Source organism: Dendropsophus ebraccatus, chromosome 11 (assembly GCF_027789765.1).
Source record: "Dendropsophus ebraccatus isolate aDenEbr1 chromosome 11, aDenEbr1.pat, whole genome shotgun sequence".
NCBI classification, from domain to species: Eukaryota; Metazoa; Chordata; class Amphibia; order Anura; family Hylidae; genus Dendropsophus; species Dendropsophus ebraccatus.
The window spans coordinates 57,540,938-57,685,116 of record NC_091464.1 but is presented as its reverse complement, the minus strand read 5'-3'; the positions used below and the strand labels follow the sequence as shown (position 1 = coordinate 57,685,116).

Sequence of the window (144,179 nt, the reverse complement as noted above, 5' to 3'; positions counted from 1 at the left end):
AGTGCTTCCATATTACTTGGTATACTTTAAGGTGAAAGATAAGTGGTAACAAAAACCGCTCTAGTAGGTGATTTGTTTCCCTACAATTTCATTTATTCCTGTTCAACCAGTTTAGTGGGATTACCTAAGTAATTTGTTGGACATGTCTGACGTTCTCCTTACTAAGCAATAGAGATCTAAAATTATCCTCTCAACTGATTTAAACTGAGAGTCAGGAAAGAAAAAGTTTCTTTGTATAGAGATGACAGATCTAGAAATACAATATACTATTCTCATCTGTTGGCTTGCGATATAAGCCATTCTCTATATGTGCCTTGGTGTCAAATCTATATATTGAGGAAACAAATCTTCAATTTATTGAAATGAAGTGTGAGACCCAAATGTGGATAAATTCCATTTAGGAATGTATGGAACTGATCAATGATGGCCTTGGGGCCCCCCTATATGTAGAAGATATTGTCAATATAAGGAGACCAGATTTGGCATATCGATTAAAGGAGAAGTCTGGCCAATTACTTTTTTTAAAAAAAAGGAAGGGGTGGGGGACATAAAAAATTCACTGATCTCAACTCCCATGCCTCTTTAGCGCTGGATTGCTGCTCCAGGAGCCCCGGTTGATTGACTGGCTGCTCAGCTAGTCAGTGACTGGGGCGGGACACCACTGCAGTCACTGATTGGCTGAACAGCCAATCAATCAGCCGGAAAAGGCAGTTTCCCCAGAGTCATAAAGTCATCACAACTCGGGGGAAAATGCCTTCCAGCAGGGGTCAAGGGGCCGGTCGCGCAGCAGATGGCAGTTACAGAGAGAGGTAAGTAAGGGCTGGCTATTATGTTACCCCTTCTGTCCCTGCCTTTAAAATAAAAAAGTACTTAGCCGTACTTCTCCTTTAATAAATTAACATGATGTAAGTGTTTACATGCTGGGGCCGTGTTAGACCCCATTGCAGTTCCCTGATTTTTTTTACACATCGAAAGTAAGAAAGTATTAAGAAGTATTTAAGGAATTATTACCCTTGAGAAAAACCTCCAAACAGTTACACTCGGTGGCGACATTGTTGGGTCCGGTCATAGCCTCTTCCTTTATAACTTACTTGGGAATCAAAATAGGGAAATCAGTCGGCCAGTTGTACTCACTAAATTACACCCCAATCATGCGGAAGATAGTCGCTGAATTGCATTCTTGGCGCTCTCTTCCGCTATCCTTCATGGGGCGTTGTCACTTGATAAAGATGATAAGCTTTGCTCGTCTACTATATGCCTTACAGACCTTGCCGCTCCTGATAAAACATACGGACATTAATTAGTTGCAAACTGCATTTTCCAAATTTATATGGAATGGCAAGCGTCCGAGGATATCCCTAGCGAAGCTTATGCTTTGCAAAGCCGAAGGGGGAGTGAACTTCCCTAACCTGCGAGGGTATAATTTAGTGAGTCTCTTCCGCCATATTATGGACTGGTTACACAAATCCTCCCATTCCTCTAATCTCTCCTTAGAACAGACCCTTGCCTTTCCTTGGGATCTAAATGGCCTCCAAATTACCCCCTGAAATTAAACAATCCTGCCTCCTCCGTGACACAATTGTTTCGTGGAAAGTGGTATGAAAACTGTTTGGACTGCCTTTCTTGTTATCCAAGCACATGCACTTGAAAGGACACCTGGAATTCTTGAGGGGCCAAAACGTGGACTGGTTAGCAGTGTGGCATGACAAAGGTTTTACACGAGTTGGTGACCTCATGAATCCCGGGCTGCAACGCTGGCTTACACCTCAAGAAATTCAAACGAAATTCCAGTTACCCTCGTCACATAACCTATATGTTAATCAGGCTCATGCATTTTGTACCACAAGGCTCAGAAACATCAAGACGGAATCTCAAATAACACACGCTGGATGGCATTATTGGTGACCATAACAATAAAGCGTCCATTTCCATCTTGTATAATGCCTTGAGGAATTCTTTTCTTAAAGTAGACCCCAAAACGCTTTTTCATAAGAGGGCGCCGTTGACAGGCGACGAGGACATTATTGAAGTAATTTTAGCGGATGGGGAGATAATTAGAAAATGTGTTATTAACGAAAGATGGCGGGAGACATACTTTAAGCTTTCTCACTCAGCATTATATGGGTTCAACATTCTTCTGTCACCATCCTTCCCTGATAGGATCACAGAATCTCCTAAGTGTCATACCCCCCCCCCCCCCTAACTAATCTGTGGCATGGAGTGTGGACATGCCAATCCACAGTCTCCTATTGGACCATGATAATCTCATACATCCTTACCAATTATAAGATTAAACTAGATTTGGCCCCGAAAGTGCTCCTGTTTCACCAACTGAGATCCCCCGAAGCAGCATCTGATAACAGAGTGATACCCCAGTTGGTTCATATCATATGGTTGCCTTATGGTGTTTATTCACTAACTGGTTATTGCCCACTGTACCCGATATTGCTATCTTAGTAGCACGACTGAAAGTATTTTTTGGTGTTGACAAGATGGACACAGAGAGGCATAAAGACTCTAGAACTAAGAAGTTTTTAAAAAAATGGAGACCCTTTATTTTAAAACATTATGATTTACAAGCAATCCACGACATTGTTAGACCATTCCAATTCACAAAATGGTATTGTACGGAGTCGCTGAAGGGAAATTTGGGAGCTTTGCAACTTCCATGATACATTCCATTTTACATTGCTCTTGTTGTTTCACATTTTTGCCTGTTTTGTGGTGAAGCCATAATCTTGTTTTGTGTGCTATACAGTTATCGTGCAGTGTATGGCACTTTATGTTTCTATGCTCTGTTTTATATGAAAATTTCATAAAAATATTTGGAAAAAAAAAGAAGTATTTAAGAAAGACTGGAAGACAATAAATGTGGTCTTGCCAAAGATTATCAAGCAGGTACAACTTTAAGTGGACAAAAAAAGTATCCAAAGAATAGGCCCATGGAGATAGAACTGATTCTAGAGTCCAGCAGGGTTTCATAAATTCTATTGGGTAATGTATAAAAAAATAGGGTGACCTTTAGGGGAAAAATTAGCTACCTTATAGTGAATGTTGCTCCGGCTCTGATAATGATGTCTGACACTCTCATTCCCACTGACTCCAGTAGAAGAAGGGTGAGAGGATTTATGATTAAAAGTTATCCCCTAGAAAAATGATAGGGGATAACTAGCTGATCGGTGTGGGACTGACCAAGGGACCCCCACCAATGCTGAGAACATTAGTCCTCCAAATAACTGGTGCTTCATTCCTTTTCCATTGGGTTTCTAGACATTGATAAGCTTAGCGCTTGGTAATGTTTGGAAGTCCCATTGAGAATAAGTGGAGTGCTGGCCATTCAGGCATGCTGTGCTTCATTCACTCAAAGGACATTTTTCCTCTATTATAGTGATTGGTGGTGGTGCTAGGTATCCTCTACACTGCAGGTATGGTAACAATCCTTCCTTTAAACCTTTTGTATCAATGATTGGTTCATTTGAAGGAAAAAAACGAATGAGATTCGGCATAGTACAACAAGAGAAGTATATGGAGAAAAGTAGACTAGCCAGCTGTTCTTAATGTCAAGCAGCAGCTGCAAAAGCTAATAAAATTTTATGGTGTAAAAAGAGAGATACAAAACTCATCATCCCAATGTAGCAAACTCCCTACTGTAACTATATGTATGGTCAGTTTTAGACATCAGTGCAGGACAGGGTATATATTGGCACCCATATGTTAGGTATATCCTGTTATTTCCCCAGTAGATAGTGCTCCTATGGTAGACATCTTCCATAGTGTCCCCCATGGTAGGCATCTCCCCTGGTTCCCCCCCATAGATAGTGTCCTCCAAAATACGTATCTTACCTAGTATCCTACCCCCCCCCCAGTATATAATCTCCCCCATGGTAGACATCTTCCCTAGTATCCTACCCCCCCATACATAGTGTCCTCCATGGTAAACATCTTTCCTAGTATCCTACCCCCCAGTACATAGTGTTCCCCATGTAAGACATCTCCCCTAGTATCCTACTCCCCCCTCCCAGTACATAGTGTCAACCATGGTAGACATCTCCCCTAGTATCCTCCCTCCCAGTACATAGTGTCCCCCATGGTAGGGATGTTGTTAGTATGATGACGGGTCAGAAGGCCCAGTGTATTGTAGGGATGAGCCCCCTGATGTGGCGGCCCGTAGCAGCCACTATGGCTGCTATGGTGGTAGTTACGCTCCTTTACATCTCTAGTTCTATTATCCCAATTTTCTATAGTTTTTCTGCTTTATTAGATAAACCAATCATTGATAGCGTCTGCCTCGAGTTTAAAAACTCATTTTGTCACCTACAAATTTGAGGTCCTGTTTTTGCAACAACATTGTACTTTGTAAAATAAAAACCGGAAATAAAAAAAAAGTCACCAACACAGTAATAAAAAGACGGTGTATGTATCCAGCACTCTGAGTAGACAGCTCATCAGATCCCAGGTGGTGCTCAGCTATGTTAGTAGATCAGCAATCCACAAAGTAGAAGAAAGTAGCGGCCACTCACCGACTGGATCAAAAGACAGTTTATTCCAAACGGCAGATCACAGACATGTAACAGTGCTTTCCAATAGAAGAGCTACGATCGTTTCACGCCACTGCGCTTCACCAGGCTCATACTCTATTACGTCTACAGGTGCAGCTTATACATCAGCATGCGCCATACTAATACAATGTATTACAGCATAACAAGTGAAAAATGAAAAATATATACAAATACACTTAATGATTAATCAATGTATTTGTGTTTTGCGTAAAGTGTATTTGTATCTATTTTTCATTTTTCACTTGTTATGCTGTAATACGTTGTATTAGTATGGCGCATGCTGACATATATAAGCTGCGCCTGTAGACGTAATACAGTATGAGCCCGGTGAAGCGCAGTGGCGTAAAACGATCGTAGCTCTTCTATTGGAAAGCACTTGCATGTCTGTGATCTGCCGTTTGGAATAAAGTGTCTTTTGATCCAGTCGGTGAGTGGCCGCTACTTTCTTCTACTTTGTGGATTGGAAATAAAAAAAAGCTGTTTTTCAAATTTCATGGGGGTTTCGTGTTTACGATGTTTGGAGTGTAGTAAAACTGACATGTTATCTACATTCCTGAAGTCAGTATGATTTATATACCTTTACTTTTATTTTACTACTTTTAAAAAAATTAAAATTTAAATAAATAAATAAATGTGTTTAAAATTGCTCTATTCTGACCCTTATAACGCTTTTATTTTTTGGTCTATGGGGTTATATGAGGGCCCGTTTTTTTGTGCTATGATCTGTACTTTTTATTGGTACCACACACATATATGTGACTTTTTAATCACTTTTTAGAGATTTTTTTCTGGAATGTGTTGTGACCAAAAATCTTTTGCGCGTACACAGCTTACTGTGTGAGACCAGGAATGTGATAATTTAATAGTTCAGGCGATTCCACATGTGGCAATACCAAATATGTTTTATTTTTAAATTCTTTAATTATAGGGTGGATTTATTTATATATTAAAAAACTTTTTTTTTCAATTACACTTTTGTAGCCCCCCCCCCCCTTCCCCCCAGGGAACTTCTATAAGCAATACCATGATTGCTCTTAGAGATCATTTCAGTACATATATACTGCAATAATCCGTGTTCTCTGCACTTGACTGTAGCAATCGTCTAACCAGAAGAGGTGTCAGAGAGGACCCGGCTTGTAAGTACAATGGCTCAAGACAATCCCAGCAACCGGACCATCAATGACATTTCAAATGTTTAAATGCCGCTGTAAGAATTAAATTAGAGGGCTTGAGCCATGACAGGTAGACTCATTATGAGTTGTTAAGAGGTTAAAGGGGTTATCTAGGATTATAAAAACATAGCAGCGTTCTTCCAAAACAGTGCCACCCCTGTGCTCAGGTTGTGTCGGTTATTACAAATCAGATCTGTGCACTTAAATGAAACTGAGCTGCAGTTCCACACATAAACTGAGGTCAAGTGTGGTGCTATTTCTGGAAAACGCAACTATGTTTTTCTAATCTTGTATACCCTTTTAAAATAGGAGACGCAACTTAGATCCAGGGGTCCCGAAGCAGCGGCACGGTTTACCTCTATTATGATATTTCAATTAAATATGTATAGAGGGGTTATTGCAGTACTAAATCTGTTAAAGGGCTTTCCATCTACTTTGTGCCGTTACCATATAATAATGATATCACAGCACTCCCTATAGCTACACCCTGAATATGTCTTGTGCCCAGCAGGGGTGTTACCCAAAGCAGCCAATCAGATTCAATTGCACTGATCTAATAAGCTGCGATGGTAGGCTTTAGTAGTTGTGCCAAAAGACCTGACTGTCTCTCTAGATCAGGGATGTGAAACTTTTGGCCCCCATCTGTTGCAAAACTACAATTCCCATCATTCCTGGACAGCCAAAGCTAAATCCGTAATCCTACTGATGGGGCTCAGTTATGATTCGGGATCACGTGTGGGACTTATCTCGTTGACAGCGCACTTTCTTCTTAGTAAACAGAGCTGACAATCAAAACCCCTTCTTTTTTATTTTCCTTTTTAAATACCGTCATTTATGTGCGCATTTTTCTTCCATTAAACGTGTGACAGCTCCATTTCGTTTGACACCGTAACAACTTTGTGTGACATTCTGACATCGTAGCAGATGGCAATTAGGAAAACCTTGCAGAAAAAAAAAATTGTACTTGTCAGAACCTGCTTGTTGGTGAGAAAGAAAGACTTGTTACCCTGTCGTCTCCTTAAGGTGTGGTCGGGAGTCATCACACTATCGCACAGCGCTGAGGGAAATTTTCCCACCCAAATTTCTTTACATAGAGGATAAAAGAACGCTAGAGTTCAGTTCTCAGCTATCTCAGACAAAAGGAAGACATAATGCATTGTGCTTCAGTAAGATGATTGACAGTAAAGCCATCTATACACATTAGACTGGCCAACCATTGGGATTGTCCTGACCCTCCACATGGGAAAGAAAGATTGGACATGATGAATGTCAACTGCTCAATCCTTATGGAGAATATTGCTTTCTCATCTCTCCCAATTCAGTGTATGGGAATATCGGAACAGATATCAGATAGTTGTTGACCAAATGAGGGTTTGGCTAGCTTTAGTCTAGAAATCCCAGCCCAATCTTGGAGAGTGGAGGTCCATTCCTGGTTGTCCCATCCCGATCTTTTTTTATCAGGTGGTAATAACCCTGTGCAATATCTCCTTCCTGTTCAGAAGAGCTGCATTGTTGGAAAACATGGACACACTGGCTCAATGCTCATGGAAAGTTGAGTGTAGAGTGAACTTGTCAAGCTGTTAGGGTTTGGCAAAATTCTCTGAACCCAAACGCTTGGCATTTGACGCCTGGCAGCTGTAAAAAGTTGGGTGTCATCCTAGGGAGTCCTAAGAAACATGGATACAGCCAAAAGCTAGCCAGAGTCAAATGCTGAGCAGCAATTTTGCTCCTCAACACTCCTCACATCCTTTGGTCCTGTGTGAAAACTTTGGTACCTCTTCTCTTCTATGCACCCCATTGAACCTATGCTTGCCCCTAATGCAAATGGGATAGACTCATTGTAGCTAATTGTCAGCCATGGCCACAGGTCATGTCCAACCACTACAGTTATGAATGATACATTTGGGCCTGATGAATGCATTGTAGTTAAAGGCCTTACAATGTATTAGGTCTGGCCCCTTCTGGTCATGGACCCTTGAGCTATACACCTTCTAATGTACTGGAGAACATGTGGAAGATAACTCAGAAGGAGCAGTTTTTATGGTGTGTTTACACAGACAGATTATCTGACAGATTTTTGAAGCCAAAGCCAGGAATGGATTTGAAAAGATGAGTAATCTCAGTCTTTCCTATATGACCTGTTCTCTGTTTATAGTCTATCTGTGTAAACCCACCATGAGTGCTTGAGCAAGATGACCACCACATTACACATGGAGAAAAGAGCAATGTGGTCACCCTGTCCACCACTGAAGCCACCAAGACAATCCAGAAGAAAAGCCCTTGGAGGTCCTTTTCTTTCCCAGGAGTTTATAACCAGAGCAACCTGTGTGGTCATAAGCTGTCCTAAATAATAGAAACACCATAGATTAGAATTAGAATTCTAATATTCATTGCATACCAGTAGTAATGCTATACAACTGCATTTACTTGCATTGTACAGTATAGTATTATATAGTATGATTGGCACTGTTTTTGTAATATATGGCACTTATATTTAGTAGGGATGAGCGAACCGGCTAAGGTTCAGGTTCGTATGAACCTGAACTCTCGGCTTCTGATTCCCGCTGTCTGCTCGCTCCGTGGAGAGGGTGGATACAGCCTGAGGACCGCCTAGAAAACTGGGATACAGCCTATGGCTATGGCTGTATCCCAGTTTTTCAGGAGGTCCTCAAGGCCAAGAGTTCAGGTTGATACGAATCCGAACCTCAGCCGGTTCGCTCATCCCTAATATATAGACACTATTAATTATGTCCATTGTATAGCCCCACAACATATGGAAGGAAAGTGAATATGAGAAAGTACAACCAAAATAAGCCCAGCTTAGTTTATGACTATTTTTGCATATAGTCTCAGCCTATAATAAACAACTTTCAAACTATCCCAAGAACTAGAAGAAAGATCAAATCTGCATTTACTACCCAAGGGCTAAGAAAGGGTTAAGTAGGCACTGAAAGCCCCTAAAAGGATTATTGTTCCTCTCCCCTCTGAATCCCCCTGTAATCTGATCATGTCTCCTCTGCTAACACCACAACCTGTCCTGTTAGGTTTGTTTCACAGTATTTGTTGAAAGCAACACACAAAGAAAATAAGTGTTGAAAGGTGAAAATGAGACTTTTATGGACAGCGTGCAGCCTGGTGCCAAGATACAACGCACATAAAACGCCTGCATGGAAGCTTTGTGCACCAAAGGTTGGAACTTGGCTGCTTCTCAGGAAATACATGGTGCCCACCAAGGGGTCAATGCTGAAGTTTACTTAAAATCAATGGAACTTTTTGTTTTTCAACTTTTTGTGAAAAAAACAACTAAAAGGAGAAACGTATGTCAGAATGTTAACCTGTTAAGGGCAAAACTATGTGGTTCATTGGTTATGACTGGTATTAAGCAGTTTTTGGACCAATTCTGGGAGGTCAGGTTCATTCCTATAGTAGGTTATCTGGCTTACTACAAATCAGTGCTTCCCAACCTTTTCCACCTGGGGGCACCCCTTGGAAAAAAAAATTACCTCGGGGCACCCCTACTAAATAATGTTCTACAAAATAAGAAAACGTGACTCACAGGTGACGTCTTCTTTGATCTGAGGCGTCACTTTTCCTTTTCCTCTCCATCCAGTCCAGTCCTCCATGATGATTTCTTCCAGCTAGGCTTCATGTCTTCAGAACCTGCGAGACAAACAATTTAGGCTCCGCACATTTCTAGCAACTTCCTTTCCTTTCTCCCTCCTGTAGGCTCCCAAAGTAACTGCACTGTTTGGTGTTATGTGCAGTAAAGCGAGTAGGAATGTGGGATGCCCCCTGTATGTAGGATCCCCTGCTGTGCCCCCATGTACCCCAAATGCTGAATGATTCAAACATTCTGGATTTGTGATCATCTCTACTCTGAACATCACAATCGTTCATCCAATATCTATTCTTCTATAACCACAAACATTCAGCCTGACACAGTGTGCAAGTGAGGGTAATAAGCCAATAGAAGGGTCCTCTGGCATCGTCTTTAGAGATGAGAGAACCTGGAGCATGCTCAAGTCGATCCGAACCCGAACTTTCGGCATTTGATTAGCAGTGGCTGCTGAAGTTGGATAAAGCCCTAAGGGTATGTGGAAAACATGGATATAGTCATTGGCTGTATCCATGTTTTCCAGACAACCTTAGAGCTTTATCCAAGTTCAGCAGCCCCAGCTAATCAAATGCCGATCGTTCGAGTTCGGATCCACTCGAACCCGAACCCGGTTCGCTCATCTCTAATCGTCTTATTTTCCAAGAGCCCAAATTAATCTGATGTTGAAATTTCACATGCCTGATCCCCCATTCCGGTGACATTAGTTGGGGAAGAGTGGGGAGGCCTCCATATACGCAGTGTCCCAATTGGGTATCTTTAAAGAGCATAAGTTAAGTCAGGATATCATTCAAGCAAAGTCCTAAGTTTACATAGGCAGTCACCAAAGTAGGTGGCTAATTTTCTCTATTAGGTACTGTAGGTCAACTTACAGCCTGTAGCCTTTAAAGAGGCAAGCCAATATTTGGCCTTTTCTCTTTTCACAGACATGGCTCTTTGCACTGTCACATATTTCAGCTGCGTGTCCAAAGGATGTGCTTACAGTTGAAAGCAGTGGTCAGCTGCCCAGGCAGTCAATTGAAATTTTTCATTATTAACAACCACCAGCACCTAACAGATGGTAAGGGTGAAAGGGGCTGGTAAAACTGTGAAATTGTTCCTTTGATCAAAGTTAACCCCTATAGATACATAACACACAGGGGCGTAGCTAATGACTCCTGGGCCCTGGTGCGAGAGGTCAACTTGGGCCCCCCCCCCTTCCTCGACCAAGTGATGCTATTGGTATATGTGTATATTATATATATATATATATATATATATATATATATATATATACACACACCAAGACAGATATTACGAATAACGATCTTAAGATAGGAAGAGAAAATATTATCACCACACATATTACCGCCATATTGTTACTGACCAAATCCTGTATACTAAGACCAATAAAACATAGTACCAGATAGCAAGTAACAAATAATTCCACCACATACTGACTAACACCACCACTGCTACTGACTAACACCACCAGATACTGACTAACACCACCACATACTGACTAACACCTCCGCTGCTACTGACTAACACCACCACATACTGACTAACACCACCACATACTGACTAACACCAACGCTGCTGCTACTAACACCACCACCTACTAACACCACCGCTGCTACTGAATAACATCCACTGTACACGTATCACCGCATCCAGTCATATAGAGGTGGACGCAGCTCCACACAGGCTCTAGACACCATATACATTACAGTGCAGTTACATCAGGTGACTCACAGGGGACGTCTTCTCTGATCGGAGTTCTTCCCTCTTCATCTTCTTCTCCATCTGCTCTCGGCCATTATGAGAACTTCTCCGAGCCACGAATCCACAGAATCTGCCAGACAGACATATTAGGCTCCTCACTCTGACACCATCGTAATCTCTCTACAAACTGCACATTTGTATTGGCCTCATTTAGTGGGTAACCCTGACACTATGTGACCCCCTTATAGTATATGCCTCCTACTATGTAGCCTCCTTATAGATGCCCCTTCTGTGTATCCCCCTTATAGTATATGCCTCCTACTATGTAGGCTCCTTATAGATGCCCCCTCTGTATATCCCCTCTTATAGAAAGCCCCCTCTCCCCCTATGTTGCCCCCCTTATAGATGCCCCCCCTTATAGATGGCCCCTTCCCCCCCTTATATATTGCCCCCTTATAGATAGCCCCCTCTCCCACCCTCCTATAGATGGCCCCCTCTCCTATAGATGGCCCCTTCCCCCCCTTATAGATGGCCCACTCTCCCCTCTCCTTATATAGATGGTCCCCTCTCCCCCCCCCTTATAGATGGTCCTCTCTCCCCCCCTTATAGATGGTCCCCCTCTCCCCCCCCCTTATAGATGGCCCCCCTCTTCCCCCCCAATAGATGATCTCCCTCTTCCCCCCCTTATAGATGGTTCCCTCTCCCCCCCCTTATAGATGGTCCCCCTCTTCCCCCCCTTATAGATGGTCCCCTCCCCCCTATAGATGGTCCCACTCTTCCCCCCCTTATAGATGGTCTCCTCCCCCCCCCTCCCTATAGATGGTCCCCCTCTTCCCCCCCCTTATAGATGGTCCCCCTCCCCCCTTATAGATACCCCCCCTCTAGAAGGTCCCCCTCTCTTGCCCCCCTTTATAGATGGCCACCTCTCCCCCCTCCTTTATAAATGGCCCCTTCCCTCCTATAGATAGCCCCCTCTTTCCTTTATTAAAACAAATAAAAATAAATAAATAAAAACACACACAACTCACCTAACAACGCGCTCCCCGGGCGATCCTCTTCTTCTTCAGCCTCCGTCTGCCCCGGATCATGCGCTGCTGCCGGGGGTGTCGCGTCCTATCCCCGGCAGCGCGCGCATCATAGAGTTCCCTGTGCTGGGACCTCCAGCACAGGGAGCGTCTCTAATGTGCGCTCCCTGTGCCGGAGCAGTGGACTCTATGATGCGCGCGCTGCCGGGGATAGGACGCGACACCCCCGGCAGCAGCGCATGATCCGGGGCAGACGGAGGCGGCCTCTTGTGACCGCAAGCAACACAATGCTTGCGGTCACAAGAGTGATTGATGAGGGGGGCCTCAGGGGCCCCGCGGGCCCCCCCTTGTGGCGGGCCGAGTCGCAGCGGCGACTGCTGCGACCCTGGTAGTTACGCCACTGATAACACAGGATTCATCTCTGACAATAGGTGATAGAAAGAAAATAGGTCATACTTCCTCTCCCTTAGAGTAACCTCAGGATGTCCCAGAGCATGCACTACATCTCTCAGAACTCAAACACCATTTTATCTAAGTCGTTTACTTCACCTGCCCAAAGGTAACTCTTTCAGGTGTCACACTGTGGGATGATGGATGCCTTTCCGCACCATCACCACATGGTGTCTCACTCTCCCCTGTCTGTTGGCACAGCTGAAGGAGGGTGCTGTTTTTTTGTTCGCCAATCACTAGCTTGGTCGCCACACACTGTTCTATCCTATCACACTCTTACACATCACTTCTTCTAGCACTTTCCCCACCAATAGGCAGTTAGTCCCAGTCACTGCTATATAGGAAAGTTGGTTCCTGGTCGGAGGGGTCTTCTGTTAGTGGAGCACTGCTAAACCCAAAGGGGGAGTAACTGTCATCTGGGTTCAACCTTGTCTACGCCTGGCATTCTTCTAATAGTCAGCACAATCTACAGCATCAGAGATTGACCTACAGTGCAGCAAATAGCATAAGCTGAAGTACTCCATTGATACTAGCTTGGCCTTCTCAGGGAACCTTGAGAGGTTAGCTTCACTCAGTTGTTCAAGGAACTCATATTACAAAATCTGACACTTGCTGGACTTGTTTGGCAAAAGATGGTCTTTCTCTTATCTACAGTACTGAGAGTCTTCTTTCTACACAAAGTTGCTACAAACCATCCTGGCAAAGTACTGCACTACCTAGGCAAGGTCCCCAAGACAGCCCCCTAGCCCGCTTAACTCAGCTACACTTACTAACCTACTCACCTCAACTATTCCTCTTCGCTTACTACCTGCACCCCAAGCACCCAAATCTAAAGATTCTGTGTTGTTCATCAAGGGAAAGGACATTGTTAACTGTGATTATTTTTGACACATTTTATACTGAAAAGTATTAATTATACAAGATTTTCTCAGTAAAAGTTCTGTTATGGTTAAGTGCTGGACTCTTTACTCTCAGTCACACCTGCACCCACACTTGTGCTAGCCTTACAAAGCCCAGTGCCAGTATGTCCGGGGGTGGGCATCACCACTCCTGGCCACTGTTACAAGTGCCCAAGTAAAATGCCAGAAGTCCACCTGCTGTTACTGTGGTGCACTCCTGTGAGGTTAGACCGGTCACTTGCCAGATAATACTGTGTGATGCCACTACTGTGGTGGTTGGTCGAGATACAGAATAGTTAAGAGGAGTAGGTCGTGACAGTTCAGAGCAGTGGAGAGAAGTTTGTACTGCAGGTTCAGATTAGTAGAGAGGAGTTTGTCTTCAGAGTCCCAACTTAATGTAGTACTGTGCTCTGCCGGAACTTTAGAAGAAGAAATAGTAAAATACTGAAGACTTGAAAATAGAAGTTTGCTTGTGCTCATGTTTTGACATTTGTCACTTTACCACCTTTTGCCCACCAGTGTTGGGTGACCCGTCCTATGAGGGTGACACAAGCCCCAGACCTTGTTACTTGGGTTGAGCAGAGTGGCCAAGGTTTCCTGGTTACACCTGCGCTGCGATATAGAGTACGTAGGCTTCTAGAAACTTTGCTCTATCTGGATTAGTTCCTCTTGTTATCAGGATACTGTCCTGCACTTTTAGACTTGTTCTCGGTGTGGTTTGGGGTTTCCCTGACTTGTCCTCTTCTTGGAGTAGCTTAACACTGCATAGTGTATAGAAGTGCTGCTTTCAAGAAACTGGTGTCTGCGTCTCCCATGTGCATCTGTTCTGCACAGGAACCTGACTAAGACTCCGGACTAGTTCTGGAGTGGGGACCTGGAAAAGCCATGGCCCAGCTGGACCACAGCAGGGACCAACTTGTTTTCCGTCTTTTCTGTTCAACAACCAGACTAAGATTGACTAAGAGTGGGTGTATTCTTCCTCTTCCCATGTGACAACTTCCTACCGGAGGTGTGATGTCCCCTGTGAATGGTGGAGAAGAAAGCATAGAAAGAAAGGAGCTCAGGGATAGGTAGAGAAGAAGAGAAGGTCCTCATTGGTGTACAGATCACAATAAACAATAACCTTTTAGTTTCCTGCAGTCGAAAAAAACTACAAGTACAGTTACATACAATAGTGACATCTTGTGGCAAAACTTAGGCCTACTTCATTACCATAGTTACTTGAAGTACAGGCTTTTGCGAGAGGTGTAACATACTAGTAACACCCGTGGTGGGACACCACATAACCACCTAGCAACCCCTGGCTACGGCATATGTACACATGCCTGCTGTAAAGCAAATTTCTGAAATGTTGTCTACAGCTCAGAGCTCCAGCACCAGCAAGATGTCAGGCCCCATAATCTTTGTACAGAAAGTAGAATAGAAGCTAAGGATAAATACCAGTTTCGGCAATTGAGGAGTCTTTTTTATTGTAACGGAAAAATGCTTGAAAACATTCACCTGCCAGGAACATGACAATAACCTTGATTTGCATCGTATAATAGTAGGAGAAGCATAAATCTTCTTCTTGTTGCCTCTATTCAGCCACTTCCTTCATTGTCACTCAAGGTGACCGCACGGCTGATTGTACCGTGCGCACAATATTCCAGACTTGTTTCATATTTTGTTTGTTTGAGCAAATGTCCTTGCTGCACAAAAAAAAAAAAAAAAAAAGAGAACAAAAAAGAAAAAGCACACCAAAAGTCTGTGTAAACAATTGGGATTATGTGGATCCATAGTAGACGGTATTTGAGGCTGTATTTTTGAGGCTGTATAGCAACCAAAACCAGGAGTGGATTGAAAACACAGAAAGGCTATGTTCACATAATGTTGTAATTGAGTGGATGGCCGTCATTTAATGGCAAATATTTGCTGTTATTTTAAAACAACGGCTGTTGTATTGAAATAATGGCAGTTATTTACCGTTATATGGCGACCATCCACTCAATTTCAACATTGTGTGAACAGAGCCTTTCTGTGTTTTCAATCCACTCCTGGTTTTGGTTGCTATGAGGACCTGACTTGCGGACCAAATACTGCCTGAAATGTACGTAGTGTGAACATAGCTTAAGCCTGTAAAGAAACAACAAATAGATGAACTAGAGGTTTATTAAAAAAAATATACAGTAATTGCACATTTTTATTTATTGCTGTATCTGCAGAATAGGCAAAGAGGTAAAATCCTGTTAGTGATGCCAAGAAAAATATTCCCTTGCGGTGTACTGTAATATACTGAGGGGTTGTTGCTGGGTGGTGTGGTGCAACCTTAGGGCTCACCTTCTGTAACCTTCCTGTCACGGTGGGGTCCAAAGGTGTCGGGGCCCTTCTCCTCTCAGCATATACACAGGGGAATATCTTTAATAACAGTCTTTACACAGTAGCGCTGCAAGTATATGGAAACTTTACTTTAAGAATAACTTTGTACAATCCAATACAGGGGCATCTGATGATGAATATATGTTGGATTGATCGGAGTCCTTAGCTTCAGGGGGGGTTACCTTGGTTACTATAACTTGGACTTGGTAGATAGAATTACAAGAATAGAGGAGACAGACCTGTTCCAGGGACTTTGTGGTTTCCAGCCTTCATAAGGTACATGTGAATAGATACTTGAAGTTATTCAAAAGACTTAAAGCAGCACTTCTTCGCAGAGAACCTGCTGATATGCCGCAGTAGGCAGCAGAGGACCGTAGTAATAAATAGCTATTAGTTTAACCCCTCTACGCCCCCACATTGTTTGTAAAATTGCTAAATGCTCTTATGCAAATTACTAGCATTAAAGCATTTAGGGCATTGCTCGGGCCAGAGAGCATTGCTGCGCCCCCTGCCACAATGCCCCGCCCACCCCCCTGCCACACGCCCAGCCCGCCCCCTGCTGCCCCACCCACTATACGTATTCATAACTGCATAGTGGGCTCTATACATGGCAGCTGCGCAGGGAAACAGTCCTGTCGAAGACGGGCTGCTTCCCGTGCATGCATGAACTCCTCGGGCCACCGCTAATCCTCCCAGAGGTCCCTCAGGAAGTATTAGATAAACTTTATACTTTTGTCCTGAGGGACCTCCGGGAGGATCGGCGGCGGCCTGGGGGTTCATGCATGCACGGGAAGCAGCCCGGGACTGTTTTCCTGCGCTGCCACCATCTATAGAGCCCACTATGCAGTTATGAATATGCATAGTGGGCGGAACAGGACGAAGCGATGCTCTCTGGCCCCGAGCAAATCCCTAAATGCTCTTATGCAAGTAATTTGCATAAGAGCATTTAGCGATTTTACAAACAATGCGGGGAGGTTGTAGAGGGGTTAAACTAATGGCTATGTATCACTACGGCCCTCTGCTACTGCGGCATTTCAGCAGGTTCTCTGTGAAGAACCTGCTGATAGTGCCGCTTTAAAAGAAATGACGCTGGAAACGCTCACTGGCAAGCAGAAGGAAGACGCATGAACACACTGACTTGAGAGCCAGGAAGATATGGACGGTGAATGAGTGACCCTTCATCAATCCGACAGCAGGCACTAATAAATACAGAGAATGTCCTGCTGAGATCATGAGGACACGTATTAGTCCTTATAGCTGCCTGGAAACAGGTTAGTAGACTGAACCTCAAGCCTGACAGGATTACTGAGGTGATGCAGGGAGGTTAGATGTGACTCTGGCCAAGCCAGACTACCAACTGTCAAGACCCGCACAGCCCTCTGGGTAGAAGGTGGGCGGAGCCAGCTTTCCCCTGGCCAATCACTAGAGTCTAATGGGCTGCTGGGGAGAAGCACTGATCAAGCTCAACACTTGTATACAAACATATAAATTGACCAATCAATATTCTCCTAGTGGGTTGCTATGGAAACTGTAATAAGACTTGTACCACTAGAGGTCAATATAACTCCAGACGCCTGACAATATATACTGGACTGGGCCAATACATCATGAGGGGTTGGATACATTTCCTGGGAACATGCCTCAATGATCAGTACTAGCAACTCTACTATGTGAAGTCCCTCATGATTTCCGCTGTGGATGTCTACTGCTTCTTGGAAAACTGCAATGGACTTAAAATAAGATTATGCAGCCTAGAGATGAAGTCTATTGTTTAGCAGATAGAACTTTCTATGACATGTATACAGGGGCGTAGCTAATGTCTCTTGGGCCCTGGTGCAAGAGGTCAACTTGGGCCCCCCTTACCACATACTGACTAACACCACCGCTGCTACTGACTAATACCACCACATACTGACTAACACCACCGCTGCTATTGACTAATACCACCACATACTGACTAACACCACCATTGCTACTGATTAACACTACCACATACTGACTAACACCACCGCTGCTACTGAATAAAATCCTCTGTACATAGACCAATATCACTTCATACAGTCATATAGAGGTGGACGCACTGTACACAGGCTCTATACACCATATACATTACAGTGAAGTTATATCAAGTGATTCACAGGGGACGTCTTCTCTGATCGGAGTTCTTCCCTTTTTGTCTTCTCCATCTGCCCTGGGCCATTATTAGAACTTCTCCAAGCCACGAATCCACAGAATCTGCCAGACAAACATATTAGGCTCCTCACACTGACACCATCCTCATCTCTCTACAAACTGCACATCTGTATTGACCCCTTTACACCCTCATTAAGTAGGTAGCCCTGACACTATGTGATCACCCTTATAGTACATATCCCCCTATTGTATACACCCCCTGTGTAGTCCACCTTATAGATGGCCCCCCAATGTTTCCCACTTATAGATGGCCCCCTGTGTTGTCCCTATTATAGATGCCCCCTATGTTATCCCCCATATAGATGGCCCCCATGTTATCAACCATATAGATGGCCCCCATGTTATCCCCCATATAGATGGCCCCCCATTTTATCCCCCTTACAAATGCCCCCCATGTTGTCCCCTACTCCTGCCTCTCCATCATCATACTACTACCCCTTTCATCCTCCTGCCCCTCCATCATCATACTACTACCCCTTTCATCCTCCTGCCCCTCCATCATCATACTACAACCAACTTCCATCATAATACTACTACCCCTTCATCCTCCTGCCCTTTCATCATCATAACACTACACCCCTCATCATCCTCTTGTTCCTTCTTCATCATAACACTACACCCCTCATCATCCTCTTGTTCATTCATCATATCATTACTCCCCTCATCATCCTTTTTGTTCCTTCATCATCATACCACTACACCCCTCATCATCCTCTTGTTTCATCATCATACCACTACACCCCTCATCATCCTCTTGTTCCTTCATCATCATACCACTACATCCTCATCATCCTCTTGTTCCATCATCATACCACTACACAGCTCATCATCCTCTTGCTCCTTCATCATCATACCACTACACCCCTCATCATCCTCTTGTTCCTTCATCATCATACCACTACACCCCTCATCATCCTCTTGTTCCTTCATCATCATACCACTACATCCTCATCATCCTCTTGTTCCATCATCATACCACTACACAGCTCATCATCCTCTTGTTCCTTCATCATCATACCACTACACCCCTCATCATCCTCTTGTTCCTTCATCATCATACCACTACACCCCTCATCATCCTCTTGTTCCATCATCATACCACTACACCCCCATCATCCTCTTGTTCCATCATCATACCACTACACCCCTCATCATCCTCTTGTTCCTTCATCATCATAACACTACTCCCCTCATCATCCCCTTGTTCCATCATCATACCACTACACCCCTCATCATCCTCTTGTTCCTTCATCATCATACCACTACACCCTCATCATCCTCTTGTTCCTTCATCATCATACCACTACACTCCTCATCATCCTCTTGTTCCTTCATCATATCATTACACCCCTCATCATCCTCTTGTTCCATCATCATACCACTACACCCCTCATCACCCTCTTGTTCCTTCATCATCATACCACTACACTCCTCATCATCCTCTTGTTCCTTCATCATCATACCACTACACCCCTAATCATCCTCTTGTTCCTTCTTCATCATACCACTACACCCCTCATCATCCTCTTGTCCCTTCATCATACCACTACACCCCTCATCATCCTCTTGTTCCTTCATCATCATACCACTACACCCTCATCATCCTCTTGTTCCTTCATCATCATACCACTACACTCCTCATCATCCTCTTGTTCCTTAATCATATCATTACACCCCTCATCATCCTCTTGTTCCATCATCATACCACTACACCCCTCATCACCCTCTTGTTCCTTCATCATCATACCACTACACTCCTCATCATCCTCTTGTTCCTTCATCATCATACCACTACACCCCTCATCATCCTCTTGTTCCTTCATCATCATACCACTACACCCCTCATCATCCTCTTGTCCCTTCATCATACTACTACACCCCTCATCATCCTCTTGTTCCTTCATCATCATACCACTACATCCTCATCATCCTCTTGTTACATCATCATACCACTACACAGCTCATCATCCTCTTGCTCCTTCATCATCATACCACTACACCCCTCATCATCCTCTTGTCCCTTCATCATACCACTACACCCCTCATCATCCTCTTGTTCCTTCATCATCATACCACTACATCCTCATCATCCTCTTGTTACATCATCATACCACTACACAGCTCATCATCCTCTTGCTCCTTCATCATCATACCACTACACCCCTCATCATCCTCTTGTTCCATCATCATACCACTACACTCCTCATCATCCTCTTGTTCCTTCATCATCATACCACTACACCCCCCATCATCCTCTTGTTCCTTCATCATACCACTACACCCCTCATCATCCTCTTGTTCCTTCATCATCATACCACTACACCCCTCATCATCCTCTTGTTCCACCATCATACCACTACACTCCTCATCATCCTCTTGTTCCTTCATCATTCTCTTGTTCCTTCATCATCATACCACTACACCCCCATCATCCTCTTGTTCCATCATCATCATACCACTACACCCCTCATCATCCTCTTGTTCCTTCATCATCATACCACTACACCCCTCATCATCCTCTTGTTCCATCATCATACCACTACACACCCATCATCCTCTTGTTCCATCATCATACCACTACACCCCTCATCATCCTCTTGTTCCTTCATCATCATAACACTACTCCCCTCATCATCCCCTTGTTCCATCATCATCATACCACTACACCCCTCATCATCCTCTTGTTCCTTTATCATCATACCACTACACCCCTCATCATCCTCTTGTTCCATCATCATACCACTACACCCCTCATCATCCTCTTGTTCCTTCATCATCATACCACTACACCCCTCATCATTCTCTTGTTCCCTCATCATCATACCACTACACCACCCCTCATCATCCTCTTGTTCCCTCATCATCATCATACCACTACACCCCTCATCATCCTCTTGTTCCCTCATCATCATCATACCACTACACCATCATGCATCATCCCCTTGTTCCCTCATCATACCACTACACCCTTCATCATCCTCTTGTTCCTTCATCATACCACTACACCACCCCTCATCATCCCTTTTAAAACAAAAAAATCTATACTCACCTGAATGATTTCTCTAGTCCCCTAGTCACACGCGCTGGCGGGGCTTCCCGCGGCGGGGCGGGGCTTCCTGCAGAGGGGGCGGAGCTTCGCAGGACCTGTTGTTTTTTTTTCAACACAATGCTCCCTGCGCCGGAAGTACTTCCCCCCGCCGCACACAGAGCTCCCTGGGGAGCCGCAAGACAGCCGGGGGCCCGTCCCAGCCTGCCTCTTGTGATCGCAAGCAAAACATTGCTTGCAGTCACAAGAGGGAGTGGGAGGCGGGCAGTGCAGTGGCAAGGGGGGGCCTCGTGGGCCATTCATAAAAATCGTGGTACTCATGGGGGAGGGAGGTGCAGATCGGCGTCCTTGTGCTCCTATGTACAAGAATGTAACTACTATAATATTTCCTCCTTTGTATTCTAGTTCATATTAATTATAGCTAAAAGCATATAGTAAATTTAGGTTGTATCTATAGATGAAAAAGGACACATATCTATCCGGTGTATCCATTTGTATATCAATTATACATCATTATACTTTTTAACAATAAGAATCAGATTTCAATTGTAAACACCAAACTGCACCCTCCATTCTAGACGTCCATGTTCCTTCTTCAGGTCCCAACCCTCTTCCCACTAGGTGGCAGCAAAGCTGTATAAATGAGCAAGTGACCTTCAGCCTTAATTGTTTTCTTGCTCCTTGATTATGTTACCAAGAAAGCGCTGACATTATAGATGATTTAGCCAGGGCATCACATTCTAAATGAAAGATCATTTTGTTTGGATTGTAAATGCCACAGAACTGAGGATTAAATATCAAAAAGTGGAAGAATAATCAATGCCAGGGAATGTTCTGAAGAAGAAAAGTATATATGTGTACAGCACTGACAGATACTGGGCCAGGAGGGGACACACTGGCCCATTAGCACTTGGCAGGAGCAGGGCTGTATTAACTGCTGCTGCTGCCCTAGGCACTAAACCTGAAGACGCCCCGTCTACACGCACCTATTGGCGACACCAGACCTGACCAATACCACCATACCCCCCACCCCCCTGGAAAAGACTCCAGATTTACTGGCAAGTCTGAACGGGAGGAGGGAAATTAAAAAAATAAAAACAAAAAAATTAGTTTTTTCTGTCCCCCTGCTCCCTGGTGCTGCCCCCTGCAAGGTGCTGCCCTAGGCACCGGACCACGGGTGCCTAGTGGTAAATACGGCCCTGGGCAGGAGACAGTTGGGGACAGGTTTCAGCTAAACAATGAGGCTGGGGTCTATGGAATGGTGTAGAATTAGCAGCCATAAGGATATACATAAGTGCAGGCTGGTTCTTTTTGACTGGTGTGCCCCCTATGAGTGCCAAATAAGTGGGTCAGACTTTGGGAAGTAGTAGCCATGTATGGAGCTGTAGCTACTTGGCTACATAGACTATATTCACTTAATTGGAACAGAACCTGGTGGTATTAGTGCAATCTCCTAGCTTCTTTTGCATAGTTCAGTCACTTTATGTCAGGTACATAGTAAAAAATACAAAGGGAAAGAAGATGGTTTGGGATTTCTTCTCTTGTCTCCTTTGTCTTTTCTCGGCTATAGTTTGTTATGCATTTGCTTTATCCATCACATCTGTATTTCCAGTTCCAGCCATCTTATGGTAAAGTGACACTTTGTTCTTGTTATGTCTGATATTGACGCATACTTGTATAACTCTCCTTGTGACTGCGGGCAGGTCATCCTGTTCTGTCCTACTTTAAGTCCTGGGGGTATCTGAGAAGGTGGCTCTTATGGATGTTCTGCAGTTTAATAACCTAAGGTGTTATGCCCTTTAAGGCCATGTCCAGTAAACCTGGTAAGTTGTAACCTCACCCCAAGGAGCCCCTCTTACAGGCTTCTTTGCCATCACAGTCTCTGTGTGTCTGTACATACCACCCCTGACCCTGTGCAGGTTAATAGACTTCATCTGTGACAGTTTTTAAAAAAATATATATGATTTTTATTATGTATACATTGGTACCAAATACAGAATATTTCTCATTAGAAAAAAGTTTAAAAATGACCACAATAAAAAAGTATAATACCATAAAAAACTGGTGTCAGCAGATATACATCATCATGGACGGTGCAGCTATGATAATCTCTTTTAATTCTAGTCCTCTGCCTCAATATGTCACACAGGGGTGACATAGGAAGATAATGAAACGTACGTAGGGACGTCTCTCTCTGGTGTTCTGGCAGCATGGGTGAGTGCAATAGAATCAGAAGATAATAATTGCTGATTGTATACCTCTTGCAAATTGTATGTAAGCATATGGGAGACTAGGAGATCTTTTAGTCCCTAGATACATATATACCCCTGTGTTACATATTGAGGCAGAGGACTAGAATTAAAAGAGATTATCATAGCTGCACCGTCCATGATGATGTATATCTGCTGACACCAGTTTTTTATGGTATTATACTTTTTTATTGTGGTCATTTTTAAACTTTTTTCTAATGAGAAATATTCTGTATTTGGTACCAATGTATACATAATAAAAATCATATATATTTTTTAAAAAAACTAAAACCCAGTGTTTGTCTGTATAAATTTTAGTGTGGGTTGTTTTTTCGATAAGGTGACATCTGGTGGTGCAGGGTGGTACTGCAGCCTGAGTTGTGAGATTACCCCATTCCCCTTATCTCAAACCTTGTGTGTAAGTATGTATTCATCTGTGACAGACCTGAAATTTGATCCAGTTTAGTCAGAGGTATGGTACGTGTTATTTTCTCTACTCCTTTCAGAAGGGCAAACCACTATATTCCATTCTTCTGTACCACATTTTATATGATTGCATTCAAATGTACTTTCAAAACGTTGATGGTTCCTCAAGGGAGGGCTGTAGAAAGAAGAACTAACTCTCTTAGCCTAAAGAGAACTTGTGCTAACTGTGTGGAGAAGTATGGCTTAGGGCCATATTAAATGGCCTAATCACTTAAGTCAACGAACGCCTATTTGCTAAATCGGCTCTCGTTTACTGAGCCTATTACAGGGCTCGATATTCGTGCAGCAAATGCAGTGTCCCACCACGGGTGTTCCCTATCTGGCACCTGTCGCAAAAGCCTAGTACTCAAACTTAAAGGACAACTCCGGCGAAAAATTTTTTTGGCTTATTTAACACACATTACAAAGTTATATAACTTTGTAATGTGGTTAAATACCCGGTCTGGCCCCCTTCCCCCACTTTCCGACCCCCGACCCCCCACCCCGGAAGTTAAAGAATATATACATTACCTATTACGGTCGTCACGGTCCTCTTCTCTGGTGTCGGGTGATGTCAGAGCTGGGGGCGGTCCGGGTCTTCTTCCTCCTCGGCGTCTTCATTGAGAGTGAATGGGAGAGAAAAGGCTGCTGGTGCACATGCGCACCAGCAGCCTTTTCATTGGCTGGAGCGCATCACATGGCTTCCAGCTTGCTCAGCCCTGATTGGCTGAGCTTGCTGGAAGCCATGTGATGCGCTCCAGCCAATGAAAAGGCTGCCGGTGCGCAAGCGCGCTGGCAGCCTTTTCTCTCTCATGGACCCGGAAGAAGGAGACATCGCTGGACGGCGGACGCAGGTGACGGTGAGGCGGACGGCGGGCGAATGGAGTGGCGATCGTCACCGGAGGGATGGTGAGTATGGTGTCTGTGTGTGTCTGTGTTTTTTTTTTTTTTGGGGGGTCCCCCCGGAGTTGTCCTTTAAGGTGGTGATGAGGTTGTATATGAGTTTTGCCACCAGATGTCAATGTTCTATATATAACTAAGTATGTATGTATTGCACAGCTGTAGTCACAATAGGGCTACTGTTTTTGTTATGTGATTCTGTGGACCAGTGGAGATTCTTCTTTCTTTTCTACCTATCTCTACTCTCCTTTTTATGCACACTCTCTTCTCCACCACTCACAGACTCTTACACACCCTGTAGGAAGAAGTCACTTGGGGAGAGGAAGTTTAGTATCAGTTTCCCTCTCATTCTCGGAGGAGTAGGACACACACAAAACAGGCATACCTGCTGAACTTAGCCAGGGCCTGGCTCTGCCAGGTTCCCTGTCCGGGACAGACCATCTGTGAAGTAGTCAGACACACGTGTATGGAGAACCAGAGACTTTTGACTTCAAAGCTATCACCACAGACACTATGCAGTGTTAAGCCCCTAAAGGAGGACAAAAAGTGGCGTCACCGCTACCACCTTAATGTGTGACCGGTAGTAGAACACAACACCAGAGTGTATCAACCACCACAAGGGTGCAAGGACAAGGGCTGCACGGACATCGTTAGAGATGTATGTGCAGTCCTTGATTCATATAGTAAATAATAGACTGAATACATTACCTCTCCAATGCTCCTGGTTTCTTCCTGTCCTCTCCCACGCTCCCCTCCACCGCCGGTACAACTTCAAAGCCAGTCTCTGAAGTGACAGGCTGCTCAGGCAATCACTGTCCACCTCCGGGATAATATGTCGGTGGTTGGAATATAGCTCAGCCAGTAATGGTACTGTTGTGACACCAGTGCTAGTTCAGCACACAGGTTGGGTGTTACGTCTGCTTCTAGTTAGGGCTGGCTATAATGTTCCCCAATGGTCGGTGACCTGCCGTGTTGTGATGGGTCCCTAAGGCTCTTGTCATAGTTGTCCGGAGTGAAAAGATCACCCACCCGGACTGTCAGTACCGCCACCCACAGAAAGGGGAGAATAACCCAAGTAAGGTGTAGCCGGTGTGTGTAGGTGCTCGTGCAATACTCAGTGAGTCCCAGTAGAATAAATAAAGTGGTTTTACTGATAATCTCAGATAATACAGGATAACTTGGTAATGAATAACTTCTATGGTACAGACTTGAGCTCACTGAATCCGTGCAGTGAAGTGCTGTGAAGTGCTGAGGCAGAGTAGCAGTGCTTGTAGAGTTTAGCGTTGAGGAGAGTAGAGGAGTTTGTTGGGAGAGCCCCAACCCAAAGTAGTAATGTACTCTGTCGGAACTTGAGTGAAGAGTACTGAAGAGAAGAATACTTGAGAAGAGAATACTTCTCGTGCCCATGTTTAAACCTTATTGTCGCTAAACCACCTTCTGCCCTGCAATGTCAGGGTACCCGTCCTATGAGGGTAACACAAGCCCCAGACTATGTTACCAGGACGAGGCTAAGTGTTCGAGGGTGTCCCGGTTTCACCTGCGAGATAAAGAACATAGACCTTTGTTATGGTTGCTTTGCTCTATCCGGGTCAGTTCCTCTGTCCTAGGATACTGCCCTGCACTGTTAACCCTTTGAGGAACAAGCTCAAAATGACCCAGTGTACCACACCAATTTCATTTTTGCATTTTTGTTTTTTTCTTTTCCCCTTCTAAGAGCCCTAGCACTTTCATTTTTCTATCTACAGGGCCATGTATGGCCTTGTTTTTTTCAGGAATAGGTGTACTTTGTAATAGCATCTTTTATTCTAGCATAACATGTATGATGGAATCCCAAATATATTATTTATGAAAATATAAATTGGTGAAATCGTAAACTTTTGGGGGGTTTCTGTGTCAACGTAATGCACTATACGGTAAAAGCGTCATGATACCATTATTCTATAGGTCAGTCTGAACACAACCGGTTTACAGGTTTACACAGATTCTCTAATGTTATATATATATATATTTTTTGGCAATTAATCATTAATAAAATGGTCATATTGTGACCCCTATAAAGGTTTTAGTTTTTTACCTACGGGGCTGTATGCATGGTCATTTTTTGCGCCCTGATCTCTACTTTTTATTAATACCATATTTGTGTAGCTCGGACGTTTTGATCACTTTTTATAAAATTTTATATATATATATATATATATATATATATATATATATATATATATAATGTAACAAAAAATCAGCAATCCTGGTGCTTTTTCCCCTCTTTTCGTTTACGCCGTTCATGGTGCGCGATGACGATTGTTATATTTAATAGATGGGACAATTACTCACGCTACGGTATATAATATGTTCATTTATTTATTTTTATATGTTTTATTTATAAAATAGGAAAGGGGGTTGATTTTAACTTTTATTATGGGAGGGGCTTTGGGGTATTTTTAAAAATATTTTTTTTACACATTTTAAGTCCCCCTGGGGGACTTTTACATGCAATCGTCAGATTGCATACACTGTACAATGCTATGCTATAGGCATAACATTGATCAGTGTAATAGGTGCTCTGCTCATTGAGCCTGCCTATGGCAGACTTAATCAGCAGAGCGCCAATCGGACTGCACGGAGGAGGGTAAAAGACCTCCAGCGGTTCGTGAAAGTCACACTGTGGGGGTCCCGATCGGTAAGTGAGAGGAGATGCTCTTGTCACTTACACTTAAACGCTGCAGCCTGTCATTAACGGTGAGGGCCCAGCTGCTTACTGCAACTGGCCCCCTCCTGCTATGAAGCGCGTTCCAGTTCGGAGCGCGCTTCATAGTGGGATAAACACCCAGGGCGTACAAGTTACTCAGGGCCGTTGGTGGGCCCAGTGCATAGGCCTCAAGAGTGGGCCCCCCCCCCCCCAACCCAGCGTTGTCAGAATCTGAGCTCCACACACAGTATAATACCCTGAAAATGCCCCCACACTGTATTAAGAGCTCCAATACATACGGTAGTTACCTCATAACGATATCACCAATGATACCATTATACCCTATAACAGTTACATCCATTTACTCACAGGGGGCGTCTTCTCTCATCAGGGTCTTTCACCTTTTCTTTCACTCCATCCAGCCTGGGCCACCTTGAAGTCTTCCCCGGCTGTGAATCTCCTCTCCAAAATCTGCCAGAGAAACATTTTAGGCTCCAACACATACAGTAGTAAGGTCCCCTGTACCCCTATACAGTAGTTACCCCCCTCTTTCCCCCTATAAAGTAGTTATCCCCCTCTTTCCCCCTATATAGTAGTTACACCCATATGTGCTCCCCCACAGCTGTGTGCTGCCCCCAGTAGTATATAGACACCTGTGTGCTGCCCCCAGTATTATAAACCACTAGGTGCTGCTCCCAGTAGTATATATACCCCCTGTGCACCCCCCAGTAGTATATAGACCCCTTGTGTGCTGCCCCCAGTACTATAGACCACTAGGTGCTGCCCCTAGTAGTATATAGCCTCCTCTGTGCTCCCCCAGTTATATATACCCCCCCGTGCATCCCCCAGTAGTATATATACCCCCCGTGCAGCCCCCAGTAGTATATATATCCCCTGTGCTACCACAGTAGTATATACTCCCCCTGTGCACCCACTGTAGTATGTATATCCCCTGTGCTCCCCCAGTAGTATATAGTCCCCCTGTGCATTCCCCAGTAGTATACATACCCCCTGTGCACCCTCCAGTAGTATATATATCCCCTGTGCTCCCCCCAGTAGTATATAGTCCCCCTGGGCACCCCCCAGTAGTATATAGTCCCCCTGTGCACCCCCCAGTAGTATATATATTTCCCTGTGCTCCCCCCAGTACACTTTCCCAGTTATATATAACCCCTGTGCACCCCCCCCATTTATATATATATATACTTTGTGCATCCCCCAGTTATATATATATATATATATATATATATATCCCCTGTGCGCCCCCGAGTAGTATATAGCCCCCATGTGCGCTCCCTGTTATATATACCCCCCTGGGCACTCCCCCAGTTATATATACCCCCAGTGCACTCCCCCAGTTATATATATACCCCCTGTGGGCTCCCCCAGTTATATATACCCCACTGTGCACCCCTGAGTAGTATATAGCCCCCCTGTGCACTCCCCAAGTTATATATACCCCCTGTGCACCCTCAGTAGTATTTAGCCCCCCTGTGCCCTCCCTGAGTTATATATACCCCCTGTGCGCTCCCCCTGTTATATATACCCCCCTGTGCGCTCCCCCAGTTATATATACCCCCTGCATGCCCCCCCCGTGGCAACCCCAGTAGTATAGACCCCCGCTGTTTGCTCCCCCCCGTTATATAGCCCCCCTTTGTGCTCCCCCCTCCCATATAGCAAATTTAAAAAAAAAAAAAAAACATACTCACCTTGGTCCGCGCGTTCGTCTTCTCTTCACCCCACCCTTGTGGCCGCAGGCAGTGCTTTGCTTGCGGTCACAAGAGGTGACTCAGACGTCACTCAGCGCCGATACCACTACAGGAGAGCGGCCTCTTGTGACCGCAGGCAAAGCACTGCCTGCGGCCACAAGGATGACTGACAGGGAGGGAGCCAATGGCTCCCGACCTGTCAGTGCTGCTGCTGCTGCCTGTACCTATGAGCGCTCGTTACGAGCGCTCATAGCTACAGTACAGAGCGCAGCAGCAGGTGGGGGGGCCCTGCAGGGGGCGCCATGGATGGGTAACTTACCCATCCCGATGGCGCCCCCTTGGCAGGCTGGTGGCCGGAGCCCTGTGCGACCGCAATGGTCGCACAGAGCAAAGGCCGGTCCTGCGCAGGGTGGGCCCCTTTAACCAGTGCGCCCGATGCACGTGCACCATGTGCCCTCTGGTTAAAGCGGCCCTGGCGTAACTGTATGTCCAGGGTCGTCTAGGGGTTAAGAAAGGTTCTTGGTGTGGGCTGGGGTGATCTCTGACTTGTCCTCCTTTATTTGCTTAACATTGCATAGTGGCTGCAGTCATAGCTTGTAGAGAGAAAGTCTCTGTTTTCTCCATACACGTGGGTCTGTCCACTACCATAGCTGGTCTGTGCCGGACAGGGAACCTGGCAGAGCCAGGCCCTGGCTAAGTTCAGCAGGGATGTCTGGTCTGTGCGTGTCCTATTCCTCAGAGAATCAGAGGGAAACTGGTCAGCTTAAACTGCATCTGCACTCTTATCCCTGACGAGGGATCTGGCATAGGCCAGGGCCCAGCTTGACTACAGCAGGGACTGTCTTGTCTTGTTAACCTGACTTATGCTGAACAACGATTTAAGAACATGTTGAAAGATCAAAATGAACGATTTCTCGCTCGTCGTTTGATCGTTTGCTGTGTTTACACGGTACGATTATCGCTCAAATGCGATCGTTTATGTGAAAATTCGAACGGTAATCGTTCCGTGTAAACGCAGCATAAGACTGACTAACTTCCACTTCCTCCCACCAGTGCAAAACTCCTCCTACAGGGGTCTAAGTAAACTTCCCTGGGATTGGTGGAGAGGTGTGCGTGTGCAGGAATGAGATAATAGAGATAGGTTGAGAGAAAGAAGTATCTCCATTGGTCAGCACAGACCAGGTGGTACAGAAATAACAGTAACCCATTAGTAGCTACAGTGGTGCAATACCTAGACATATACAACACTGACATCTAGTGGTGAACAATAAAATAACTTCTGAACACTCCAGCACTACTTATGCTTAGGAAAAGAGCTTTTTGCACAGGCATGTGAGACATTAAAAGAAAAGAAAAAGAACCACAGTGGTGGAACACCACATATACAGTGCATTATTTTCTTTACAGATTCATCAATCGTCGGCTGCGTATCACTATTACACAATCTGCAGTCGACGGCCAATTATTTTAGGTCTAGACCTAAAGACACAATCAGCCGATATTTGGCATCGGCTGATTGGCTGATTGTTGCCTTTATTACACTGACCAATAATCTGCTGAATAAGCCTTTTTTGGCCGATTATCGCTCTGTGTAGTAGTGCCCTTAGGTTATGTAAAGAGGTACCTCAAAAGGGAAGACCAAGAGGAAAGGACAGAAAGCCTGGATGCTAAGAAAGACAGATCCCATCTAAGATAGAGACAACATGCTAACATAAGACCAGTTACACTAGAGTCTTATCCAGTCTAAGGCCAAGTTCAGACACTGTATTTGGTAGTAAAACAACGGCCATTGTTGCAGGTTGCAACAATGGCAGTTGTTTATTAACAGTGCTCAGTTCTTTGAAATTATTAGAACAACGGCCGTAGTGTATACACCCTGTATACACTAAGACAGATCTAGCGGATGTAGAAAATAGGCTGTGCTCACAGTGTAGAGTACGGCTCCTGGCCATACTTTACACTGTGGTCAATGGTAAATTGGAGTGCGGGCACATCCGAATGTGCTCGCATTGCAGTTCAGATCAAATTATGTTCATCTGGCCAATTAATCTGGCCATGTTAAACAACAGCCGTCGCTCTTACCCAGTGTGAACATGACCTGAGACATTACATGAACAGCTATTGTTTCCAGACGCTGTTTCAGGAGGCAGAAAGAAATGGATGCTAATAGAGATGAGCAATCCTCGAGCATCTGAACCCGAACGATCGGCATTTGATTAGTGGGGGCAGCTGAAGTTGGATAAAGCTCTAAGGTTGTCTGGAAAACATGGATATGGCCAATGACTATATCCATGTTTTCCAGATAGCCTTAGGGCTTTATCCAATTTCAGCAGCCACTGCTAATCAAATGCCGAACGATCGGGTTCGGATGGACTCGAGCATGCTCACGGTTTGGTCATCTCTAGATGCTAATTTCATTGCAATCAGCATCCGTTCTTTTTTGAAAAACCTACGTAGTGGGAACATAGCCTATACCTGTAAAATTACAAAAACACCTAGATGTGGTATGTTAATGGTATGGCCAAAATAAAAATATATAAAGATATACAAAATAAATTAAAAATAGTAGAAAATAGTATTGGATTAAAAATGGTCCTGTATATATTTTGCTGGATTCTTGTATAAATATCGCATTCACAGTATGAAAACAATTGGGGAGATCAAACTGGTGTAAAGTGAAACTTTCCAAGTTGCCACTAGCAACCAATCAGATTCCACCTTTTATTTTCCAAAGAGTCTGTGAGGGAAGATAAGTGGAATCTGATTGGTTGCTAGTTGCTAATAACGGTATATGTGTATTTATGCAGTTTTAGGCTATGTTCACACTACGTCAGAGACGGGCCAGGTCACAGAATGGCCGGTCTCAGAAAAGATTATCCCGTCCAGTACTGCAGTACCGGTCGGATGATCTTTAGCTCCGCAGAGTTCTGATGCGGGCGCATCCGTGTGCACCTGCATCAGAACTCCCCATAGCACACTATGGAGCATGCGGCCGGAGCTGCTCGCTCCATAGTGTGCACCGATAGGGTTTTCTGCGTCCGCTATTCACTGAATAGCCGCCACAGAAAACTGACATGTCAGTTTTCTATGGCGTGCTAGGGATCCTGCCAGGAGTGTATACCATGTGTATACACTCTGGCCGGGATTCCCTCAGAAGGCAGCACAATGTAAGTTCCATGGGAATCACAGCCATTGTAACAACGGCCACGGAACTTACGTTGTGTGAAAATAGTCTTATATTTTAATGTTTGTATACAATTTTATTGTCCCGTCATATAGTATTAAATGCTTTAAAGACACCTTGAGAGATAACTCATTTAATAAAATTTTGATATATTTTTGCATCTTGATATCTTGTACCTGAATAGGAAAGGCTTTACCTCTTGAAGGTAAGAGTTCTACCCTCCTGTGTCACATTAATAAAAAAAACATTTAATGAAGTTCACTTCCCAGTACTGCAGGGTTCACCGTGACTGATATCAGATCATATTACCCATGGTTCACACTGTGCACCATGTTGGTATCGTCTCTCTCCTATAAACTCTATTAATATTTTAACAGGATCATCATCTGTGATACTGCAATTTTTTTAAATGACATTTCGTCTCAGTTGAGGATCATTGTCTTGACTCTCATCCTTGACCTGATGTATTAATGATACAGTGCACAGTGCAGAGTAAGGATATCATTGTTAATACAACAGCCGTACTCCACAAAAGTAGAGCGATTTCTCAATCACTATGTGTCACACTTTTTCTTAGTGCTTATCTATAATATGTACAAGAATATAACTACTATAATACTGCCCCTTTGTACAAATATATAACTACTATAATACTGCTCCAATATACAAGAATATAACTGCTATAATACTGCCCCCTATATACAAGAATATAACTACTATAACTATTTTTCTGAACAGCTCGCACTCCTTTATAAGACCCACATGACCAAAATTAGCAGGATATGCCTGTGCTCACATGTCAGTACCTTATGTCTTCCCCATTCTGTGTGAACAGCAGTGGTAAGTGTAATACCTTATTCATACTTGTGTTGTTTGGGGGCAGCCTTCCCTGACGGTGGTGCTGGCCAAGTTCTGGTGGGGCATTTTGGGTTTGGTCCTGTGACATTGGGGTTGCAGGGCCATTCCATTGCCTCCCTTCCCTGCATGTGCACACTTCGCAGGGTCGGCGGTCACTGACCGACACGGTGTGGAGTTAGAGTACGGACCCGTGTGAACCAGGGGACCTGCACGTGGTACACGGGGCTATTATGGTTTGATCAAATCATATACAGACACCCTAGTGTTGAATTTTAAAATAGACCTAGCGGCATTAGTATTAGCCATAGATGGGATGTGCAGCCGTTCCTTTCTCTCCATGTTGTGTTTTACAGTTCTCCCTTTTCTGAACAGCTCGCACTCCTTTATAAGACCCACATGACCAAAATTAGCAGGATGTGCCTGTGCTCACATGTCAGTACCTTATGTCTTCCCCATTCTGTGTGAACAGCAGTGGTGAGTGTAATACCTTATTCATACTTGTGTTGTTTGGGGGCAGCCTTCCCTGCCAGTGGTGCTGGCCGGGTTCTGGTGGGGCATTTTGAGTTTGGTCCTGTGACATTGGGATTGCAGGGCCATTCCATGGCCTCCATTCCCTGCATGTGCACACTTCGCAGGGTCGGCGGTCACTGACCGACACAGTGTGGAGTTAGCGTAGGAACCCGTGTGAACCAGGGGACCTGCACGTTGGTACATGGGGCTATTATGGTTTGATCAAATTATATACAGACACCATGGTGTTCAAAAGTGTCAGCTCACCCACTCCTTCACTGATACGCTCGGATCCACCTTCGGTTATGTGCTGCGACATCCAATAGAAAGGAAAAACGATCCAGCTCAATTCAGTAAAACCAGTACTTGCGTTTTATTGCAATTCTTTAAAAGTCAGGACATAATACACTATTGTGCTACACACTTCTAGGCTCTGCAGAGCCTAGAAGTGTGTAGCACGATGGTGTATTATGTCCTGACTTTTAAAGAATTCCAATAGATGAGATGTGCAGTCGTTCCTTTCTCTCCATGTCGTGCGATTACTATAATACTGCTCCTATATACAAGAATATAACTACTTTCTGGGCAGCTGGCACTCCCCTTTAGAAGACCCATGTGACCTAAGTCAGCAGAGCATATACCTGTGCTCACACAACAGTACCTCCATCTTTTTCCCATTCTGTCTGCAGCAGTTTTTGGTAAGTGTAATACCATATCCATACTTGTGTTGTTTGGGGGCAGCCTTCCTCGCCAGTGGTGCTGGCTGAGACTTTTGGGGGGGGGGGGCACTTTGGGTCTGGTCCTGTGACATGTTGGTTGCAGGGCCATTCCATGGACCCGTGTGAACCAGGAGACCTGCACGTTGGTACACAGGGCGATATGGCTTGATCAATTCATATTCCAACATCCTGAAGTTGTTTTTTTTTAAATAGGCTTAGCAGCATTAGTATCAGCCATAGGTGTGATGTGCAGCCGCTCCTCTATCTCCATATCGGACTTTATAACTACTATAATACTGCTCCTATGTACAAGAATATTACTACTATAATACTATCTCCTATGTACAAGAATATAACTACTATAACAATGCTCCTATGTACAAGAATATAACTACTATAATCAGGAATGGAGAGACAGGTAGCCTGCACTGCATACATGTAAATCCAGTCTATATTGAGCGGAGGCTAATAGTATGACTAATGTGAGGACTGCTGGGGTGCTATGGTGAATAGGTAGAGACATATAACAAGCAATAGGAGAAAGTCCAGCACTCACCAGTTGAAGTCTTCATAGATTTATTGCGTGGAAAACATAAGCAGGGAAGGGGAGATGGAACAGTGAAGGTGCAGGCGCATCACCTGGGATAGCTATTTCGGGACTCCTCCCTTCGTCTAGCCGGGCCTGGCTAGACGAAGGGAGGAGTCCCGAAATAGCTATCCCAGGTGATGCGCCTGCACCTTCACTGTTCCATCTCCCCTTCCCTGCTTATGTTTTCCACGCAATAAATCTATGAAGACTTCAACTGGTGAGTGCTGGACTTTCTCCTATTGCTTGTTATAACTACTATAATACTGCTCCTATATACAAGAATATAACTACTATAATACTGCTTCCTATGTAGAAGAATATAACTACTATGTATGTTGTAGATACGCTAAACTATAATCAGGGTGCTCAGGTGGAAATGTAGACTGTATATGGCACAAGCAACTGAGAAAAGAAATCCAAAGCACTCACCGATATTGCAGTCTTCAGCGATTTATTCAACAGATCATCAGAGGGAGGGGTGAAGGTGGAACAGGTGCGGGAGCGTCTCTGCAAAACTTTTGCAGAGACGCTCCCGCACCTGTTCCACCTTCACTACTCTGATGATCTGTTAAATAAATCGCTGAAGGCTGCGATATCGGTGAGTGCTTTGGATTTCTTTTCTCAGTTGCTTGTGCCATATACAGTCTACATTTCCACCTGAGCACCCTGATTATAGTCCAGCGTATCTACAACATATTTGTCCTAGTGGTTACTCACAATACAGCATAGCCCATTACAGTCTAGGAGTGCCGACTCTATCTCCTATCGACTACTATAACTACTATAATACTGCTCCTATATACAAGAATATAACTACTATAATACTGCTCCTATATACAAGAATATAACTACTATAATACTGCTCCCATATAAAAGAATATAACTACTATAATACTGCTCCTATATACAAGAATATAACAACTATAATACTGCTCCTATATACAAGAATATAACTACTATAATCCTGCTCCTATATACAAGAATATAACTACTATATTACTGCTCTCATATATAAGAATATAACTACTATAATCGACAGCAGGATAGGGGATAGCGCCCGCACTACAGGTGGATACGGCTCACGCTAGGACACTCGGGCAGAGAAAAATCATAGACGAATCAACTGAGGTGGCAGTCGGGGTGCAATAGAGGAGAGGAGGATATAAATGGCATAAGCAAGTAGAAAATAATCCAATGCACTCACCAATCGGATGCACTCTTCAGTGGTTTATTGTGTACGTATCATACCAGGGAGGGGGAAGGGTGGAATAGGTGCGGGAGCGTCTCTGCAGTAACAACGGTTTCACGCCACAGCGCTTTGTCAAGTTCAGAACTTGACAAAGCGCTGCGGCGTGAAACCGTTGTTACTGCAGAGACGCTCCCGCACCTATTCCACCCTTCCCCCTCCCTGGTATGATACGTACACAATAAACCACTGAAGAGTGCATCCGATTGGTGAGTGCATTGGATTATTTTCTACTTGCTTATGCCATAACTACTATAATACTGCTCCTATGTACAAGAATATAACTACTATAATACTGCTCCTATGTACAAGAATATAACTACTATAATACTGCTCCTATATACAAGAATATATCTACTATAATTACGTAGAGATCATAGCAGGGAGGGGATGGTGGATCAGTGAAGGTGCAGGCGCCTCACCTGGGATAGCTATCCCAGGTGATGCGCCTGTACCTTCACTGATCCACCATCCCCTCCCTGCTATGATCTCTACGTAATAAAGATTTGGAAGACAACAGCGGTGAGTGCTTGAATCTCTCCCGCACACTGCACTGTATTTACCTTTTCTGCCGAGCACCCCGTTGTCTCCAGGCAAGACACATCCACGCTCTGCCCTGTCCAGTAAGGGTTAACGTTGTAGCAGTGCAGACTAGCTCTATCTGCTCTCACATTATATCTACTATAATACTGCCCCCATGTGCAAGAATATAACTATTTTAATACTGCACCTATATACAAGAATATAACTACTATAATACTGCTCCTATATACAAGAATATAACTACTATAATACTGCTCCTATATACAAGAATATAACTACTATAATACTGCTCCTATATACAAGAATATAACTACTATAATACTGCTCCTATACACAGGAATATACTACTATAATAGTGCTCCTATATACAAGAATATAACTACTATAGTACTGCTCCTATATACAAGAATATAGCTACTATAATACTGCTCCTATATACAAGAATATAACTACTATAATACTGCCCCTATATACAAGAATATAACTACTATAATACTGCCCCTATATACAAGAATATAACTACTATAATACTGCCCCCTATATACAACAATATAACTACTATATTACTGCTCTCATATACAACAATATAACATCACTCTATTACTCCATGTTGCATCAATTACTTTATTGCATTTCCGCCCTACTCTCATCATCCTCTTGCTGGGCCATTAGACATGGACAATGCTCATCTTACATCATCATTACTGTCGCCTGATCAATACAACTAGTGATTTTGGACGTTCTGGTCACCATAGTAACTCCACGCACGATCAGGTGTCAGTGTCCGGGCTCGGTTACACTGTATCACTTGCACCGTCCTACATTTGAAGCGACTTCTAGGACTTTGCAGGTCCAAGGAGACAGAACGAAAGCCATATGTTATAATGAGAGGAGAAAGTACTACAACCAGCGAACATGGACACTGAAAAGGTAAGCCTTACACTTCACAATGACCTAATATAGCAGAGCTGAATTTTATCAGTTTACTGTTTGGCGCCACATAATTTGTGCATTTTATGCACTTCATGTTGAATAACAAAGTCAGCTCTGCTACAGGTTACAATGTATTACATATAAAATATTACAAACTCAGAATCGCTACTTCCAATATAGTCAGCTCTACTACATCTTAAATGCAGATGGTGCAAGTTATTGAGACCGCTGTGAGACATCATTGTTTCCCTGTTGGAAAAATGCTAATTCACCCATGCATCAATGTGAAGACAATGGGGGTCTTCTCTAACTTTATCCAGCTGGCTGCACGACACACTCGACTCCACTTCATACCACAACATTAGCAAGGTTTTAATCTGACAAACTTAGTTCCACCACTACAGCAAACTCAGCTCCTACATTGGTACACGTCTGTATATGTTAATATACTGCTTACAGCTGACAAACTCATCAATACTATATATTAGATAAAGTTCTCTCTATTTTATACATATAATATCTTACTTTTACTACACTGTATAAGTTCACTTCTACTTTATCTGACAAACTTAGAGTTTGCGGAATTCTTACATCCCAGTCTCTGCTACATTTGATCCATCAACTCAGCTCCGTCATGCTTGATGAACTTAGCTCTGTTACATACTGTGGAGGGACACAAAACGTTGCAATTTTTGTTTGTACAACACCAACTTTTTGATATTTTGCACTAAGCTTGGCAAGTGGGTGGGGCTTGGCACTAACTAGTCATGTGACTATACACTTATACCCTGTGCATTAGGGATAAGTAGTGTTGGTGGGACATCCCCTATAATTGTGCACACTCTCACCATTACTGCCATATCTGACAAGCTCAGCTCTGCTACATCCTTACATTTTACAACGATCAACCCGAGTCCTGTAGAATTACCAAGGCATCAAAATCCATCAACATGAAACAACACGACGGTTAAGAAACAAACCCGTCTTTGCCGCCTCTGTGATATTTTCGTCGATCACCATCAAAGCGTTGATATTGTTTGAAAGCAAATTTGTTGTTTTTCATCTCAGAGCTGCAGAAAACAGAACTTTTTTTATCTTTTTTTTTTTTTTTGCTTGTCTTAAAATGTAATTTTTGCATTTTTTTGCATTTTTATTTAACCCTTTTATTGTTGAATTTAAAGATGTTACTTTAATCCTCTAAACCGAGGGGGGCGGGGGGTCAAACTGATGGCTTTCCAGCTGTTGCAAAACTATAGTTCCCATCATGCCAGGACAGCCAAAGCTTTAGCTTTAAAGCGACTCCGTACCCACAATCTGACCCCCCCAAACCACTTGTACCTTCCGATAGCTGCTTTTATTCCAAGATCTGTCCTGGGGTCCGTTCGGCAGGGGATGCAGTTATTGTCATAAAAACAACTTTTAATCCGGCAGCGCTGTGTCTAACGGCCGGGGCTTAAATTTTTGTATATGCATTAGGCTGGCACAACCTCTCTGTCCTTCATACCCACCCTCCTCATCATTAGAAATACTCCAGGCAGATTGCCTCCTATTCCCCACCTGTGGCAGCCCGTCACATGGGCGTAATAAGTTATAATAAAGTAGGGAAACTCATAGAGCAATACACAACAATCTGCACAGAACTGCACAAGCCAGGGATTTTAAAAGTGAGGCTAACCAATAGAAACTCTGTTTAAAACTATCCAAGGTGGGAAATCATGATAGGTGATCCAGAGAAAAGCATCAACTGTGAGAGAGTTGCCCCAAACAACTAGCAGGCAGGGCAAAATATTTGTTAAAGTGCCCGTCTTCTCTGATGAGCAGGTTCTTCTCCTACTATATCTATTATAAAATAATTTGTCGGTTTGATATTTTTGGATGAAGATGAATTCATTCACTTCGTTCTGTGAAGTAAATTCCCGCTGATTTGTTAAGGAGATTTGCAAAAAAACTCAAGATGGCCGCACATGCTGTCTGGAGCGTCACTGGGCAGAAGAAAGGTATTAACCATGATCCCTAGCTTCTGGTGCAGGCCCCTCTGTCAGCACCTCATCTATATTAGACAGTTTGTTAAGGAGGTGGCCAGTCAGCTGTATGTGGAGGAGACAGTAGGATGGCAGCAGGCAGTTAGAGCAGAGCAGGGAGAGACTAACAGCGATATAGGAACAGAGAGGAGAGGAATGGCAGAAACTTTTTTTTTTTAATTGTGATTTTCTGATTGAGAAGTCTATTAAACTATTTAAGGGTGCCTTCACACATACAGGATTCGCAGTGGATTTCACGCTGCGGGTTTGCAGCGAAATCCACTGCAAATCCATGTAGTGTGAAGTTCAATGGGGTTATATACCCGCAGCAGAATTTTCATTCCACTGCAAGTATGTAACCTGGCCCCTTTAATCCCCTGCAGCCCACAGTCTGCGCCCGGAGCATACATTACCTGCTTGGCGCTGCGACTGTGTGTGAGGCTCCCGGCTCCCGTTGGTCCCGCTCAGCCAATCAGTGCTGCTGTGCACTGGCACTGGCTGGGGGTTAGAGGGGCTGGGTTACATACTCGCAGCGGAATGAAAATTCCCCTGCGGGTATAAAACCCCATTGAACTTCATACTACATGGATTCACAGCAGATTTCGCTGCAAACTCGCAGAGTGAAATCCGCTGCAAATCCTGTACGTGTGAAGGTATCCTAAGGCTGTGTTCACAACACGATTCTTCTATCCGATGCACACATACACATATACCACTTTTCACTAGGACTCAAAGTGAGTTAGCATAAAAACTCACATAACTGCAGCAAATGACCCAAATGTAGTGACTAGCTGATTACATTAGGGTCATAGGAATAAATCGGGTCCGTGCCAGTCCGTGCACAGATATGTTGGTACTAGAGATGAGAAACTTTACAGCAAGATCAGCCAAACAAAAGGTGACCACTCCCCTAGGCAGTGGGATTCAAGGGCTGAGCAATCAGGTTCAGATTCGACCATACTTACTGTAAGTTTTCTTATCTCTAGTTGGTACCTGATTCTGAAAGGTTGCTGGTGTATCGGCACATTGGACGGGAAAATGGTGAAGTGAACCCTACCTAAATCCTTCTCCAAGCACATTACTTGTGATCAGGGAAAGTAAGATGACTGTTACATGAAGTCTTTCGTTCTGGCAGAGATTAGATAAGGCTCCTAGGCTCAGTTTACACTGGCCTCCCGGCTTTCATTTCTAATAGAAATCATGAGCCTGTAATATGATAGGTCCAATTTCCAAAAAGCCCCAAAATGTTGACGTTCTGTAAAAATTTAAAAATTTTGGATAGCAATAACAGACCAGAAATTGACCACATGTTTACTATGACGTGGAGAATAGATGCTTTTCTCTGTCTGGCTAATGGCTTCATGCAGCTAATGAACCCAAAATGTAACAAATAGGTTAAAGCGACTCCGTACCCACAATCTGACCCCCCCAAACCACTTCAGATAGCTGCTTTTAATCCAAGATCTGTCCTGGGGTCCGTTCGGCAGGGGATGCAGTTATTGACATAAAAACAACTTTTAATCCAGCAGCGCTGTGTCTAACGGCCGGGGCTTACATTTGTATATGCATTAGGCTGGCACATCCTCTCTGTCCTTCCTCCCCACCCTCCTCATCATTAGGAATACTCCAGGCAGATTGCTTCCTATTCCCCACCAGTGGCAGCCTGGCACATAGGGTGGATCGTTAATACACCTGTGTAAAGCTCAAACAGCAGTAAATGTTCCTGGAGCATTCCTAATGATGAGGAGGGTGGGGAGGAAGGACAGAGAGGTGGTGCCAGCCTAATGCATATACAAATGTAAGCCTCGGCTGTTAGACACAGCGCTGCCGGATTAAAAGTTGTTTTTATGACAATAACTGCATCCACTCCAGGACAGATCTTGGATTAAAAGCAGCTATATGAAGGTACAAGTGGTTTGGGGGGGACAGATTGTGGGTACGGAGTTGCTTTAAGCCAATGCATTGACCTTTGTCGACCAGTTACACTGACCTTGTGATACCTTACATTACTCAACCAACTCAACTCAATTTTTTTTTATTTCACATCTTTTCTTAACTTTTAAAAATATATCTCTGCTTTCTTCTAGGCTCCTCCAGATGAGGCTCCGGCTCCTGGTAGTCTTGAGATCGTATCTGTTTCAGAAGAGGAGCTGCCGGTTGTGGATATTGCCTTCTCTTACTTTAGATTTTTTTTAACAAAAACTAAAGTGGATCCTGGAGAAAATAAATCGGGTAAGACATGACCCCCCACCCCCCCCCCCACCCCCGCCAACCTTGTCAACTAACACGGCTCAGGATAAGGCTAAAGAATTCCTCTAATACAGTGCAGGTTTGCAGATTTTGCTTAAAAAGCAAGGAACTGTAGAGAAACATGTCTGTGTCTGAATGTCCACTGGGTGGTCCCCTGAGCTGCAGAAACCCAGTATTGTTCAGCCCCTTCTATCTTAAGGCCCCTATGCCTGCATGTATACGTCACTTTGTGAACATTGTTAGGATTTTGTATTCCAGGGGGCTTTAGCTCTCAATTTGCATAAAATGTCTAAATCTCAGTGCTGGAGCGACGGATTGAAACAAGAGTAATATCTCCTGATTCAGGGTAACAAGTGTTGGAGTGATGGATTGAAATAAGAGTTATATCTCTTGATTCAGGGTACGAAGCCCTAAGAATTTCAGAAGCCAAAGGTAGGCCCAGTGTCCTCTGTGGCGTGTTAATCCCCCTATGCCACACTTTTTGCCCTTGTGTATGGAGTGTATGCAGTCCTGTGGGATGGTAATTTTTGGAGCCTGTCAGTTTTGAGGAAAACTTTTTTGAGGAAAAAGTTTGGAGGATTAGTATTACAGGCATGTTCAGACTTTCCCAGCATAGGCTGCCCAAACATTTACAGTAAAGGCTTAAGAGCATAAAAAGTAACAAAAAGCATGGACCAACAACACCAATCATCCATAACATTAAAACCAACTGAACTTCCATAGCACTGTGATATGTCCCCCTGGACCCCATAGGACTGTCATGTGTCCCCCTGAACCCCAAAACACTGTGATGTGTCCCCCTGGACCCCATAGCACTCTGAAGTGTCCCCCTGGACCCCATAGCCCTGTCATGTCCCCTGTCATATCAGCAACAGATCCTGTATAGTGTGAGGTGCAGTCTTCATGGATGGGACTTGTTTTTCCAGCATATCCCACAGATAATCGATTGGATTGAGATCACCAACTTGATCTCTTTGTCATGTTCCGGGGAAATTATACTGCTGATAGATGCCATTAGGGGGTCCCAATGCCAATTATTATTCTATGGTTTTGATAAGGACAATGTATCTGTGATGGTTTTGATAAGGACAATGTATCTGTGATGCTATCACTCGTTATTACTCTGCATCCCATCATCCTGGCATAGAGTGATCATAAATTCTATCTGCTTCCAGCCACCACTAGAGGGCACTCCCTGTATGCAGATTTATACAGCTGCCATTAAAGGGGTTATCCAGCACTACAAAAACATGGCCACTTTTCCCCCTACTGTTGTCTCCAGTTCAGGTGTGGTTTGCAATTAAGCTCCATTTACTTCAATGGAACTGAGTTTCAAAACCCCACCCAATCTGGAGACAACAGTAGGGGGAAAATGGCCATGTTTTTGTAGCGCTGGATAACCCCTTTAAACTCAATCATAAATCAGCATGCAATGAGCTTCCCCTAGAAAAATATAATTTTTTCTTCTTACTCTGTGTTTTCTCCTTATTTGCTTAGAGGAGGCTTTGGGGTATTAGGGAACCTCTCTACATCTCCCTATATATGTATGCTATGGATTAGTATTTATTACAGTAGAGTTAGGCTTGAACACCTCAGGGGAATCAACTACTTTTTATGACTTTCAGCAGAAACAGCTGAGTTGAACAAGCGCTCGTTCCCCCCGTCCTGTGAGGTAACCTGACGGCTATAAATACAGATTTTGTTTTTATTTAGGTTCGGGGAATTGCGCGCTATCTTTAAATTGCTTCCCATTAATTTTCCAGCTGCTGCGTTTTATTGTCCTGTAATCTGGAGGGTCTGAATATGCAGATGTTCATTTGCTTAAACTTGTAATTTTGCCAGAGGGAGAGAAAAAAAAAGCTGACTTCTTTATCCCTTCCCATCTGTCCTGCCAGCTATTCTTCCTAATTATTGGAGAAAAATGCACCCGGAAACATAGTTACAGCTTAGCAAAGCCTGCAGTCACTGAGAATACAGACGAATCCGTTCCATAACCGCAGACAGCACGTACATAGAGGGAAAGGGTTTATATAGTCAACTCCAGAATTAAGCACGCCCCCGGTAAAGCAGGGTGAATTGATATGAACAGGGCATGATTAAATATATGAAAGTGAAAGTATCATCAGGTACATCGCTTTAAATTTTTCATATGAAAAGAACGGTGCGAGGATGCTGGATGCGCAGTCCTTTTTTTGAAGCCTGAAGCACTGGAGGCGTGCCGCCCGCCTCAATTGTAACTGCGCCCCTTTGTGACGGGGCAATGGAGCCGAGTCACAGAGGGGAGGGATTTTGTCACACTGGGGGCGGACGGGGTCACCTCTAGTGCTTCAGGCCAGGCTGGTGTCTGGGTCTGTGTCTATTCATGTAAAAACTTAAAGTGATGTACCTGATAGTACATTCGCTTTACAATGAATAACCCAAGTAAACACAGGGAAAAATGTAACAAAGGCAGATGCCCCAAACTAAGCAATAGTTGTCTGAACCCCTAAATAACTAATCAATAGTTGTCTGAACCTCTAAACTATCCCCCAACATTATCTGAGGCAGGGGGCCTTTAACTGCTTAAAGGGATTGGTCGTTCACTAAAAATTCACAGATCGCTTCGTGTAAATAGTCTTTTACAGATTCACCCTATGTGTGAGATGGGCTTAAGTGACCTTAAAGCAATCGCAATAACGATTTTTTTTAACGATTTTTCACTTTGTCTAAACGCTGATTGTTATAAAGATCAAATTGTTGCTTCAAAATCATAAAATGATAGGCTGACTTATCGCTCCGTTTAAACAGATCGTAAGTCAAGATTATCAATATCAGAGACATTGCACAGCTATTGGACATTGCATGCGTCAGTTGCTTTGCCTGCACGTGATGGTCAGGTATTAGCACTGCCATGCTACGTCTTGAAGAAGGGGGGGGGGGCAGTTGTCTTCTGCTCCCTGGACAACCCCCAGGCGTCACACTCTGAGAGGATGGGTGCTTTTCCACACAACTTGGTTTCTCACTCTCCCCTGCCTGCTGTGCACAGCTGAAGGTGTAAGGGTTCACTTTGCTTTGTTGTGTGTTCACTGTTGTCCAATCACTGGTCCAGGTACCAAACACACTCACAGGCTATTGAACTTCTTATTTCTTCCCTTCCCAGTATGTGCCCCACCAATAGGAGGTTAGACCCAGTCACCGCTATATAAGTGAGTTAGTTCCTCTTAGGAGGGTCTTTTGTCTTCTTCTGCAGTGGAGTTGGTGTGAGTGTAGTATGCAGTGTTAAGCCCACAGATGGGGAAACTGTCACCTGGGTTCAACCTTGCCCACGCCCGGGATCCTTCTAAAATGTCCAGACAATCTACAGAGTCAGAAATGAATCCACAGTGGAACAAAGAGCTTACGCTGAAGTATTCCACTGATGCTTAGCCTTCTTGGGTAATCTTCAGCAGTTAGCTTCACCCAGTAGTTCAAGCCTAACACTCGCTGGACTTGTTTGGCAAAAAGCAGTCTTATTCTCTACCTATTCTAACCGTGAGTACAAGGCTGCCTTCTTCTTCAACACTAAGTTATCCTACACAACCATCCCGGCAGAGTACTTCACTGATTAGGCAAGGTCCTCAAGACAGCCCCTGAACCATGTCCTATGTCAAGCAACACTTCTACTTCTTCTTATATACTGCTAACACCACCTCAAGCACTACCAACACCCATACCTGCACCTACAAAAGATATTTGCCTGTATTGCACTGAAGTTCTCAAGTAAAGTTATCTTTTGATTAAGTGCTGGACTCTGTGATTATTACTCTGTCGCACGAGCGCCAGTGCTTGTATACCCGGGGGTGGGTATCACCACTCCTGGCCATTGTGACAAGTGCCTAAGTGATAGCACCACGCTAGCCCACTGCTATCAACACCTAGAAACACCAGGTTGCAGCACTAGTACAGTACTAGTACTACTAGCACTAGCACTAGCCCCTGTAGGAAGTAGTCACTTGGTAAGAGGGGCTATAGCGTCAGTTCTTACAGTTCTCGTAGGAGAAGGACACACAGATCCAACGTCCCTGCTGTAGCCAGGCCAGGGCCTGGCTTCTGCCAGGACCCTCATCCGGGACAAGTTAGTTGAGTCTGAGACACAAGTCTGTTCAGATGTAGCTAGAGACAACCTGTTCTTTTAGTATTCCTACTATATCTACTATGCAGTGCTAAACACTACAAAGGGAGAACATCCTAGTCTAGGAACATCCTAGCCCATGCCACGAACCAGTCTAAAAAGTGCAGGGCAGTATCCAGATACAAAAGAGGAACTAGCCTGGATAGGACAAAGCTACCAATCTACGTATCCTATCTAGCTGTGCAGCTAACTGGGACACCCCTGGGAGCTTAGCTTTACCCAGGTAACCAGGACTGGGGCTTGTATCACCCTAGGAGAACGAGTCACTCAACACTGTAAGGCAGAAGGTGGTCAGACCAGAGTCTATACACGGGTACAAGTAAACTTCTCACTCTAGAAGTATTCTCTCAAGTTCTGGCAAAGTACAGTACTACATTGGGTTAGGACTCCCTTGACAAACTCTTCTCTATGCTTCCCTACTCTACTTCCAACTCTCCAAGCACTGCTACCATTACCTTTACTCTACTCCTCCAAGGATCTCCTCAAGCACAAATGAGTTCAAGCACTAAAGTCTGTGTAAAGATTTATCTATTTTCTACAAAAGTGTATTGCACTACTAAGAGACGGCACAGTAAAGCTGGTATATCTTTATCACTGGGACTTAGTCATCCTTTTCTCCGCACCAGCACCTATACACACTAGCCACACACCTTGGGTTATTTTTCCCCTTTCTGTGGGTGGCGGTACCAATAGTTTGGGTGAGTCGATTGCCACTCAGGACTACCATGACAAGAGCTCAAGGAACCAACTATTTGGGGAACACTACAGACCGGCTTCACTAAAGCAGGTACCAACATCACACCTGTGTGCTGCTCTAGCACTGGCATCCCGAAAACCGCCATCACTGGCCAAGTAGTGCACCGCCGACCATCACAGAAGTGGTGTCACCAGTGACACCTAAGTACATCACCGGTCGAGTACCACACATGCTATTCTGCTGCAGAGGTTCCTGACAACCTTGGATTCAGTTACAATTACTAAATACTTTTGAAGAAAAACCCATGCTAGTAGTCAGAAGAAATCCATCAAGCTGTGATGATTACACAGAGTCGCACATCTAGCAGCAAGGGCTCCAAGCGGAACACTTATGTTCTGGAAAGTTGCAGCAGGACATGTCGGCAATAAGAGCAAGCTTCTTTATCCGCTGTCTTGAAACTGAAGCACGCTACGGATTACAGGGCTCAGAAGACTTTGAGAATAACCGCTTCAGCGTAGGTACGCCTGGATCCCTCCTCATCGGCAATCACACTATAGGCATTTTAGCTGGCCATAGCTGGCCAGACAGGAACTCTGGAAACTTGAATCAGCGACAGTTTAGAAGTGTAGCATCAGGCACTGGCCGGAGAGCCAGGCCCTGTGTAGAACACTCTCTGGCTCTGCATACAATTGATTACAGCTTAGACAGGAAACTGGAACATGCTCTCTGGAGTAACCTTCACTATGCACCTGTCTTATATTGCAGGGAGTAAGCTCCCACTGGTGGAGGGGACCTGAGGTAACTTAAAACAACATTAGACCATGCAATAAGGAGACAGTAAGTATGGGCCCTTATAGGCCAGGAACTATGGAGACATACTTTAGCTGGGCGACCTTTAATGGTGACCTGACAGCTTAGGTTGGCCAACACTTATCTAATGTGTATGGCCATCTTTAACACTGATCTAGTAGATGCCAAACCAGTAGGGGCTCCCATAAAACATACTTAAAAACTGTCAACGTACCTGGAGGATCTCCTGATGAGGTCACATGGCGGAAACTTCTAGATTTGTTTGTGTATTTTCTGATGTTAATTTTTTTTTTTTTTACAGAGAACAGAGAAAGTGATGAATCCTCCAAGTGCCATCCCATCATCCCTATGAAATATCTCATTATCATCCTCCTCCTCGTCCTGGTTATTGCCCTGGTGATTGCTACTGGCCTGATTGGTGAGTGCTATTCATTATTCAGTGGCATCTCCATTAAATTGTCAAGGATTAAATGTTTTACAAGCCACTTGAAAGAAAGAATAGAGACGGTTAGCGGCTTCTTTTTCATTAAGCAAAGCAAGTTGACCTTTCTCACCTTCATTGTCTGACGGTGCAATGAATGGCCGATGACTTGATAGCTTGTTTATCAGTGTATTAATGGCTTAATTGGACAGTAGACATTCATTACGCTGGATGAGTTTCATGCACTCTTCTACTTAGCGAAAATTCACTGTCTAACTGTGTCTAATGTCTGGTCCCTGTGCAATTCCACAGCGCATTAATCTTCCGCAGGTCTCCTCTCAAATCTGCTCAGTTCACTCCAAAACAACGGTGGCTTGTCTAGTGGGCATTTTAGAAAATAGACTGCGTATCGATCAGCATTTTGAACTGAAGGTTTCATTTAGTTGTTTGATAGATCTGCAGAACTTCTAATAGATGTAAGCCTGGGAGTTTCCTCAATTGGTGGGCTCAGTGTGGAAATTTGATGACCGGTCTTCTCCCCTAAATACTGTTTACCTATCATATAATTGACATTAATTTAGCAGAAAAATGTCTATGAACTACATTGTAATGCCAACTGTAGCCAGGGTGGATCCACTTTTTCCTCTACCTGTTAAAAATTATTGTCTGTCAGCCACACTTCTCTCCATGTAATAGGGGATGTACAGCTGATGGCTGATTAAAGGAAAGTGCTGCATGGACAATGTAGTTATCATTTGCACAACCTTAGTTGGACAATGTCTGAACTGTGCAACAGGCTAAGTAAATGAGCACCGATCAATGTGATAAACGGTGTGATCAATAGTAATGAATCCATAGGTTCATGGCATCTTGGATAGTCTGGATTGATTTGAGAGAGGGGAAAAAGCATAGTCAACCCAGCAAGGATTAGCAACCACATGATACCTGAAATACCAAAGGTAGTGTTGAGCAGATCTGTCAAACTGTTTGGGTTCAGACTTAAAGCGACTCTGTACCCACAATCTGCCCACCCAAACCACTTGTACCTTCGGATAGCTGCTTTTAATCCAAGATCTGTCCTGGGGTCCGTTCGGCAGGTGATGCAGTTATTGTCCTAAAAAACAACTTTTAAACTTGCCGCCCCATGCTCAACGACCAGGGCTTAGATTTTGCATGCATTAGGCTGGCACAACCTCTTAGTCCCTCCTTCCCGCCCTCCTCATCATTGGGAATGCTCCAGGCAGATTGTCTCATTCTCAATGATGAGGAGGGCGGGGAGGAGGGACAAAGAGGTTGTGGCAGCCTAATGCATACAAAATCTAAGCCCCGACCGTTGGGCACAGGGCTGCCAGTTTAAAAGTTGTTTTTTAGGACAATAACTGCATCACCTGCCGAATGGACCCCAGGACAGATCTTGGATTAAAAGCAGCTATCCGAAGGTACAAGCGGTTTGGGGGGGGGGTCAGATTGTGGGTACAGAGTCACTTTAACGTTTTCCAAAAGTTTGGCATTTGACTCCCGGTGGCTGGAGAAGTTGGGTGACAAACTAAGGAGTCCTATAAAACATGGATACAGATCCAGACAGCCCTAAGGTGGCATCCAACTTCTCCAGCTGCCGGAAGTCAAAAGCTGAGCGCTTGGGTTTGAAGAATGTTGCTGAACAGTTTGACAACAATTTATTTTCACAGCAGCCAGAGCTTTATTTTCTTTTTGCTAAATTCTTTTACATTATAAAAAACAGAATGACGAGCATTCACTCTAAAGCAACATTTTTTTGTGATTTAGGGCATTTTTATTAGCTTCAATAAAAAAGTTATAGAAGTTTATAGAAATGATCTCTCCAAAGGAAAGGGTTTATCTAGATACTGTAATTGCTGGGGGACCCATTGTGGTCAACTGTCCCTTCAGTGAATGGAGTGTCAGCCTGCATGCCTGGCCACCACTCAATCATTTGGTAAAGAGTTGGGACTGTCCCACTTAGATGGTCGTCTGGGTGGATTTGGTCCACATATGTCTATTGTGTATGGGAACCTTTAGAGTCAGATGTTCCCCTCCAGATACATGATGTCATCATCGTTGTCCTGTACAACTGCTTGTAGTTAATCTTGTCCTTGTTGCAGTAGAGTTTAGCTTCCATGTGCAAACATCCTGCCCTGGTGGAGGGCTTGTGTTCATACTTAACATCCTTAATCCACGTCTTTCTCTATGAGCCCAATAAAGCAATAAATTAAACGTCACATAATAAGCTTATATTGTATCGTACATATTTTTCTAGTACACTACACGTGTCCAGGGAAGATACGTTGCCAATCTTCTTCAAAATGTATCCTGAAGTCCAAGCGCTGTGATGGAGTCTACGACTGTCCAGGCGGAGATGATGAACTCAGATGCGGTAATCTCAGTCACACCCTTTAGTTCGTATGAGGTTTTTCTTCATCAGGTTCTTAAACTCTGAACTTGTCTAAGCTAGTGACAGCATTTCTAAAATACTTTGTAGTGCGACTGAGTGGACGGAACGGCGTGCTGCAGGCCTATGCCGCGGGATCCTGGAGGACCGTCTGCTCTGATGGATGGAAGAGCTTGTATGGGAATCTGACATGTAAGCAATTAGGGTTTTCAAGGTAATAAGGATTCACATTCTGTATGCAATGCTTTTGTAAAATTTTTGACTCTATCTGAAGGGTGGAGTGACAGGAGGGTCTAGTTCTGATATGGTGTCATCCTTATATAATGACACTAATGTAGACTTTTTTCTTGTCCTTTTGCTGATCTCCTCACTGGACATACAGTATTATCCTTAAATAGTTGCTAACATTTGAATTTTTTTTCCAGGGAAACTTAGGCTTTGCCAACTAGGGTGTGGCCTATTGTAGGTGTGGTCTATGGGGCATGGCCTATTATGGGTGTGTTTTGTGGGTGCGTGGCTTGCCATCAGTTTCGATTTTATTTCTGCATTTTCCCTATATTGTCCTCATTGTATGGACCATACACATGAGCACAAGATGCTGGAAAGCTGGGTGACCTCAATTACACTGAGTATGAGATGCTCGGAAAGCTGAGTGATCTCGGAAAGCTGAGTGATCTCCATCATACTGAGTGCGTGCAAGATGCTGGAAAGCTGGGTGACCCCATTATACTATACTAGACCCCATTTTAGCTTTGTGACCACCATCGTACTCAGTACAAGATGCGGGAAAGCTGGGTGACCTCTATCATGCTGACTACAATACAAGTTGCTGGGAAAGCTGGGTGACCTACACTACACTTACTACAAGATGCTGGGAAAGCTGGGTGACCTACATTACATTTACTACAAGATGCTGGGGAAGCTAGATGACCCCCCCTTATACTGACTACAATACAAGATGCTGGGAAACTGGGGTTTCTTTATTTTCACCATAGTTTTTAACCATTTTTGCTTTCATAAACAAGAACCCTTTCAGCAATCCCCTCTCCATTATACTGACTAAAAGTCTGGGTGACTTCCATCATACTGAGTACAAGATGTCTATATCTATGGACCATTCCCTCTGTAGATATAGACAATCCCACACCCATGGTTCATTCCTCCTTTATACCTCAATACCCCCCTCTTGTGCACACCCCCATTAGTAAAAATAATTAAAAAAAAACAACACATGCTTACTGTATATTTATCCTCTATCTACTCCTGTATATGTCTCCTCCTGTATATATGTATTCTCTATGTACACCTGTAAATGTCTCCTCCTGTATATATGCATCCTCTATGTATACCTATAAATGTCTCCTCCTGTATATATGTATCCTCTATGTACTCCTGTATACGTCTTCTCCTGTATATATGTATCCTCTATGTACTCCTGTATATGTCTCCTCCTGTATGTATGTATCCTCTATGTACTCCTGTATATGTCTCATCCTGTATATATGTATCCTATATGTACTCCTGCATATGTCTCCTCCTGTATATATGTATCCTCTATGTACTCCTGTATATTTCTCCCCCTATATATATGTATCCTCTATGTACTCCTGTATATGTCTCCTCCTGTATATATGTGAAAGATACAGAAATGGCTGCCACTAGCAGGGAGAGGGGAGGAGCTATGACATCACATGACATGACAGGAGGGACAAACTAAAAGAGGCAAACACACAGCAGTATACAGTATATATCAATGAATGAAACTACGTGGTGGGACACTACATTCACTTTCAATTAGAAATGTTTTTTAAAGAATTTCCACTTATCACTAGTCTTGTGTTCATCACTACCTTTACTTTGCAGCTTTGTGAGCACCGGCTCTGTGGCTGTGACTGCCGTGGAAGAACCATTTAGAAGGGAATTTGTGTCTATAATAAAACCTTCAAATCCTGACATGCGGGAAATGCTACTACAGCAGATTATACAGGGAAAGTATGTATTCCTGGTTATCTAACAGCAAAGTACCATTATCGATGGCAACACTATGGTGGGGAATTGATAGAGTGCTACATCCGTCCCCCAGGATTCCCTTGTGACTTTATCCAGCTCTATACTTGTCTTCCTACTTTCGAGACACACCCATCTTGGCAGTGACGGTCCGCTCAGCCATCACTGAATGAGTTCATGAATCCTCTCATTCATTAAGCAGGTGGTCACTGCTGAGATAGGAGGAGGAAAAATAACGGGGAGTCTGAAGACATCATAGGGGACCCAGGTAGCTGAGTCTTTTTTATCCATTCTCATGCCATTCTCTCATGCCTTTAAACATGATGCCGATATATTAGTTATATCCACAAGTAGGGATAAAAAGTATGTTGTTAGAGTGTATCCAACCCCCCCCCCCACCTTCCCACCCCAATGATTCAACATTGATTCCCTATCCATTGGCTAGAAGATTTATGTTTTGGGCACGAATACATATTCAAGATCTATTTGTTCTGACTGAGTGGACTGGTTACCAATAAATTTGATATTTCCCTACAGTTCAGCTCTCCAATTCTTCTTTTTCTAGAGAATTCTGTTCCTCAGGAAATGTCACTACGATAAAGTGTGTGGGTAAGTATGTGATATCGATCTGAGGGTGCAGGAAAGTGTGTTTTTTGGGGGGGACCAGAATGAGCAATTAAGATTAAAAATATATATGTTAATGATTATAAATACCGTGCTGTGACTGACTACAGAAAGTCTCCATCTTCCTTTCTATCAGAGTGCCCATAAATCTTTAAAGTGTCACTGTCGTGAAATTTTTTTTGGCAGAAATCAATAGTCCATGCGATTTTAAGAAACTTTGTAATTGGGTTTATTATCCGAAAAATGCATTTTTATCATTAAAAAGCAGTTTGAAGCTCTCCCCCCTGTCTTCATTGTTCTCCTATGGAGAGAGCTAAAGAAAAGACCAAAACAGGACAACAAAGAGTTAATCTACAAATCCCTCACCCGTTATCTGTTCTGACCATCACCAGTGACCTGTCTGAGCTCGGATTACAGCTGTCACCCAGCTCTGTGCCTGTAATCCTCTGTTATCTGCTTTCTGCTGCCGGCTAACTCCCTCCTTCCTCCTCCCCCCTCCCCTCTCCCTAGAACAGACAGGGTACGTCTCCTGCAACAAGTCACAATTTTCAGATTTTTTGGAGTGGATGAAAAAGAGGAAGGAGGGGGGGACCTGGGAAAAGGCTTTTTACATGCAGATAATGGCAGATTTGGCTAATAAACCCAATTACAAAGTTTCTTAAAATCGCCTGGACTATTGATTTCTACAAAAAAAAAAATACGACAGTGACTCTTTAAAGGGGTTATCCAGGATTAGAAAAACTTTGCCACTTTCCTCCAGAAACAGCACCATTCCTGTCCTCAGTTTGAGTGTGGGTTCACAGCTCTGTTCCATTTAAGTGAGGACAGGGGTGGCACTATTTTTGCAAAAAAAAAGTAGCTGTGTTTTCTATAATCCCGGATAACGCCTTTAAAGAGTCACTGTCGTATTTTTTTTTTTTGTAGAAATCAATAGTCCAGGCGATTTTAAGAAACTTTGTAATTGGGTTTATTAGCCAAATCTGCCATTATCTGCATGTAAAAAGCCTTTTCCCAGGTCCCCCCCTCCTTCCTCTTTTTCATCCACTCTGAAAAATCTGAAAATTGTGACTTGTTGCAGGAGATGTACCCTGTCTGTTCTAGGGAGAGGGGAGGGGGGAGGAGGGAGGAGGGAGTTAGCCGGCAGCAGAAAGCAGATAACAGAGGATTACAGGCACAGAGCTGGGTGACAGCTGTAATCCGAGCTCAGACAGGTCACTGGTGACTGTCACAGGAGATATCCCGTGAGGGATTTGTAGATTAACTCTTTGTTGTCCTGTTTTGGTCTTTTCTTTAGCTCTCTCCATAGGAGAACAATGAAGACAGGGGGGAGAGCTTCAAACTGCTTTTTAATGATAAAAATGCATTTTTCGGATAATAAACCCAATTACAAAGTTTCTTAAAATCGCATGGACTATTGATTTCTGCCAAAAAAAATTTCACGACAGTGACACTTTAAGCTAAGCAGCTATGTCTTTTTTGCCTGGTTGTTATGACAACACTGCCTAACAACCACGGTCAGCATTAGGTTTCCATATGTTGCTGATGCCCGTGCAGTTGCAGTGTCCATAAATGTTCCTGGCATGGAGAGGTCTTTAAAGGAAAAGACCGGTAAAATTTTTTATTAAAGTATTGTATTGCCCCCCAAAAGTTATACAAATCAGCAATATACACTTATTACAGGAAATGCTTATAAAGTGCTTTTTTCCCTGTACTTACTACTGGATCAAGGCTTCACTTCTTGGATAACATGGTGATGTCACGACCCGACTCCCAGAGCTGTGCGGGCTGTGGCTGCTGGAGAGGATGATGGCAGAGGGATGCTCAGTGTCCCTCCAGTGCCCTGTGTCCCTCAGTGTCCCCCTGCCATCATCCTCTCCAGCAGCCACAGCCCGCACAGCTCTGGGAGTCTGTGCGTGACCTCACCATTTTATCCAGGAAGTGACATCACCATGTTATTCAGGAAGTGAAGCCTTGATGCAGTAGTAAGTGCAGGGAAAAAAGCACTTTATAAGCATTTTCTGTAATAAGTGTATATTGGTGATTTGTATAACTTTTCGGGGGCAATACAATACTTTAATAAAAATTTCTGCTGGACTTCTCTTTTAATGTGTGCAGCACCGCACACATTATTGTACCAGGAGCCAGGCATTGGTTGTTATGGGAGCTGATTGGTTGCCATGGTAGCTGTGGTTGGTTGCTATGGGCAAATCAGACACTTTATGTGTCAAATTTAAAAAAAATATATATTTAATGGGGTTCTTATTTTGATTTTTCTGTGTTTTTTATTGTTGTTTTGCAGTTTGCAGCATTATTATTTGACATTTTAGATTCCCCTATATAACCTATTGATGTTATTATTAGGTTAAAGTTGTAAATGTGGTATTCTAGCAGGACAACAGTTAAAGGTCACTTAAAGGGTAACTCCACCCTGATCCTATCTCCCCTGTAACATTATATATCATTATATTTCTGATTTTCCTATAATCTCTTCTCTTCTCCTGCAATGACGATAATCTTTCTATTTATTTGCAGTTTGTGGAAATCGACCCAGTTATGTTTCATCTGTACGTATCGTGGGAGGGAACATCTCGTCGGAGGGACAGTGGCCTTGGCAAGCCAGTCTGACCTTCCAGGGCATACACCTGTGTGGTGGCTCCCTCATCAGTCCACAGTGGGTAGTGACAGCTGCGCACTGTGTATACGAGTAAGTGAACCAAATCTTCTTTCAAAAAGTCACTGACCTATATATCTTTTTTAAAGGTGAAGTCCACTTAAAGAGGATTTTGCTGATTAGATCCAGATGCTTAAATATGTTTTTATAATCTGTTCACATTTTCTGATTTAAAGGGGTACTTTGGGAAAACAATATTTTCAACTGGTGTCATAAAGCTATATAAATTTGTAATTTACTTCTATAGAAACAAAAACTCCAGTCTTCCAGTACTTATCAGCTGCTGTATGTCCTGGAGGAAGTGGTGTTTCCTCTCCAGTCTGACACAGTGCTTTCTGCTGCCACCTCTGTCAGAGACAGGAATTGTTCAGAGCAGTAATGGTTTTCTATGAGGATTTGCTACTGCTCTGGACAGTTTCTGACATCAACAGAGGTGGCAGCAGAGAGAAATAGGCTGTAAAAATACACCACTTCCTGCAGGACATACAGCAGTTGATAAGTATTGGAAGATTGGAGATTTTTTTTTTTTAAATAGATGCAGTTTAGAAATCTTTATAACTTTCTGATACCAGTTGATTTGAAATCATTGTTTTTTTCACCGGAGTACCCATTTAATTTTTAAAAATCCTTTTCTGTACACATTATGAAGGCAGCCATCTTGACTGAGCTGTTTTCAACCACACTTAGTGATATGCAAACCCCAGGGACAGACAAAAGTGGACAGGAGCCGTTCTATTGACATGAATGGGAAATATTACTGGGTGTACTCTGTGGCCTTTGAAGAGGTCATTCCACAGGGAGGGGGAGGCTAAACTGTGAGTTTCATCTATCATCTCTTCTATTTACTGGAGTCACCTTTACTATAATACAGATCACTTTTCAGAAGCCTCCTCTTTACCATCACAGACAGAAGTCTAGTTTAATCCTAAATCTAGTGGACAAAATGGAAAAACCAAAAGTTCAGGATTATTTAATGATATAGATAGTAAAACAGTAAATTAGAAACAAAAATACAAAAATTCCTAAACAATATGTTTAAAATATGACATTTAAATAATAGTACATGTCCTAATGACACATGCTATTTGGTAGGGGACGTCTCATACATAGTCTGTTCATCGCATTGCAATCCATGCCATAAACTTCAGATGCCTCCTCTGAATCTCTCTTGACAGATACAGACACTAAAAGGGGTCCTGACTCCTAAGGAGTCTCCTGGGTTATTTTTACACGGTTAACTCTTTGTTAGTTTATATAGGACCAGATACAAATTAAAGAATGGGATTAGCCAGAAACAGCGCCACCCCTGTCCTCTGGTTGTGTGTGGTATAAAGTGTCACTGTCGTTATAACTTTAAAAATCTAAATCAACAGTAGATGTGATATAAAGCAAGTTTGCAATTTACATTAATTATTTTTGTTGTTATCATGCTGTAAAACAAAGCTGAATTTACCAGAAATCCAGGTCCAGTCTCCTGATGGTAGATTTTCTGACTTGTACTGGTTGAAAAAAAAAAAAACAGACTAAACACAGGAATTCTGGCCATTACAGAGAGTCGTAGCTCTCTCTGTGACTGCCTTCTCTCTGAGAGCGCTCAGATGGCCTGGGAAACACTGGACTTAATGTTTTCTATTTCCTATTTTTTGAGAAAAGTCAGAAAACAGGAAGTGCTGTGTTTTCCATGATAACTAAAAAAAAAAAAAGGAAAGTAAATTGCAAACTTGCTTTATATCACATCTACTGTTGATTTAAATTTTGAAAGTTATAACGACAGTGACACTTTAAAATAAATGGTGCTATTTTGAAATACCTCAAACAACCTGAGAACAGGGGTGGTGCTGTTTATGGAAGAAATCAGCTGGTTTTTTTTCTAATCCTGCCTGACCCCCGCAGAAAGCCAAAATGCAGGGATCAATTGATTGCTAGATCCTGTTCTCTTTTTAAAAGTTTTTAAAAACATTGGCAACTTTATTCATCTTACTGTGCTCTAAAAGAGCGATGGGGAATTTTTGACCCTCCAGCTGTTGTAAAATATTTCCTATCATGCCTGGACAGTCAATGCAAAAGACATTATCAGCCGATGTTCAATATCTTTATTACAGGGAACGATAATCTGCTGAATCGCCCTGATTTGGCAGATTATTGTTCTGTTAAATAGGGCCCTAAAAGAATATTAAAAGTTATTGAAAAAGTAAAAAAGTTCCTCTTTTGCCTCCCCCCTTCCTGCCTCACTAGCTATCCCCTCTCCCCTTTTAGTGCTCCATATATCCAGATTATGGCTAAAAAAAAACTATAATAAGAATCCTCTGCTTTAATTGAAATGTCATCGGCGGCTTATCTAAGGCGGCCAAGACAACGGCGCGGCGGATCCTCATGTGCCTCGGTATCTTACACTCCCAGCCTCCTTTCATTGAAAGCCCTTGTTCTATAAAGGGCAGAAAAAAATATTGATGTCGCTGATGCTGTAATACGCTAAGAGTTTACTGGAACCTCCATGATAGAGGACAGGAAATGCAGATTGCAGCATCTGCAAACGTATTTATAAAGCAGAGCTGAGTTTGTTAGATGTAACAGAGATGAATGTGTCATTTGGGCGGCATTACTCCAATTCAGCCTAATTACATTTGTATTTGTTGCTCCCTACATGGGGGACTTGTGGTACTGGGTGTTGTAGTGTAGTGTTGTATTGACTTATGGAAGAGTAGTGCAAACATTTGTCGGTGATGCAAAGTGCATGAATGAGACTTCCGAAATACAGGCTCTAAAAGTTAGGTGTTATATAAGAGTCCTGGAAGACTTCCTTGTTGGAAGGTTATGTGACCAAAATCTTTACTTCCTTGACATGTGACCATTGGGTGTGGCAAAGACAAAGCAGTGCTAACCCCTGCAATTCCCTTATACTTCTGTGGAGATCATTTGGCGGTTTGGAATTGTAACAAACAAAACAACAGTACATAAAATGTTCTTCAGCCACATAACGACTATACCAGCTGGGATACAGGTACTGGGGCACTGCACGCTGATTATGAGCGTGATTGAACCACAGCAACTCCGGATCAAGGACCACAAAAGGAGAAATAGCTGCAATAGTTGACACTATAACAGGGGCATAGCTAGGGGTTCAGTCTAGGGGGGGCGAGCAAGTCTGAGTGGGCCCCTAACCGATAAAATTACCCATAGGGAACCTCAGCAGATGACACTGCTTTCCAAATAATAAAGTAAATATTCTACTATATTACTCATAGAGAACAGGGATTGAGATCAGTGTAAAAGGCTTTCTACTTTTCATATATATGGCCATGTAAAATTTAAAGGGGTTATGCAAGATAAGAGAACCATAGCTGCTTTGTTCCAGAAACAGCACCACAGCAACAGAAACATTTTAGACTCCTTGATCCAGGATCATCCTCATGTCTATACAAACTCCCCCTGGTGTAGCCCCCTTTATGCAACCTCTATACAGTATAGGCCCCTCTGTAGTGTTGCCATATGTGCAGTATAGGCCCCTCTGTAGTGTTGCCCCTCTATGTGCAGTATAGGCCCCTCTGTAGTGTTGCATGTCCATCATACTGAGTATTAGATGATGGGAAAGCTGGGTAACCCCATTATACTGAGTATTAGATGCTGGGAAAGCTGGGTGACCCCTTTATACTGAGTACAAGATGCTGGAAAAGACCAACATCATAAGGGGTGTAGTAGTGGAGGTATAGTGGATGAGGGGTGTAGTAGTGGAGGTATAGTGGATAAGGGGTGTAGTAGTGGAGGTATAGTGGATGATGGGTGTAGTAGTGGAGGTATAGTGGATAAGGGGTGTAGTAATGGAGGTATAGTCGATAAGGGGTATAGTAGTGGGGGTGTAGTGGATAAGGGGTGTAGTAGTGGAGGTATAGTGGATAAGGGGTATAGTAGTGGAGGTGTAGTGGATAAGGGGTGTAGTAGTACAGGTAGATATGAGGGGTTTAGTAGTGAAGGTATAGTGGATAAGGGGTGTAGTAGTGGAGGTACTGTATAGTGGATAAGGGGTGTAGTAATAGTACAGGTAGATATGAGGGGTTTAGTAGTGAAGGTATAGTGGATAAGGGGTGTAGTAGTACAGGTATAGAAGAGGGGTGACTGAGGGTGACTGGGGGGACACTGAGGGTGACTGGGGGGACACTGAGGGGGACTGGGGGGACACTGAGTGGGACTGGGGGGACACTGAGTGGGACTGGGGGGACACTGAGTGGGACTGGGGGGACACTGAGGTGGACTCAGGGAACACTGAGGTGACTGGGGGGACACTGAGGGGGACACTGAGGTGAAACTGAGGGGGACTGGGGTGACATTGAGGGGGAATGGGGGACACTGACGGGGACTGGGGGGATACTGAAGGGGACTGGGGGGACACTGAGGTGATTGGGGGACACTGAGGGGGACTGGGGTGACACTGAGGGGGACTGTGGTGACACTGAGGGGGACTGGGGTGGCACTGAGGCAATTGTGGTTACACTGAGGGTGACAGGGGTGACACTGAGGTGACTGTGGTGACAGTGACGGGGACTGGGGGAACACTGAGGTGACTGGGGGGGGGACACTGAGGTGACTGGGGGGGGGGGCACTGAGGGGGACTGGGGCAGCTGGGAGTGTTTGGAGCAGGAGGGCACATACACCTCCTAATCCTCTCACCTCCACACACACGTTCTCCTCCCGGCCTAACAAGGAGCTCCCCGGTCTCTGGAAGAGGCAGCAGGGACTACAGGAGAAGGTGATCGTGTCACTGCGGGTCCTGGAGCTGTAGAGCTGCACTGGAGTCTGAACTGAACCCCCCCGATCCCGCTGTACAGCTCCATGACCCGCATCGACGTGATCACCTTCTCCTGTAGTCCCTGCGGCCTCCAACAGAGACCGGGGAGCTCCATGTCTGGCCGGGAGGAGAGCGGGACGCTCAGTAGAAGGGGCGGGGGCAGGTCAGCCGCGGCGCCGTTAAGTGGCTGGTGGCCACCGGCACCGCACCTCCCCTCTGCAGCCTGTGTACCCAACATCTTTCCTCCACTCACCCCTCTCCAGAGTGCCTGTGTCGCGCCCCACACCGCCCCTTTACGGCTTGCCAGTCGAATCGATTCCTTATCCGATAGATAATGTCATGATGCCCTGCTTTGTGCAAAATTGCAGTAAAAAAAGGCCCCCCAGGAGCTCAGGGCCCCACCCAAAACAGACCTATTATAATCCGCTACTGTAAATTATATATATATATATATATATATATATATATATATATATATATATAGCAGATTATAATTCTACGTTACACCATGTTTGATATATCTCCCTATACTGTATATATATGATTTATTAAACATGGTGTAAAGTAGAATTGTCTTAGTTGCCCCTAGCAACCAATCATATTCCACCTTTCATTTTGCAAAGAATCTGTGAGGAATAAAAGGTGGAATCTGATTGGTTGCTAGGGGCAACTAAGACAATTCTACTTTACACCAGTTTGATAAATCTCCCCCTATCTGAATTTCAAAGGGCGCTACACCCGTAACATGTTGACAAAACTAGGAGTGTAGCTATAAAAGGTGCAGCCACAAAAGTTGCACGAGAGTTCTGATGAAATGAAGGGCCACATAAGAAGACAAGTTTATGAAGGGTATGTGGTAGGTGGAACCCTGGAACAGATTTTACACTGAGGCCTAGGTGAGGCCTATGACATAAACTTTGTAATAACACATTCAGCTCTGCTACATCTGTATATTGAATTTCTTGATAAGCCCCATGATAACATGACTTGATCATTTTCTTCCTTGATTTGCAGCTTGTATTTTCCAGACTCATGGAGCGTGCAGGTCGGGCTGGTGAATCAACCCCTGGAACCTCCAACCAATTCAGTTCTAGTTGAGAAGATCATTTACCACAGCAGATACAAGTCTAGCTCCATGTCCAATGATATTGCCCTCCTTAAACTGGCTACGCCCTTCACTTTCAATGGTAAGTTGTGGTATTTGTACTCAGCATTTGTCATAGTGCGTCATTGGGAATAAAAGGGGATGGAATGAGAATTTAAACAGCGCCCCTCTTGTTATGGGTTGTGCCTGATATTGCAGCGTCTTATTTAAAGTGCACCTATAAGTAGAATAGGTCAAGGACCCTTGTCCATGCATTAAACAAACATCCCACCACACTATGTAATGCCTTATTTCTCCTGTGGGGGAGCTGTAGGGAAACAGCTATAAAAACCCTGTTTTGTTATAATCACAGATGTTTCTGTCAAAAAGATTATAAGGATTAATATATTATTATTATTGTAAAATTATTTTTTACTATAGTTCTTTTTCACTATATTGTGACAAACTTCACTTCAATGTATCTCAATAGAAAGTATAATAGTGTATATAACAATAGTAACCATACAATGTACAATAGGTGACCCTGAAAACCATGTACAATGTCAATAAAGTTATCTTTAGTCTAATATTGCCTATAATAAAAGACATTACTGTTACCTTAGTAACCATGACAGCTACAACACTTAAGGGTAGAAAACATAGTTAGAGTAAGGTTAACATAATATTTAAAGGGGTCATCCAGGATTAGGGAAACATGGCTTTTATTTGTAAGAAGTGTGCCACCCCTGTCTACAGGTTGTATGTGGTATTGCAGTTTAGCTCCATATTGATATTACCTATAGACAGATGTTTTACTATTCCTGGTTTTTCTATTGCTGCATGAAAAATGTATTATAAATCTGATACCTTTATAATTTGGGGTGAAAAATGTAAAATGTGATAGAATTTTTTTCAGAAATTGTGTAAAAAAAAAAAGGTGTGTCTAAAGTAACAATCCAGTGAAATACTAAATCTTAACAAGATAGAGACGAATGATCAGAATTGTAGGTGAGAACCATATAGCGCCCTGCATACTATTGAGTTTTTGTCATCATTCTGTCACAGATCGCCACCTAGTGGTCACTAGATGTAATGATACCATCTCACTTTCTTCTGTCATCAGGCTTAATACAACCAATCTGCCTCCCGAATTATGGAGAAGATTTCCCAGAGGGTAAAATCTGCTGGATATCAGGATGGGGAGCCACAGAGGAAGGAGGTAAAAGAGAGATTTTGTACATATCAGCAGCTTAATAAAAGAAGAGTATAATAAAACTAAGCATTAGTTGGCATGTACAGGATTAGAAAACATGGCTGCTGTAACGGCTGCGGCGGCGTCCCGTGCTCCGGGCCGCCGCCGCAACTTCCCTCTGCCTCATGCAGCCGCCGGGGTCTATGTACAGGGACCCGGCGCTGCTACTAGTTCGGCCCCGGGGGGCGCCTTACCTCGCCCCGCTCCTGTCTCCGTCTGTCCCAGATTTAAAGGGCCAGTCCGCCCTTAATTGGTAGTTGCACCAACCACTCCCTATTTAATCCCAGCATGCCCCACCACAGGTGTTGGAGCCTCTACATGCTTCCCATAGCGTTTGGCCCAGTTCCCTGTTGTTCCTGACCTCAGTCCTTGTCACTAGTCCCTGCCCGCTGCCTTCCTATTGTTCCTGAGTACTGTCCGCCACCTGCGATTACGCCTACAGACCTCTGCCTGCACTATGTTCCTCGCCTCGCCTACCGTCACTAGCAACCAAGCCAGGGGTAGCGACCTGGGGGTCGCCTGACGCAGCGGCCCCTTAGACTCCACTCCCTGGTGAGGTTAGTGCCATCGCTAGTGACGGTTCAGTGGATCCACGACTCCAGGCGTTACAGTAGGCTCCAACCATGGATCCCGGCGAGGTGCCTGATATCCGTGACGTAGCCAGAGTGGTCGCTCAACAGGCTCAACAGATCCAGCAACAGTCGCAGCAGATCCAGCAACTGACTGCCGCCTTACAGCAGCATACTACAGCTCAGCGCTCACCACTCCTGCAGCCTCTTTGAGACTTCGACTGGCTCTCCAGAGTAAATATGGAGGCGATCCCAAGTTGTGCAGGGGATTCCTGACCATGCATATTGAACTCTTAAGTAGTCAGTTTCCCACCGAGCGCTCTAAAGTGGCTTTCATCATCAGCCTATTGGAGGGTAGAGCTCTGGCCTGGGCCACGCCGATGTGGGACCGAGATGATCCTGTTGCTGCCAATCTCCGAACCTTCCTGGCCGAGTTTCGCTCCGTCTTTGAGGAACCTGCCCGTGCCTCTTCAGCTGAGACTGCTCTCCTCAACCTCTCTCAAGGGAGCTCCTCTGTTGGTGACTACGCCATCCAGTTCCGCACCCTGGCAGCTGAATTAGACTGGAATGAGGCCGCTCTAATAGCCACCTTCAAGAAGGGCCTGTCCAGTCGGGTGAAAGACGTGCTCTCCGCCCGCGACCTCCCTACATCTCTGAACAATCTAATCCTACTGGCTACCAGAGTCGACAACCGATTGTCCGAAAGAGAGGAGGAGGTTCGGAAAGAACGGCGACTAAGCCTGCCCCGTCGCCATCACCGCCTCGCACCGGTTTTCCACAATCCTGTTGCTCCAGTACCCCAGTCGACTCCTGAAGTTCCCATGCAAGTAGAACGAGTTCACCTGACCCCTCATGAGAGAGCTCGCCGACTGGAGCTGAATCTCTGTCTCTATTGCGGTGGCTCTGATCACTTCCGGCAGAGATGTCCCTAACGTCCTCAGTGTCTGGGAAACGCTCGCACCTAGGTCCGGTAGGAGAGGCCTCCCTAGGTGTGAATGCCACCTCTCCAAGATTGTCTATGCCAGTTTCCATCCAGACACCCTCAGGACAAACTCACCAGACTACTGCCTTCATCGACTCCGGGTCTGCAGGCAGTTTCATTGCAGCTACCTTGGTCCAAAGATGGCGGCTACCCGTGATCCAGCTAGCCCGATCCCTGTCTATCGCCTCGGTCACGGGCGAGACTCTTACTGAAGCTGTGCACTACCAGACTGCACCTCTAGTCCTCCAGGTGGGCGCTTTACATCAGGAGAAGATCTCCTTCTACGTCTTGCGCCATTCCTCTTCCGACATCCTGCTGGGTCTACCTTGGCTGCAACTACATACCCCTAAGCTAGATCGGAGAACCGGGAAGATTCTCAGTTGGGGTCTGGACTGTCCTAACCGGTGTCTGAGGTCTCCTCAGCCCAAGTGCTCTATGACGTCACCTGATTCCGCTAAGCCTCTATCCGGCCTACCGGCGGAGTATCAAGACTTGGCTGACGTTTTCTCTGCCAAGGAGGCGGACTCTCTACCCCCTCACCGGACGTATGATTGTCCTATAGACCTCATTCCTGGAACTTCTCCGCGTGGTCGGGTGTACCCTCTCTCCGTACCGGAGACTGAAGCTATGTCCTCCTACATATGGGAGAACTTACTGAAGGGTTTCATCCGAAAATCCACGTCCCCTGCTGGTGCAGGATTCTTCTTTGTGCAGAAGAAGGACGGTTCTCTTCGCCCATGCATAGACTACCGGGGCCTAAATAAGGTGACTGTCAAGAACCGATATCCTCTTCCGCTTATCCCCGAACTATTCGACCGTCTCCGTGGAGCCAGGGTCTTCTCCAAGTTGGATCTCAGGGGAGCGTACAATTTAATCCGTATTCGTGAAGGAGACGAATGGAAGACCACTTTTAACACCAGAGATGGGCACTACGAATACCTGGTCATGCCATTCGGCCTATGCAATGCCCCAGCGGTCTTCCAGGAATTCGTCAACGACATATTCCGTGACCTCCTCTATGTCTGCGTCATCGTCTATCTTGACGACATTCTGGTCTTCTCCCCTGACCAGCAGACTCACGTCACAAGTACGTCAGGTCCTACGAAGACTACGGGCCAATCATTTGTACGCCAAGCTGGAGAAGTGCGTTTTCCATCAGCGCAGCCTTCCCTTTCTTGGCTATATTGTCTCCGATCGGGGTATACAGATGGATCCAGCCAAACTCTCAGCTGTTCTCCAGTGGCCACGTCCTGTGGGAATCAGAGCTATCCAACGCCTCCTAGGATTTGCCAACTACTATCGGCAGTTCATCCCACATTTCTCTACCCTGGTCGCACCCATCGTGGCTCTCACAAAGAAGAAGGCGGATCCCAGGCATTGGCCACCTGAGGCCGAGCAAGCCTTCACTAGCCTAAAGTCTGCCTTTGCCTCTGCTCCTGCTCTAGTCCGCCCGGATGCCACCAAGCCGTTTTTACTTGAAGTCGACGCATCTTCAGTGGGCGCTGGAGCCGTCCTCTCGCAAAAGGACGCATCAGGCAAGACCAGAACCTGTGGGTTCTTCTCAAAGACTTTCTCCCCTGCCGAGAGGAACTATACTATTGGCGACCGAGAACTCTTGGCGATTAAGTTGGCACTGGAGGAGTGGCGTCATCTCATAGAGGGGGCTAGGCATCCGGTCAATATCTACACGGACCACAAGAATCTTCTATACCTCCAGTCAGCCCAACGTCTCAATCCCCGGCAGGCCAGGTAGTCGCTTTTCTTTTCACGTTTCAATTTTGTTATCCATTTCCGTCCGGCTGAGAAGAACGTGAAAGCCGATGCTCTCTCCCGAGCATCTGACGTCATGGGACAAGAGGACTCCCCTCGCCACATTATACCTCCCGATCGCCTAGTGCCAGTCGCCACATCTACTTTACAAAGATTGCCTCCCGGAAAGACCTATGTGCGCCCTGCTCTTCGTAGACGGATTTTGAAGTGGGGTCATTGCTCTATGGTGGCCGGGCATCCGGGAGTTCAAAAGACCGGGCAACTGATCTCTCGCCACTATTGGTGGCCCAGCCTACTCCAAGATGTCAAGGACTTTGTGGCATCCTGTACCATCTGTGCCAGGAACAAGTCCTCTCGTCTAAGACCTGCCGGCCTACTTCAGCCCTTGCCAGTCCCAGACCGTCCCTGGTGCCATATAGGCATGGACTTTGTCACAGACTTGCCTCCATCTGCGGGTAACACTGTCATTTGGGTTGTTACTGACCGCTTCTCCAAAATGTCCCACTTTGTGGCTCTTCCTGGACTACCATCCGCTCCTCGCCTGGCCCAGTTGTTATTTCAGGATATCTTCCGCCTACATGGTCTTTCTCTTCATATTGTGTCAGACAGAGGCTCATAATTCGTCTCCAGATTCTGGCGTGCTCTCTGTTCCCAACTCCAAGTGAAGCTGGACTTCTCGTCAGCCTACCATCCCCAGACCAACGGGCAGGTGGAAAGGGTCAATCAAGTCGTTGGCAATTACCTACGACACTTCGTCTCTGCTCGCCAGGACAATTGGTCCAGTCTGCTTCCATGGGCAGAGTTCTCCTACAACCATCTGGACTCGAGTTGCACAGGCAACTCACCCTTCTATGTGGTCTATGGGCGTCACCCTCGTCCTCCTCTACCTCTCTCTCCATCCTCTGAGGTCCCAGCCGTGGAGGAATTGTTGTCTGAGTTGCAGTCGATCTGGGAACAGACTCGACAATCTTTGCTCAAGGCATCTGACCGCATGAAGGAGAAGAGAAGAAGACCTGCCACAAATTTTCTCCCAGGTGACAAAGTCTGGCTCTCGGCCAAATATGTCCGACTCAAGATTCCCAGCTACAAGTTGGGTCCTCGATTCCTCGGTCCTTTCTCGGTGCTAAAACGCATCAACCCTGTCACCTACAAACTCCGCCTACCCCCTACTATGCGGATCCCGAACGCCTTCCATGTTTCCCTCTTAAAGCCAGTGGTCCTCAACCGATTCTCCAATAAGTCTTCGTTCACTGCTCCTCAAGCCGTCTCTGACGACGTCTACATTGTTAAAGACATTCTGGCCATGAAAACTGTCAGAGGAAGACCGTTCTTCCTAGTGGACTGGAGAGGATTTGGTCCTGAGGAGAGGTCCTGGGAACCCGAGGCTAACATCCTGGACCAAGATCTCATCAAGAGGTTCCTGCAGGCAAGAAAGAGGGGGAGACCAAAGGGGGGGGGTTACTGTCACGGCTGCGGCGGCGTCCCGTGCTCCGGGCCGCCGCTGCAACTTCCCTCTGCCTCATGCAGCCGCCGGGTCCATGTACAGGGACCTGGCGCTGCTACTAGTTCGGCCCCCGGGGGCGCCTTACCTCGCCCCGCTCCTGTCTCCATCTGTCTCGGCCGGCGTGCGTGTCCCCGCCTCCTAGGGCGCGCGCATGCCGGCTGCCTCAGATTTAAAGGGCCAGTCTGCCCTTAATTGGTAGTTGCACCAACCACTCCCTATTTAATCCCAGCATGCCCCACCACAGGTGTTGGAGCCTCTACATGCTTCCCATAGCATTTGGCCCAGCTCCCTGTTGTTCCTGACCTCAGTCCTTGTTCCTTGTTCCAGTCCGCTGTCCTTGTCCCTTGTCCCTGCCCGCTGCCTTCCTATTGTTCCTGAGTACTGTCCGCCACCTGCGATTACGCCTACAGACCTCTGCCTGCACTATCTCCTGCCTACTGCTCCTGCCACGCCTCGCCTACCGTCACTAGCAACCAAGCAAGGGGGTAGCGACCTGGGGGTCGCCTGCCGCAGCAAGTCCATCCCGCCTTGCGGCGGGCTCTGGTGAAAACCAGTGGCCCCTTAGACTCCGCTCTCTGGTGAGGTTAGTGCCATCGCTAGTGACGGTTCAGTGGATCCACGACTCCAGGCGTTACAGCTGCTTTCTTCCAAAAACAACCCCAGAGCTACACCTGTCTACAGGTTGTATGTGGCTTTAACGCTAAGTCCTATTCACTTCACTAAAGCCTTGCAATACCAGACACAACTTGTAGAAAGGTGTTGTGCTGTTTCTAACAGAAAGCAACAATCTTTAATGCTTTACAATCCATTTAGAATTCAGTGTAGGTTTCCCCTCCCCCACTCACAGGGCCGGCGTTAGGGGGGGGGCAAGCAGGGCAAATGCCCAGGGCCCCCATCCCCCAGGGGCCCCCTACCGCAGTTCCAGTGGAGAGGAGAGCACAGACAGCATCCTGCAGCGTCTGGGACTGATCCCTGGCTGCTGCTATCAGGGGTCATGCAGAGGCTGCAGGACGCTGGGCTCCGTGTCTGCTCCCCCTCCCCCTCCCTCCAGCTCCTCTCACTGCACGTGACTTCCTGCTCTGGTGTGGAGCTGTCGGGACGATGGAGGAGAGGGCTGCCCGGTAAGGATGACAGCCTGCTGCAAGGAACATGAGGGAGATGCACCACTACACCCAGCATGCTAGAGAAAGTAAGTATTCTGTACATGTAGTGTGTAATGTGTATGAATGTAGGTGTATAATGCATGAATGCAGTGTGTGTTACATGTCCTGTGTATAGTGTGTGGACTGGATGGTTTGTATCTGTATAATGTGTTTTCATGGGTGTGTGAGTGTGTGTATATATATATATATATATATATATATATACACACACACTCACACACCCATACACACACACCATTATATATATATATATATATATATATATATATATATATATATATATATATATATAAAATGGTGTGTGTGTATAAGCACTGCTGACTCCAAGTGTTGAGATGAATAGACTGTATATAGGAGCTGCAGCCATTCTCCGGCCTCATCAGTCCTATGTAATTGCTGCAGCTCCTATGTATAGTGTATGATGACATCACTAAGGCAATACGGTGTATTTTATTGAGAAAAAAATAAGGTGGTATTCAGTCTTTAGGTGGTGGTCACTGTATGGTGGTAATATTGGTCTGTATATAGTGTCATTATGCAGTGGTCACTCTATGGTGGTAATATTGGTCTGTATATAGTGTCATTATGCAGTGGTCACTCTTTGGCATTAATATTGGTCTGTATATAGCGTATATATATATATATATATACACTCATTACTGCCATAGATTGACTACCACATAATGACACTATATACAGACCAATATTACCGCCATACAGTGACCACCACATAATGACTCTATATACACACTATATACAGACCAATAGTACAACCATAGAGTGATCGCCCACATAATATTGGTCTGTATATAGTGTGTATATAGAGTCATTATACAGGGGTCAGTCTATGGCAGTAATTTTGGTCTGTATATAGAGTCATTATGCAGTGGTCACTCTATGGCGGTAATATTGGTCTGTATATAGTGTCATTATGCAGTGGTCACTCTTTGGCATTAATATTGGTCTGTATATAGCGTATATATAGAGTCATTATTGCCATAGATTGACTACCACATAATGACACTATATACAGTACAGTCACAGTACAGTATATATAGTACAGCCATAGAGTGATCGCCACATAATATTGGTCTGCATACAGTGTATATAGAGTCATTATACAGGGGTCAGTCTATGGCAGTAATATTGGTCTCTATATAGAGTCATTATGCAGTGGTCACTCTATGGCGGTAATATTGGTCTGTATATAGAGTGTATATAAAGTCATTATACAGGGGTCAGCCTTTGGCAATAATATTGGTCTGTATATAGCGTATATAGCGTAGAGTCATTACTGCCATAGATTGACTGCCACATAATGACTCTATATATACACTATATACACCAATAGTACAGCCATAGGGTGACAGCCACATAATATTGGTCTGTATACAGTGTATATACAGTCATTTATTATACAGTGGTCAGTCTATAGCGGTAATATTGGTCTGTATATAGTGTATATAGAGTCATTATGCGGTGGTCACTCTATGGCGGTAATATTGGTCTGTATATAGTGTATATAGAGTCATTATGGGGAGGTCACTTTTATGGTGGTAATATTGGCCTATATATAGTGTGTTTTCTTCAATAACGGTATGGAGGTAATATTTGGTCCTGATTATAGTGATTTTTTTAAATTTATTTTTTTAAAGCAATTCATATAAATAGTTCTTGTATTTACACCACTAGCGGGCAGTCCTGACATTTAGCGGCAGTCCTGGCATGTAGGGGCAGTCCTGGCATTTAGCGGCATTCCTGGCATTTAGCGGCAGTCCTGGCATGTAGTGGCAGTCCCAGAATGTAGCGGCGGTCCTGACATGTAGGGGCAGTCCCAGAATGTAGCGGCGGTCCTGACATGTAGGGGCAGTCCTGACATGTAGGGGCAGTCCCAGAATGTAGCGGCGGTCCTGACATGTAGGGGCAGTCCCCACATGTAGGGGCGGTCCCGACATGTAGGGGCAGTCCCGACATGTAGAGGCGGTCCCGACATGTAGAGGCGGTCCCGACATGTAGGGGCGGTCCCGACATGTAGGGGCGGTCCCGACATGTAGCTGCGGTCCCGACATGTAGCTGCGGTCCCGGCATGTAGCGGTAGTCCTGACATGTAGCGGCATGTAAACTTCTGAACTGAGTAAGGGCCCTAATACATGGAGCGAAAATTGTCCGAATCAGGACGCTATCGCTCTGTGAGGACACTGGGGACACCTGGGAACATGATCAGGTAGTATATATCACAGACAAGGCCTGAGGACACCGGGGAACATGATCAGGTAGTATATATCACAGACATGGCCTGAGGACACCGGGGAACGTGATTAGGTAGTATATATATCTTTATTGTTTACTATATACAGCAAGGATTGCACACACATCACTAATGATATACTGTATATATACACATAGGGGGAGATTTATCAAACATGGTGTAAAGTGAAACTGGCTCAGTTGCCCCTAGCAACTTATCAGATTCCAGCTTTCATTACTCAGATTCTAAGTAGGTGGAATCTGACTGGTTGCTAGGGGCAACTGAGCCAATTCTTCTTTACACCAGTTTGATAAATCTCCTCCATAGCTTTTGCTGTAGTAGGCTCTCTAAGCGAGCTCCATTCTACCAGATTGGCGCTCACTTCTGCAGAATATCAGGCCGTGTAATACGGCCTTAAAAGTGGCCGTATGCTTCCAATAACTGCTGGCTGAACATTCCTTCAGCTGACAATTATCTCTCCCATCCGGTCCCGTCCTCCCCATACACAGAAATTTGGCACATCTGAGTTTTCCTGTGTTTTCTATGAGAGGGTAAAACCATAGCCATACAGATCTGATGGCGGCTTATCTCTCTTAGAACAAAGAGGTTGGGCATTGATTTTCCATCAAGCTTGATCCCCTATATCCACTGATATCATCTGTCAGAGGACTGTCCAGAGAGCCCCATACACCTTACACTGATGGCCGAACCCACCAGGAGCAACAGGTACCACCAACAAAAGAGTAAAATGTATGGGGACCTTAAATTGTTGCTAAAATATTTCAGCATTTGGGGCCCCACCTTTAACTTTGCCCAGGGCCACATCTAGTCTAAAACCGGCCCTGCCCACTCACACTTACTGGGCCCTGGGAAGATGAGATCTGAACTGCTGTATGCAGGGTCATCAATCTTTGCAGCTGTGGTAGTAAACATGGTGGGCATATTAGGTAACAGTTTGGTATCTTTATGGATTGTTCCATAAAGTTGATTACAAGAGGGGCGATGTTCTGAAAATTTTCTACATACATTAATTTATAGTGTGTAGAGGACCAATGAGGAGAAGACCAATGTGTGTAGGCAGTTTTACATAACTTATCCTGTACTGATCCTGAGCTACATCCTGTATTATACTCCAGAGCTGCTCTCACTATTCTGCTGGTGGGGTCACTGTGTACATACATTACATTACTTATCCTGTTCTAATCCTGAGTTACATCCTTTATTATACTCCAGAGCTGCACTCACTATTCTGCTGGTTACCTTAAGACACACCTGTTACCAGACTTCCTAATAACATATTACATTTACCCTCTAAAATATCACATAGGGTAAAACTGGTGAAATGATCTGGACTATTACCTCCACCAGTTCCCAAAATAAACAAGGATGAGCACAAAAAGGTGTCCACATGGGAAAAACCTATAAATGGCCAGATTCACACTACGGAAATCAGGCGTAGATTCCTAGTGAAGGAATTGACATGTTAATTCTTTGAGCAGAGAGGCAAGGAGAGCAGAAGTGCATGAGGCATACCACTGAAACAGATAGCAGGCTGGATTCCGAGCAGAGTCTGCGGTCGGGGGTTCCGCTCAGAATCTCTACCTGATTTCCGTAGTGTGAATCGGCTCTAACACTGATATGTTTATATATTGTTTTCTACATTGTTTCTAATTTTTTTGCACATATTTATTGAGTCTATAGATTTGTACAGCACAAAGTAGCCTCTAGGGGGAGAAAAATGAAGACAGATGTATACAGCTAGGCTTTATAGCCTTTATAGATGCTATATACACTCACCGGCCACTTTATTAGGTACACCATACTAGTAACGGGTTGGACCCCCTTTTGCCTTCAGAACTGCCTCAATTCTTCATGGCATAGATTCAACAAGGTGCTGGAAGCATTCCTCAGAGATTTTGGTCCATATTGACATGATGGCATCACACAGTTGCCGCAGATTTGTCGGCTGCACATCCATGATGCGAATCTCCCGTTCCACCACATCCCACAGATGCTCTATTGGATTGAGATCTGGTGACTGTGGAGGCCATTGGAGTACAGTGAACTCATTGTCATGTTCAAGCAGAAATCGAGACTCATCAGATCAGGCAACGTTTTTCCAATCTTCTACTGTCCAATTTCGATGAGCTTGTGCAAATTGTAGCCTCAGTTTCCTGTTCTTAGCTGAAAGGAGTGGCACCCGGTGTGGTCTTCTGCTGCTGTAGCCCATCTGCCTCAAAGTTCGACGTACTGTGCGTTCAGAGATGCTCTTCTGCCTACCTTGGTTGTAACGGTTGGCTATTTGAGTCACGGTTGCCTTTCTATCAGCTCGAACCAGTCTGCCCATTCTCCTCTGACCTCTGGCATCAACAAGGCATTTCCGCCCACAGAACTGCCGCTCACTGGATGTTTTTTCTTTTTCAGACCATTCTCTGTAAACCCTAGAGATTGTTGTGCGTGAAAATCCCAGTAGATCAGCAGTTTCTGAAATACTCAGACCAGCCCTTCTGGCACCAACAACCATGCCACGTTCAAAGGCACTCAAATCACCTTTCTTCCCCCATACTGATGCTCGGTTTGAACTGCAGGAGATTGTCTTGACCATGTCTACATGCCTAAATGCACTGAGTTGCCGCCATGTGATTGGCTGATTAGAAATTAAGTGGGAACGTGCAGTTGGACAGGTGTACCTAATAAAGTGGCCGGTGAAAGTAGATACTAGGGGAGCCTGCAGTTTGATCCCCTAGTAGTTTATTCTCTGTACATAGAACTTGTATACCTTGTTGACAAAGGTCATGTTGACCGAAACGTCCAGCAATATTATGGTATACTGAAAACATGCTTTGAGCACTATACTACCCGTGTTGATAACTGTCTAAAACTTTAAATGCAAAAATAAAACCCCGAAAAAATGATGGCAATTTAAATGTGTGCAGTTGATATTTCTTTTTCTATGACAATTTTGTTCAACTGGCACCACCCTCAAGAGTGTGCGCAGATATATTGGTACCTTCATTATACAATGCAGTCACATGTCCACCATATAAAATGCAGTCACATATCCAGTATATATAGTGCGGTCTCCCCCTGACTGACCACAAGGTGTAGTCATAACCTTTAACATTTAGCTGCAAGTGCTCATCAGGAGTGCTTGCAGTTAAAGCGACATTTGTAGCACCAAGGAGGCCCACAATTATGTCAGCGATGGTCTGCTGCTTGTGCACTTCACTTCAATGGGTAGCCCAAACAATCTAGGGATTGATCGGGCAGCCCATTCTGCTCCTCCTCACTATGTGTGTCATAGCCCAGGCAGCTAGCGGGGAACAAGAAGGAAGTGTGGTGTTGCACCACTGGTTGGTGGATGTTATCACTGGTGTTGTACAGCTCAGCCAGGGGTGGTATAGTCGTGATGCCAGTGCTAGTCCAGCACACAGGTGTGATGTTGGTACCTGCTTTTAGTGTTGTTGCTGGCTGTACTCATAGTGACCTGCCAGGTTGTGATGGGTCCCTTGGGCTCTTGTCACAGTAGTCCTGAGTGGCAAATGACCCTCCCGGACTATCGGTACCGTCTCCCACAGAAAGGGGAAAAACTGACCCAAGGTGTCTAGCAAAGGTGTATAGGTGCTGGTGCTGATGAAAAGACAACTAAGTCCCAGTGATAAAAAATAGAACATCTTTTACTGTACAGTCTCTGGATAAGATAAAACACTTTGACAGCAAATGGATAACCTTGATATAGACTTAATTGCTTGACTTGGTTTGTGCTGTGGAGATACTTGGAAGTGTAGAATACAGTAGAGGTAGTTGTAACGATTATTGCAGAGCTTAGAGTAGAGTGGAGCAGCGTAGAGGAGAGGAGTTTGTCAAGGGAGTCCCAACCCAAAGTAGTACTGTGCTCTGCCGGAACTTAAGAAAAATACTTGAAAGTGAGAGTGTCACTTGTATGCATGTTTAGAACAATGTCTGACCACCTTCTTCCCTGCAGTGTCGAGCTTCCCTTCCTAATAGGGTGATACAAGCCCCAACCGTGGTTACCTGGGTGAAGCTAAGGGTCCGAGAGTGTCCCGGTTTCACCTTCACTGCGAAATAGAATACACAGACCTTCTGGTATCTTTGTTCTATTCAGGCTAGTTTCTCTGTGTATCAGGATACTGCCCTGCACTTTGTAGAGTGGTTCTCGGCGAGGGCTCGGTTTATTCCCGACTCTTCTCTCTTGGTAGTGTCTAGCACTGCATAGTAGTTTTAGTGGATAGACTGGAGAAACTGAGTGTCTCTGGTTGCTTCATACACGTGTGTCTCTGACTAACTCGCGAACTACACCACACACTGCACTTGTCCCGGACATGGGTCCTGGCAGATCAAGGTCCTGGTTTGGCTACAGTAAGACTGAAGCTACACTTCCTCCCACCAAATGACTATTTCTTACAGGAGTATGTAAGAGACCCTGTGAGTGGTGGAAAAGAGTGTGTGCAAAGAAAGGAAGGAGAAGGATAGGTCAGAAAGAGTATCTCCAGAAAAGTGCATAATACATAAGAAACAGTAACCCTTTGTTAGCTCAAGCTGTGCAATCCAAAAGAGCATACATATAAAATACATATAAAAATAAACCTTAAGGGTAGCTCAACACACTGTATCGCAGCGGATTTTCTGCTGCGGATCCGCAGCGGATTTGATCTAAATGACTTAACACAGCATCAAATCTGCATCATCAAATCTGCTGCAGATCTACTGCGGATCCTGTACGTGTGAATGCACCCTAAATGAACATTCCATGCCAAATTGATACATTTTTAAGTCAAGTGTAAATTCTGAGGGGATGGGGCAAAACGCAAGTGTTAAAGTCTGTTAAGTTATTAAAATATTTTTATCAGTTTCTTTACATTTACCGGTCACTTTTTTTTTCTTAAAGGGGAAATTCTTTAAAAAAATAGTTTTTTTTGAACAATCACAATGTATGATTTTATCCTCACTGCCCCTTTACTTGTCACTGACCATGTACCTGCGTTCTATATGTTACCTTCTGTGTTTTTTGCCATGGTGACCGTATAGATCTTTTTCTGTCTCAGTACCTGGACTGTATTAGAGATTCTGCTCTTGAAGCCTTTGTCATAAACTTAATCATAGTTTCATCCAGTGTTAAAGCCCTCAAAATCCGTGTTGTTGTGTTTTTTTTTTTGTTTTTTTTTTTTACTTTTTTTTTCTTTAATGGAAATGGTAGATCTGCTCGCCGCTTTTGTGAAAGATATTTAAATGAGGGATTAGGAAGCAGCTTATTCTTCTCCTTAAAGCCTGCTGCTGAATTCATTGCATCACACACGGTTGCCATGGAAATGGCTGTATTATTACCAATTCAGCGCAGCAATGGGATCGCAGCAGGTGGCAAGTTAGCAAGACGGGCGAAAAGGTTTCAGTATTCAAGACAAAAAGCAAAGAAAAAAAAAAAGCAAATAACATGTGAAGTATAAGTGTGCAGCGCGCTCCATCTCCTGCCCTGCCAGAAAACACTGTATTACAAAAAAAAAAAAAAAAAAAAATGAAGTTTGTGATGATATATCACAAAAAAGTGGAAAAGTAGCTTGTAGACAATTAGTAAAACATGGCGACTTTCTTCCCTAGACAGCGCCATACCACAGGAGGGAAACTACGTGAATGGTTCCCTTATAGTTGTAGAATAACTGAAGAGACTTATTCTCTTCTTTCCATACAATGACAAAAAGCTCAGTGGTTGTGGTGGCTTCAAAAGGCTCAGTATGCATTATGGTTGCAACAGTAAATGCTCTGTACACGTCCTGACTTTAGCAATGCAAATGATGGCTGATCAGAGAGATTGGCACTCGTTTAAAAAGCCTTTACAAACCTCGATCAATCAATGGCCTATTAGCTTCATCATAGTAGGCTGCTCAGGGGGTGCTAGTGACAGAAGATGCGGTCAGCCAACGAGCCGGCGTTTTCCTGGTTACTTGCCCTTTTCCATGGGCTGATTATCAATAGTAAAAAAGTGGCTAATCGGCCCATATAATCTTGGTGATTACAATGCACACAGGATAGCGCTGTAATGTAAACTCTACAGAACCAAAAAGACAAAATATAAGACTAGATACCTGTATAACCCTCAAGTTGCTGTTTACACCACTGGACACACTACAGGGGTTCACACAGGCCTCAACTTACAAATCACCTTACAAAGTCCTATTCCATGTCAGGCTTCTCTCCCCAAAGACCTATTTCCTTCATCACAGACCCAGCTCAGGGCCTTATTTAACCCATTTATATGGACAAACCTATTATTCTGGAACATTAGACAACTGAACCTACTAGGCTGCACCTTGGACCTCGAGGATGAACACCAGACCTTCAACAGAACTGGCCTATATTACAGTACTGACTGAACCCATCTTTGACCCTTCAAAGAATTGAAGATGTCAAAGAATTATTATGTCAATTCTTTGAGCGGAAAGGCACGGAGGCACGCAAGCCCTCTCATTAAAAAAAGATAGAAGGCAGGATTTGGCGCTAAGTCCACGAGGGAGGTTTCCGCATGGAATCTTGGCGCCGATTCCGTAGTATGAACGCAGCCATAGTGTGTGAAAGGGCCATCGCCAGCAGGTCTTTACCTCATGAATGTGTAGGTGGAATAAACCTTTCTTAATTGCAATGTTGGTGAGCGCCACATTTTTTTATTCTTGGTTTGGGCTACCTCCACCATTTGTCCACCAGAAGCCGGCATCCCTATCTGTCTCACAAATGGTCACTAGATAGCTCGCCATTTGCCATGATAACCAGGTAATGCTCAGTGAATCAGAGGGACTTGCTTCACCAGGTGACCCTCTAAGCAGTTTTCCCCCAGCCCAATCTCATGCCTCTGTCCTCCAGCCCATCACCCACTGATCTCTTCAACGGCCAAATTTCCTTCAGCCTCCAGTCTACTGGCATTTTCCAATGTCCAAAACTGCTGAAGCATCCAGTAAATCTTACATCCTCCAGGTGGTAGAGGTCAATGGCAGCTCCAATGGCCATCAGCCCTGGTCCTCCCACATTCTTCCAGCAACTGTTTGTGGTGGTGCAGCATGGTAAGCATCACCACTCTTGTCTTTGCAGCAACATTAGCCTCTTTCTGGGCCTATTTTACTATTCCTCCTGAGGCTGAAATCAGAAATACATCATTCCTACAGCCGGCCATAGCTACTCAGTAGGATCACAAAGTAAACTAATCTAACATGGGTAAAATTAAAGACCTCATATACTCAGTATATACATATACATACAATAACTATGTGCCATCCACAGAGTGTGTTTAGTTTTATGCATGATTTTTTTCTCTTTCCATTACCTAACAGGGGACACATCTCAGACAATGGACTATGCTGGGGTACCCCTCATATCAAATAGAGTCTGTAACACAAAATATATCTACGGTGGAGTCATAAAGCCATCCATGCTGTGCGCCGGCTTTTTGGAAGGTGGAGTAGATACCTGTCAGGTATTAAAGAAGATTTTATTAATTATAAATATATATATAAAAGAACCTCCCTGCTTATCAGAACCACATCAACCCCTGGGTGTAGGCCATCATCATAACATAGCCAGTTGGTTTGTTTTTCACACTAGAAATCATGTATTTTTTCTTTACAACTATAATACTATATTTATACATACAAGAATATAACAACTATAATACTGTTCCTATATACTAGAATATAATTACTATAATACTGCTCCTATGTACAATAATATAACTACTATAATACTGCTCCTATGTACAAGAATATAACTACTATAATACTGCTCCCTAACTACAAGAATATAACTACTATAATACTGCTCCTACTGTATGTACAAGAATATAACTTCCATAAGGCTGCTCCTATATACAAGAATATAAATCCTATAATACTGCCCCCTATATACAAGAATATAGCTACTGTAATACTGCTCCTATATACAAGAATATAACTACTATAATACTGCTCCTATGTACAAGAATATAACTATTATAATACTGCTCCCTATATACAAGAATATAACTACTATAATACTGCTCCTATATACAAGAATATAACTACTATAATACTTCCTCCTATATACAAGAATACAACTGCTATATTACTGCTCCTATATACAAGAATATAACTACTATAATACTGCTCCCTATATACAAGAATATAACTACTATAACACACAAGCTACAAAGAGATGTCGGCACTATCGCATTCAGTGGTAAGCAATGCGTTCACAAATGTGTTTTAAGTGTAGGAAGTGTCACTTTTGGTATCTCGGGTAACGGGATTATTTAGACCCGATAGAGTTGCCTTTATGTGGTGCTCAGACAGGTATGCAGAGGTAAGTAAATCCAATATAATGCACAAGCCAAGTAGTGAAGCAGCAGAAAGATGACCCATAGCACTCACCAGTCTTCAGGCAGTACGTATCTTTATTTCAGGGTGACATCAAACAGGTTGATGTGGGGCAGGGGGAGACAGATCCAGCAGATGCTGTGCCCTCGGGCTACAGCCGTTTCGCGGGTAAACTTCCCGCTTTCTCAAGCCACTGAGGTTCAAACCCGGGAGTCAGTTAGTAACCTCTCACTCTGACGTCACCGGTGGGGGGTGTGACAGCACACAAACATAAACACAAACACACGTGGCGGAAAAGTGACACATTAAAAATGTAACAAGATGTGGAGGAAAGATGGGTTAGTTACATAAAGTACATAGTATTAGGGATCGAAGTGATCCTGAACATTGCTGGCCGCTTCTGAGTAGAATCGGTGTTCCAGTAGTTTTGCCAAAGCAAACTTTATGAATGAACTGTAGAGTAGTAGTGTAGTACCGTTCTTGGCCACACTGGTGCTGCGCTCATACCAGCTTCAGCTAATGTGTCAGTTTTGTATCCAATTGGAGATGAGGCAATTAAATGTGGCAGAAACTTAAATGGGCAGACTTGGTTACAGAAAAGCCACCAGTTCATTGTGCTCATTTAGTCCCAGGCCTCCTAAGGCGTTTGTCCTAGAAATCCATTTTGCCTCTTTCCTTAGAAGCAATTTGTGGCGATCTGTGCCTGGGGACCAGGTGTTAACTCTTTCTATCCCAGCAAAGGACAGGGCATTCTGGTCACTGTTGTGCGCACTTCTGATGTGGTCGATCAGCCGATAACATCCTTGTCCGGTCCTAATGGATCTAAGGTGTTCTTGGAATCTTTTGAAGAAGCTTCTTATTGTGGATCCTATATAGAACCTCCTACAGGGGCAGAAGATAGCATATACTATGTAGTCGCTACGACAGCAAATGGGTTGGCGTACTTCAGCCTGATAGGCTCCCAGTGTGACCCGGGGGCCTTGTTCCATGAAGTTGCAGTAGTTGCACCTGCCACATTTCTTGTTCCCTGCGGGGTTTAGTTGCTGTAACCAGTTCTTCTTCTGGTTGCCTGATTTAAAGTTACTTGATACCAGGACGTTTTTTAATGTTTTGCTTCTTCTGAATGAAATGAGAGGTTTTTTTGCAGCAATCTCTCCTATGGCGTTATCACTTTCCAGTATATGCCAATTGTTATATATCACTTGTCTTATAGTGTTAGCTGCTGGACTGTACTTGAAGGTGAAGACAAATCTTTGATCTTTTTCTTCCTTTTTCTTTTTTATAAAAAGGTCCTTCCTGGGTATTTTTCTCACTTTTTCCAGGGCTGTATTTATTACGTGCAGTGGGTACTCCCTTTGGAGCAGGTCAGTTTTGAGTCTTGCTGCTTGTTCTTCAAAGTCCGAATCAGCTTCGTTTATTTTTCTAAGCCTGATGAATTGGCCGTACGGGATCGCTGTTTTCACATGTGTCGGGTGATACTCTTGAAGTGCAGGTAGCTATTTGTTGCTGTGGGTTTTTTAAAACCTTTTGTGGTGACTCCATCGCAGGTTTTTTCAACTTTTACATCCAGAAACTCTATTGAGGTTTCACTGAAATTGCTTGTAAGGTACATATTGAAAGTGTTATTTGCATTCAGGTATATTATGAATTGATCAAATTCTTCTCTAGTGCCTTCCCAGGCAATGAAGATGTCATCCACAAATCTGGTATATTTTTTAATCTTTAGTATACATGGGTTGGTGGCATTAAAGATAAACTTTTCCTCAAAAGCAGCAAGATAAAGATTTGCAAATGTGCATGCTACCGGCGTCCCCATTGCAGTCCCGGATCTCTGTGTGTACCATTTGTCATTAAAAGTGAAGCAGTTATTAGTGAGTATTAGCTCTAGAGCCTCACAGACAAAGCTTATGAACTCCTCACTTTTTTCGGCTGCTTGTAAGAAAGAGCCGATTACCTCGATCCCTTTTCCCTGTGGGATCTTGGTGTATAAGCTCTCGACGTCTATCGAAGCTAAATTCCAAGAATTTTCCCACGTGCCATCTTTAAGGATTTTCAGGAATTCGGTCGTATCCTTGCAATAGGATGGAGTTGAGTCCAGTATTGGTCTGAGCAACCAGTCGATGTACTTGGATAAGGATTCAGTGGGGCTGCCTATCCCCGAGACTATTGGTCTACCTGGGGGGGCTGTGAGAGACTTGTGAGTCTTGGGTAGGAAATACCATCTTGGTCTCTTTGGGTTTTCAGCCACTAATTTCTCTGCAGTCTTTTTACTGATCACATTCCTTTCCATGCTTTTTCTCAGAAATGTCTGGATTTTACTCTGGATTTTCACCGTGGGATCAGAGGGGAGGGGTTCAGGAGTTGTCTTTCTGCTTCTTTTAAGTAGTAGCCCTGTGACATCACTACTATATTGCCGCCTTTGTCGGCCTTTTTTATGACTAGATCTGTACGGGATTTTAACCACTTGAGGGCTTTTTGCTCTCTTTGGGTCAAGTTGGGGTCCGCTTGGGGGTAGATGAGTGCCTTCATGTCCCTCTGTACTGCGTTGTGGAAAACATCAATATTGCTGCCTTTTTGTATTTGGGGGTTAAAGCTGGATTTATTTCCCCCTTTGAACTCTGACATGCTGGGTTCAGTGGTATTTATGGCAGTGTCATTACTTAATTCAGCCAGTGTGATTATACTGGCACGTTCCTCTGCCGAGAGGTCTGAGGCTGCGCTGAAGCCTAGGGGTCCCACTACTGTCTGCATTTCACCTTCCCGTTTTTCTTTATTTTGGTTATTATACTTGTTCTGCTTGAAAAATTTGCATAGATTAATTTTTCTGATGCCCTTATAGAGATCAATTTCGAAGTCAGCACTGTTGAATTCTTCAGGTATGCAATAGTTAAGTCCTTTTTCCAGTAAGTCTAAACAGTCCTTATCAAGATCCACTCCAGATAAATTTACGACCGAGTATTTATTGTTTTTCTTTGTTAGTGGAGGTCTTTCCAGGTGACCTTCCTCTTCTTCTCTGCTGTTCTGGTCGTTCTTTTTTGTTTTACCCCTTCCTCTCCGTGTTCTTCTCCTTCTAAAGGGGTTGGTGTGGTTTTTGGTGCGTTTTTTGATGTTCCTGCAGCTTCCGATGTGCTCCTTCCTGGATTCCCTGTAGTTTTACTTTGCTCATCTGAAGAGCTAGATTCCGTTTCTGTAGTCCAATAATCTTTTGTTTTGCGGACTACAAAAGATTATTGGACTACAGAAACGGAATCTAGCTCTTCAGATGAGCAAAGTAAAACTACAGGGAATCCAGGAAGGAGCACATCGGAAGCTGCAGGAACATCAAAAAACGCACCAAAAACCACACCAACCCCTTTAGAAGGAAAAGAACACGGAGAGGAAGGGGTAAAACAAAAAAGAACGACCAGAACAGCAGAGAAGAAGAGGAAGGTCACCTGGAAAGACCTCCACTAACAAAGAAAAACAATAAATACTCGGTCGTAAATTTATCTGGAGTGGATCTTGATAAGGACTGTTTAGACTTACTGGAAAAAGGACTTAACTATTGCATACCTGAAGAATTCAACAGTGCTGACTTCGAAATTGATCTCTATAAGGGCATCAGAAAAATTAATCTATGCAAATTTTTCAAGCAGAACAAGTATAATAACCAAAATAAAGAAAAACGGGAAGGTGAAATGCAGACAGTAGTGGGACCCCTAGGCTTCAGCGCAGCCTCAGACCTCTCGGCAGAGGAACGTGCCAGTATAATCACACTGGCTGAATTAAGTAATGACACTGCCATAAATACCACTGAACCCAGCATGTCAGAGTTCAAAGGGGGAAATAAATCCAGCTTTAACCCCCAAATACAAAAAGGCAGCAATATTGATGTTTTCCACAACGCAGTACAGAGGGACATGAAGGCACTCATCTACCCCCAAGCGGACCCCAACTTGACCCAAAGAGAGCAAAAAGCCCTCAAATGGTTAAAATCCCGTACAGATCTAGTCATAAAAAAGGCCGACAAAGGCGGCAATATAGTAGTGATGTCACAGGGCTACTACTTAAAAGAAGCAGAAAGACAACTCCTGAACAAAGAAATTTACGAACCCCTCCCCTCTGATCCCACGGTGAAAATCCAGAGTAAAATCCAGACATTTCTGAGAAAAAGCATGGAAAGGAATGTGATCAGTAAAAAGACTGCAGAGAAATTAGTGGCTGAAAACCCAAAGAGACCAAGATGGTATTTCCTACCCAAGACTCACAAGTCTCTCACAGCCCCCCGAGGTAGACCAATAGTCTCGGGGATAGGCAGCCCCACTGAATCCTTATCCAAGTACATCGACTGGTTGCTCAGACCAATACTGGACTCAACTCCATCCTATTGCAAGGATACGACCGAATTCCTGAAAATCCTTAAAGATGGCACGTGGGAAAATTCTTGGAATTTAGCTTCGATAGACGTCGAGAGCTTATACACCAAGATCCCACAGGGAAAAGGGATCGAGGTAATCGGCTCTTTCTTACAAGCAGCCGAAAAAAGTGAGGAGTTCATAAGCTTTGTCTGTGAGGCTCTAGAGCTAATACTCACTAATAACTGCTTCACTTTTAATGACAAATGGTACACACAGAGATCCGGGACTGCAATGGGGACGCCGGTAGCATGCACATTTGCAAATCTTTATCTTGCTGCTTTTGAGGAAAAGTTTATCTTTAATGCCACCAACCCATGTATACTAAAGATTAAAAAATATACCAGATTTGTGGATGACATCTTCATTGCCTGGGAAGGCACTAGAGAAGAATTTGATCAATTCATAATATACCTGAATGCAAATAACACTTTCAATATGTACCTTACAAGCAATTTCAGTGAAACCTCAATAGAGTTTCTGGATGTAAAAGTTGAAAAAACCTGCGATGGAGTCACCACAAAAGGTTTTAAAAAACCCACAGCAACAAATAGCTACCTGCACTTCAAGAGTTATCACCCGACACATGTGAAAACAGCGATCCCGTACGGCCAATTCATCAGGCTTAGAAAAATAAACGAAGCTGATTCGGACTTTGAAGAACAAGCAGCAAGACTCAAAACTGACCTGCTCCAAAGGGAGTACCCACTGCACGTAATAAATACAGCCCTGGAAAAAGTGAGAAAAATACCCAGGAAGGACCTTTTTATAAAAAAGAAAAAGGAAGAAAAAGATCAAAGATTTGTCTTCACCTTCAAGTACAGTCCAGCAGCTAACACTATAAGACAAGTGATATATAACAATTGGCATATACTGGAAAGTGATAACGCCATAGGAGAGATCGCTGCAAAAAAACCTCTCATTTCATTCAGAAGACGCAAAACATTAAAAAACGTCCTGGTATCAAGTAACTTTAAATCAGTCAACCTGAAGAAGAACTGGTTACAGCAACTAAACCCCGCAGGGAACAAGAAATGTGGCAGGTGCAACTACTGCAACTTCATGGAACAAGGCCCCCGGGTCACACTGGGAGCCTATCAGGCTGAAGTACGCCAACCCATTTGCTGTCGTAGCGACTACATAGTATATGCTATCTTCTGCCCCTGTAGGAGGTTCTATATAGGATCCACAATAAGAAGCTTCTTCAAAAGATTCCAAGAACACCTTAGATCCATTAGGACCGGACAAGGATGTTATCGGCTGATCGACCACATCAGAAGTGCGCACAACAGTGACCAGAATGCCCTGTCCTTTGCTGGGATAGAAAGAGTTAACACCTGGTCCCCAGGCACAGATCGCCACAAATTGCTTCTAAGGAAAGAGGCAAAATGGATTTCTAGGACAAACGCCTTAGGAGGCCTGGGACTAAATGAGCACAATGAACTGGTGGCTTTTCTGTAACCAAGTCTGCCCATTTAAGTTTCTGCCACATTTAATTGCCTCATTTCCAATTGGATACAAAACTGACACATTCGCTGAAGCTGGTATGAGTGCAGCACCAGTGTGGCCAGGAACGGTACTACACTACTACTCTACAGTTCATTCATAAAGTTTGCTTTGGCAAAACTACTGGAACACCGATTCTACTCAGAAGCGGCCAGCAATGTTCAGGATCACTTCGATCCCTAATACTATGTACTTTATGTAACTAACCCATCTTTCCTCCACATCTTGTTACATTTTTAATGTGTCACTTTTCCGCCACGTGTGTTTGTGTTTATGTTTGTGTGCTGTCACACCCCCCACCGGTGACGTCAGAGTGAGAGATTACTAACTGACTCCCGGGTTTGAACCTCAGTGGCTTGAGAAAGCGGGAAGTTTACCCGCGAAACAGCTGTAGCCCGAGGGCACAGCATCTGCTGGATCTGTCTCCCCCTGCCCCACACCAACCTGTTTGATGTCACCCTGAAATAAAGATACGTACTGCCTGAAGACTGGTGAGTGCTACGGGTCATCTTTCTGCTGCTTCACTACTTGGCTTGTGCATTATATAACTACTATAATACTGCCTCCTATATACAGGAGTATAACTACTATAATACTGCTCCTATATACAAGAATATAACTACTATAATACTGCCTCCTATATACAAGAATATAGCTACTATAATACTGCTCCTATATACAAGAATATAACTACTATAATACTACTTTCTATGTCCAAGAATATAACTTCTATAATACTTTCTCCTATATACAAGAATATAACTACTATACTACTGTCTTTGATTTGTATAACCTGCTCTGTATATTGTTTGTGTTTTATAGGGGGATAGTGGGGGTCCTTTAGCCTGTGAAGACCGGAAAGTGTGGAAGTTGATGGGAACCACAAGTTGGGGTGTTGGCTGTGCTATGAGGTATAAGCCGGGAGTGTACACCCGAATAACGTCATTCCTGGACTGGATCCACATACAGATGGAGGTAATCACATACTTATCCTTATAAGACTGTAGGTACGTGCTGTAAAGATATTTTAAAGGCAGTCATTTAAAAGGGCCAGAGGTTGCCCAGTAGCAAGAAATGAGAATGGCCCCTCTGCTATTATTGAGTCATTTCATCACAATCCACCATCATGGAATAACAGGCCCAGTGTTGGGGCCCAATACATGGAGCGATTATCCGCCAAATCAGTCCAATCCACTACAGGACTGCCACAGGCACTAGGGGCACTATGGCTTGGTGGGGACCTGAGTTTGTTAGTGATGGTGCTTGCAGACACTGGAGTACTTTGTCTTCAATTAGGGGGTTCTGCTGCAGGTGCAATAACCTGGGGTTGCTTGGTTTTGTTAGCAGTGGGCTAGGTATTGGGATGTACAGAATAGCCACTTGTCACAGTGGCTAGGAGTGGTATGCAGAGTAGTACAAGTCCCGGGACTGAACAATTGGGAGGAGCTAACCTCTCAAGGTTCCCCTAGTAGGTCAAGTTCGTCAGCTTGCTTGCACTTTGCTCCACTGCAGACAAATCCTTTTGTTTTCTTGGGTTGTCCTGACTAAGCTAAAGAGGTTACCCCTGGCACTGCCAAGGTTTTCCTATGTGACAGTCACACCACCTGTGGGTTTAGCACTGCATACTGGTGCAGTTAGTGGGGGCACTGCAGCAGGCACTATGGTTGTTAATAGTTGTGCTGCTGGAGGCACTGTGCTACTGTGGTTTAGCGGCCCTGCTGCAACATTGGGTCAATATGTGTTAGTGGGGGCGCTGCTGTAAGTACTGTGGTACTTTGTCAGTGGCCGGTGCTGCTGCAGGCACTAGGGTACTATGTCTGTTAGTGGGGGTGCTGCTGCAGGCACTAGGGTACTATATCTGTTAGTGGGGGTGCTGCTGCATGCACTAGGGTACTATATCTGTTAGTGGGGGTGCTGCTGCATGCACTAGGGTACTATGTCTGTTAGTGGGGGTGCTGCTGCAGGCACTAGGGTACTATGTCTGTTAGTGGGGGTGCTGCTGCAGGCACTAGGGTACTATATCTGTTAGTGGGGGTGCTGCTGCATGCACTAGGGTACTATGTCTGTTAGTGGGGGTGCTGCTGCATGCACTAGGGTACTATGTCTGTTAGTGGGGGTGCTGCTGCATGCACTAGGGTACTATGTCTGTTAGTGGGGGTACTGCTACAGGCACTAGAGTGTGAGTGCAAAATATTCATGCTTTCATAGATCACAGAGGGGAATAGTGGCTGACAAGGGGAGTTTTGTTGCTGGTGCTGGAGGCCCTATGGCAGGCACATGCTACTCTATGGCAAGCACATGTCGCTGTATGGCAGGCATATGCTGCTCTATGGAAGGCACATGTTGCTGTATGGCAGGCACATGTCGCTGTATGGCAGGCATATGCTGCTCTATGGAAGGCACATGTCGCTGTATAGCAGGCACATGTCGCTGTATGGCAGGCACATGCTGCTCTATGGCAGGCACATGTCGCTGTATGGCAGGCACATGCTGCTCTATGGCAGGCACATGTCGCTGTAAAGCAGGCACAGTTGCTGTACGGCAGGCACATGCCGCTTTATGGCAGGCACATGCTGCTCTATGGCAGGCACATGTCGCTGTATGGCAGGTACACACCACTGTGTAAATATTATTAGGGAAATACTACTACTTTGTAGCCACTTTCTTTCAAAGTGTGTAGCGTGTAAGGTGCACACAGAACTTACAGTACCTACAGTGTCCAACTCACCTGTCCTGCAAAATGTAGAAAAAAAGTATAGAAATATTCAGGCTAGGTGAGCGGAGGAAGGGCGTGAGGACCCTGAGACAATATTTACCTGCCGAGACCGAGCCCTCTGTGCACACTGTGGAGATACGGCACCTGCACACAGAGATTATCTTGTGGCTCCGATGGATCAGATTGTCTGTGTTTGGATTGTGAGGCTGGTGACGTTAGTCACCATTATGTTGTACACGGAAAATTCCCTAAAAAGTATATACTGTAGACAGTGTTTTTTTAGTACATTTTATTAGCTAACTTGACACACACAAAAAAAAAAACATTGGGGGGAATGGCAGATATCTCTAATACTGACACTCTTCACTCTTAACACTCGCTCTAACATTGTTGCCAACTACACTACCCTATACTATATGGGGTATACCCTATACTATACCCTATACTATACGGGTGATTTTACATCAGGGTCTGGCAATTCCTGTTTGGACAAAAAAATAAAATAAAACTTTTTGTTTCTGGTCACAGAGAGAAGAGCGGAGGATGAACTGAAGATAATACCGGAGGGTGGTGAATGTATTATGTTTACAACAAATGGAAAAATCAAAAATAAGGAACCTGAGACCATTGAGCTGTGACTGAGTGACCCTCTATTTATCCATAGTGTGACCTGCTTTGGGGGGATGATGTATTTCTACACTCTACATATAGTAAACAGTATAAAAGTATGTGTACTACACCAGCAGGGGCTGCATGTACTGCGTATGCCAACTAGGAACATGCTAAAGCTGGTTAGACGGTCAACCGTCTAATGTGTACTGTGACCTCCTTATGTTGCAGAAAATAATGGTGGACCAGTTGGATTTCAGTTGATCAAAACTTTTGTGTTCAGGATGATAAACTGCTGCCAGAGCTGTCTGGCCCTGACTTACCTCTTTTGTCCAAACCAACCATGCATGTGTATAGGGGGATCGGAAGAGATAGCCACTGGCCAAGCAAGCATTCAGCCAACAACTATCTAAGATGTATGGGCAGTATTAAGATGGGCTTACTTTTTCAATAACTGACAGCCGAATGTCCTTCTGCGGGAGGGGTTAGCTGCAGCCAGACAGCCCTGGTAGTGGTTTATCTCTCCCAGAATCAGATGATACAAATCCAATACACCTGACCCTTCTCTCCTCAAACAGCATCTCTCAAGGAAGAGTCAAGAGGCCCCCATACACTTTAGACAGTCAACAGAACCCACCAAGTTTTGGCTTAAGGTGCACCTTAAAGCTATGTTCACACTACGTAAGTTACGTAATAATCACGGCCATTGTTGCCGATTTGCAACAACGACCGTGATCACTACGGAACTTACAAAGGGATGTCCTTTATGGAGCCCCGGCCGGAGTGTATACACATAGTATCCCGGCCGGGATCCCTAGCAGAGCTGCAAGAAACTGACATGTCAGTTTTCTGCGGCCGCTATTCATTAAATAGCAGTCGCAGAGAACCTGTCAGTGCACACAATGGAGCGCGCGGCTCCAGAAGCTCGCTCCAAACTCAGCGGCAGTGAAGATCATCCGGCCGGTACTGCAGTGGCCAGGACGATCTTTTCTGACACAGGCCGTTCTGTGACCCATGGCCTCAATAGCCATGCCGAGGCATTGTATTTCAAAGCTCAAACAAAGAACACACAGCAGGGAAACCTACCAGATTTTATTACCACTGTAATAAAATCTTAAAATAGGGCCCAGTGACATTCATAGAACAATGGCCGATAGTGCTATATATATTCATATATGTAAACATTCAAGTTACATTATTCTATCCAGCAGCTAATATCCAGACTAACTGCTGTGTGAAGCACAGACAGCAGCTAGGTGGTCTTAGAGTGACTCTATAAGGTTCTGGTATTTGTAACAGGTATCTGGCCATGCTTACTGCAGTGCATCCCCACAGCTCCTGAAGGGGCCATATAGCTAACATGATCATCAAGGCAGTCCCGTGGATGCTCACTTGGGTTCCAGTCTCTGGAATTAGAGAGCCAGGTTTGTACTTAAAAGTCTTGGTCATACTCTTTCAACCAATGTGAGACTGTGAGAATGTGAGATTTCTAGCCGTGTGACATGTATTATCTTGCTGAAAGATCCCATCCACCCTAGAGAAGACAAGTATGAATGTACTTGATCTGTAAGCATACCTATATTGGGTGAGAGCACCTCCACATGGATGAGTGGCCCAGAGAACGCGAAATAGAACATCCCCCAGACCATAACACTGCCCCCAAGCGCTTGTAGTCTTCCAGCAATGGCTGCGTTTGTTCTTTGATGTTTCTGCCTGGCACTCCAACTTCCATTCATTCCATGAAGCAGCAAACAAGACTCATTTGAGAAAACAACCCTTTACCAATCAGTGGAGGAGACAACTCTTTACCAATCAGCAAAGAAGCAACCCATTACCAATCAGATGACCCTTTATCAGTCATCAAAGAAGACGACCCTTAACCAATCATCAGAGAAGACAACCCTTTACCTATCATCAGAGAAGACAGCCCTTTACCTATCATCAGAGAAGACAGCCCTTTACCATTCAGTGGAGGAGACAACACTTTACCAACCAGAGGAAAAGACAACCTTTAACCAATCATCAGAGAAGACAACCCTTTACCTATCATCAGAGAAGACAACCCTTTACCAACGAGCCAATTACGATACTGCTGTGAAGATTGAAACCTTTTCTGCCAATACAGCTTGGTTTTCAGAGGAACAGTGACCATGCATCTGCTCCGTACATAGTATGGATCACTGATCTGTTGTGTTACACGTCTTGTAAGCACCTAGATCATTATGGTGGTGAGCTGCTCCACTGTAGCATGGTGGTCGACCCTCACACCTCACAAACCTTTATCACCAACGTTTACCTCTCACATCAATTGCATGAGTTGGTCCACAGTCACTATTTGTCCACTTACCATATACTGTCATGACAGCAGCATAAGAACATTTCACACTGTGCAGAGTCAGAAATACCACCACCCTGGGCCCGAAAGCCAATAATCTGTGGAATTCTGATAAATTGCCCCTTTTACCCATGACTACAACATGGGATGTATGTGTAAACTATTGCCCCTTATATACCCACCAACTTCCTTCATGAGCTACGCACGTTAAAAGTAAAAATTGGTCATAATGTGACTCCATTGTCTATATATTTTCTGTATATAGTTATCTTCTTATAAAAAGGTGCTTAAAGGAATTGTTTGGTTTACAATACCCATATTTATAAACGAAGAGGTGCAGAATACTGTCTACACATTTTATATGTGTGTGTCTATGTTCACTTTAGCCCTACTGAAATCCATATTCAATATATATATATATATATATATATATATATATATATATATATATATGCTCTCATTTGTTTCATCTTGCTTTTCAGTCAGTTGTGTCCCATGCCCTGTACTACATTGATTTCTAATAAAGCGTACTATTACTTTTGAAAACATGTTAATATCTTACCTGGTTTCGCATCATTAACCCTTCAAAATGGAAGCAGTGCCATGGTGATGTTAGTTCTTTCACAGCTGTTACTGAGCCCCTGAGAGTCCCCTCCATAGTGCACAGCTATTTCTTATTCTGTCCATTTTAGGGGGGTGGGTCCAGAGAGATTTTTTTTTTTCAGCAGTCCTCACACTGGTAATTCCTTTCTCTTACTTGTCTGACCAATCATAGGAAAACACCTTCTCCATGGTAGTATACAAGGTGCACTGGGCTAAACAACGTGGCACTGTGATGGCGGTTGATTAATAGTACACTACTGTAGATGGGATTTGGGGGAAGGGAAGAAGGGGTTATAAATGTCCTGGCTTTGGAAGATTCTATGTGGGGAGAAAAAAAAGTGATATCAAGCGGTTACATCTCAGTAACAGCCTTTCTCTTAAGAGTAAACTGCCACTTGAAATAATAATTACAAGCGATACAGGGGGCTGCTTTCCAGAACTTTATGGGTTTTAAGATGTAACAAGGAAGCCTTAAAGAAGTCCAGCGAAACATTTTATTAAAGTATTGTATTGTCACCCCAAAGTTATACAAATCACCAATATACACTTATACTGGGTTCACACTACGTATATTTGAGGCTGTATATTTGAGGCTGTATAGCAACCAAAACCAGGAGTGGATTGAAAACACAGAAAGGCTCTGTTCACACAATGTTGAAATTGAGTGGATGGCCGTCATTTAATGGCAAATATTTGCTGTTATTTTAAAACAACGGCTGTTATATTGAAATAATGGCCGTTATTTACTGTTATATTTCGGCCATCCACTCAATTTCAACATTGTGTGAACAGATCCTTTCTGGGTTTTTAATCCACTCCTGGTTTTGGTTGCTATGAGGACCTGACATGAGGACCAAATACAGCCTGAAATATACATAGTGTGAACCCAGCCTATAAAGTGCTTTTTCCCTGCACTTACTACTCCATCAAGGCTTCACTTCCTGGATAAAATGGTGAGGTCACGACCCGACTCCCAGACCTGTGCGGGCTGTGGCTACTGGAGAGGATGACGGCAGGGGGACACTGAGGGACACAGGGCACTGGAGGGACACTGAGCATCCCTCTGCCATCATCCTCTCCAGCAGCCACAGCCCGCACAGCTCTGGGAGTCGGGTCGTGACCTCACCATTTTATCCAGGAAGTGAAGCCTTGATGCAGTAGTAAGTGCAGGGAAAGAAGCACATTATAAGCATTTCCCGTAATAAGTGTATATTGGGGATTTGTATAACTTTTGGGGGGCAATACAATACTTTAATAAAAATTTTTGCTGGACTTCTCCTTTAATTAACTTTCAGACACAGCATGAACCCTCTGGAGAAGGCAGACTGGGTAAGCTTACATGTTTATGACTACATACGTATGTCAACAGCCCAAGACCTCAGTCATTACCAGGACCACTTCCCACTAGAGTGACCTGGTAGTTCCCTGCAGCAGATGCTCATATGAGAGAGCGTTAAAGGATGAAAACTAAGTGGAAGGTTAAACAACACCCTATAGAGTGGCCCAAAGTAAAACCATTTGGGTGGCATGGTAGGTTAACACCATTTATCCTGCCCCACAATGGAAATGTCATGAGCCATTTTGAGCCTCTTATAAGCAGTAGGCCTGTGGCCTAAAAAAGGTAGGTGACGAGGAGCAAGTTTGTAGTTCTCTGCTCCACCCATATTCAGTAACTATATGCAAGTCCTAAGGATGCAAATACTACCATGCTCACACTTGAATCAATCAAAGTGCCTTGGATTTTCTGGTGCCAGTGACCACCTGGGCTGGATAGGCAGTGTTACCCTGGGTAGGTGCCTACTAGAGATGAGCGAACATCAAGCATGCTCGAGTCGATCCAAACCCGAACTTTCGGCATTTGCTGAACTTGGATAAAGCCCTAAGGCTATGTGGAAAACATGGAAATAGTCATTGGCTGTATCCATGTTTTCCAGACAACCTTCGAGCTTTATCCAAGTTCAGCAGACACTGCTAATCAAATGCCGATCGTTCGGGTTCGGATCGGCTCGAACCCGAACCCGGTTCGCTCCTCTCTAGTGCCTACACATCATTCCAGCTCTATTGGGATTTTAATTTAAGTGGTCTGGTATATGTCCCCTGCCCCATTCCTTCACCAGCACACACACCCAGTCCCCCTGCCCCATCCCTTCACCAGCACACACACCCCCGTCCCCATCCTTTCACCAGCATATACACCCCATTCCCTATCCCTTCACCAGCACACACACCCCAGCCCCCACCCCGTCCCCATCCTTTTACCAGCATATACACCCCAGTCCCCATCCCTTCACAGCACACACACCCCAGTCCCCCTGCCCTCAATCCTTCACCAGCACACACCACAGTCCCCATTCCTTCACCAGCATACACCCCCAGTCCCCCTGTCCTCATTTCTTCACCAGCATACACACCCCAGTCCCCATCCCTTCACCAGCACACACACCGCAGTTGAGTAACATTACAAGCTATGAATAAGTCCATGGAGAGCCAGCTGACAAAATAATATGACCTTTTCTTATGAAGCAGTGGTCTGTATAAATCAGGTCACTACTGGGTAAACAGCCAACTGGTTTGTTTGTCAGTTTATGTAGTTGATAACTTTTGTTCCATTGTTACCAGTTAGGGTACAAACCCACTTGACGTATTTGCTGCGTGAATCAGTCTTAAAAATAAGCAGACAAAACGCAGGTTGGCTTTATACGATTGTTCTGCATTAAAATACGCAATTGCGTATTTTTGAAGCATGAAGCTACATGCGTTTTTCACACAGGTTGTTAACAACTGATGCTTTGCTAACAACAAGCTTCACGCTTCAAAAATACGCAATTGTGTATTTTAATACAGAACAATCGTATAAAGCCAACCTGCATTTTGCCTGCTTATTTTTAAGACTAATTCACGCAGGAAATACGTCAAGTGGGTTTGTACCCTTAAGGTTATCCAGTGTGCAACACCAGTGGCCCCTAAATACCAAGCAGAGCCATGCTTGTTTGTCACCTTTTTTGTGGCTACCCAATTCGACATGCGTTGGTCTGTAAAGACTTTCAAACCTTTTATTCTTACGCTCTCTATTTCAGAGATATATCTTCTAATAGCCTGTTTTTGTTGACTAGCATGCAAATACACATTGTTATTGTATGTTTAGAAAAACTTAAAACTTTAAAATAAAGAATGTTTAAAGAAAAAAGATGCAAATGTTCATACGTCTTCCGTCCCTGCTATAGCTTTGGTTGCTTGCGTCATCTGAAAAATAATCTGATATTACAAAGCCTCCATCTCATCCATCTGCATCACTAGATGTTAACTATAGCCAACTTCTTAGTCCCTTTCACGTCTATGGCATTGAGGTCTTGCATAACATTTTGTGCTACTCCAAATCACAAGAATTCCCACCCATTATAATATTGAAATTGGCAACTTTGTACCCAAGATAAGATGCAGAGGACCATGAGTCACTGGCAATGCACTGTGCCAAAATAAAGTCCAACCACAGGAGTCCATTGTGTTTCTCAACATTTAGAGGGACTCGCCTTAATAGACATGATCTGATAAGAGATAGCAAACAACAACGAGGAATATAAAGTAACCTCCCTGGAGACTTGTCCATCCTACACTCTTATCCAACCTTCCACGGGCAAGACCAGGTGAGGAGAACAGCCATGGACTACAAGGTCTTTTGTTTATTTGCCATTGCCCTCATCGTTGGGTCTTTCAGCTCCGCACATGGACAGGCCGCACTGAGTAAGTAATATACAGTACATTGTTATGTTCAACCAGCCTAAAAATTGAAATTTTAAATTTGTCAAAAGTAAAGTAAAAATCCACTTTTAAGAGAATTCTGTTGGTTAATAGAGGGTGGGATGTCTACTCAGGTTCTTCCACTATAAGCCATTGTGGGGATCTGCTAGAAAAGACATCTTTCACTCTGGAGGACTTGTCAGATAGTTGTATTACATTTTAATCCTATTAATCGGTTAAGTGCAGTTCTTCATTTCTCCTGTGGTGGTGCTGTAGGCAAATTCAACAGGTTCTCTAATTGATCAGAGATCGCAGCTGATTAAGTCATAAAGACAGAAAAAAGGGTTGATTTGGTATAAATGGACGAGCAGGACCATAGAAGGGAATATGATTGGGGAACACCTTAAAGCTTGTGAACATTATCAGAAAGTTCATAGAGGCTAAAGCCAGTGACATTTAATTTTTTTAAGTGTAGAAAACCAGTAAGACTTGGTCTATGTAAACCCATCAATAGGAAGTGAGACGCAACCTAAACCTAAAATCACAATTGTTTATGTGACCTTTCTCAAATGTTGGGGAAATATGAGATTAGTCAGCGCACACATGACCATAAACACTGGTCAGGTGACTGCGTTGGGCACTCTTGCCCATTCATAATCTCAGGTTGTTTAATTCACTATGTAAACCAGTGTAAGGAAACAGAATTAATCAATGAATTTCTTACCGCAGCCTGTTTGTCTTAGTGTCGTATAAATAAAGCTTTGTATATCCAAACGGTTAAACAGAAATCTAAAAGAAACTACAGATTGTTTTGGGATTCTGCTTTTAGAGTAGTTCAGAATAGGAGTAGCCCTTTGAGGTTTGACACAGCCCTCCTAGTGATAAAGCTATAAGGAGACTAAAGGTAGCAGTCATACCCAGGCCTTTATACATGAGGGGGCATAAAGGCCTCATTGTACATAAGCCCATGATAGGTGGGGTCCCTGTTATAGATTTTGCATTAGGGTCCAAGAATTTGCAGTCGCATCTTTGGGGGCCAATGTGGCCAATGTCATTTACCCTATAATTAGTTTTGAGTGAATTTGCCAAACTCTTTGGTTCAGCAACATTCTTTGAACCCGAACACTCAGCATTTGAGTCCCGATGGCTAGAGAAGTTGGATGCCAACTTCTCTGGATGCCAGGAATCAAATGCCAAGCATTTAGGTTTCAAGAAGGTAGCCGAATCAGAACAATTCGCAAGTTTGCTCAACACTGCCGATCATGTAATGCTTAAGTAGTCTTTGCCATGTTGTGTTCCCACCGTAAACAATATTATTTTCCTTTCTCCTCTTCCCACACAGTCCTTGCCCCCATATGCCCTCCCCCGCAGATCCCCTGTTACATCCTCTTTAGCACCTTGACCCTTGCATCTGCCCCTACATTTCCCTTTCCCTTACTAGCCCAGGCCATCTTGGGTGCTGCCTGCCTCCTTACATCTGCCCCCACATACTATGTCTCTACAATGAGTCCCTAACCTTGGTATGGCAAACATAAGGAGTCTAGTGACCTACCTGGAAATGTGTATAGTAAAGGACACTTTGTGATTAGCACAATATACCATTCAGATATGTCTTCATATTATTTTATTAAAGGTTTAGGGAATAAAATAATTAAAACACAAATTTTCAGTAAGGTTTATTATTTTCATACAGTTAATGTAACTTGACTTCTCATAACCTTTACAGCTGCTGCCTGGCACTGGGCTTACAATACATGATTTCTTGTTCTGTTCTTTTCCAGCTCAGTCCCAATGCAACGTTCAACCTGTTGCAAGAGTAAATTGTGGAGAACCCGGCATCACATCAGATCAATGCTTTAACAAGGGATGCTGTTTCGACAGCAGTGACCCAAATGCCATCTGGTGCTTCTATGCTCGCCCGGATGATGGTAAAATATAAAGAATTGCTTTTTCTGGTTGTACAGACTAAACACTATTTTGCAGCATCTCACTGTATCCGAACACCTCTGAGGTTAGCCTAAAGGGGTACTCTTTAAAATTCTCCAGTCTTCCAATACTTATCAGCTGTTATATTTCTTGCAGGAAGTGGTGTATTCTTTCCAGTCTGACACAGTGCTCTCTGCTGCCACCTCTGTCCATGACAGGAACTGTCCAGAGCAGCAGCAAATCCCCATAGCAAATATCTCCTGCTCTGGACAGTTCTTGACATGGACAGAGGTGGTAGCAGAGAGCACTGTGTCAGACTGGAAAGAATACACCACTTCCTGCAGGACATACAGCAGCTTAATAGTACTGGAAGACTTGAGGTTTTTAAAATACAAGTAATGTATGTATCTCTATGGTTGTAATCTACTAAAAACAAATCCTGTGTATTTTGACCCCATAGTTATGCTCCCCAGACCTTCATGTATGCCATGATAGTTCTTTAATGACTCACAGGATATACTTCCTCTAATTCCTTAATTGTCAGTTCAGGTGACCACTTGCACTAACTAATTTAGGTTTGATCCTAGCGTATGCTGCAAAAGGCCCAATTTATAGGCAGCCTGTATCAGTGGCATATAAAGCGGGTGCTCGTGGGTGGATCAGAGGTGGAGCCTAACAAATATCCCACAAATAGGGAAACAAACCATGGGGAAATGCACGGCTCAAGCACCCTGTGCCCACGTTACATATGCATTGTTAATGGCTGTTGTTCATCCTACAGAATGCGTCTTGTAAATGGATTATGATGAACAACCCGGACTCTGCCAGTGGAAGTACGCCATAGGACACAACCATCATCACCACCTATCATCTTTTCATACATGGAGAACTATCAGAGAATGATCTCTCCCCAGATCAAATTTCACATCATAAAAGACTTCACCTGTTTCTAAATGTATTACAGCCAGGCACTCATGTAAAGAAATAAAGCTGCAATTGGAAATACAGATGTGTTTTGCCATTTTTTTTTAAAATATATATATATTTCTCCATAGATTTAGTTCATTGACTTGGGGGGGCACATAACAAATATAAAACTGGATCCCTATTGTGGTGCCAGATTTTCTACCCAGAATAAAAGAGGCTGGTGACTCTCTCCCATTTCCATGACCCCTGGGGGTATATTCCCAATCCTGTTGTTAGTCCATGATGCAGTTCTTCAAGCCCACAGCCACATGTGCTGCCTATTTTGTATGACTCAAATATTGGTGGTACCTTGGGAGTAAATGGGAGTAACGTCACAAGTAGGAATGTTCTGAGCTCAAATACCCTGTGATGCTGCTTAACTCATAACCTGTTGTTCAAATGGGGAACATCACAGAATTAAAGGGGTATTCTCCCAAAAGCTAAAGAAAACTAAATGCTCCCAAACTTAGCTGGTCTTACTCACCAAGGCCCCCTGAGTATTTTAAGCCGTCTCCTTTAGAGCTGCTCCCATTCCTGGGTCACAAGTTTTCCTAAAAAGCCTGTTTATATCCAAGATGGCACTGGCCTGGAAACTACATTTACCATCATGCAGTGTTTCTCCCTGATTGGTCCGTTTGTACCCACCCCCTTATCTTTCTTTCCCGCCCACTGCTCATTACTACATTGCACAGTAACAGTTGCTCAGGACTGTGTAACTGAACATACACTGTGTAGGAAGGGGGGGGGTCACACAGTGAGGGGAGACTGGGTGGGGCTTGTGTGGGGGCTCGGTGTAATTGTCATACAGCTGTCAGAGAGGGGGACTGATCTGCAGCTGCGCCTGCTCTCTGTGACAGCTAACATCCCCTCCTGCAGGATCACTGATTCGTTCTCCTCACTCTGTGTCCTCCCCTGCGGTGTCTGTGAAAGCTGCATCAGATCAGTCTCCCTCTCTGACAGCTTTATGGCAATGACATGGAGCCCCCACACAATCCCCGGACGGGTAGCTGTCAGAGAGGAAGACTGATCTACAGCAGGGGTGGGGGAGGGGACGGGACACAGATTGAGGAGAATGAAGATCCCTAAAACAGAGGGTGGGGGCCAGGAGGAAGGAGCGGTGTTGGAGTGGACTGCATTAAGCTCATTTTTGCTTCCAGAGGGGATGAGTTGGCAAAAAAAGCTGCAAAAGTGTGCAGAACAAATAATTACTTGCATTGACTAATATGTGAAGCTGTGGGTGGGCGTAAAAAAGATTTGGGGGGGAATACCCCTTTAATGCTTGGTCCTTTATTCTGCAGAATTTCATCAAACTATTGTGCCTGTTAATATCCTGCAAAATAATTAAACATGTGACGAAGCTGAGGGATGTAAGTGTGAACCTAACCTTACATAGGTTCTATGAGAGCGTTGTAAAGCTAGGCCGTTTACGGTTTTGCAACTCAATCCCATTGAAGTTAATGAGGCTGAGATGTAATACCAAGCCAGTCAATGGGTGGCACTGTTTTGCAGAGAAAAAAAATCCAGAGATACTGTAGTTCTAAAAATTCCAAAAAACAATAGTCAGTCAACTTAATAAACAAATGAAAAGACAAGAAAAAAAGGTTTGACATCTAAATATATCCTATAAAAATGTTAACACAATTCAAGTTCCCTAAAAATACAACAAAAAGTGACAATCAGTCACCTTCTATAAACATTATCAAATAAACATCCAAACACAGAGACATATTTGATATCCCAATAGTAACCTGTACAATAGAGCCATCAAATGATTTATGTTAATTAGTAAATGGTATTAAAGTGGTAAGAATAGGGCAGCTCCAGCTATTTTTTTTCTTTAAAATCAGCTGATCTCAGAAAGTGCCAGAGATTTGTAATTTACCTCTATTACAAATCTCATGTCTACTCCCAAGACTTGAGATTTTTTAATAGAAGTAAATTACTAATCTCTGGCACTTTCTGACACCAGCTGATTTGAAAGAAAAAGAATTCAGCTGGAGAACCCCTTTAAACTAAGTGATAGCCTTAGGGCCAACTGACACAACATTGGGGTATACCAGGCAAGGTAGGGGCACCCATCCCAACTATGGAACCTGAAGTATGTGATTATCTAAGTTGCACCCATTGCCTATGTAGTGTCCCAGCACAGGTGCGCCAGTCTTTATACACCTTGGTAAAAGTAATTCACTCATGCTCACACAGAAGGGATGAAGGAGATTGTATTGAGTGTTTTTCCCATTAGGTGTCACCATTGTATTTATTCTCTGTATTATGTGTATATTGTATAAGCACAGCTGTAGGGCTATGGATTAATTGTTTTATGTCACCTGCTATGTTTCCCCCTATCACAGGTGCAGGTTTGTTTCCCTCACTTCTATCTTTCCTCATAATCTTTCTTACCAACACACAGCCCCACCAATCACACACTAGCTACGTTGTCCCTATAAAAAGGAGCTAGTTCCTGGTGGGAGGGGCTTTTTGGTCTTCTCATTGAGGTAGAGGTGGAGGTAGAGAGACACCACAGAGCAAGAGACTTATCCTTTCATGTGATAGATTACTGCTAGCATGCAGTGCTAGAAAACCTTAGGAGGAAAACCTTGTCCACTCCCAGGATACCTTCTACATAACACAGGGCAGTAACCTGGAGTTAGGTACTTACCCCAGAAGGACAAATACAGTTAAGAAAGCTGACATATCCTACTGTAAAGCACAATTTCTCTGAGAAGTGTCAGAAAGTGCAGAGACCTGGGATTTCGTACTACCTTATTAGGACGGGAATCCGATACTGTAAGGCAAAAGGTGGTAAGAATAGTGAATCGATACGTGAGTACAAGTATCTTCTTTTTTTACTTCTGTTCTGCACTATGCTATCCCAACAGAGTGCACACCAAGTAATCCTGATTAAGTCATTGCACTCTGGTCTACTCTTTTGTACCTTCACCTATACACCTGTTCACACTTGGGTTATCCAAACCTCAACCGCAGTGCCTGTTTGTCAGGGCGTGGGTTCCAACACCACTCTTGGCCATCGTGAAAAGTGACCCTTAACCAATCCTGCAGCCAAAACACTGCATAGCTACCCCGACATACATTACCTGTATGTATCATGTATGGTAGTATGGTTATTAAGATAACTGGCATATGACAAGCAATGCTGATCCTGGCAATGCTGCTTTGGATGCCTGGGTCATGCTCAAGGTTGTGGAAGAGGCCGGTAAGCGTGCGTAATATCGAAGGCCATATCATGGAGAAGGCACCAGGTGACCCTCTAGTTGTCAAATGAAATGAAGGGTAATAGGTATGACTGAGACGGAGGAGGGCTCACATTCTGTGGAGACTGTATATGCTGTGGAGGCCTTATACCCAAATGTATGAGATGCTGTTACAGTGATGTCTACATGTGTACACATCAGAGCGAGGGCTGATCAGACCGATATCACTATAGTCAGCTGACGTTGGCTAATCCTCGGCTGTATATCTCAACGTTTATTAGGGGATGTGCCAGCATCACCATTTTCTTGAAAGCTTGAGTATACATTAGATTCTACCCATATACCCAGTGACTACCAGGGGTGGGGGAAAGAAGTTGAGACTTGAAAGGCCACTATGAGTCTCACCCATGGGCCCACATACATTTGGATTAGCCAAGAGGTTTCTTAAGTAGCATAAACCCTTCCTTTGATCAGAGATCCATTGATTTTTGCACCCACCTATAGATGACATGTCTTACACGGGTTTCTTGGTGTTGTTGATACTTATCTAATGTCCCAGTGCTATGCTGTAATCCTTTCTTTCCCCGATCTGAGAAATATTAAGACAGCATCTTATCGGGATGTTGATGGAATTTCACCTTAGTCACGAATTACGAGATTAAAGATGTATAGGGCTGGGGAGCTGGGGAAGGGAAGTAGAATAAGGCCTCTCCTTAAGTAAACCTCCTTGCATGAATAAAGCTAAGAGGTCCGAGGGTATAAAGTAATCTCTGTACCCATCCTCTATAGTACAGAGAGAAGATGGTTAAGGAACGGAGACTGTGCTGGGTCCTGGTCCCCGTCCTGGTCCTGGCTTCCAGCTGTATGGCCAAAAGTCTCAGTAAGTATTGGGGTTGGTGTAGACTTCTATTACTAACCGGTAGCAGTGATTTCCAGGCCTTTATACCTGATAGGCCCAAGGACCAATTTTCCACACAAGAGTACACCAGTGTAAATACCCCATGTTAGGTGGGGCCTGTTACAGATTGTAGCATAGACCCTGGCACCTTGTGTCTACCCCTGACAGCCTCCTGCCATCTTGTGCCTACCCCTGAACTTCTCCTGCCATCTTATGTTTATCCCTGTCAACCTCCTGCCATCTTGTGTCCACCCCTGACCCTCTCTATCTCTGACCCCTCTTGCCAACTTGTCTACCCCTGACCTCCTCCTGCCACCTTGTGTCTACCCCTGACCATCTCCCGCCACCTTGTCTACCCCTGAACATCTCCTGCCATCTTGTGTATACTCCTGCCACCTTGTGTCCACCCCTGGCCCTCCTCCTGTCATTTTATTTCTACCCTCGGTCCTTCTTCCACCTTGTGTCTACTCCTGACCTCCTCCTGCCACATTGTGTCTACCCTTCACTCCCTACTTCCACCTTTTGTGTACCCCTGACCCCCCGCCACCTTGTGTCTACCTCTGACCTCCCGCTACCTTGTGTCTACATCTGACCTCCACCTTTCTTCTTGTGTTACTGTCCCCTCAGAACTCTAACCCTTTTGTGTCCTCTTTGCCATCTTAGGTTCCACTTCCCTCCTCCCCCCATCAACCTACCTGCTTACCTATAAACCTACCTATAAACAGTTCTTGCTACCTTGTGACTCTTTCATATCCGACCCTAATTATGGGAAGTTACAAACATGTTTTTACGTGTTCTCTTCTCTTATGTTTTCACGTTTCTCATGTAAAGGCAAGGGATAAAGGCTGTATAGGCAGAGGGTCCAGTTGCTAGTCCCCCTGTTACCATATATCCAGAAACATGGAGTGTAAAGAGTCAGCCTAGATACATAACAAATAGTCTAGCGAAACCTAATACATGGCACAAAAAATTAGTTTTATTCAATTATTGCACGTTGATTTCTCATAACCTTTACAGCTACTGCCTGACACTGAGCTTACAATACATGATATTATATAATGGAAGATATGATACTTTTTTGTGCTTTTTCAGCTCAGGTGCAGTGCAGTGTTGCACCTCTTGCAAGAGTAAACTGTGGAGCATCCGGCATCACAGAACCTGAATGTGTTAGCAAGGGATGCTGCTACGACAGTTCTGTCCCAAATTCCATCTGGTGCTTCTATGATAGCTTACATGTTGGTAAGATTTAGTGAATCTAATTGAAAAATCCAGTAATATTATATCGAGATCCATTATACATCTTCTGGTAGAAACACTTGTGTGATAGGTTATCAAGTGTACACATGCAGTAAGGCGCAAAATAAAACAACAGATAAAGGACTTGTAGGTAAAGGTCATATTTTTTATTGCGTACAACAGAGTGGTACCGGTAGCTTAATATACATCAGGATGGGGGGTGTTCTCCTAAAGTGACACTGTCACCCCCTTCTTGCATTATGATTTCTCTACATAGGTGTAAAGGGTAAATTTTTTTCATACTTTATTTTATATCATACGTCAAGGTGCTTTTTCCAGTAAAAAGTGATCTTTTATCTTCTATGGATTGTACTACCTGGGTGGAGCTTTGCGGGTGCAGCGCCACTTAGCCCCGCCCACATCACCACTGTAGCCCCACCCCTCTGTGACGTAATCTACGCATAGGCCCCGATGGTTTACCTAGTGGGGGTGGGGCCTAGACCTTTAGGCCGGCCCGTTCCAATCGCCACTGAGGGGCGGGGCCTATAGGCTGATGACGTAACGGAGGGGAGGGGCTATGGTGGAGCACAATCTGGTAGCACAATCTGCAGAACAAGCACCATGACGTATGATATAAAATGAGGTATGAAAACGGCAAAATTACCTTTTACATCTGTGTAGAGATAACAATCACTATATATATATATATATATATATATATATATATATATATATTTATATATATAAATATATATGACTTGTGCATTAAATTAGGAGAAACAAACAGTTTGGGAAGTTTCATAGTTTCCTTCAGAGACTTTTTTCAGTTGCTACAGCTGCTGCCTGACATTGAGCTTACGATGCATGATATGTACTGCATCTTTTTTTTTTTTTTTTTTTTTTTCCAGCTAAAATCCAGTGCAGCATTGAACCTGCTGCAAGAGTCAATTGTGGCCAACCCGGCATCACATCAAGCGAATGCATCAACAAGGGATGCTGCTATGATGACTCGCTTCCAAATTCCATCTGGTGCTTCTATGGCTCAGGTGTTGGTAAGATTTAAAGATTTGCTTTATTCCATTGTAAGGACGCTGAATATCCAGTATCTCACTGTAAGCAAAATATCCTGTCTGTTTAAAAGAGTTATTCCAAAAACAGCCTTTGTCCTCAGGTTGTGTGCTATATGATAACTTGTCTCCATTCAATAGAACTGAGTTGTAATACCAGACACAGACTGAGGGCACTAGTGGCGCTGTTTTTGGAAGAAAACAGCCATGTTTTTGTAATCTTGGGTAACCTTTTTAAAGTGGTTGTATATTATTAGAAGACAAACAGCATCACTCTAATCCATTGGTTGCTTCTAGTACTACTGTCACATGTACTGCATTACCAGACAAAATTAAAAGGCCATGGCAGCACTGGTTTAAAGAAAAAGTTGACTCTTTTGTCTAATTTAATGTAACCTCTTGATGTGTTTTTATTCACAACAATTTGTATGGAGCAGTGGCAAAGAATTGTCATGGCACCATGCCATGACAACTGGCTTCCATTCTTATGATCAGTGAGTCTAGAGAAAACATTTCCCTGCTTCTCTTTTACTATGTGTTTAACCTAACTAAACTAGTGGGTACTAAAGTACTTAAGTACTAGTAATTCCGGAGTTTTGGATATAGGATGGTGTCTCTGTTTCTATTAAACAACTACAATAAACATAGACTATAATTAATGCACAAAACACATAGCCATAGCTTAATTTAAAGCATAGTAATAAAACAGGAGTCTATGAAAAACCCCTTGTGGAGGAAACCTATGGGGAATCATGACTGTATGATTGTCCTTCCCTTTGGCTTGGAGATTATCATTTACTGTATTCCCTATGCTGTGGATAAGGCATAGCTTTAAATCTTGGGATAACTCCTTTAATTATAGTGACCTGTAATAGAGGTAGGTTCAATTTAAAAAACTAGTTGAGATGATTATCAGCTTGTCAGGTATATATGTACAGTGTTATGTCATTTTTTTCTGCTTTTTCAGCTCATACTCCTTTTTCATGCAATGTTGAACCCATTGCAAGAATAAACTGTGGACCACCCGGCGTCACAGCAACCGAATGCGTCAACAAGGGATGCTGTTTTGACGACTCTGTACCAAATTCTATCTGGTGCTTTAATTCTTACTCAGATGAGGGTAAGATTAGAAGATTTGCTTTTAAAATCATGTCATCCCCATTGCCCCTCCACAGCCATGGGAATGGGCTGACCTAGAGGCCTAGGGGCGGGGACTATGACACTGATGGGGATGGAGAAATGGGGTTCCACGGCCGTTAGAATGCATTTTTGAGGGGAAAGACCACAAAGAAATCCTTTATATGATAAGATGTAAAATGTCCACAAGATAAGCTAAAAGAGGTTGGCCACTTTAGAGTAAAATTGTTTTGCGTGTTGCAATAGGAAGTGTATTCACATTACTGATTGACAGCAGCTCCCTGTGTACCTCACAGAGCTAAAATCAGACTCCCCTCCTCCAGGCTGTGCAGCCCTGCTCTGTGGTGTTTCTGTCCATAGGATGGCCGATATGGAAAAGCATGTGATCGAGCCCCGCCCCCTGTGTCATCCACAGGCGGGGGGGGGGGAGGGGGGAGGCATAGTCACATGCTCCTCCATGTTTACCATCTCATGGACAGACTCACCACAGAGCAGCACAGCAAAGTCGGGAGGAGGGGATTTTAGCTGTATGAGGTATACAGGGAGCTACTGTCAGTATATACAGTGAGTACACTTACTAATACTGTACACTGAAAAATTTACTACAAATTGGCAACCCCCCTTTTAAGAATGGTGCTGAGAACTACCTATATAGAAAGGGGTACCATATTACTTTAAATGGGTTATATACTACTAGAATGAAAACAGCGCTATTCCTATGTGCTGGTTGTGTTTGGCATTTTCTTTAATGGGACTGTTATGCAAAACTAAAGGGGTAGGATAAAGGTAAACCCACATCCACAGGATAGGCGATAACTAACTGATCTGTTGGAGATTGACTGCTGGGACCCCCACTGATCACGGGAACAAAGGTAAATTACGAGTGAATGGAGAAGCAGTGAGAATGCTCGGCTCCCCTGTTCCATTCCTTTAATACAGGAAGTGTCAACATTGCTGTAAGTCCCATAGATAGTGAAGTGGCCACCCTGTTCACTTTGGGGAGAATGGATCTCAGCTTTTGTGATAAGCTGGAATCAGTTGGATTCTCGTTGATCAGCTAGTTGGAAGAGGCTAACTATAAACCTTGGAATAACCCATTGAATTGTCAATCCTAAAGATTATTAAGGAGTGTCAGTGCAGCCACTCTTCAGTTTTTATTACATATGCCCCAACTTATAGGGAACCTATCCCTTTAAAGCGACTCTGTACCCACAATCTGACCCCCCCAAACCCCTTGTACCTTCGGATAGCTGCTTTTAATCCAAGATCTGTCCTGGGGTCCGTTTGGCAGGTGATGCAGTTGTTGTCCTAAAAAACTACTTTTAAACTTACAACCCTGTGCCCCACGGGAGTATCTGTGCCCTAACTTTGCACCACCCTGAAGATTGCACAGGTCCTTAACGATCCAGCCCATGTGCCGGGCTGCCACAGGTAGTGAATAGGATGCAATCTGCCTGGAGCATTCCTAATGATGAGGAGGATGGGGAGGAGGGACAGAGAGGTTGTGCCAGCCTAATGCATACACAATCCAGGCCACTGCCGTTGGGCACAGGGCTGCCAGTTTAAAAGCTGTTTTTAGCACAATAACTACATCACCTGCCAAACGGACCACAGGACAGATCTTGGATTAAAAGCAGCTATCTGAAGGTACAAGAGGTTTGGGGGGACAGATTGTGGGCACAGAGTCGCTTTAAAAACAAATAGTGAGTTTCTGAGAGATGGATCTAAAATGAATCAAGGTAATGCTAATTTACTCAGTGGTGGGTGCTCATTTGAGGGACAGAGGCAAAGCTTCAAAAATCCCACAAATTGGGAAAAATTATAGGGTGTATGCCTTGGTTATGTGCATTAATAATAGCTGTTTTTCCTCTACAGAATGCATCTTATAAATGGATTTAGAACAATCCGGCCTTTGCCAGTAAAAAAAGGCCTCAGTACATAATCATAATCACTCATCATCTCTACATGGACAGAACAGTCGGAAAAATGATCTCCTGATCTTCGCCTTCACTAGTTGTGGTTCCTGCAAAAGTTCTTATTACCTGATAGTAGAGATGAGTGGATCGATTCGGAAAGAAACAAATTGATGAATATATCATAAAAAATGTGACTAGAGCTCAAGTTCCTAAAAAATAATAATAATGACAATAAATCAGTTAGATTAATTGAAAGCAGCAGCAAATCCCCATAGAAAGCTTCTCCTGCTGGGGACAATTCCTGTCATGGACAAAGGTGGCAGCAGAGAGCACTGTGTCGGATTATAAGGAAAACACCACTTCCTGCAGGACATACAGCAGCTGATAAGTACTGGAAGACTTGAGATTTTTAAGTAATTTACACATCTATATAACTTTCTGACACCAGTTGATTTGAAAAAAAAAATCTGCTAAGTACCTCTTTAACCTTTAACATTCTGACAGTACAATAACAGGGATTGTGGTGTGTATACTGTACATATATGCCTACGGTACTTTTACTATATGCTCTCTATCTGTAACTTTATAGAGTTATTAGTTCCTGCTGTGATGATATGCTGATAAACTACATACTGTACATGCATGTACAGTATATTTATTTATCTGTTATAGATATATGGTTTTGCACTGCCAGTGCCCTGCAAAAACATTGGGTCTTGTTCACTAACAATGCATCTATTTTCAGCCATTATGCTGTCGGTTGTGTCTGTTTTTTTCCCCCATCAAATTTATTAGTGTGGTGCATGCCCTAAGTAAATCTGGAAGGTTTTTCACAGGGCAAAACAAAAACCTGACCATACTGCCACACTAGAAGTGGTTGGTTTTTAGAATAGAACACCTGTAAAAAAAATTGAGGTTTGCTTAAAGGGGTTGGCCACTTTATATTAAAGTTGTTCTGTCTACAGTATTGGTAAATGTACTCACTGCACTTACTGATAGCAGCTCCCTGTGTACCTCATGGATCTAATATCAAGCTCCCCTCCTCCATGCTGTGCTGCCCTGCTCTGTGGTGAGTCTGTCTATAAGATGGCTGAGCATGGAGGAGGATGTGACCATGCCCCACCCCCACTGTCCTCAATAGAAATATACAGGCTGTCAATTATGGCAGGTTTTAAAAGACACACCCACGACATGCCCAGTTGGTGGGTTTCTGGACAAAAACAATGGGTTTGTCTGATTTTTGGAAAAATTGTGTCGGAACACTAAACAGGCAGGGAAAATGGACAAAAAAACAACAACAATTTGCTGCCATGAACACCTAAGTAAATTAGCCCCATTATTTCTATTTGAGATTTTATTTTCATTCTACTTTATTTTATTCTGATGTAAGTTAATAGATTATTGAGAAGTATATTGGCCTCTATCATGTTCATTTTGATAATATATTCAGTGGTGAGCCATAATATGTGCTGTTCAGGTGGCTGCCAGGGACCCAAAGCTCCTTAAGGGGTTTGCATCCGTCTGAACTGCCCACATCTTATTGTGTCCTGCATCTATACAACACTTGGGGGCCCACTGGTGGACCCTACGATGAGCCCCTGAGTGAATTGCAGCTTTGAAGATGTCCCTGAGTGCATGCACTATTTAACTGTCTTTCACATACACTCAGGCCTGTATTCAGAGTTCATGCTTCCCTAGGCACTTTGCACGCAGAGGCGCCCCCCCCCCCCCCCCACGTTGCTGTACATGCATGGTATATACCATGGCACTTGGGTGCCACTCTGCTTGATGCCCGCTGTTCTCATCAAACAGACGTGATGGAGGAAGGAAGGAGGCCGGGGACGTCTTAGTTTGGGGACTGGTTCTGTCCAGTGTTGGACTGGGGCACCTGGAGCCCACCAATATACAACCAGTGAGACACGACATGCTGACCCCGCTCCTTTCCTGAATTCATCTGTATCTGTGACAAATCTCAGAGCACCCTCCATTTATACAGCTCTCAGGGTATGCTGGGAGTTGTAGTCTCTGAGACAACCCTGTAATAAATCACTGTGTGCAGAGTCTCCTGGTGGCTGCAATGTGTGGGTGACAACCATCAGCCCTGAAGGTCCAGCAAAACATCTGTCTACAGCGGCAGCTATCAGAGGATTATACTAATGTACTACAACTCCCAGCATATCCTGAGGACTGCAGACTGTCAGTACATGCTGGGAGTTGTAGTGCCTGCAGCTGTTGTAGTTGGGTCCTATACACTGGATGCTTTGTGGCATATAAGAATACATAGATCTGTGGGGGCTCAGTGTAGGGAAGTGACCCCAGAACAGCACTAATAGGGGATAGAACAAAACATCTCCCCCTATCCCCTATTAGTGATGTTCTGGGGTCACTTCCCTGCACTCAGGGCCGGCCTTTGGGGTGTGCGACCTGTGCCTTTGCACAGGGCGCATCACTCCTGGCCAGCTGGGGGGGCGCTCTGCAGACAGCTGCACACATAACTGGTCTGGCAGACAGACATTCTGTCTGTCTGCCAGAGCGCCCCCCTAGCTGGCCGCCTGCCCTCTTTCCATAGGGGTTGGTTCGGGCGCTCCTAAAGCCAGACGGACTGTGGACCTGGCAAGTTAACGTTCCGGGTACATCCCGGTAAGCCCCGCCCCCCGTCGATAAGCCCCGCCCCTGGCACCCACTGCAGGTGGGATACTTTGCCACAATGCAGCATGCTGAACTGGAGTGTCATCAGCTGTGTGTGTCAGCTGTTCTCTGTGGCACAGTAGCATCAGTGTGGTGACCTGTCACCTCTGCCCACCCGTGTGCCTCCTCTCTCCAGCAATTCCTGCAGTGTCCAGCATGCTGTGCCCCTGCTGTAAGCCTGATGCTTCTCTCTCCTCTGTCTAGCTCTTTATCCTCCCTCTCATCTACCTCTCTCTATCTCTTTTATCTATCTCTCCCATATCTATCTATTATCTATCTATCTATCTATCTATCTATCTATCTATCTATCTATCTATCTATCTATCTATCTCCTATCTATCTATCTATCTATCTATCTCCTATCTATCATCTATCTAGCTATCTCCTATCTATCTATCTATCTATCTCCTATCTATCTATCTATCTCCTATCTATCTATCTCCTATCTATCTATTTAGGGGGAGAGGCTGGGGTCAGGGGAGACGCTGGGGGGCAGGGGAGAGGCTGAGGGTTAGGGGGAGAGGCTGAGGGTTAGGGGGTGGGGCTGGGGGGGGCAGGGGAGAGGCTGGGGCGGCAGGGGTGAGGCTGGGGGGCAGGGGAGAGGCTGAGAATGCAGGGGGGAGAGGCTGGGGCGCAGGGGAGAGGCTGGGGGGCAGGGGAGAGGCAGAGGGTTAGGTGGAGAGGTTGGGGGGCAGGGGAGAGGCTGAGGGTTAGGTGGAGAGGTTGGGGGGGGCAGGGGAGAGGCTGGGGTCAGGGGAGTTGCTTGGGGGGCAGGGGAGAGGCTGGGGGGGGGCAGGGGAGAGGCTGAGGGTTAGGTGGAGAGGTTGGGGGGGGCAGGGGAGAGGCTGGGGTCAGGGGAGTTGCTGGGGGGGGCAGGGGAGAGGCTGGGGGGCAAGGGAGAGGCTGGGGGGCAAGGGAGAGGCTGGGGGGCAAGGGAGAGGCTGAGGCTGGGGGGCAGGGGAGAGGCTGGGGGGCAGGGGAGAGGCTGTGGGGGCAGGGGAGAGGCTGGGGGTTAGGGGAGAGGCTGAAGGTTAGGGGGAGAGGCTGAGGGTTAGGGGGAGAGGCTGGGGGGGCAGGGGAGAGGCTGAGGGTAGGGGGAGAGGCTGCCCCCCAGCAGGGGAGCAGCTGAGGATGCAGGGGGGCCGGGGGCGGGCAGACACTGTGGGGCAGGGGGGAGAGGCTGGGGGGGAGACGGGGCGGCCAGGAGCAGGATGGGCAGGCAGGCTGGTTCCCTCCCCCCATGCAGCGCTGAGGTCCGGGGTGCGGGGCAGGTGTTGAGCTTCCGGCACACACAGTCTGGCAGAGGCCGGAAGCTCACAGCTGCAGCCCCGCGGTCCCGGATCTTCTCTCCTGCTCGGCGATGACGTCACATCATGTGAGCGCCGCTGAGCAAGAGAGAAGATCCGGGACCGCGGGGCTGCAGCTGTGAGCTTCCGGCCTCTGTCAGACTGTGTGTGGCGGAAGCTCACCCCCTGCCTCGCACCCTGGACCCCGAACCTCGGCGCTGCATGGGGGGAGGGAACCAGCCTGCCTGCCCATCCTGCTCCCGGCCGCCCCGTCAACACCCCCCCCCCTCCTGGCGCGGACCAGGCGCCCGTGGGCCGGTGCCTACAGAGTTTTTTGGGTTTTTTTAATAATAAAAAAAGTGTTCCCTGCGGGTGCCGCCCCCCGCAAGGCGCCGCCCTAGGCACCGGACCACGGGTGCCTAGTGGCAAATACGGCCCTGCATACACTGCCTCTGCCGGAAGACAGAAGAGCAAAGCTACGCCGGGAAAACAGCAGCAACGGGAGAATGTGGGGGAGGTGAGTTTCTTTTTCTTTCATTTTTTAAATCTTTTATTATCATAATGGGGACCATGTACTAAAGGGATAAATACACAGAAGGGGGATATGTACTAAAGAGGGGGGCTACACAGGAGGGGGCCCATCTACTTAAGGGGCACTACAGAAGGGGGCCATCTACTAAAGGAGGGCTACACTGGGGGCCATCTATTAAAGGGGGAATACACAGAAGACCATCTACTAAAGGGAGACTATACAAAGGACTATCTACTAAAGGGGGACTAAATTGTGGACCATATAATAAAGGGGGACTTCACAGGAGACCATCTACTAAAGGGGACTACACAAGGAGCCATCTATTTAAGGAAGACTACATTGTGGGCTATCTAATAAAGGGGGACTACACAGGGGGCCATCTACTAAAGGAGGGACAACATTGGGGGCCATCTACTATAGAGGGCCTACACAGGGGGCTATTTACTAATAGGGGACCTACACAGGGAGCCATCTACTAAAGCGGGACGTACAGTACACAGGGGGCCATCTACTAATGGGGGACCGACACAGTGGGCCATCTACTATGAGGACTACACCGGGGCACATCTAGGATAGGAGGACTACACAGGGGGCCATCTATTATAGGGGAACGCAAGTATTCTAGAGTCCCACGTCTGTGCACTGGGGGGGAAGAATGAAAGGACAGCCTGGGGCCCAAGCTACATTTAATCCCCCTCTGGACCAACACACAATAAATTATTTCATAAAGACCTCATACTCAACACCCTAGGCGTAGTCCCACTAAATCGATGATTGAAGAAGATCCTTAGAGGAACCAGACTTACTGTTCCTTTATATGGCCCGATGGGGCTGTGCAAAGATGCAAACAAGTGCATTAAGCCTTTGGCCTTCAGGGTAAGTGACAGAGCAGGAAACCAGTGGTGCACTTGCACATGAAAGTGGCACTCGCTAGCATGGGGGATCCAAGTGACCCCCAGGCCAGGTGAATAGCAGTGCCCAAAGCAGGTGCCTACCCTGCCTACCTCTTGTTACAGCCCCGATTTTATGTGTTCCCTATAGAAGGGGAAGTGTAAGCTCCAGCCAGACTGCTCTGGTTCCAGCTTATCCTTCTGAAATAGGGTCAGGCGGCAAAAATCCTGGATCCTCCACCCTTCTTTCAACTAAGTATTGGGAGGGGCCATACACCTTATACTGTCAGAGAAAGTGTTCCTGGATACGGCACTCTCTTTGATCATTACCCCAAACAAAAGATGCCATATTAGCAGCCACTGATAGATGATCTTTCTTACAAGGATCTGTCGGTGCTTGTCATTCTCTCTCAGTATTAAGCTCCGTCTCTTTCTTTTTTCCGATGACATAGTAAGAAATAACATCTTATCAGGATGTAAGGAATTCCACTTTAGTCACATTGTACTAGATGTAGAACATATAGACTGGGGGAGGAAAAGTAGACTGAGGCCTCTCCTTAAGTAAACCTCATCTGAAGAATATAGCAAAGAGGTCTGAGGATATAAAATAGACCCTGTGCCCATCGTCTATAGCACAGAAAGAAGATAATCATGGAGCAGAGACTGTGCTGGGTCCTGGCTCTTGTCGTGGTCCTGGCTTCCAGCTGTATGGTTCAAGGACTCAGTAAGTATTGGTGCTGGTGAAGTCATTAACTTCTGAGGTACCTATGGTGCTACCTTCATAACAGTACCTACGCTGCTTCATTTGAGTGACTTATAGTGCTATCCTTGCATAGTGCATAGTGCTATCCGACATTGCTGTGGTACCTATAGTGCATTAGATACCTATAGTACTATCATTACACTTGTATATTAGCGCCATCCTCAGGGTAAAGCCTAAAACCGCTGCCTCACTCCTACCCTTTCCGCATGGTCCTTTCTTCCTTTGCTGCTTCTCTTTTACATTTTGCACAGATGTCCCATATAGCACTTTTCTATAAATGTTGTGAAGCCTACTCCTGGTGGATTATATAAAGATATATAGCCAAGTAATAGGGTATAGCTGGCCCCAGTCACACGTGTAGCATGACATTCTTGGCCTCTAAAGGTGGCCATATAACTGTAGTGTGTATGAAGTTTGACAACTTCCCAACACTCCTTCAACAAATGATATCAAGGGAAAGAAGGACTGGAAATATTGGTGAGCCACCACTAGAGAAGCCTGGTTGCAATTTAAAGGGATTATGTAGGATTAGAAAAAATGGCAAATTTCAAAAATGGCACCAGCCCTGCCCCCAGGTTAAGTGTGCTATTACAATTCACCACACACTTTAATCGAACTGAGCTGCAATACTACACTCAAACTGAAGGTCCAAGGGGGGGCACTGCTTCTGAAAGAAAGTAGCTACGTGTTTCTAAGCCTGGGTAGCCCCTTTAACCCTTCCACAAAGGTCTTTGGGCCCCTTATGATATGTTACCCATGTATAATGTGCAGGGTCCAATCTCCAGGGCTCACACCGAGTATCACAATGGGCCACTATAGCTCATTCACATGACAGGTCATGTCCCATATTTGTTTCCATCATCCTGGAGGTCAGATCTCTGCTGATCACACACTGATCCTAAATATCAGACTGATAATTATAGTGCTTTCTTCTTCTCCTGATTTTCTGAAGTTAATACAATCTGAACCACTTTTCTCATAGACTCTGTAAAAATTGCAGTTGGGTTTGTCTTTTTAAAGAAATAAACATTTAAAGACTATAAATTTCCCCATCACACAGCACAAATACAGCCAATCACAGCACACATGCAAATATCTGTAATGTAGCAGCCAATAGAAAATCACAGGTCCTTCACTCAATGCCTGACAACATCCACGCAGTCCCATGTCCCCTATTGGACAATAGAAGATGGCAGGTCCTTGTAATTTTTACCTCACTGACATAAATACAGATTTTTTACAAGATTGTCATGGTAACCAAACAATTTTTTTTACTTTTATAAAGTTACTTTAGATGTCACTGTTAAAGAGCTGGTATCAAAGTTACTCTTTAAAGGACTAGTACCACATTTTAAAGGGCCATTACTGAATTTGCTTCTTAAGGGTTGATACTGAATTCGCTCTTAAATAGGCCGGCACCAAAGCCACTTTTAAAATGTTAGTGCCAAATTCACTTTTAAAGGGCTGGTACCACATTCACTTCCAAAGGACTAGAAATAAATTCAGTAAAGGGCCAGTACTGAATTCATTCTTAAAGGGCAAAGATAAAGTTTCTCTTAAAGGGGCACTCGAGATGTCACTGTTTAAGAGGCACTCTTTTCAAGCAATATTTATTTTCTCCTGGAAATGCATATCTAGTTCTGTTCTCTACAGCTTCCGGCCAGTGCAACATAGAGCCAAAAGCCAGAGTAAACTGTGGTTATCCCGGCATCTCTGAGGCCGCCTGTAGTGGGAGAGGATGCTGCTTTAACTCTCAAATCTCTGGAGTTATCTGGTGCTTCTACCCTAATGCTAAAGGTAATCTTCAAGGACTTTTCCCCTTTAAATATCATACAGAATAAAACTATAACCATATTAATACATATATAATACAAATTTAGTCAGTCTTGCTTTATGATTTTTGCTTAGACTTTTGATATAGTGTGTTGGGCAGATACATCATCTGTTTTTGAGCAGGTGGTACTTTTTATGGGCTGCGCAAAATCTTACAGTTGTTACACTAAAATTATCATTAGATACAAGTGCCTTCATAAATCTTGCAATTGTTTTTTTGCTTGGTTACAAAAAACTACGCTATGGTAGGAGTGAAGTACTGCTGGGCAATTTAATGCTCAAAAATGTCACTAACAAAGTAGTTAATAATAAACCACACCCACACCAAGCGTAGAAAATGAAAAAAGGTGCCGCCGGTGCAAACTGCTCAAAAGTAGCGCAAAGGTCTTTATAAATCTGGTGCAAATTTATACGCTAAGCACAAAAACTCAGTATTAGCCAAAATAATAGCACAAACCCAATGTTGCAAGTACCCCTATGTCAGAGCAGCTTTCAGAATTTTTCTGGTCAGCCTTTGAAAGTGACAGCAGGTTAGCTCCACCCATCTCTTGTTCATGTGACCAAAAGGTTTAACTTTACCTGTCTAATATAGTTCTATCACTAATATATATATATCTTTTTACAGCGTACTGCCTTATCGTGAACAATGCCATAGGCAGAGGAGAGGGCAGGGATCGTATACAGTGGCTGCTGCAGGCTCATGGCTGTGTAGTGCATTGTTCTGCAGCACTGTGTTTTTGTGTGAAAAAATACTCTGCATCCCTGTGTTTTTGTGTGAAAACAGAGTTGTCTAGTAGGCGGCTAATCTATCAATCATTGATTAGGACCGCCCTCTGGACTCCTAAGTGCAGAACGAGCAGAGGTTTAAATGTAAAAAATGACTAGTTCTCCTGAATAGTTTCTCCACAACATTATATATCAATCTATCTTTTCACTGTTAGTGAATGTCCCCCTTCCCTGTGTTCCCCACACCCACGCTAGACCCGGAAGCGTAGTGCTCTATACTCACCTGATTCGTGTCGACCCCCGTCTGTCATCTTGTGACAATGATGTCATCTTCGGGAGGCCGGCCAAACCTCTCTGACCGTCCCTCGTGCCGGCCCCCCTCTGCCGCGTCATCAGCTGCTCAGCCGCGATTGGCAAGGGTCACAGGGAGGGGGGCCATTCACTAACATACCATACATTACAAAGTTGTATAACTTTGTAATTTTTGTTATTTAGTGAATAATTGTTAAGCGCCGCACTACCCTGTTGAGTGTATTATAAACTGGCAGGTTCCCATTAAGGACATATCTACTGATGATTAGTTTCATATAGTCACAACAATTATAAACATATTTAACCTTCTTTCTAGATTGCATCCTCTAGATCTGAACATCTGCTCCTACAAGTCTTCCTTTAACTTACGTGCACGCATCTACCCTACCAACGCCATAATTTAACACAGTATGAAGACACCATGGTTAAGGATGGCCTCTTCAAACCACTAACTCTGGACTTGACAGTATATAATATGATCATGCATGTAGAACAAAATGGCTTAACAAGCCGAAGATAACCAGATGTAATATTATTGCCCTGAAGATTCGGTTACATGTGATCTACACCAATACCGAGCACCTTAATAGATTTATTTAATTATCTTAAAAAATTTAATTTTTCCTAACTCAATAAAGTTTCATTGTCCTGGTGTTCTGTTGTATGTTTCACATTTCTATGACTGCCAATACAAAGACAATCTCTATGGGTTAAATTTTTGGAGGGTTAAGGGTAGTGGAGGCCTGGGGCATGGGGGGACCATGGCACTTCAATAGGCTTCCAAAACACTCTGTAATAATCTTTATTAGTAGAGTTAGAGAGATGTCGAAAAAATACAGCTTAGATCCCAAAATCTGTGTCCTGTTCATGGCGGATCTCTTTTGAGCCTCAATCACTATAGGAGGCTCCTTATATTTCCACCAAATACCAAACAGATCTGCTGTAAAGAAGACCCGAAAGGGCTGAAACGTTGGCAATAAGTACTAAGCATTATATTATATTCCTGTCCAGTGCCAGTGGTATATATCCCATACCTAATGGAACTCCAGACCAGACCCCATAACTGTTGTCATTAATTCAGCCCCTAGACCAGACCCCATAATTATTTCAGACCCCAGGCCAGAAACCATCTTTAATTCAGACCCAGACCAGGTGTCATATTTAATTCAAACCCTAGACCTGACCCTATAATTACTTCAGACCCCAGACCAGACGCCATGGCTAATACAGACCCCAGACTAAATTCCAGAATTCAGACCCCATAACAGATACCATAGCTAGTTCTGACCCAACAACACAGATCAGACCATATACGAAAGTTAATTCACACCCCAGACCAGACGCCATAGTTTATTCAACAATCCTATGCAGAAATACAAATGACATTAGAAAGTTGGAATACTGGCCATTACAGTGGCTTAACAACCATCATAGGTCTGGGATCTTATTTAGGGATCTGGTGCCTGGATTGATCTGGTGTCTGAGTTACTGTAATAATGGAGCTTAGTTAAAACTTTAAAGTAAAGGAAATTATACAGTAAGGAACAAGAGGTGCATGTAAAAGTTCATGGAAATCACTCCAAACCAAAATTCCCATTATGATTTAAGCTACCCTTTAAGGAAACTTTATATTACTTATGTGCTTTTGTTTGGTACTTATGTTAATGTGGATCTATTAGTAATGAATGAGTTGCAGGGTCACATAGGATGAAGCACCGGGCACTGACAATGAATGTAAACTCAGACTGCATAATACTTAATATTGTTCTGTCAGCATGTGTAACATCCCCGCTCACAGGAGAAGCCTTTACTTCATTACATTTCTAATATACTCATTGCTTCAATCCTTCATTTTTAGGTTCTCTGCTTGCTTGCTGTCAATCAATAGAAATGTTCTGAAAAAGAAACATATGTAATGCTCCTCAAAACTAAGGGCTACAATTGTATTCAGTCTAGGCCACAAGTGTCAAATCTGAGACCCTCCAGCTGGTGCAAAACTACAACTCCCATCATGCTTTTACAGCCAAAGCTAAAGAAAAAGTTCAAAAGTAAGACTAACGAATGACTCATGGCTCTCTAGCTGTGTCTTATCAAGAGTCAATAGATGATTATATGGTTATAATGTACAGCATGGTTCCTGAGCCGCCTCACTCCACCTCTCTCTGTAAACCTTCATACCGGTCTCAGCCAACAGCAGGAGAGTCCTTCTCTTCATCTGATCCCCATCACTTACCACCATGGCTGTATACATGTTTTCCAGGCTGCATCCAACTTCAGCAGCCACCGGTAATCAAAAAAATGCTCGAAGTTTACTCAACTCTACCAGGGATATAAGCTATTAACCAATAAACTACTCTAGACCATCAGGGATATTAGCTATCAAAGAGGTAGTTCACAAAAATATAATTTCATTCAAATCAACTGGAGCCAGAAAGTGAAATTTGTAATTTACTTCTACTAAAAAAATCTCTTCTTGCGGTACTTATCAGCTGCTGTTTGTCCAGCAGGAAGTGGTGTTTTCTTTCCAGACTTACACAGTGCTCTCTGCTGCCATCGCTGTCCATGTCAGGAACTGTCCAGAGCAGCAGCAAATCTCCATAGAAAACATCTCCTGCTCTCCAGGAAAGAATACACAACTTCCTGCGGGACATACAACAGCTGATAAGTTCTGGAAGACTTCAGATTGTTTTGATAGAAGCAAATTACAAATCTCTAGCACTTTTTGGCACCAGTTGATCACTTTAATCCATAAACTACCCTAGACCACCAGGGATTTTCAAAATTAGTCCAAAAACCAACCTAGACATCCAAGGATAATAGTTATTAACCCATATACAACCCCCGACCACCAGGTACATTAAATAATAATCTACACACCAACCTGGACTACCAAGAATATTAGATATTGTTTTAAAAACCACACTAGTCTTCCAAGGATATTAGGTATAAATCAATAAACTACGCTAGACCTCCTGGGATATTATCTATTAATCCACAAACCACCCTAGACCCCCAGGGATGTTATCTATTACTCCATAAACCACCCCAGACTTTCAGAAACATTATCTAATTATCCATAAACAACCCCAGACCACCAGGGATATTGGATATTAACCTACACAACACCCTAGGCCACCAAGGATATTAGATAATTCATAAACCACCCTAGTCCTTCAGGGATATTAGATATTCATCCAATAACCACTATAGACTTCCAAGAATATTAGATATTAATAAGTAAACCTCCCAAGAGATATTAATATTAATTTACAAAACCATCCCAGACCAAGAAAATTTAAGTGTCACGTTGTTATTAGGGATGAGCTAACTTTTAAAAAGTTCGGTTCGGTTCGATCCCCGAACTTTCCTGAAGTTCGGGTTCTGACGAACCGAAAACGAACCTTGCAATAACGGCTGAATAATTGCAGCTACAATAGTGGGAGTGTGATAGGGTATAGTTTCGTGTAGTTGAAGTTGCTATTACAATGAAAAAAGAGGAAAAAATCAAAGTGCAAAAATATTGAAAAAAAAAAAATAGCCGGCAAATCGGCAATAATGCCGAGCCGACTCCCCTAATGGTTCATATATTTAATAATAGAACATATTTTCGTTGTAATAAAGTCACTTTCGTTGTTCAATAATTTAATTAAAACGATTCCATACTTGTGCAATTGAATATACTGTTAATATATATATATATATATATATATATATATATATATATATATATATATAAATGTATATTTATATGTATATTTATTTTTTTACAGTATATTTAATTGCACAAGTATGGATTTGTTTAAATTAAATTATTGAACAACGAAATTAATTTTATTACAACGAAAATGTGTTTTATTAATTAAATATTAATTATCACAGGAAGCTCTATTAAGCCGTTAATTCATATACCCGGTAATAGAGCAAACTGTAATAATTAATACTTTACTTTAATTAAAACATCAAATGTTTCTTCTAATTATGTTATCACAATAGCATTATTAGAAGAAACATTTTGAATCATATGTGTGCTCAGCTGATCAGCTGATCGGCTCAGCTCACATATAATTAGCGGGTCCGCAGCACAGTTACTTCATTGTGCTGCGGACCAGCGAAGAGGACACATCGGGGTGAGTATACAGCTCTCCCCACCCCCTCCCCAGCACTGCACCCATCCCAGCAAGGAAGGGGGGTCACATAACCCCTTCCTTGATGGGATGGGTGCAGTCTGAATTCAGTCTGGTCCCCAAGGGGTTAAGGGGGATGCAATGCATCCTCCCTTAACCTCTTGGGGGCCAGACTGTAAGCAGCAATCTGTAAAGATGCTGTATACTGTAAGGAGCACGACACCGCTCACAATGATGGGTGTTGTGCTCCTGTTTGTGTGTTTTTTGTTTTTTTTCCCTTTTTGTTTTTCAGATATCGGTATCCTGTGGATTACGTCGGATTCGGTGGACTACGACGATGACCAGCGGTTGTTTTGATTTTTTTTTTTAAATAAAATGGTCAATGAGGGGTGTGGGGGTGTTTTTATTTGAATAAAAAAAAAATTCACTTGTGTCTTGTCTTTATTTCTTTACTTTATAGACTTAGTAGTGGAAGCCGTCTAATAGACGGAATCCATTACTAAGTTGGGGCCTAGTGTTAGCCGGCATAAAAAGGCTAACACTAACCCCTATTATTACCCCAGTACCCAATGCCACCAGGGGTACTGGGAAGAGCTGGGTGCCAGTGGTCCCGGAGCGTCAAAATTGGCGCTCCTGGACTGGGGCGGCAGCAGGCTGGTAATATTTAGGCTGGGGAGGGCCTAAACCAATGGCTCTTCCCACCCTGGTGTTACCAGGCTGCTGTCGCTTGGTTTTTAACCCGGCTAGTTATGAAAATAGGGGGAACCCTACTCGTTTTTTTGTTGTTTTAAATAAATAAATAATTTTTGAAAAAACACGTAGGTTCCCCCTATTTTCATAACCAGCCGGGTTAAAAACCAAGCAACAGCAGCTTGGTAACACCAGGGTGGGAAGAGCCACCCCTCCCTCTGTTCTTCTCCTTCCCTCCCATGTGTGTGTAGGGGCCAATTAGGTTAATTCCCGGGCTGGAGAGCCTATCAGTGACCAGAATGAAGTTGGCAGCAGACCTTACATATATGGCTTAGCGCAGCCCGCGCTTTCAGTTAACTGCTTGTCAGGAGCCGTTTCCCTCCCTCTCCTTGTGAAGATTGTGCTTGGTTGTGCGATTAAGCATTGCGATAACATCAATGTACATTTTCAGAATTCGTTTTCAATAGTTTAAAAAAACAAACATAAATGCTATATACATGGATAAAGAGTTATATGATGTCATATCTTAGTGTGTGGGTTCATAAGTCACAGCTGGCTGAGAACTCCTGCCTAGCAGGTTAAAGGTTAGCGGACGTTCGTGTACGGCCGGAGTCCGCCGGTGGAACACAGTGGCTACCCTTACGGTGAGTTGGCACATCGTGCCGGTTGGTTATTACGGTTAAAATATGGTTAATAAAAGCTGTGGCCGGCCATCACCCAGCAAAAGAAGTTGAGTGTGTTGTGTACTTATTTCCTGGCGGCAGTGGGGGAATGTGGTGCAATTTGCCATGCTTGACTCTAGGTAGTCTGATAAATCACGATTAACTCTTAAACCACCCTAGATCACTGGGGATGAGTGCAACTCCAGCATGGTTGGGTTTGATCTTTCGGCATTTGAATACTGGTGGCTGAAGAAGTTGTGCCAGCTCAATAGACAATAGGGGAGATTTATCAAACTGGCGTAAAGTAGAATTGTCTTAGTTGCCCCTAGCAACAAGATTCCTCTTTTCTTTCCTCACAGATTCTTTGAAAAATGAAAGGTGGAATCGGATTGGTTGCTAAAGGCAACTAAGCCAATTCTACTTTACACCAGTTTAATAAACCTCCCCCAATTACTTTTATTAACTGGGGATTCTTAATGGCAGGTGTCCGGAGCTATGCGACTTGAATGTAATAATAAAATAATGATTATAATATAATAAATATTATCTACTAATAGGTTATGTGTATTGATAGTAGCTCACATCATCAGTGATAGTCACTATACACACACCAGCTCTCCCATCCGCTGCCTGTCCATTTATTATGGGTCATAAATTTTTGCAATGTTGGATTTCTATGGGTGTAGCCGCCATTAGCCAGGAATGAACCCACCCTCAGTAAATTTTCTCCTTACTTGTTAAACAGCATCATCCCTATATATATATGAGAAAATCCTGATCATAGGACCTACATCAACCTTATCAGCAATTCAACATGGTGTCGAAAGCATTGATACTGCTGAGTGTCCTCCTGGCCTTGGGGCAACAGAGTTGGGCTAAAGGCAGCCATAGTCACAGCCACAGCCACAGCCACAGCAGCGAGAGTAAAGAAGATAATGGTGAGTAGATTGTTTACTGTTAATCTTTTTGCTGGTCAGCTGCTGACTGATCTCTCCTACTACTGACTGAGCTCTCCTACTGCTGACTGACCTCTCCTGCTACTGACTGATCTCTCCTACTGCTGACTGATCTCTTCAGCTGTGTACTGGTCTCTCCTACTGCTGAGTGATCTCTCCAGCTGCTGACTGGTCGCCCCAACTGCTGACTGATCTCTACTACTGCTGACTGATCTCTCCAGCTGTAGACTGGTCTCTACTACTGCTGACTGGTCTCTCCAGTTGCTGACTGATCACTCCAGCTGCTGACGGGTCTCTACAGCTGCTGGCAGGTCTCTCCAGCTGCTGACTGGTCTCTCCTGCCGCTGACTGATCTCTACAGCTGCTGAAAGGTCTCTCCAGTTGCTGACAGGTCTCTCCAGCTGCTGACTGGTCTCTACAGTTGCTGACTGATCTCTACAGCTGCTGAAAGGTCTCTCCAGTTGCTGACTGGTCTCTCCAGCTGATGACTAGTCTCTACAGCTGATGACTGGTCTCTGCCTATAGAGGAGGAACGAGGGGGGTTTTAAAATCTATATAATAAAAATGAAAGTCTGTCTGTCCCGTATAGACTTCCAAACGCGTGAACAGTTTGACCCCAAATTTGACACATAGATACATTGGGTACCCGGGAAGGTTATTGCGAAGGTCCCGTGCCCGCCAGATGTACAGGAGGGGAGGGGGAGGGGGAAGAGCGGCGCCCCATAGCGATGAATGGGAAAATCTCCACACTGCAAACACAGGTGATATAATTAGCTGCATGTCTCCAGCAGCAAACGGCAGTTGGGAGCCTAAGCAACCAATAGGATTACTGCTTTCATTCTCACAGGGAGCAATGGTTACTAGGGAGGCTGCCTCACAACATCCACAGTAATAACTGGTAGACCCCCTACTCCATCTATACAGTACATGTATATACAGAAACCCCTACTCCATCTATACAGTACATGTATACAGGACCCCCTACTCCATCTATACAGTACATGTATACAGGACCCCCTACTCCATCTATACAGTACATGTATACAGGACCCCCTACTCCATCTATACAGTACATGTATACAGGGCCCCCTTCTCCATCTACAGTACATGTATACAGGACCCCCTACTCCATCTATACAGTACATGTATACAGGACCCCCTACTCCATCTATACAGTACATGTATACAGGACCCCCTACTCCATCTGTACAGTACATGTATAAAGGACCCCCTACTCCACCTATACAGTACATGTATATACAGAACCCCCTACTCCATCTATACAGTACATGTATACAGGAACCCCTACTCCATCTATACAGTACATGTATGCAGGACCTCCTACACCATCTATACAGTACATGTATATAGGACCCCATACTCCTTCTATACAGTACATGTATACAGGGTCCCCTACTCCATCTATACAGTACATGTATACAGGACCCCCTACTCCATCTATACAGTACATGTATACAGGACCCCCTACTCCATCTATAGAGTACATGTATACAGGACCCCCTACTCCATCTATACAGTACATGTATACAGGGCCCCCTACTCCATCTATATAGTACATGTATACAGGACCCCCTACTCCATCTATACAGTACATGTATACAGGACCCCCTACTCCATCTATACAGTACATGTATACAGGGCCCCCTACTCCATCTATACAGTACATGTATACAGGACCCCCTACTCCATCTATACAGTACATGTATACAGGACCCCCTACTTCATATATACAGTAAATGTATACAGGACCCCCTACTCCATCTGTACAGTACATGTATACAGGACCCCCTACTCCATCTGTACAGTACATGTATACAGGACCCCCTACTCCATCTATACAGGACATGTATATACAGAACCCCCTACTCCATCTATACAGTACATGTATACAGGACCCCCTACTCCATCTATACAGTACATGTATACAGGACCCCCTACTCCATCTATACAGTACATGTATACAGGACCCCCTACTCCATCTATACAGTACATGTATACAGGACCCCCTACTCCATCTATACAATACATGTATACAGGGCCCCCTACTCCATCTATACAGCACATGTATACAGGGCCCCCTACTTCATATATACAGTACATGTATACAGGAGCCCCTACTCCATCTATACAGTACATGTATACAGGACCCCTTACTCCATCTATACAGTACATGTATACAGGACCCCCTATTCCATCTATACAGCACATGTATACAGGGTCCCCTACTCCATCTATACAGTACATGTATACAGGAGCCCCTACTCCATCTATACAGTACATGTATACAGGACCCCCTACTCCATCTGTACAGTACATGTATAAAGGGCCCCCTACTCCATCTATACAGTACATGTATACAGGGCCCCCTACTCCATCTATACAGTACATGTATACAGGACCCCCTACTCCATCTATACAGTACATGTATACAGGCCCCCTACTCCATCTATACAGTACATATATACAGGACCCCCTACTCCATCTATACAGTACATATATACAGGACCCCCTACTCCATCTATACAGTACATGTATACAGGACCCCCTACTCCATCTATACAGTACATAATTATACCACTAATTCCACCTGGATAGCAAGGAAAACACCAAATTATTCCTGTCTTGAACACAGGTTAAATCCAGTACACCTTTTTTAACATCAACACCTCTTAAACATTTTTTATACAAAAAGAACCATATTGAGGCTAGTTTACAAATTTAAAAACAGATACTTTATTGTAAAATAACAACATACAAAAATACTTGCAATAATAGAATAGACCAGCAGATGGCAGTATACAAACAAACGAGTAAATGGTAAACACTCTTATTATTATAACATCTGGGGTGGTGTTAACTATTCTAAAAACTCTTTATATATAGGATAGTATGTATAATGTCACCGTCGTCCACATTGGGACTAGTAGTACCGGCTTACTAACCCCAAAATACATTAACATCAAGTAGTCCTGAACACTCACCCATCTCTTGTTTGTTGTGTATCTGCCACCAAGCACCCCTCAACGACGTTTCGCGTTGGTTTCGCTTCCTCAGGAGGGTATAGCTTAACCCCCGTCTAATCCCACTATTTATATGGTGCCGCTGATGACATCGGCGCCAAGCGCCGGGTCGCACGAGTCACACATCACTTCCGCTTCCGGCACTCCGCGCTGGAACGCATATCCGCTGTGTGGAACGCACACGGACATGCGCACTGCGCCTCTTGAGACCGCTTTGGAAGGATGCCCGTACCTGAATCCCGGTTCTTGGCGCACCACCATTGGAGCCAAAAATAGGTAGGAAATAATCCATGTTACTCTCACATCTACCTAGATCTACCCCCGGATGTTGTAAAAACCTAACATGAACCATGGATACCTAATCTCAATATACCAATATACAAATGAATAATAAATCACCTAATCAAATAATTATTTGATTAGGTGATTCATTATTCATTTGTATATTGGTATATTGAGATTAGGTATCCATGGTTCATGTTAGGTTTTTACAACATCCGGGGGTAGATCTAGGTAGATGTGAGAGTAACATGGATTATTTCCTACCTATTTTTGGCTCCAATGGTGGTGCGCCAAGAACCGGGATTCAGGTACGGGCATCCTTCCAAAGCGGTCTCAAGAGGCGCAGTGCGCATGTCCGTGTGCGTTCCACACAGCGGATATGCGTTCCAGCGCGGAGTGCCGGAAGCGGAAGTGATGTGTGACTCGTGCGACCCGGCGCTTGGCGCCGATGTCATCAGCGGCACCATATAAATAGTGGGATTAGACGGGGGTTAAGCTATACCCTCCTGAGGAAGCGAAACCAACGCGAAACGTCGTTGAGGGGTGCTTGGTGGCAGATACACAACAAACAAGAGATGGGTGAGTGTTCAGGACTACTTGATGTTAATGTATTTTGGGGTTAGTAAGCCGGTACTACTAGTCCCAATGTGGACGACGGTGACATTATACATACTATCCTATATATAAAGAGTTTTTAGAATAGTTAACACCACCCCAGATGTTATAATAATAAGAGTGTTTACCATTTACTCGTTTGTTTGTATACTGCCATCTGCTGGTCTATTCTATTATTGCAAGTATTTTTGTATGTTGTTATTTTACAATAAAGTATCTGTTTTTAAATTTGTAAACTAGCCTCAATATGGTTCTTTTTGTATAAAAAATCTATACAGTACATGTATACAGGACCCCCTACTCCATCTATACAGTACATGTATACAGAACTCCCTACTCCATCTATACAGTACACGTATGCAGGACCCCCTACTCCATCTATACAGTTCATGTGTACAGAACCCCCTACTCCATCTATACAGCACATGTATACAGGGCCCCCTACTCCATATATACAGTACATGTATACAGGACCCCATACGTCATCTATACAGTACATGTATACAGGACCCCCTACTCCATCTATACAGTACATGTATACAGGGCCCCCTACCCTATCTATACAGCACATGTATTGAGGGCCCCCTACTCCATCTATACAGTACATGTATACAGGACCCCCTACTCCATCTATACAGTACATGTATACAGGACCCCCTACTCCATCTATGCAGTACCTGTATTTAGGACCCCTTACTCCATCTATACAGTTTATGTATACAGGACCCCCTACTCCATCCATACAGTACATGTATACAGGGCAGTATTACCAGCTGCTGCTGCCCTAAGCACTAAACCTGAAGGTGCCCCATCCTCACTCACCAATTAGCATCAGGATAGGTAGGTAATAGCTCCACACGTCACATTTAACACCGCCACACCAAGCCTGACCAATACCGCCATACTGTGACTGGATAACACTGCCATACCAGACCTGTTCAATACTGCTATACTGTGACTGGGTAACACAGCCATACCAGACCTGACCAATTCCGCCATACTGTGACTGGATAACACTGCCATACCAGACCTGACCAATACCACCATACTGTGACTGGATAACACTGCCATACCAGACCTGTTCAATACCGCTATACTGTGACTGGATAACACTGCCATACCACACCTAACCAATACCGCCATACTGTGACTGGATAACACTGCCATACCAGACCTGTTCAATACCGCCATACTGTGATTGGATAACACTTCTATACCAGACCTGACCAATACTGCCATACTGTGACTGGGTAACACTGCCATACCAGACCTGATCAATACCGCCATACTGTGGATAACACCTCCATACCAGACCTGACCAATACCGCCACACTGTGACTGGAGAACACCGCCACGCCAGACCTGACCAATACCGCCATACTGTGACTGGATAACACCGCCATACCAGACCTGACCAATACCGACACACTGTGACTGAATAACACTAACATACCAGACCTGACCAATACCGCCATACTGTGACTGGATAACACCGATATACCAGAACTGACCAATACTGCCATGATCCCCTCGAAAAGACACCAGATTTTCTGGCAAGTCTGAACGGGAGGGTACTGCCCCTCTGCAAGGTGCTACCCTACTTACCAGACCATGGGTGCCTAATGGTAAATACGACCCTGCAGGTATACAGGACACTACAGGTATACACTATACACTACAGGTGCACGGGACCTCTACCAACTATATACTACAGGTATACAGGACCCCAAACTTTACACTACAGGTATCCAGGACCCCAAATCTATACACTGCAGGTATACAGGACCTCCATGAACTATATACTTCAGGTATACAGGACCTCCACCAACTATATACTACAGGAATTCAGGACCCCAAACTATACACTACAGGTATACTGGAACTCCACCAACTATATACTACAGGTATATAGGACCCCAAACTCTACACTACCGGTATACAAGACCTCAAAACTATACACTACAGGTATACAGGACCTCCACCAACTCTATACTACAGGTATACAGCACCTTCACCAACTCTATACTACAGGTATACAGGACCCCCAAACTTTACACTACAGGTGTACAGGACCTCCACCAACTATATACTACAGGTATACAGGACCCCAAACTATACACTACAGGTTTACAGGAACACAAAACTACACACTACAGGTATACAGGACCTCCACCAACTATATAATACAGGTATACAGCACCCCCAACAACTCTATACTACAGGTATACAGGACCCCAAAGCTATACACTACAGGTATACAGGAACTCCACCAACTATACACTACAGGTATATAGGACCCCAAACTATACACTACAGGTATACAGGACCTCAACCAACTCTATACTACAGTTATACAGAACCCTCAAACTATGCACTACAGGTATACAGGACCCCCGAACTATATACTACAGGTATACAAGACCTCCACCAATTATACACTACAGGTATCCAGGACCCTCAAACTATAAACTACAGGTATACAAGACCTCCACCAACTATACATTACAGGTATACAGCACCAACTATATACTACAGGTATACAGGACCCCTGAACTATACAGTACAGGTATACAGGACCTTCACCAACTATACACTGCAGGTATACAGGACCTCCCTCAACTATACACTACAGGTATACAGCCCACCCAACTACACACTACAGGTATACAGGACCCCCCCAACTATACACTATAGGTATACAGCCCCCCCAAATATGCACTACAGATATGCGAGACCCCTAAAAACTATACACTGTGGGTATACAGAACCCCTCAAACTATGCATTACAGGTATACACTAATTCCACTGATTAACTGATGAAACAGTACCTTTAGCTTGGCCTCCTGGGCACCTTAGAACAAATCTAATTAACACACTGACACTTTATACCCGGGCAGTGCCGGGTACATTTTCTAGTATAACGTACAATGGAAACTATGGCCAGTATTGTTTTCGAACCCAGTATATGCCATTGTTAGATGATCATTCATGGAGTAACGTGTTTGTACTATTATGGGAAAAGTATAGCATTGTTATGATGGCATTTTGGCTGGTAGTGCTATCCTTGTCACTGTTATAACAGAATTGTGGCTGAGGGCACTATAGCTGACATTGCTATAGGACCATTGTTGGCTGATATTGTTATGTTGGCCGTGTAGTTGGTGGGGTGACTATTATTGCAATGTGACTTGATACTGTTATGACATACTAAGCCCAGCCCAGTCACCAGTATGAGGGCACTGTGGCTGTTTGTTAACATTATGAGAATATCATAGATATCACTGTTGGCCTTGCTGACACTGATTTCAGGCCATACCAGCTATGTAGCCACTGTAACTGGTTCGCCAATGTTAACTGACAATGAAATGAGGGGTCTGGCTGGCTGGCACTACTATTTGACACTGGGATTGATTTGCACGTATGGGGGCAATATGACAATTATGGGAGAACTATGGCTGATACTTATATATATCGGGCACTGTGGTAGACTGGCATGTTCGTGGGAGCACCATGCATTGTGCCACCTGATCAAAGAGAACAAAGCATCTCACGTCCCTATCCCCCGTTCCCACCTCCACATACTGACATATAATACAATTTGTTCAGAAGATTATAAGAGAAAATAGACTTGTTTGTCTTATTTTACTCAGAACATAAATTATTCCTCAATTATATGACTACCGATTTCTTTACTGTTATGAAAATAGAGTTACAGCGCCCTCTAGTGTCTATATAAGATAACACCATCCAGATTGCAGTAAAAATAATCAAATTTTTTAATCTTTTTATTTCTTCTATCAATCATGGCAGTGATCAATGAGAAGGAATGTAAAGTGGCGCCGTATGACAGAAGAGACTGTGGCTACCCGGGGATCAGCGCCTCTGAGTGCGCTCAGCGGAAATGCTGCTTTGATTCCAGCATTGCAGGGGTTAACTGGTGCTTCTTCTCTAAGGCACAAGGTATGGCATCGTCTTTCACTAGAAAGGCAATTACTTACAATGCAGAGAGTCAATAACTCAGACCGTATAAGAGCTGTCACCAAACTTTCTCAGAACCCTGAATGGCAACCCTCATCATTTATTGGTGCTGAACTAGTTACCATTGACCATTCAGGAACGTATTAGAATTTTGGATGATATCAGATTAAAAGGACTTTTATATTGTTTTATTATGAGGGTGAATTCACACACAGCAGATCTGTCGCAGAAATGACTGTGCCCGCCCTTCTTCATCTATACAGGACTAAAAGAAATCCACACAGACAGATTATCGGAAAATTAAATGTCTGCTACATATCTGCCATGTGTGAATTCACCCTAACAGTAAGTTCTTCCTTCTATTACAGATAAGGCGCAGTGCGCTGTCAAAACCAAGGACAGGAAAGACTGCGGTTTCCCTGGAATAAGCGCCAAGGATTGTTACTCCAGAGGCTGCTGCTTTGACGCCAGTACCCCCGAAGTGAAATGGTGCTTTTACCCCAAATTCAAAGGTAAAATATTCACTGAATCATTCATAGAAAATAATCTCTGCTTAATACTATTAACCCCTTTGACCAAGCCTTATTGCCAAAACCAGGGGGGGTCAAACTCAGGCCCTCCAGCTGTTAAAAAACTACAACTCCCATCATGCCTGGACAGCCAAAGCTTTAGCTTTGGCTGTCCAGGCATGATGGGAATTGTAGTTTTGCAACAGTTAGAGGGCCTGAGCAGAGGTGTAGCTAGCTTCTCCTGCACCCGGGGCAAAGACTTAGTTTGGCGCCCCCGCCCAACAAAAAAAAAGAAAACCCACACACATACACTCCTTGACGTTGACAGCTGTAACTGCACACTGGACTGAAGACCTCTCTTTAACTTCTGCACAGATCTATTTTTTTTTATGAGATGCATACACTATATATATATTTTTTTTTTATTATTATTATTTTTTTTAACATGATCTGACCAAAAATTTCCAATTTTATCTAGAGGACTGCATTGACAGTGTCCCAAACACTGTTTTAGGCCATATTCACACAGCGTCTTTTTATGGCCATGTTTCGCCCGTCTTTTTTGCTTCACAATGAGGGCTGTCCAAAAAGACGGACAAAATATGTCAGAGAAAAGTGAACATGGCCATATAGTGGATTCAGGCCCCACTGTCATAGCCAAGGCACTGTAATAACAGAACCATGTGGCTCTGAGCTCCCAGGCTTCTTTATTGCAGCTGCTGGCATACACTGGGTACACTGGACTGTACACAGGGGCAATCTGGGGCTCTTTAGCTATCAGAACTACAACCCCCATCATGTTATGCTGACAGTTTGTGATGGGAGTTGTAGTTTTGCAACAAGTGGCTCTTCAGCTGGCAGACCACAACCCTCATCATGTTGTGCTGACTAATAATGATAGGAGTTGTAGATTTTGCAACATTTGGGGTTGGGGCACAGATTGGGAAACAATGATTTGCAGACAGTGGCACAGTACTATAGAGGAGGCAGTGGTATAGTTCACTTACACATTGTACTGCACTTCCAGAGAAACCCTTTAAATCGTCAGTAGTAGTATGTATTTTCTTAAGATTGATATTGTCAAAAGTCAGACTGGAAGAGATTTCAGGCTACATGGAGGTCGGATTGTCACATTTTAAATTTATATACAAAAATCCATGTGCAGCGTCCATTTCTCATTGGATTGTCATTGCTTGTAATTCCTGTTGTATGTAGGATGCTCTGTCAGCCACAAGCTGAGGAAAGACTGTGGGTACCCAAACATTAGCTCCAAGGACTGTCACTCCCGAGGCTGCTGCTATGACTCAAGTATCCCTGAGACCGTCTGGTGCTTCTATGGATACAAATAAATACCAAGGTAATGTGATATATGGCGATATAATAATCCAAAACCTTATGTATGGTTGCATCTGTTATATCCATAAAAAATATTACAAGCAAATAGGTTATCCATATGTTGATTTGGGAAAATCAAGCTCCACCCACAGCTGGAAATTGAAGAAAAAAAAATTGCTGCTGAAAGTGATAGATCATAAGCTGTAACAAACATAAAAACATTAGGGGCTTATACATGCCCATGTTCAATTATTTTTATTATGTGTTATAGAGATGGTGTCAGTGTAACAGCCTTGGCTCTCAATTAAAGGGGTACTCCGGGGAAAATAATTGTTTTTAGATCAACTGGTTTCAGAAATAGATAGGTTTCAGATATAGTTTTGTAATTTACTTCTATTTAGAAAAAAAAATCTGAAGCCTTCCTGTACTTATCAGCTGCTGTATGTCCTGCAGGAAGTGATGTATTATTTCCAGGCTTACACAGTGCTCTCTGCTGCCACCTCTGTTCACGTCAGGAACTGTCCGGAGCAGTAGCAAATCCCCAAAGAAAACCTCTCCTGCTCTGGACAGTTCCTGTCATGAACAGAGGTGCCAGCAGAGAGCACTGTGTCAGACTGGAAAGAATACATTATTTCCTGCAGGACATAAAGCAGCTGATAAGTACTGGAAGACTTCAGATTTTTAAATAGAAGTAATTTACAAATCTGTATAACTTTCTGATACCAGCTGATTTAAAAAAAAATCACCAGAGTACCCCTTTAACACAATATTCTCTATAACATACATGACAATATATATATATATTTGTTTTATTAGTTTATATTAGTTTAGTTATATTGTATTCATCTATAATGGTGACTTATACACAGTATATTGCACATTATTTGACATGAGCCCCAATAGGTGTTTTATAGCTAAACTCTTATGTTACTTTTCTTACAGATACCCTCAGCAAGTGGACCGGAACAATCTTATCATTTAGATGCTATATTGATGTGATTTCATTTAATTCCCTCTAAATCCTGTTTTATTAAAATGGTCATAAAAAAATATCCTTTTCATTATTCATCAACAGATATATTGTGCATTATACCAGGTAACACAGTGGTATATAGGTATATTGTGCAGTCCCTGGTAACACAGTGGTACATACGTATATTGTGCATTGTCCCTGATAAAATAGTGATATATAGTTATATTAAGCATTGTCTCAGGTAACACAGTGGTACATACAGTGGGTATAATGTGCAGTCCCTGGTAACACAGTGGTACATAGGTATATTGTGCATTGTCCCTGATAAAAAAGTGATATATAGTTATATTAAGCATTGTCCCAGGTAACACAGTGGTAAATGCAGTAGGAATTTTATGCATTGTCCCTGGTAACACAGTGGTACATACTGTATGTATAAATGTGCAGTCCCTGGTAACACAGTGATACATAGGTATATTGTGCACCAGGGGCGGATTAACTTTACCATAGGCCCCGGGCTGTTCACCAAGCCTGTGCCCCCCCACCCCACTGTAACTATGGCAGCACTAGCCTGGTGTTCATAGTACAGGATAGATTATGTGATGATGTCCTGATTTGTGCAAAATTGCCATAAAAAAACTGTGATTTTTTTGCAAATCATGGCAGAACTGTAGCCAGGAGACAGTACACCACTGAAAGTATAAGTCTTTTTGGGTGGTCATGTGCCCCACAGGAGCTCAGTGCCCCGGGCTGCCGCCCGAAACGCACCTGTTATAATCCACTACTGTTGTGCATTGTCCCTGGTAACACAGTGGTATATAAGTATTTTGTGCACTGTCCCTGATAAAATAGTGATATATAGTTATATTAAGCATTGTCCCAGGTAACACAGTGGTACATAGGTATATTACGCATTGTCCCAGGTAACACAGTGGTACATACAGTAGGTATAATGTGCAGTCCCTGGTAACACAGTGATACATAGGTATATTGTGCATTGTCCCTGGTAACACAGTGGTATATAAGTATATTGCGCACTGTCCCTGATAAAATAGTGATATATAGTTATATTAAGCATTGTCCCAGGTAACACAGTGGTACATAGGTATATTACGCATTGTCCCAGGTAACACAGTGGTACATACAGTAGGTATAATGTGCAGTCCCTGGTAACACAGTGATACATAGATATATTGTGCACTGTCCCTAGTAACACAGCGGTACATGTACAGGTATGTTGCACAGTCCCTGGTGACATTGTGGGACTTTTATCAAAATGATGGTAGGGGCGTATGGCAGGGAGAAGGCGCAGATTTGCCCCTTTGCCCTGGCATACGCCAATGGGCGGGCAGGGGTGAATGCGGGGGCGTGGAAAGGCAGGGAGGGGGGTGCGCCTCATTTATTATGAAACAGGTGTAGAATTGTTAATCAAGGTGCATGTTTGGCCAGGTAAAAGGGGGGAGTACCCCAGTCTTCATAAATCCCCCCATAGTGTTTCAGTGTTCTGTCTATAGGGACCAAGTGGGATATACAAGGTAGTTTCCAATGGTATATACAATTGCTAGTTTCAGCCAGTTATTTAGTCTTTATTTACAGCTTGGTATATCCGACTTCCAGTTCTTCCAGTACTTCCAGTACTGTGAAGTCACTAGTGACTAAGTAATATGTACGAGTTCTGTGTTATATACAGTATCCCATCTCTAGAAGTGTTTGTACTGTTCAGCCAATGGTGAGAAACTACAATTGTGGCTTATAGTCCCTGGTGGTCAAGGAGTCCATGTAGAGTAGAGTCTTTAGTAATACTGCATTATATATGATGAACAATGACAAATAATATGGTGATTTATTCTTTGCTTGGTAACTTAGGGGTGTATACATGTCTAGTCCCTGGTTATCTATGGGTAAGGTACAGTATATATATACTGTCTTGTTCCTGGTGGGACAGTGGTATGTACATTAACTGAGTAGTATATACTGTCCTATATAATATATTATTTTATGCAAAGTATTCCATTATTGGTATTATAAACAGTGTCAAGTAATATATATCTCCTAAAGCAGAGAGTATGGTTGTGTTATTTCTGCTCAGATACTTTTGGAGCTTTCTTAGCCCTGGAGTAGAAAAAGATATATACAGCGCTGCAGCATGTACAGTAACCTCCACCCCCATTAAAAGGTTTAGCTACATGCTCCACCTTACTAAGAGATACCATGTTCTTTGCGTATTAAAAAAATAAATAAATCAACTGCATGTATATAAATGCACACAGCAGCCCATTGTATAATGCTCAGTTCTTCCAGGATTCAGACTGTGACTGACAGTGCCACCTGCTGGCAGACCTTATTATGACTATGACAGAAGTGATATAAACAGAGATTTCAGGAGCCTGTAGCACATTCCATTGTATATAATAGGCAGTAATATGGCGATGGCAGGTACAACAGCTTCCGCTGCTCTAGAGAAACTTTCTTTAATATTCTGGAAGTGTCTGTGGGAATTGTTGCCCATTCCTCCAGAAAATATTTCTGAGGTCAGACACTGATGTTGGGGATAGGTCTGGTGTTGAATGGAGTTATGGTCAGGGCTCCTGTTCTTCCACCTTATAGACCGCGCTGTGTGCACTGGGGCAGGAACAGAAAAGAGCAGAAACAAAATGTTGTGTAGTGGTTAATACTCTCAGTGCTGCCACCTCTGGTAGAAAACTCTGTACACGAGAAGCAGGTCACATGACCTTCCCACACAGTTTTCTGCTAGAAGACTATAGCAACTTGTTGCGGAGGAGTCCTCAAGTAGTCTAAAGCTTTCTCTGAAGAGCGCTGGATTATACTAGTCTGGCCCTGGCCATAGAAGAGTAAAGTTGTCAGCTCTACTACTAAGCAGTCTAGTCGGTGTAGTTTGGCTTTGGCTGAGGCCTGATATACAACAGTCTCTTCCTGCAGGAAGCTAGTTAATACTGCTCCAATTGCACTATTCTACTCAAGAACAAAAGGGTGGCTTATAGGCCCTGTGTGACCGCTCACAAAGACCACCATTGTATAGTTACTCTATTATTACACAGTAGTAAAGACCAGGAATACTCAACTACTGCTAGCAAAGGTCAGATAACCTGTTGTCACATGTAAGTTGATGATGTCCTATTTGGTGCTCTACACAGTAAGTAGTAGTGTACCTCTACTATAGTAGTTAGGCAGTTAGTTCCCTTGAATGGCATTTACACACATTAGTTAGCCCTCTTAATAGTGCCCCCAAAAAGTAGTTAGCCCCCTGACAGTTCACACACACCTAGTTGGCCACCTAATATAGCTCCACACAGTAGTTAACGTCTCAGCAGTTAAATCCCCAATAGTGGCTCCACAGTACTTAGATCCAGCAATAATGTTGCTTATAGCAGATAGACCTCAAATAGTCTCGACAATAGAGGATATGATGAAGGAGGCACTCACCAGTATCGATAAAAGATGCTTTATTGGAACAGTAAAGGCATCAGCAACAGATGCTTTCCACAAAGATTACAGAGCGATGGTCGTTTCACGTGTAAAATGAAGTGTTTTACACGTGAAACGGCCGTCGCTCTGTAATCTTTGTGGAAAGCATCTGTTGCTGATGCCTTTACTGCTCCAATAAAGCATCTTTTATCGATACTGGTGAGTGCCGCCTTCATCATATCCTCTATTGTCAAGATATTACTGGACTTTTATAGCGGAGCACCATGAGTGGCTGAGTGCCATCGCAGATGGGAGTGTCACTCTGAGGTCTTCATATTTGTTTCTGAACCCTGGGGCAGTGCCGACATTGTTGCCTTCTGTTGCTATACGAGACCTCAGATAGTGCTCCCAAAAGTAAATAGATCCCCAGTAGCGTGCCACAGTGTGCACATCCCTCTACATAGTGCCTCCTAGAGTATAGCAGTTAGATCACACAATAATGCCCCTTAAAGTAGATTGCCTCCATAAAATGACCCCACAGTAGTTACTTCCCTAAGTAGTTTCCCTCTCACTGTAGATAGCCCCCAAATTGCTTGCCACAGTGCCCCCTCTATACAATACAGTGAAAGTAACTCACCTCCTGGGCTCCATTGCTGTGGCTCCTCCTCCTGGCAGACACATCCAGTGCAGGCAACCTCATCATGCTATAAATAATATGTACTGCCACATAACGTCCTCACCTGCACCTGATCCCTTATAGATGCCCATGGTCTGGGCGTAGACTGTGGTCCACCTGTTGAGGGCCCCTGGTATACAGTATTCAATGCCTGTGGAGTAGAATATGTAGTAATCACTGTATTCAGTCCCTGGTGGGCTGGAGGTGTATGTAAGCACAGTAATATGTTATATAATAAGAAAACAGGTGTTTCCCCACTGCTGTTAAACTATTGAGCTAAATATTCACTGCAGCAAAGAAATTCCAGCAGATGGAAGTCACACCTATTATCTATACAACTCTGTGTGTACAGGGCTGTAAGAGAAAGAGATTAGATATTCCATCACACAGCGGCTGCTGTTATACAATGACACCATATTCTGGACAAACACAAGCATTGTATAACGTCCTTAGTCATCTTACAAATTGACTTCTAATAACCTATCGTAAACCTATAAGCATATATGACTCCAAGTGTCCTCTCATGAATGTGGCATGGTGACTGAGAATGCTCTGCTCGCACGACATTCATGTTCCAGGTCACACTTAGCCAATTTAGGATCCTATTAGACAATTTTTTTTGTTTTCTCTGATATGCGATAAACAATTGCAAACTAGTGCTGTTGCTAATGAACTGAAATCATTCACCTTAATATGTACATCAAAGCATAGTCATTAGTATTAGAACAATAGTAATAACGAACGATGTGCACATACCCCGAAAGATTTGAGAACGATTAACAATGATTATTGATCACTAGAGATAAGTCCGACGTCCATAGGAAATGGCTGAGCAGTCATTTTCTATGGACGTCGGACTCATCGAAAGTGATTTGCATAACGTGAGTGCATAGCTACAGTCGGCGATTTCTCCGCCCCAGGACCGAGTCCAGGAGCGAGACTTCCTGGAAGGATTAAGTATCCAGGGCTCCACCAAGGGGTCGGGCGGACAGAATGACAGGTTCCCTTTAATTCTGTTGACCTGTATTGGGGCTTATTTCTTGCACCATTATTTGTGGTGTTTATTGGTGCATAGATTTGGCGTTTTAATTGCTTTTTATAGCATTTTTTTGTAGGATATGATGGTACAAAAAAAACCCCCCAAATTCTCGCAATTTTATGTTATTTTTTACATTTACACCATTCGCCATGTGTTTTTCATAACATTATATTTTAATAGCTTGGACACACCCACAAGCCCCTGCCTTTTTTTTAAACAAAAACCCGGAGGTCGTACTTCTCCTTTAAAATAACAACAGCTCTTTTCAATCCTCTATGTTTCCATAAAAGTCAATGCAAACAATGGCTGTCTATAATTTTGCAAACAGCGGCCCTTATTTTTAGTTGCTCACACATTGATTTATTTTTTGATCGTCATTAAACCTTTTTTCAACCAAATTCAATTAAACTTTTTAAAGCGACTCTGTACCCACAATCGGCCCCCTCCAAACCACTTGTACCTTCGGATAGCTGCTTTTAATCCAAGATCTGTCCTGGGGTTCGTTCGGCAGGTGATGCAGTTATTGTCCCATAAAACAACTTTTTATCTTCCAGCCCTGTGTCAAACTGGCGTGGCCTAAAGTGTCTTGGCATTGCACCGCCTCTCCGTCCCTCCTTCCTGCCCTCTTCATCATTAGGAATGCTCCAGGCAGGTTTTCTCCTATTCACATGTGCTGGATCGTTAACCCTTAGAGGAACAGGCCAATTTCAATTTTTGCGTTTTCGTTTTCTCCTTCTTGTGCTTTAGCACTTGCACTTTTTCACCTAGAAACCGACATGAGCCCTTATTTTTTGCATCACTAATTGTACTTTGCAATGACAGGCTGAATTTTTTCATAAAGTACACTGCGAAACCAGAAAAAAATTCAATGTGTGGTGAAATAAAAAAAAAAACACAAATGCATTTCTTTTATTTGGAGGGTATTTTTTTTATGCCATTCGTCCTGGGGTAAAACTGTCTTGTTATGTATGTTCCGCAAGTCGTTACGATTACAACGATATGTAACATGTATAACTTTTATTTTATCTGATGTCTTGTAAAAAATTCAAACCATTGTTAACAAATATATGTTCCTCAAAATCGCTCCATTCCCAGGCTTATAGCGCTTTTATCCTTTGGTCTATGTAGCAGTGTGAGGTGTCATTTTTTGCGCCATGATGTGTTCTTTCTATTGGTCCCTTGATTGCGCACATGCGACTTTTTGATCGCTTTTTATTACAATTTTTCTTGATTTGATGCGACCAAAAATGTGCAATTTTGCACTTTGGGATTTTTTTTGCGCTTACACCATTTACCGTGGGAGATCAGGAATGTGATTAATTAATAGATTGGGTGATACCCACGCGGCGATGCCAAACATGTTTATTTTTTTTTTATTTATAAGATGGGAAAAGGGGGGTGATTCACACTTTTATTAGGGGAGGGGGCTTTTTATTATTAATGACACTTTTTTTTTACTTTTACACTTATACTAGAAGCCCCTCTGTGGGACTTCTAGTATAAGCACACTGATCTCTCATTGCGATCTATGCTGCATAGTAAATACAGCATAGATCGATGAGATAGGCACTCGATTGCTTCCGGCTGCTGCAGCCGGAAGTAACCGAATGCCGAGCCAGGATCAGCGCCATTACGGCGCAGACCCCGGCTGGGTAAAGACACGGGGAACGCTCCTGTGGGACAAGGTCCCAGGGGGGCGATCGGATGCAGCTGTCATCTTTGCGGCACCCGGGACCGCGGCGGTTCACAGCGCGGCCCCGCTCTGAACACCTGTGGGCAGCCCTGGACGTACAGTCACGTCCAGGGTCACCTAGGGGTTAAGGCACCTGTGCAGTGTTCAGACAAGTGAGGAATACGAGAATTTCTGCCAGGGCCATTGCTAATGGTGAAGGGGGTGAGGAGGAGTGACAGAGAGGCATTGCAATCCTAGGGCCACGCCAGTTTGACACAGGGCTGCAAGTTTAAAAGTTGTTTATTAGAACAATATATGGTTCAGGGAAGAAAAAGAGTGCTGCACCTCACACCTATGGCTGATACTAGTACCTCTCGGCTGCATAAAAAACATCAGAATTCTGTATGTGAATTGATCAAGCCACACTGCCCCATGTACCTCGTGCAGGTATCTGATACACATGGGTCCCTACACTAAGTCCACACTGTGTCAGTCAGCGACCACCACCCCCGCAGGCGTGCACAGTCAGGGAAGGGAGGCCATGGAACGGCCCTGCAACCCCCATGCCACAGGACCAGACCCAAAAATGCCACACCAAAACCCAGCCAGCACCACCGGCGGAGGAAGCTGCCCCCAAACAGCACAAGTCTGGATAAGGTATTGCACTCACCATAGCTATCAAAGATAGAATGGGACAGACAGGAGGGATTAAAACCATGTGCACTCAGGTGTCTCCTGCTAATTGCGGTCATGTGGGTCTCACCAGGAGGAGTGCAAAACACGAAGAAAAGAGAGAAACAAAATATGGTTCAGGGAAGAAAAAGAGTGCTGCACCTCACACCTATGGCTGATACTAGTACCTCTCGGCTGCATAAAAAACATCAGAATTCTGTATGTGAATTGATCAAGCCACACTGCCCCATGAACCGAGTGCAGGTATCTGATACACATGGGTCCCTACACTAAGTCCACACTGTGCCAGTCAGCGACCACCACCCCCGCAGGCGTGCACAGTCAGGGAAGGGAGGCCATAGAACGGCCCTGCAACCCCCATGCCACAGGACCAGACCCAAAAATGCCACACCAAAACCCAGCCAGCACCACCGGCGGAGGAAGCTGCCCCCAAACAGCACAAGTCTGGATAAGGTATTGCACTCACCATAGCTATCAAAGATAGAATGGGACAGACAGGAGGGATTAAAACCATGAGCACTCAGATGTCTCCTGCTAATTTTATTAGAACAATAACTGCATCACCTGCCAAACGGACCCCAGGACAGATCTTGGAGTAAAAGCAGCTATCATAAGGTACAAGAGGTTAGGGGAGGCAGATTGTGGGTACAGAGTCGCTTTAATAGCCACATCCAAAAGGGTATTAAAGACAGACAGCCTAAAACCTGAACCTGAGTAATGAACCAGCAGCTGTCATTGCAATGAAGGCTGCCAAAGTATGCTAAGCAACATTCGGAATTTTAGACTTACGGAAAACAGATCACTGATCTCAGGGAGACCAGCTAAAGAAAACACTGTTGGCTGCTGGTTAAAGCGCTCACTGCAGTGGAATTGCTCCTATGGAAATACAAATATGCAAAAAAGAGCCCCTTACTGAAGAGTTACAAAACACAGGAGTAGCCAGCTATCCAGCCGAGGTTATTTAAGAGTAATAACAACTGCCATTGTAAAACGTTGCGTGTACATAGCCTAAAAGTATTATATTTTAAAAAGTAAACATAAATTTGATGTAGTTGAAATTAATATACAGTAAACATGTAGTTGTTACCCTATGATGAACGATATAATTGCCCCACAAGATTACATAAATAAAGGTGTTGTTTTCTTATTTCACCATACAATGTTTTTCCTGAATTGCTCTTAAGTTATATAGTCAAATAAAGGTGCCTATACATACAACTCATCTTACATCTGTCCATAAAGTTTCATCTGTCGATGAAACATTATGGATCTTCGAAGATCAGGAAGAAAGAAAGTGGAGCACTGAAAATCCCTGTGATGGAAAAGAGTAAAACAATCAAAACAAGTCACATAAGAGATAAAAGCAATTAAAATCCCACATAATCTATGTTCATGTAGCCTGGATCTGTGGTTTACTGATTATTGTGCAGGTATCTGAGTGTGGTGTTTACATGATCCTGTATCACATTAGTAATGGGATGTTATTACCTTGCACTTTGTTCATTATGGTTACTTATCCAGTTATCACACCTTATTTTTTGGCTTTATCAAGAGACTCTGCTGTAGAGTAAATCCATCCCGGGGATCCACAGTAATGAACATACATTGATAATTTGGGGTTATTGTTGTCTTTATTCTAATAAGGTGCTTGTTTTGATTATTTAATAAAATATACTTTTGGGTGTGCGTAAAGTTGTAGAATCTGAGTAGGTATATATATATATAGATATATATATATATATATATATATAGATATATATGTATTCCCCATACTGTTACTGTATTGTGGTTAGACCCAGTTTTATCCCTCTCTACTCTGTAGTAAGACTTCCACATTGTGCCCTCACTCTATAGTTAGGTCCCAATATTCTGCGTCCGCTCTCTCATTAGGCCCCATACTGTGCCTCCATTCAGTAGTTAGCCCACCCATACTGTGCCCCACTCAGTCGTTAGCCCACATATACTGTGCCCCACTGAGTAGCTAGCCCATCCATACGGTGCATATGTTCAGTAGTTACCCCACCCATACTGTGCCCCACTCAGTAGTTAGCCCATCCATACTGTGCCTCACTCACTAGTTAGCCCATCCATACAGTGTGTCCGTTCAGTAGTTAGCCCACCCATACTGTGAGTCCGTTTAGTAGTTAGCCCCACATACTGTGTCTTACTAGTTAGTATGACCCCCATACTTTTTCCCAGATGACAGTCAAAAGTTTTTACAAATGACACTATAAGTTTTCTTGAGACCACTACCAGGACCATGGTTGAGAAAGACCCGCAGTCATACTGTAAGGATTATGGGTTATCAGCTGTTGTATTGATTATATTGATACAGATAACTTACACTATCTGTAAATAAAAAGGCTTACCCATGACGCCCTTATTTCCTATAATGCATCAGATAGCCTTTTAGCTGCCCATATATCATATATTCCCGTGCATTAGACACACCCGTTGTCCTTGGTTAGTATCATGTCAGGCATTGGGTGTGATGTGTTGCCTTGCTAGCTCTTTACATTGCAATTCATTATTTGCTACAAGTTACACATTAACAAGTTAATATCAAATATTATTACTGTACCTATACCAGGTTTTTATATGGCAATGGTGTGAGGGATTTTTTTTTTTTTTTACTTTAAGACCTAAATAATTGAATGCATTAATATTCACACCATTTAAATCAAAATGCAAAGGAATTTCATGTTCAGTATTCATGGTGCCCATGAGGAGGAAGGGTGGAATAGTCCAAGGCAGCTGAAGGTTGTAGTCCCTTAAGTAATGTATCTATTATTGTCATAGATGGCACAGGCAACCTTTTGTAAGAGTCTGTACAGTTGTAGGAAGT

General features: G+C 43.9%; 4 protein-coding genes across 4 annotated transcripts; all 4 read left to right on the top strand.

Moving 5' to 3' along the window:
* Positions 1–37,589: 37,589 nt before the first annotated feature.
* On the top strand, positions 37,590–91,344 carry TMPRSS3 (transmembrane serine protease 3). The gene is made up of 13 exons (XM_069944911.1): positions 37,590–37,604; positions 41,716–41,860; positions 47,837–47,953; positions 50,232–50,348; positions 50,454–50,577; positions 52,227–52,355; positions 52,936–52,979; positions 55,527–55,698; positions 61,463–61,635; positions 62,656–62,751; positions 78,358–78,500; positions 86,097–86,249; positions 88,519–91,344. Exons 1-13 carry the CDS (start codon positions 37,590–37,592, stop codon positions 88,540–88,542), a joined length of 1,452 nt encoding a protein of 483 aa, XP_069801012.1. The 3' UTR covers positions 88,543–91,344.
* Positions 91,345–95,136: 3,792 nt separating this feature from the next.
* On the top strand, positions 95,137–98,208 carry LOC138767590 (putative gastrointestinal growth factor xP1). Its single transcript, XM_069945190.1, has 3 exons — positions 95,137–95,278; positions 97,057–97,203; positions 97,983–98,208. Exons 1-3 carry the CDS (start codon positions 95,197–95,199, stop codon positions 97,994–97,996), a joined length of 243 nt encoding a protein of 80 aa, XP_069801291.1. The 5' UTR covers positions 95,137–95,196; the 3' UTR covers positions 97,997–98,208.
* A 2,387-nt stretch (positions 98,209–100,595) lies between these two features.
* LOC138767409 (putative gastrointestinal growth factor xP4) lies at positions 100,596–107,606 on the top strand. Its single transcript, XM_069944910.1, has 6 exons — positions 100,596–100,990; positions 102,169–102,259; positions 103,370–103,516; positions 104,422–104,565; positions 105,548–105,700; positions 107,593–107,606. Exons 2-6 carry the CDS (start codon positions 102,181–102,183, stop codon positions 107,604–107,606), a joined length of 537 nt encoding a protein of 178 aa, XP_069801011.1. The 5' UTR covers positions 100,596–100,990; positions 102,169–102,180.
* A 15,305-nt stretch (positions 107,607–122,911) lies between these two features.
* LOC138767589 (integumentary mucin C.1-like) lies at positions 122,912–135,740 on the top strand. The gene is made up of 6 exons (XM_069945189.1): positions 122,912–123,077; positions 130,844–130,993; positions 131,380–131,523; positions 132,736–132,877; positions 133,798–134,123; positions 135,262–135,740. The coding sequence occupies exons 1-4, from the start codon at positions 122,954–122,956 to the stop codon at positions 132,867–132,869; spliced, it is 552 nt and encodes a 183-aa protein (XP_069801290.1). The 5' UTR covers positions 122,912–122,953; the 3' UTR covers positions 132,870–132,877; positions 133,798–134,123; positions 135,262–135,740.
* The last annotated feature ends 8,439 nt before the right edge of the window (positions 135,741–144,179 follow it).

Coding starts and splice junctions, on each gene's coding strand:
- TMPRSS3 (XM_069944911.1), top strand. Junction 55,699..61,462: donor GCTGCGCACTGTGTATACGA/GTAAGTGAACCA, acceptor CTTGATTTGCAG/CTTGTATTTTCCAGACTCAT. Junction 86,250..88,518: donor GGATCCACATACAGATGGAG/GTAATCACATAC, acceptor TTCTGGTCACAG/AGAGAAGAGCGGAGGATGAA.
- LOC138767590 (XM_069945190.1), top strand. CDS start 95,197: ATGGACTACAAGGTCTTTTGTTTATTTGCCATTGCCCTCATCGTTGGG. Junction 95,279..97,056: donor ACATGGACAGGCCGCACTGA/GTAAGTAATATA, acceptor GTTCTTTTCCAG/CTCAGTCCCAATGCAACGTT.
- LOC138767409 (XM_069944910.1), top strand. CDS start 102,181: ATGGTTAAGGAACGGAGACTGTGCTGGGTCCTGGTCCCCGTCCTGGTC. Junction 102,260..103,369: donor CTGTATGGCCAAAAGTCTCA/GTAAGTATTGGG, acceptor GTGCTTTTTCAG/CTCAGGTGCAGTGCAGTGTT. Junction 104,566..105,547: donor CTTCTATGGCTCAGGTGTTG/GTAAGATTTAAA, acceptor CTGCTTTTTCAG/CTCATACTCCTTTTTCATGC.
- LOC138767589 (XM_069945189.1), top strand. CDS start 122,954: ATGGTGTCGAAAGCATTGATACTGCTGAGTGTCCTCCTGGCCTTGGGG. Junction 123,078..130,843: donor CGAGAGTAAAGAAGATAATG/GTGAGTAGATTG, acceptor CAATCATGGCAG/TGATCAATGAGAAGGAATGT. Junction 131,524..132,735: donor CTTTTACCCCAAATTCAAAG/GTAAAATATTCA, acceptor TGTTGTATGTAG/GATGCTCTGTCAGCCACAAG.